General features: G+C 45.9%; 4 protein-coding genes and 3 long non-coding RNA genes across 18 annotated transcripts; 5 read left to right on the forward strand and 2 right to left on the reverse strand.

Moving 5' to 3' along the window:
* Nucleotides 1-1,854: 1,854 nt before the first annotated feature.
* On the reverse strand, nucleotides 1,855-5,695 carry LOC146757822 (uncharacterized). Its single transcript, XR_014935936.1, has 2 exons — nucleotides 3,727-5,695; nucleotides 1,855-3,110 (listed from the first exon to the last, which is right to left on the reverse strand). It is a non-coding gene; the product is annotated as an uncharacterized LOC146757822 (long non-coding RNA).
* PPP1R16B (protein phosphatase 1 regulatory subunit 16B) lies at nucleotides 5,665-50,043 on the forward strand. The gene is made up of 11 exons (XM_015881405.3): nucleotides 5,665-5,784; nucleotides 18,821-19,221; nucleotides 37,506-37,576; nucleotides 39,696-39,841; nucleotides 40,040-40,143; nucleotides 40,442-40,566; nucleotides 41,655-41,780; nucleotides 42,139-42,214; nucleotides 43,298-43,427; nucleotides 43,966-44,134; nucleotides 44,815-50,043. The coding sequence occupies exons 2-11, from the start codon at nucleotides 18,975-18,977 to the stop codon at nucleotides 45,334-45,336; spliced, it is 1,716 nt and encodes a 571-aa protein (XP_015736891.2). The 5' UTR covers nucleotides 5,665-5,784; nucleotides 18,821-18,974; the 3' UTR covers nucleotides 45,337-50,043.
* A 162-nt stretch (nucleotides 50,044-50,205) lies between these two features.
* On the forward strand, nucleotides 50,206-55,864 carry LOC107322877 (protein FAM83D-B-like). The gene is made up of 4 exons (XM_015881407.3): nucleotides 50,206-50,666; nucleotides 52,594-52,761; nucleotides 53,631-53,755; nucleotides 53,885-55,864. The coding sequence occupies exons 1-4, from the start codon at nucleotides 50,226-50,228 to the stop codon at nucleotides 54,762-54,764; spliced, it is 1,614 nt and encodes a 537-aa protein (XP_015736893.2). The 5' UTR covers nucleotides 50,206-50,225; the 3' UTR covers nucleotides 54,765-55,864.
* A 3-nt stretch (nucleotides 55,865-55,867) lies between these two features.
* LOC146757823 (uncharacterized) lies at nucleotides 55,868-60,989 on the reverse strand. Its single transcript, XR_014935937.1, has 2 exons — nucleotides 59,855-60,989; nucleotides 55,868-56,752 (listed from the first exon to the last, which is right to left on the reverse strand). It is a non-coding gene; the product is annotated as an uncharacterized LOC146757823 (long non-coding RNA).
* On the forward strand, nucleotides 56,102-58,813 carry LOC107322878 (protein FAM83D-B-like). 3 transcript variants are annotated; one of them, XM_085520224.1, is made up of 4 exons: nucleotides 56,102-56,542; nucleotides 57,172-57,366; nucleotides 57,681-57,805; nucleotides 58,043-58,813. In XM_085520224.1, exons 1-4 carry the CDS (start codon nucleotides 56,102-56,104, stop codon nucleotides 58,431-58,433), a joined length of 1,152 nt encoding a protein of 383 aa, XP_085376350.1. In that variant the 3' UTR covers nucleotides 58,434-58,813. The 3 variants fall into 3 exon arrangements, with proteins under 3 accessions (XP_085376350.1, XP_015736894.1, XP_085376351.1); XM_015881408.3 differs by having other exon boundaries at nucleotides 57,199-57,366; XM_085520225.1 differs by lacking the exon at nucleotides 56,102-56,542 and adding an exon at nucleotides 56,726-57,062 and having other exon boundaries at nucleotides 57,199-57,366.
* On the forward strand, nucleotides 59,853-85,296 carry DHX35 (DEAH-box helicase 35). Of its 10 annotated transcripts, none has more exons than XM_085520207.1 (22): nucleotides 59,853-59,900; nucleotides 61,042-61,194; nucleotides 61,560-61,652; nucleotides 62,431-62,508; nucleotides 64,700-64,804; nucleotides 65,283-65,344; nucleotides 65,613-65,682; nucleotides 66,232-66,291; nucleotides 66,903-67,015; nucleotides 68,025-68,121; nucleotides 69,222-69,380; nucleotides 70,651-70,861; nucleotides 71,884-72,008; nucleotides 72,748-72,802; nucleotides 76,187-76,282; nucleotides 76,648-76,742; nucleotides 77,335-77,412; nucleotides 78,407-78,536; nucleotides 79,242-79,323; nucleotides 79,827-79,898; nucleotides 81,323-81,461; nucleotides 83,566-85,296. In XM_085520207.1, exons 6-22 carry the CDS (start codon nucleotides 65,298-65,300, stop codon nucleotides 83,608-83,610), a joined length of 1,674 nt encoding a protein of 557 aa, XP_085376333.1. In that variant the 5' UTR covers nucleotides 59,853-59,900; nucleotides 61,042-61,194; nucleotides 61,560-61,652; nucleotides 62,431-62,508; nucleotides 64,700-64,804; nucleotides 65,283-65,297; the 3' UTR covers nucleotides 83,611-85,296. The 10 variants fall into 10 exon arrangements, 8 of the variants coding, with proteins under 8 accessions (XP_085376333.1, XP_015736884.2, XP_015736885.2 ...); XM_015881398.3 differs by having other exon boundaries at nucleotides 61,061-61,194; XM_015881399.3 differs by having other exon boundaries at nucleotides 61,061-61,194; nucleotides 81,323-81,434.
* A 10,058-nt stretch (nucleotides 85,297-95,354) lies between these two features.
* LOC107322869 (uncharacterized) lies at nucleotides 95,355-103,890 on the forward strand. The gene is made up of 7 exons (XR_014935938.1): nucleotides 95,355-95,450; nucleotides 95,636-95,821; nucleotides 96,280-96,473; nucleotides 97,279-97,450; nucleotides 99,925-99,976; nucleotides 100,603-100,932; nucleotides 103,831-103,890. It is a non-coding gene; the product is annotated as an uncharacterized LOC107322869 (long non-coding RNA).
* The last annotated feature ends 11,838 nt before the right edge of the window (nucleotides 103,891-115,728 follow it).

The raw sequence follows: 115,728 nt of genomic DNA on the forward strand, positions 1-115,728 counted from the left end.
GCAGCACCACATTGCTGTAGCCCAGGTATTGCTGCTTTTTCTTTGGGGTATGATTTAAGGCTTACTGATTATAAATCTCCATTTCTGACTTCACTGGTACCTTTCAGCCCCTCCATGTGCCCATCACCTGGACAGTTTAAGGCTTCACCAAAGAAGCTTAGCTGTACTATTTTGTGCTGAGAGTCCTGAAATGCTGAACAAAGGCTTCTGCAGAGGAGCTGGGTCACCCAATCTCCATACTCTGGAAGGTTTTGAGAGCATCTGTCCAAGATGGCAAGGCTGCATGTGGGGGTCCCTCAGCACGAGGAGACCAACATCTGCTTCAAGCCCTGCAAGAACCCCTGGAGAGCAGTGCAGTGCTGATGGCAGAGCATCTGGTCAGATAGAAGGGATCATTGTGCAGGCTGGTGGGAGAGGTGGAAGCACCCAAACCTTCCTGAGTTCTCTCAAGGTGAAGAAGCTGCAGAGTTGGATTTCTCTTGAGTGTGTTGATATTCACATACTGTAACTCCTTGAGAAATTAAGTACACTCAGGTGAGGCACTGCAAATTCCCCCTTCTTTCATTCTCCTCCAGAATAATCCCTCTTAACAGCCCTTAGGGAAGGTGTGGTTTGGCCGGGCTCACAGGGGCTGGCAGCTGACCACTCGCCTCAGGGCTGTGCTCAGTGCTGCACGTCTGCAGTTCAGGCCTGCCAGCCTGCAGCAGAAATGCAGCACCTCACTGGTACAGCTGGAGACAGATGCTTAACAGGCACTCAAGCTCTCAGAGCAGGAAACTTCCCATTAATATTGATTAGAAACAATTTTTTTTTCTCATCGCAACTACTACAGCACGGTGTATGTTGTCATTAGCACTTCTCGTTACAGCTGTTTTGGGGTTTTGCTTACTCATTAGGATCTGATTGAAAGATGGTCTTTCCTTTCTTCTGTAACATTAACAAACCCAGCTACATTAACAAAACCAGCTAAAGGGCGCACATAGAAGCAGAGGTACTGTATCTCATCCCGCAGTATTGGTGCTGTGTCCAGGCTGATTGCAGTGCCAAAGGAGGTAACTTTCTGTGTCTGCTAAAAGCTCAATGAAAGCACAAGAGGTCTGAGATGCTGCAGAACAAACCCTGAGCTGGTGTGTGATCCAACAGCCATCCACATGCAGGCTTCCTGCTGCCTCTGCTGTGCCTGAGCAGCTGGGCCACCCTTATGGAGAAGGAACTTCTGAACATGGAAGGTGCATTCAAAGATGCCATCCCTGTTGTGTCCCAGCTGCACCATCCCATGCTCGGGCCCTGATTCAAATCCCGCTAGAACAAATAGGGCGACTTTCATTAACTGCAGAAACCGGATCTGGCCCTAAAAGACAGACAAAGACTTGTGACACGCCTGCTCCTGGGGAGGCTTTTATGCCTTCAGCTATCAAATGTGCGCTCTGCTGAGCAGCAGCATTAAAGTTGCATGGCCCGCCGGGATCTCCATTTCTTGATGGCTGCATGTGCTGCCCGGCTCCAGCTCTGGCTGCTCCTCATGCTCTGCTGCTCCAGAGGGATGGGACCCCCATGCAGCCCCATTGGAGGGTCTGCAGCACGTGTCTGCCAAAAGCCAGTTGGGTTATGCTTCAGGAAACCTACTTGCTTTTTCCTCTTTGCAGAGGAGGCCGAGCTCAGATGGCGTTCATTAAACTATTGTATATTAAACAAATGTTGGGCACGCCCTTAAACATCCCGCCTTGTCGAATATCTGAGTGCCACTGGGGGTTTTATGGCTAAGCACCGTGCACTCTGTGTACACAGCTTATCGGGCTGTATTTGCTTATACTGGGAGAAGGCTCATGGATGAGAACCATTATGAGGTCCAAGTGCATCACAGAGAGATAGTTTAATAAATTGCTGATCAATAGATGTCTGGCAGGAGGAGGGAGGGCTCTTAGTGAGGTCAGTACGTGACAGCTGGGTGGAAAGCGTCAAAGCAAAGCTATGGGCAAAATCACACTGAGCAGCTCCGTTCCACAAAGAGAGTTATAGGCAGAATGATTTCTTCAAGGACAAAACACAAGAAATTCAAGGCCATTATGGGGGGCAGTGACTTACTTCACTGACAGGAGGGAGTGGACACAGCTGAAAATAACTGTTTTATCTCAAAGCTGAGCCATCCCCTCAATATATCCACCACCTTGCTTTGTCTATGTGAGGTTTCTTCCCTAAAAACACATTGATCCTTGGGCTGCCCTCCTGATTCAAAGCCCCTTTGGAACAGGAGGGTACTTCAGAGCTGTCATCCCTACTAACAGCCTCGAATGTGAGCACCACGAGGCTGTGCAGCACCAGAAGCATTCTGTGCCTTTATCTTGACTTTAAGTTAGAGGTAGCCCTCCAACTATTCTGTGTGATAGCCCTTAAAGCCCTTCTCCCAGGCACACAGACACCGGGTTCAACCAGCTTCCTTCTGACCTTCAAAATTTCCAGCCAGATGCAAAGTTTGCACCTTGAGACAATCTTCCTAATTAATCTTCCCACCCCGCTGTGCAGAAGGTAAGTAATAGGCATTAACAGCAGCCCAAGGATTGGAGGAGAGGAACAAGATGCAAAGCTGTTATAATGCAAAAGCTTTTCAGCCCTTGAACCGTGCTGGGAGCAGAGTGATCATCGTGGTGTCCAGCTGGTCTTCCCCCAGAACTGCTCAGGTCAGTGCTTGCCCCACGCAGCTCTGCTCCTCAGACCCTGCAGGCTGTTGGTCTTTGCTATTCTGTACCTGCCGGGGCGTGAAATCTTCCATCACATGCACAGGTCAGCCTGGCCCTGGCTCAGTGCTTTGGAGAAGTTTACTCTTGGCCTGCTCCTGGCTTTTGTGCCTGCAGTAGCCTTTCGTCTGGGGAAATCCTGGATGTTAGAAGCTGGTGCAAAGTGTTCTGCTTATAGAGAGCTGATCTTTGTGCTCACAGGAACAAGGAGAGATGGATGCAGGCAGACAACCTGCCCCTCCATCCCTGCCTTAGCCTGTATTTCTGCTGTCACTTGCAGGTTTCCTCCAGTGCCCTCCTGCCTCCTCTCTCCTGCTGGTTTCCTTCCTCCAATTCTCCTTTTGCAGTCAAGCCCTGGCTGTTCCATGACTCGCTCTGTAAGACACCAAGAGGTTTGTGCTCAGCTGGGGTGGGTTTTAGCACAGACAGCAACTGTGTGGGGCTTCTGGAGGCCTTTCTAAACCTCTCACCATTGGCCTCACGTTGTGATGGCAGCGACCACAACCTCGAATAACACATCAAGAGACCTTGGAAGGTCATGAAAAGGAAACTTTGCTAGGAAATTAAACCTGTAGTCTTGGAAACATAAAATAAAGGGGAGAGGGAATGCGGGGCAATGCCTTTGGATGGTGCACTGATGGATTTCAGGGCGTGGGGCTGCTCCCTGCTGTGACGAGCTGTTCCTGTGCAACGCAGAGACAACAAACATGTCAGCTCTGCATGCACATGGAGCTCAGGCTGTTTTGCCATGCCCTCACTTCTACACTTCTGACCTCAGCTCAGGGCTGGCAGCTCCTCCTGTGTGTGCTGCAGGCTCTGCTCGCTGCCCTCCACCCGCTGCTGCAGCGCTGCAGCTTTCTGCCAAGCCTTTCTTCTCCAAAGGACTCAGTTGGATGCTGGTGCCTGGTCTGCTCCCCCAGCAGCCCACGTGTCATAAAAGCACGAGAGGAAAACCCTCTTCTCAGACCTTCCCAGCAAAGAGTGAACTTACCCAAGCAAAGGACTCAAGGGCTCAAGGCAGAACCAAAATCTTTGCCATTTTGTTGTTGCTGTTGCAAACATTAGATTACCCGACCGAAGGAGTTTGGATGGCATTAAAAACCAAACAACTGCATTTCTGTTCTGTCTCCAAATCTTTGTGTTGGCAACTGAATGGAGAGCTTTGATCTGCAGGGATCAGCAGGGGCAGAGCTGTGTCCTCCCTCGGCCCTGCAGCTCCTCCACCTTCTCAGCTGTGAGGGCCTGCAGACACAGAGCTGCCCTTCTCTTCCTGATAGCAACGCTCATACCCCACTGCTGAACAGAAAATGAATCTTTGTGCTTTCAGTCCTGTCAACTGTTCAGATGCGTTTCATCTCTCCGCACTGACTCACTGCGCTGGCCCGGAGCCAGTATATTTATGTGACTCCCCCATCATTACTATACGTGCCTCAGAAAGCAGCTGTGCTTACAACACATTTTCAATAAACAAACTGAATTATGGGCTTCAGAGCGTGATCCTGAGCTGCCTGGCTCTCCTGCAGCCCGGGGCTCAGCTGCCAGCATTGGAGCATCCCACACTCCTGAGCCTCGGGGTGGGTGGGGATCTCAGGGTGCTCCCAGAGCCACAATTCACCTTCATCCTGCCTGAACATCTTCCCGTTCCTCCCATACAGCACCGCTGTGATGCACCGAGGAGGAGGGACATAGTTGTAATTCCTTCTTGTTAGCTTTGTTTTCCAGATGTTTGCATTTATAAATGCATTCGTCAGACAAGTCCATATGGTTAAGACACTGCTCCATGTGTCAATGGTGACTCGTACAAGAGGTGATGGCTTTAAGGTGCACCAGGGGAAGTTCAGGTTGGATATTAGGAAACATTTATTCATGGAAAGAGCGGTGATGCAATGGCACAACTGCCCAGAGAGGAGGGGGAGTCACCATCCCTGGGGGTGTTCATGAAGCGTGGAGCTGTGGCACTGAGGGATGTGGGCAGTGAGCACGGTGGGGTGGGCTGGGGTTGGACCTGGGGATTTTCCGGTCTTTCCAGCCCTAATGATTCTGTGAGATGCCATCAGATGGGATTCCCACCTTAAAGCACTGCGATACTCTGGATGCTCCTCCACACCCCAGTACAGCTGCAGAGACACTCATTCATTATCCTTAACCACTCAATCCTCATTGTCCAATTCAAAGGAGTGAACCACATCCCGAACTGGGGCTATTTGTTGCATTAGGACTTTGTAACAGACCCCACAGCACGCTGATCTGAGCCACCTCCTGCTGCTCTGTCACCTGCAGCCGAGCAGAGGCTGCTTCCCAGGAGGAAATGGGGCCGATGGTGATTAATCCTCCAAACCTACCGAAACCCGATTAGCCCCGCAGAAAGCACCGGGGCCGGATCTGACGGCATTGTGAAGCATCGGCCCTGCAGGGTGAATTGGGCAGCACGGCGCTTGTTGGCTGAGCTCCCAGGGCACCAGCAAAGGCTCTGGGCCGCCTCACTTTGCTTGCCTGGGAAAGGAGCAGTGTTTGTGTTCAGCATCGGTCAGTTTCAGTGCTCACACGGGATGTGAACGCTGCATTGGAGTTTCTCCTTTAAAATACCGCTGTCTCCTGCATCGCTTCGCGCTGTGACAAACAGGAACCGCTGCCACGCTCGGCTACTTTTGCTGACCAAAAAGGGGCGAAGCTGCCTCTAACCCGGATATCCTCCGCGGCCCTTCAAACTTCAGCAGCCGGGGTTTGCCTTTATTTCCAGCCGCTCTCGGCAGCCTCAGGAAGACGGAGAAAACCAGAAGACCCTTAAAAAACCCCCAAAGCAACTACAATGTATCACCCACCGGCCGCACGCATCGCTTATCCCCGGAATGCTGCGGGGCGGAGCGGGACAGCCCCGCACCTGCCGGGAAGGTCCGTCCCAGGGGCGGGCAGCGCCGCTCGCCCCGCTTCCCCCGGCTCCCCCCATCCCCATCCCCGCCCCCGGTGCGGCCCCACCTCGGGGCGGAGCCGGAGCAGCGGAGCAGCGGAGAGCTCGGAGCGCGGCGTTGGGCCTCGGGAGCCGCCGCGGGTGAGTGCGGAGCGGAGCGGAGCGGGGCTGGGGGAGGAATAGGGGGCAGGGCGATGTGCCGGGTGTCCCTCGGACCCTCGGCGGAGCGGGGCTGCCCCCCGGAGCGTGTTCGGGGCGGTGCGGGAGGGGCAGGGCCGAGGGGTCCTCCCGGCTGCGGGGCTCTACGAGCGGTGGCCGCAATCACGGCGCGGAGTTGGGGGCAGCCGAGCGGGCGCTGGAATAACGCGGCGCTGCTCCGGGTAAATCCCTCGGTGAATTTGTCCGACCTTATCTCGGACACGGCTGCTGCTGAAGGCGTGATTACCTCTTTAAGGCAGTTTGCTCCAAGCGGAGACCCGCTTCGGTGTTTAATGCGCCTTTATAGCGGGGGTCATCGTGCGGAACCCGAGGGGCTGAGGAGGTTTGGCTTGGTTTGCTGTTGGATTTTGCTCGTTGCTTTGGAGATTCCCCTTTGGCATAATTGAGGTGTGGATGCAATGTTCTTGAGGCAGTGTAAATATAAACAGCCGTAATTGCTGGAATGGCACCGGGGTGCCGGCTGAGGCTGGCGGTGTGAGTCCTGGGGGAGCATCAGTCCCTCCACACCGGGTGTGATGAGCTGGGGATGCTTGGGGTGACTCTGACAAGAGCACGAGTTCTCGCTCAGATCTCTGCTTAGTGCCTGTGGAAAGGTCTCTTCTTGCACCAGGGTGACTCTGCTGGAGTAGGAGGATGTTTCTAAGTACAGCATTGAAGTAGCCTTTCCCGGATTGCTGAGAGGAGCACAGAGCTGGGAAACAACAGTCTGCATTGGGGCCCTTCTCTGCTCCCTGAGAAACACCCTGGGAGCAGCACGGTGAGCAGCAGCTCGGTGCACTGCCCTCATGCTCACCTTGACCCGAGCTGCCCTGTTGCTCCTCGCAGGCAGAGCAGGATGGGGCCCTCACTCCAGACTGAGCTGTCTGGAGGGGCTGATGCCACGTTCATTGTGCTAAACCTGAATGTGAAGAGCTTCTCTGCATTTGTGCTGCCCTTGCTTAATCTGTGCGCTAAGAGTTGGAACCAAAACGGTGCGTGATGCTGTAAATTCTCTACCTGGGTTATTTTTATGGGTTTTACTTTGTGTTCTGAGATCTCTTGTGGGGTTATAAAACTTATTTTCCTTCTGCCTGGAGGACACACATGAGTGTTTTATAACCAAACCGAGGTTTGAAGTGTTGAACTTTAGATATCTGCGCTGGATGCGATGAAACCCTGAGATACTGCTGCTGCTTTCTGACATCAGGGCCGCGTGCCTGGGCTGCCCACTAACAACAATGTCTTCTTGTTGGGTCTTTCGAGCTGGAAAACAGCCCTGTGTGAGTGTGCTGGTACCAAAGGTACCAATGGTACCAGCTCTCTGTGCTCCCACATCGCTTCTGCAGCCACTTTGTTAGGACCTCATTTTCCCTTGGTTTAATAATTTATAAATGCCTGTTGCCTCCAGGCACGTTTCATCCAGTGAGAAGAAAAACATCGAGCAAGTTTACTGGAATACTGGTGACAGAGTCTGAGGCTGACAAATAATGGAGCCTTTGTGGATGGAGGAGTGTCATGTTTTTATCTTATGTAAATGAATGAAAGAGCAGAATTGGGCTGAAGGGTCTCTGAGGTGTCCTTCCCTTCTTATCCCCATCCTGAAGAATGTTTCTGCATCTCTAGATGTGAAGGGGAGTTTAGCTGTGACCTTCCTTAACCTGATATTGGGTGTGAATCTCCTTTGCTTTTATCTGTGCGTGGCTCAAGTTGGGAAGCTCTCATGTTTTTAGTGGTTATGAATGAAGATAGGAGGTGGAGGGCCTGCCTCTGCACAGGGTTCATTTCCTTGGCTGGAGAGAGGTCAGCCTTTCTGCGGGCACTGAATTGCCCTCTCCCATTCATTCAGCAGATCCTGCACCATCAGTGCTGTGCTTGGGGTGGCCCATTGCAGGAGGGGAATGCTGGATGTCTCCTTTGAAACTGCTCAGAAGTGGTGCGGTGGGCAATCATAGCCCAGCTCATTGCACTAAGGAGCTGATCCTCCTCATCCAGGTGATGTGCTGCAGTTCCTTGTGCTGAGCACAGCAGGGTTCAGGTGCACTGCTTTACCCCAAGAGCTGCAGGTGTGAGCGGGGATGTGCGAGCAGGGTCAGCTGCTTGCTGTGCACTGCTGCTTGAGTTACAGCACCTCTGTGGGCAGCCCTGCCAGCTGGCTCTTCCTTCAGGGATGTTTAAAGAGGCTTATCGCAATCTTACTAGAAATCTGTCTTCTTCTGTTAATCTACAGTCTCCTCAGCTCCTCTCCACGTGCTCCTATCTCATTCATCTCGACAGCGCCCTTCTGACAGCTGCTGCACATCGGTGCTGGTTCACTGCCGTGCTCCTGATTGGGGTTTGCTGCTGTGCATGCTGCTGCTTCTTGCTCTACAATGTAGTTTGCTTTGTGTGTGTGTATATGTGTGTGTGTATGTATACATGCAGAGAGGGAGTTCTGTATCTACTCAGATATCTGTCTCTATAGCTATCAGTGTAGGTATGATCTATGCATCCATGCAAACACGTAACTAATATGGCATATACAAAAATACATGAAGCCTAATAATAAATACAAACATCGTATCTACAATTATTCATATGTATTATTTTCAGGGAGATGCTGGTGCTTTTGTGGCTGGGGTGAAGGTGAGCAGCCTGATGTCTGTTCCTGTGCTGGGTCTTGCTTGGCTGCTCGGTGCCAGGTGTAGTGTGAGCCTGAGCTCAGCAGGAGCCCTTGGCAGCCCTCCTTGCTGGGGCACATCCTGCTTCTTGTGGTGATGCATTTCTTCCTTCTGGACCTTCTTGCGGATCTCACAGCAATGTGTAAATACAGTGGTCAGCAGAGCCACGTAGACTCCTAGAAGAATGAATAGCTCCAGGAACGTTGAGCCTCGATACCCATACAAAGCAAACACGTATATCAGTTGATGTGATTAGTTGAGCTGCGGGGCTGCTTGCCCTCGAGGCCTGGGTAACAAGTTCATGGCCTTTGACAAAGGTTCTGTGGCCATCCCTGCACACAGAGACTGCCCTGAATCCTACAGCCAGGAGTGGTGCCCCTGCCTTTCCTTGCCCTTCCTCCCACACAAAGTGTTGGTGCTGCTTTGGAATATTGCTAGCTGGAGGGGAAGAGATAATGTGTTTTTTTTTCCAGAGCAATCAGCTGATGGAATCCCATGGGAAGGGATTGCAAAGCAGGAGGCAGGTGGGTGGGCATTCCAGCTCTGTGCCTTTCTGTAATTCAGTGGGAGAGGGCTGAAACACGAAGTGTGCTTGTTGAGTACTCTTTTCTGTTTGCATTTGAAAGAGCTTGATAGGCTGTGATTAATGAGGCTAAACAGAACTTTGATAAGTGGTAAACTCCAATGAACCTGAAACAGAAATGGCTTTATAAGGTGGCTTTGCTTCCATGCAAAGCACAGATTGTGGGTTTCTTACAGCGCTGTTTGGTTTGGGGCTGGCAGTGTGGAGCATGGACTGTTCTTCTGTTGTACATTGAGAGGAGAAGCTGAAGGATGTTGGTATGGCTGCTATAGGGGTGGATGCTGTGCATCAGCTCCTGTCTCTGTGCAGACCCTCTTGCTTTCTTTCCTGCTCTAGGTTAATGCTCCCAAATTTGGGTCATCAGATCTGCATCCTGGAGCCCTGCATGTCCCCATATCCAGGCTCTAATTAAGGATGCTCTAAAAGTGGTGGGCTGGCTACCATGGCCTTGCAGATCAGAACCATTGGCCTAATCTATTTTTAAAGTGAATTAAACTAGAAAAAGGCAGTGTCACTCTAGAGTGAGGAGTCACCTGGGGAGGTAACCCAGAATAGCTGTTCTGCTTTGACTTTGCACCCTATCTCATTCCAGAAAGACTTTTCTTTCCGTATAGATACGAAAGCTTTGTGATGTCAGAACACAGGACGTGCTTTAAGCAGCCTATGGAAAGTATCTTACTGTTCTTGAGGTGTTCCCTGCATTGCCTACTGGCCAATCACTCTAACATAGGCATCCCTTTCCCTAATAAATCTGCCTTCTTTCATGCTGCCCCCTGCAGAGATCAGCTCTCCTTCTCTGCTGCGCAGCACACACAGCATCAGGTGCCAATATCCAGCCGATAACCTGAGCTGCACGCTGGGGCTGGGTGTAAATTATTAGCAATGCTGTGCTCAGCTCGTGTTGGCCGGGAGGAGCGGGGATCTTTGCACGGTGTTTTGAGTTGCATTGAGACGCTTTGCTGTTACGCTGCTCCTTCAGATTTGTCAAGCTCAAGTTAAATGTATATAATTTTAACATCTCATGATGCTTTGGGGGCTGACTCATGTTTTTTTGGCCTGGATGAATCATAGCTCTTGAACTCCATTGCTAAATTCATTATGCAACAATTATAGGGTTGGAAATGCCACCCTAAGTGCACACAAACAAGCTGGCAGCAATTTTCCCCTTCTTTTCTCTCACCCCGTGTTGCCAAGAGATCTCCCTCGTGAGTTTGCTTGTTAGTTCTTAGTGCTGTGCTGCAGGTGAGGGGCTGCTCAGCACCCAGCATCACAACGCTTTGCCCTTGAGCTGCAAAGTCCATTGTTTCTGAAGGGAAGAGAGAGGTCAGCCAGGAGGGGAGGCTGGAGGTGCACGGCTCTGCTCATCCATGCTGGTTACCTTCCCTTTGTTGCAGAAGTTATGTGTGACACTGTGGCATAGTGATGGTACCTCTGATGGTCTGTATGGGAAACCCCAAGCATGAGGCATCGCTTTGCAGCAGTTCCATGTTGCAATATGGGATGCTGGCAGCATTGCACAGCTGTGAGCTCTGTGTACCTGCTGGCTGAGTAGCTCGGAGGTCAAATATCTGTCAGAAGAGGAGCACGAAGGATGCTGTGTGCCCCATATTGCCTGAGAGGCCACCATCATTTTCTCTACTGAGATTTGTATAGGGCTTGGCAGTTCTGGTACAGTGATGGCAGTCAACTCAATGTAAAGTATCCTAAGTCATCTTTGAAGAGTAATAGATAATAAACATTGGATGAAACTTTGTGTCAGCACAACAAGTCGAGCCAGTGTGCCATCTCTGACTGTGGCCAAGAGTAGATACAGAAAACACGAAAAGTAGGGCATGTATGGTGACGTATGGTTTGATAACTGCTCCTAAAAATAAGGTACTTTAGAAACATAAAATCTGCCTTGCAAGCAAGGCGGGTGTTTGATTGAAGACTGAAGCTGGTGGTGCTGGCGCTGCAGAAGGCTGCGTATTGTTTAAATCTGATGGTTTGCATCTGAGATGAGACAAAATGAGCTGAGCCTGAGCCGAGGTGGGAGGCGGTGGTGTGGCTGTTGGTGTAGATGCTTTCCCTTGGCCAAGGTCAGCAGCTTCTCATGCAGAGCTGATGCTGGTCTGCATGCCATGGAGCCCATATCCCCTGGAAGTGTTATGGGGCAGCTTTCTGAAAGATGCAATGAAATACACTCATGGGCTTCAGGAGGATGCTTGCCCTGCAGTGGTCATATCAGCAGGCACTGATCCTCACTGCCATTATTGTGCATGGGCTGATACCTATAGCTGTAGGTATACCCTGTGCCATGGGTATGGGTTTGGCAGCCTCAGGGCCTCCTCCTTGTCCCAGCCTGGGGTAGAGGTGGACAAGGGTCTATAACTTTTGGCATGGAGGAACAGTGGGCACGTGGCTTAGTAATAGAACAAATAGGTCACTGTGGAGTTCAGTAGGGCATAAGGGCAGTGCCGTAGGCCACCAACTCAGATGCATGAGCTTCATGGAACAACATTTTGTGCACTGTAGTGTGGATAGATTGTTTTTCTCCAAGTTGCCTTCCCAGCAGAACCTGCAGGCTCCAGGTGGGTGGGAAGCTCCCTTGCCCCCAGCAAACAGGAGATGTATGGGCTCCTCTGTTGTGTGGTTAAGATCTCTGGAGGGTCATTGGAATGGTTATAGATGAGCTCAATAATGTCAGTCAGCATCAGAGCTGAAGGCATTTGGTTAACAATAATTAAATGCTACTGCTGTTTAAAGGGAATGAATCAGATTGTGGAAGAGCATCTTCTCCTACATCTCCTGCAGAATCAATAGTCCTCCTGGCAGGTGTGTAACAGGCACCTTCAGCTCCCATCAGACACATCCATGCTAAATCTGTTCCCTTATCTGAGCTGGTGTTGTGTCCCCAGCAGGGCAGTTCCCTCTGTTGGTTTGTTTGGTTGTTTTGTTTTTTTTTCCATATTCCAAAATGTGTGCAAGTGGCTTTAAACAATAAAAGGACTTTGGTCAAAAAGCGTAGCATGCAGGCAAGCAGCGCTCCGTATCTTACAGGAAGGGTGTGGGCTTCTGCAGTGCTGCTTTTGAGATCCTGATGGAAATTAGCCTTATTTTTTATATCCACGTCTTACCCTGAAGCCTGATTTGTGTGCACTTGCTGCTTTCAGGCTCCAAATCTTCTGAGTTCGTAGCATGTGATGTCAGCAAGGAGGATCTGGGTGTGCAGCTCCGTGTGCATCCTTGCAGGGCTGGTACGAAGCGGAAGCTTTACCAGGAAAACAAACAGGAGGTGGTGATACCGCTGTCACAGATGGGCTGGGCTGCTCCCCACGCTGCAACCCGCACGCATACGGTGAGCTGTGGAAAAATAAATGGAGAGCAGAACAGGAGACTTATGCCCTCAATTAATTTCTGTTCCATGTAATCAGTGCCGCTGCGTGCTTTGCCTTCCCTGCCAGCTGCCTGGCTCAGGGCTGGGTCTGCATCGTGCGAGGGCAGCTGGGATTGGGTTCGTGTTTGCACAGAAGTCCCGCTCTGATCTTCCTTTCTCTGCCTGGGGGCAGGGATCCCGCTGCTCCTCTGATGCTGGAGATAAATTTTGTTAGCAGATACTCTTCTTTGGGAGAGCAAAGGGGAGCAGCGTGTGTAATGAATTCCTGGAGGAACACAATTTCCTTGTCTCTCAGCATCGTCTCCTTTGGGGCTGTGAAGTGCTGCCCTATCTCAGCTGTGGGCAGAGGGACTTTGCTCGTGGCTCAAAGCATGCAGCCCTCATCGGAGAAGACGAATCGATGCAATTAGTGCATGGTCCCTGAAGATTTGCAGGGTATTGAACAGTTTTCTCTATTACACAAGGCTCGTTCGGTGTGTGCTTTGAAACCAAACCCTTGGACTTAGTTCTGATTTGATCTGGATTCAAACTCCTGGCTTGGTTCTCCATGTTCCAGCTGGTTGACGTGTCCCTGTCCCTGCTCCAGGCTGGTGGCTGGAGCCCAGAGTGACCTGAGAGCAAAAGGCACGACTGGGATTTCATACTGCAGGGCCAGTAGGGGCTGCTTCAGCTGCAGCCTTGAGAGCACTGCATGGACCAGGGGCAGAAGCTCTGCAGAGCAGCTCTGGCTTCCTGTAGGAGCTTAGTGGCCACTGTGTGTACATCTGGGGATCATGGCTGGCTTGTTTCCCTTGCTGCTGGGAAGCAGTGTGTGTCCCCATGCAGCCTCAGGCAGGGGAGGGCTGCTTGGCACAGGGGGCCTTTCTGAAGGAAGAGAAGAAAATAAGCCCGTGTTGAAATAGTGCTGGGAAAAAGAATGTATATTGTGCTGGGTTGGGTGTTCACAGGAAATATATGGTGAAAATATTGAGGGGGCTTTCCTCGAACAAGAGCCAACGTTATTAAGGGTGGGACAGTTGGGAGGAGAAGAGAACGAGGCGCTTACATTTTTCTGTTACCAGCATCAGCTCCAAAGGAGATCTTTGGACTCGCTGTTCCACTCTTTTCCTCCTTACTCGTATTTCATTCCCTCTGCTCGGAAGGAGCGTGCTGAGGAGAGAGAGATTATCTGGAACCAGAGATAAAGTGCCCAAAGCGAAATGTTTTTAATTCCCAGGGAAATAATTGAGCTTTATGTTTCGAGTTTCCTGTTCGGCGAGGAATTATAACTTACGTTGATTCACCTCCATTGCTAAATTCACCTCTGCATCGAGCAGCAGTGGAACTTCCCTTGTTGCAAACAGGTAGAATGGTGTCTGCGCTTCAAGAAGGTAATTGGGGCACAGATTAAGTTACTCATTTTGCATACAGGGAACCTGTGGGAAAGCCAAGAATCTCTCCTGAAACTCCCAATTTCTGATGGGATCTGTTGCCCAGAGGCTGTGTGTGACCCCTCTTCCTCACAGGGGTTTTGGAGCAGCCTGGAGGAGCTGTGTCCCCTGAGGGCTCTTGGCTGAAATCTTCTTATGTTTTTCAAATAACATTTCTCACCACTTTGAATTTCCTTTCATTTGCTCAAGTTGGATGTTTGCTGCATAAAATGCTGTAGATGCTGAGTGAAGAAAGGAGCAGTTTGCTTCTGAGATAGCAGTGAAATGAAGTCATGTGGCAGTGATTTTTCATAATTCTCAGTGCTCTGTGTGGTTACCTTGCAGATGCTGTGGGGCTCACAGCAGGGTGCGGGAGGAGCTGCGTAGTGCCTGCAAGAATTAGCTATCGGAAGCCATAACCAGATTGAGTCAATCACAGCCCTATCCTGCCTTGCCTTGAGCACCTCCAGGGATGGGGCATCCGTAACTTCTCTCCCTGTGCCTTGTCACCTGAGTCACCGTGTGGAGATCCTGCCTGGCGAAGTGTGGTATCGGAGAATTGCACATTTCAGTTGCAAATAGCAAAGCCTTGTGAGGCTGGGAAGCTGCATTGCAGCCTTTCACCGCAGGCTTTCTGGCATCCTTCTCCCCTGTGGTTTGTAGGAAATATGACTTTCTTGTGGCACTGCAGGGGGAAGCAAGCGTTTGGGGCTGGGATTCCTTGGAGGTGCTGTGCATCTCTGTGCTAACTGTGGATGATTTGAACTCCCAGCTTGGCCTCTGATGGCAGGTCTTCTGTCCACTGTCACTGGGCAGACCCAGCAGCTGAGTCCCCTGTTACAGGTGTGTGAGATTGCAGTGGTTTGGGCGGTATTTCTTGGCACAGTATCATTATCAGTGATGCTCTGATGAACCGTTTGCCCAAAACATGGGACGTGAGACATGCAGTGCTCTAATAAAGCAAGAAACCTCACTTCAGGGCTCTGCTCATTCTAACAAGTCCCTCTTGTTCTGATGTATCCTCTGCTTATTTAAAAAACCAACAAACAAAAACTTTTGATCCTTGGTCCTTCAGTTCATCACCCTGCATTCTTGGTGGCTTTCTGGCATCTCTCTGGTTGTCTCTGCATGCTGTTTGCAAGCGATGAAGAACTGCTCTGCTTTCTCCTCTGCTGCAGGCTGCTTATGTGCTCAGGTCCCTGCTATAGGCTTTTGTGCTTGGCTTCCAATTCCAGCTGAGAGAAGATTAACTTGAGGTGGGGAGGAGAGGGCTATTTCTGTCGCTTTTCACGCCTCTGACTTGTCTTTATGCTGTGAATGCAGATGTTTCACCCAGAACTGGGCCCAGTCCTGCAGGTGTCTTCCCTCAAATAATCCAGTGAATAAGAGCAATCTTTTCCATGGCAGCAGAGGCTGCTCTTGTATATTTTGCTCTTGCTTGAAAGGTGCTCAGCTTAAAGGAATTCTTTGGCTATGAAACAACTGCCTTGTGTCCCGTTCCAAGATTGCTCTGCTAGAGTTTGTGTATTTATATTTATCTTAAAAAAATAATAATGAAGTGGAATAAAAATGAAGTCGCTTGATGACACTTACATGAAGGGCTCTTGCAAGTGTGTGCACTCTGCTGGTGTCATGCTGTGCTTTAAGCAGCTCCTTGAGGAGATGTGGCAGGGGATTTGCAGGTCTTAGCTCTGCCTTGTCTGTCACCAACAGTGGGGCTGCTTTCAGGGACCCAGCCTCATCCTCAGTAGAGCTGCAGCCATGTCTGCATATTGAGTGCTTGGTAGGATGGACTGGGGGGGCAGCCCTGGAGCAGGAGAACAAGTGTGCTCTGTTTATCTCTTTGCAGGGTGTAAATACCAGTCACTGTATCAGATGTGGGAAAATGTTTGTACACAGAGGCTGAAGGCAAGTTGAGGGTGCCGTGCGCAGGGTTGGCAGCTGAAATCAGAGTCATAGAATCATAGAATGGTTGGGTTAAAAGGGAATTTAAATCATCCAGTCCCACTCCCTGCTGTTGCTGGTTTGCCCCATCAGCTCAGGCTGCTCAGGGCCCAGCCATGGCCTCAGGCAGCTCCAGGGTTGGGCACCCACAGCTCTGGGCAGCAGTGCCAGGGCCTCACCACCCTCTGAGTGAAGAATTTATTCCTAACATCTAACATAAATCTCACCACTTCTGGTTTAAAGACATTCCCCTTGTCCTGTCACTGTGTCCATGTAAATCACCAGTCCCCTTCTTCCTTGCAAGCGCTCTTCAAGGGAGAATCAGGGTCTTTTGTAGTGCAAGTGAGGCCAATGCCTAAAATGATCCTCCTGAACTTAGTGGGATGCAAATGAGCCACACTGCACAGGAAGTGCAAACTTTATTTTGTGTGGGTTGTGTTTGGCCATGTTTGCATGCCCACTGCAGGCACCACTGTCTGACACTGCTGGAGCAGGTCCTTCCTGCAGCTGCAATACAATACTGTGTGTCTCACCCTCCTTCTGGCCCTGGCACGGCTGCCTTCGCTGCCCCACGTCTCGCAGGATGTGCTGTGCTCTGAGCTGCTGAGCTCATGGAAACAGCATGCAACAAAGTGGTGTCTTTTTGGGTTCTTATTTTTCTTTCTTTTCCTTTTCCTTAAATAAAACAGAAACCAAAATGCACTGCCTTGAAAACCGCAGCCACCCACACAGCCAGCTTCTGTGTCGCTTTGCAGGTAAACAAATGCTTGGGCCCATAACTTTGCTGTAATGAGGCTGTCCTGTGTGTGTGATGAGATGTCAGCTTACCACTTTTTTGGCACAGCAAGGGAAGCAGGTCGCTGGAAACCAGCGATGGAGCTGAGGTGTTTGTGAGGCTTTGGGGGATCTTTCAGATTTAAAGAGGGGAGATTTTGGTTGGATATAAGGGAAAGGTTTTCTGTGGTGAAGGAGGCACTAGCATGGGTTGGTCAGCAGGTGGTGGATACCCCATCCCTGTAGACACCCAAGGCCAGAATGGACAAGGCTCTGAGCGGCCTATCTAGCTGTGGATGTCCTTGTTCATTGCAGAGGAGCTGGAGCAGATGAGCTTTAAATTTCCCTTCCAACTCTAAGGCTTCTATGATTCTGTCCATGGAGGGTGCTCGAGGCCCTGTGCCTAAGTCTGGGAGCCAAGCTGCGTATCCCTTAGGAAGTCCTCCCTGGGAACCTCTTTGCTCCTTAAAGGTTGGCTGGAGGACCAGCTAGTTCTTGGTGCTGGAAGGAGCAGCAGATACCTCCTGGAAGAGCTGCAGAATTAGACCATCGTTTCTACTTCAGGTGTCTTTGGGGTGTATTTATTCATCTTTCAGCAAACAATGGTGGAAGTGGGCTGGGAAAAGCGCTGGGTGGGAGTGTCGATGCGTTATACTGAGAGGCATTTCCTGCCCTTATCTCTGCCACTCGAGGTATTGTCAGCAGGCTTCAGATCTGCAGCCCGTGTTACTGCGGTGGAGATTGCCAGAAAAGATACCTGCAGGAACGACCACGTGAGCCAGATCTGGGTTCAGGGGAGGTGGGAAGAGCTTCCCAGCAACAAAATGCTGTGCTTGAGAAGGGTGTTGGTCTCCAAATGAAGGGTTTTTGGGAAGAGGGCTGTATTGATGCCCTCTCTGTGGAGCTGCTGCTGGAGGGCATCTTGGGCAAGTCCTTGGATTGCTTGGTGGGATCTTTTTAATGAAAAACTTCACAAGGTTTTGGGTTTGTACCTGTGTAGTACTGAAACGTTATTATTACTGCTACTATTATTATTAATTTAGTTTGGCAATCTTGAGTTTTCACGGGACACAAACAGTTTTATTTTCATTCATGTCTATCCCAAAACTCTCAAAATAAGGTTTGTGGGGACTACTGAAGCTGCCCTTCTGTTGGCCCTTTGCTGGATGAAGCGACCTGCCTGTGTGCTCTGAGCTTGTTTGTTTTCAGTTTTCAAACCAATTATCTGGTGCAGGAAGTGGCAATGCCTCGCTGTCAGAGCCGAGGTATTTATAGGTGAGGTCAGACCCCTGTGGAAAGTCTGTGGCAATATTAGAAAGGACTGGGTGTCTCTGCCTTGTGCAATTCACTGGGATGCAGTGGATGTACTGCATGGTTTGGACATCTCACAACAGCTCCTCAGAGCTCTCATATTGTGGCTATTTGTAGCTTGCTTCTATTTGGCGTGGTACACGTTCAGTGGGTCTATTTGGAACGGGCTTGTTCAGTTCACTTGTGGCACTGGCTTTATTTCATGTGCATCTTTCCCTGTTGGGCTGACCTATAAATCTGGGGCATGTTCCTTCTGCTGTGCAGCAGATGATGGTGGCTGCCCATGGGCCTCCCAGCTCGCTGCTCTGTGGGTGCTGCTGCTCGGTGTTGTGGTTGCACATTGCTCATTGCTGTGAGCATGGAGGCTGTACAGCAGAGCTAGAATGGGCTACATTTGTGAAGAAAATATCTGGTAAAAAAAGAACACAAAACTCCATGTTTTTAAGTAGCTGAGGTGGCTAAAGTGTCGGTAATACCTCACTGGGAGTCACATCCTGTTTGCCTACCCGTGGCTAAGACTGGAGTAAGAGGGGGCCATTGGGGTACAAGCGATGTTTGTGGCAGATAGGGGGTGTGTCTCTCCAAAGTTGTCTAAGATGTCTGTGAAACAATATGGAAGAACTTCTGTTAGTTCACTTAAGCTTTGTTCTTCTCATGAAGGAGGGGCTACCTTGAGCTTCAGCCGTGGATGTACTGTATGTTAGACCTGTTACTTAGTCAAGAGGTTTTTGCTTGGGTATTTGAAGTGGGTGAGAGGTGGAATCACAAAGACCTATGAGAAGAAACAAGTGATGAAAATGCAATTAAATGAACCTTCTTTTGAGATGGTAGGTGGTGCCTGTTGAGTTTTCCAGTGGGTTGATCTTAATCCTTTGTCTGCATGGAGCAGTGAGAGTTGATCGCTCATATTTACCTCTCATTTCAGGCTTCCACTGTCTTCTCATCAATCTGTGATGGGCCCTTTCCATCTCAGCCCAAGGATGCTGGTATAGCACCAGGCAGCCGCGATCACGAGGACCTGTGGTAGGACACCATTTCCAGCTGGGACATCTTTTGACCCCCCTCTCCCAGCAGAAGCAATGGATGCCCATGTGGACCTCCTGACAGAGCTGCAGCTGCTGGACAAGGTGCCCACGCTGGAGAGGCTGCGGGCAGCCCAGAAGCGGAGGGCTCAGCAGCTGAAGAAATGGGCACAGTACGAGAAGGAGATGCAGCACAAGAAGAGGAAGCATGAAAAGAAGAGAAATGCTGTTAACAGGAAGAAAGTGTCTTTTGAAGCCAGTGTTGCTCTGCTGGAGGCTTCTCTGAGGAACGACTTGGATGAAGGTAGGGAGCTTACATCTGGCAGTTCATTTGTTTGGCTACTTGGGATGTCCATGTAGCTCCTCACTGTGAATCCATGTTGACATCCACGGACTGCCCTTGGCATGGTGTTGATCTTTAGAGTGTTGTTATCTCTGGTGTAGCTACGGGTTGGGGCATTCAAAGCAATGTGAGACACCAGCATTACCTAGAATGACACCAGGAGTGGGTGCACAGTGACAAGATGGGGCAGGAGTTATGACCGAGATCTGGGAAAAGGAAGGCAGCTTTCATCTCTTTCCTTTTCACACTTTCCATTTACAGAAGGTGAGAAACGCTTCTGTGCCTTCTGGATGTGCCTATTTTAGAGGCTTTTCAGAAGTCTGTCACAGGGATTTACATGTCAGTGTAAATCTTTTCAGCTTCCCCGCTTGGGGGATTGATTGAGAGCTACATGGTTGTGTAGATTTTTTCCTCTATTTAACATAATGAAAATCATTTCTTTGCTTAACACATCCCATGGAAGAGAAAGATCCAAATTGTTCAGGAAATGGCTTGATGGTATCATTGCTTTTGTTTAAAATGAAGGGAAGAAAAAGATACCTGAATGCCAATCCCAATTAGCTTCAGCAGCGGATGGGGGAAAACCTGTGAAATCTGGAAGGCCAGAGCTCTGGCATTTGTTTGGAAGCAGGGCAGGCTCTGCTGATGCCACCAGCACTGCTGCTGGGCCTGAGGGGTGAAGATACCTTTAAGAGAGAGATTTGTCTGCCTCATCTCTTCCTCTGTGTCTTGGGTATTAGCACTGTCCTTGCTTGGTTTCCTAACAGCCAAGTCACTGTGTACCATGTGTCGTAAAGTCCACATCAAAATAGTGGGCTTAACCCTATGGAGATCTGAAGGCAAATGCTCCACAGAGAAGTAAAAGTATTTCACAGGGAAGACCTGGAACAGTCTTTGGGTCTGCTGATCTGCCATGAAATCAGTGTGATCTTCCAGATCCACTGGTGTTGCAGAGACAAAGGAAGATGCCTTGGGAGCCTACTGAGTTGTGTTGTCTCTCTGCTAGTGAATAGTGCTCTGGATTCTGGCATCTGCAAGAAGCAGCGTATATGGGGGAAAGCAAGAACCTGGTCTTGTAAGGAATCTCCCCAGAATTATGTCCTTGTTTCTGAGATGGCCTTTCACACATCACCATGTGCCCTTACATCCCAGCACTGCTTGGAATCAGAGGGCCTTTCCCTCAGCAGGCCCTGGTGGCAGCTGTAGGCCTTAACCATGGGTGCTTCCCCTGCCCAGCTGAAATTCTCAGATTCCTCAAGTTTATTAAACTCAGTTGTTTTGGTGGTCAGTTAAGTCCTACAAACAGCCCGTGGGCAGATTCTGTCCCTCTATGCTATAAAGGGAAGGAGGGGATGGCAGCAAAGCTAGATGTCAAACTGGGAATATTTCTTTACTGAATGCTGGAGGCCAAGCGAGTGAATTCCTGGCCTTCTGGAGGTCCCTGGGGATGATTTCAGCATATGAATCATCTTTTGTTTCCATGTGGGGAGAGGAGGGGGAGGAGAAATATAAATGATTTAAGAAGTTGAGAAGCTCACGTGAGGAAAGTTTAGAGCTGGGGGTGCTGTTAGTGCTTGTCATCTCTTGAGCCACCTCCGAGCAGGCGTGCGATTACCATCCTTTATTAATATTCTCTCTCTATTTATAACATTCTTAACTTTCTCACTCCAGAGGTGGAAAAGCAGATGACATGGGCACCATGCAATGAATTTGGGATGAGCAGAGCTGAAGAGCTGGTTAATGTTCTCTCAGGAAGGCACGCTGTGCTGTGACATGGCCTCCTGCTGGAGGAAGGCTGAGCCCTGTGGGGTGGTGACTGTGAAGGGGAAACCCAACCTTGCCCTTTGGAATAGCCCCAGGTCCCTGGTTATGCCATCTGTGGGATACAGCACAATTGTGTGGGGCATTTCTTGGAGTAGGAGCCATCTGTATGGAACCCTGCTGGTCCGTGGGGAACAGAGTTTGGGGAGCCCCATAGCGGGCACTGCAGTGGGTTCCTGTGTGCCTGCAGTCATCTCCCTCATCTCTGCTCTGTTTGGATAAGGACCAAGCCACCATGCTTCCCATTTTGGAACAGCAAGGTGGTGAAACGGGGCTAAAGGAGGTGACACTGACAAGGAGTGTGGGCAGGAGCTGTGAGCATCTCCTGCAACAGATTTGTCAAAAAGTCCCTGGTTTAGCAAACAAGCTGCTGTGAACAGCTCACTGTGATCTGCTGACAGAACCAGGCCTGGGCTGCCACCTGCCTTGGTTGGGGTCTTTGACTTGAAGATGAGGGACCTACGGACAGCCTTGAGGGGAGAATGGGCATCTCTGGCCCCACTCTGTGCTCTCCCACAGAGGAGCTGGGAAGGCTGTTCTCTGGAGGAGCATCACAGTCTGTAGCCATTCTAAATGACAATACTCTGAAGGCCTAAGCCCAGCCCGAGGCATAACCTGATCTGGCTGCAGGATTTTGACATAGATGGGTTGGATGGGTGAGGGGTTCACTGGGAGATCCAGAAGGATCTGTCAGTTGTGTCTGCTGTGGGACATGAGATGGGTGGTGATGGGTGAAGCTAGCCTAGGAGAAAGGACCATAGACTAGCTGTGTTGTAGCACTGTTGTGCTTAGCTTATGTTTGATAGTTAGGAGGGGGAAATGCTTTATAATGCAATAAAGCTTTGCAAGCCACTGTACTAATTGCCAAGAAATCACAAGGGCTTCCGAAGTCTGTGAAGGTGATGGATGGAGGCTGGTCCCGGGGTGGTTGGTGGCTGCTGCCAGGCTGTCGTGTCAGGCTTTCTGCATCACTGAGCTGCTGCAGGAGCAGTCCCGGAGAGCAGGAGAGGGGCTGGCATCCTTTAAATGGAAGATGGAGCTCCCAGAGGCTGCCTAGAGGGATGTGTGGCATTTGCTGCCTGGAAGTGCTTTTCCACGCTCAGCCCACATGCAGGGGGAGCTTCTGCTCCAGTGGCGGAGACTGGAAGGTTTGCCCTAGCTGTGAGCGGGCTGTGCTCCTTTCAGGGAACTGACTGAGAAATAAAGCACCCAAAGGACTGCCTCACCTTCCTGCAGTGCTGAAAGTGCCCTGGTTTCTCCTGCTGCCATCTCCATGGGCACGTGTCCCAGTGGGTGTAGCATTAGAGTCCTTCAGCTCCCATCTCCTGTGAGCAGAACTCTGTCAGGGCAGAGAGTTATGTCAAACTGTGCTTCTGGAGGAACTGAATCCTGCAGATGCTCATGGTTGATGCCCCAGAAGAGGAATGAAAGCTCAGTGTTGGTTCTGGTGTCCAGCAGAGTGGTTCCCATTTGTAATTTGGGGTTTGCTGGGTCCTCCCCCACCCCAGCACTTGGCAGTTCAGAGCTGTGCAGGGCAGGCTGAGGTTGGTTTTTATCTCATTGAGAAGATTTTCCCTGGGAGAGTATAAGTATTGCACAGCTTATTTGTGCAGGCACATCCCCCATGTTTCCCTTTGTAATGACCCTTAAATCTCCTCAGTGCTCGGTAATACTGAGGGTGACAAGCCCTGTGTGCTAGAAGCACAGCCTTCCCCATGCAGCTCCTTTCTACCTTTCTGGAATAAAACCAACCTTGTCATGGCAAAGACACTTTAAAGAGAGGCCCTAATTAGTGTCTATAAATTGCTTTCGTTAACCTTTCCTAGCTGATGCGATCTGTTCCCTTGTTACTAAAAACCTTTTATGAGGTGCCTTAATTTTCCACCCACATTATTAGTCTCCTGAAGCTTTTTACATGGAGTTCCTGTGTCCAAGGCTGTGAGCGAGTGCATTTGTCTGTCTCGGAAGATTTTTCTCCTGGGTTTTGTGCCCTTTGAAAAGCACTGATAGAAAGTGCCTTTTATTGCCAGCAGTCTGAGCGTATACCTGTGTGTTTGGGGAACGATGCGAGTCAGAAATGTAGAGCTTCTGCACGACAACAAAAGTGGTTTTTGAGTCTTTAAACTCCATCAGCGTGGAATTGAAACCCCTTTCCTTGAGCGTGGGAGCTCCTGGCAGTGAAGGATCTTGTTAATTCTGTTAATGGTGGCTGGTACGTCTTCCAAAAGCAGATTCACACACTTGGCTGCGTTTAACTTGGCTTTTTTCACACACTCCCAACCTGATGCCAAGGCGGGGTGATCGCATATGGCAGCCAACGAGATGGCAGCTGGGGGCACGAGCAATATTGAATGCGTGACTTTCTCTGTTGTCACAACAAATGGGTGCTCTTTCTTTCTTTATTTTTTTTTTCCATGACTTTCTGGAATTTCAGTATTTCCATAAGGGTACAGTGATATAGGAAGCCTGACTGGGATTGTTATTACTATTTTTATTACTATCCACAATGAAGCCCCCAAATTGGGGCTGCTTCTGCTGGGGCTCAGGGTGCTCATGCACACAGCAGAGCTCTGATTCTCCTGTGTTTAACCTTTCTGTTCTCTCTACTGGCTGTTCTGCTTCTGATTGTGGCTGGGCAGCCTTGGGTGGCTGCGCTGTGGTTGTTATCTGTGAGCTGCCAAATGTCAAAGCCTGAACTTCTATATCTGAGCCCATTAATATTTGCTGATCTATTGCTTGAGTTTTGAGCTGGTGACTTCCCAGCCTGTTTGTCCTTGTGATTTCCCTGGGAGAATTGCTGCCTGCTGACTGGCTGAGGGTGGTGGCTGCTGGAATGGATCATGCCTCGCAGCACATCTGACTTCCGTAGGGTGAGGCTGAGGGGCTGCTGCTTCAGCTCCTGGATCTGTGGGGCTGTGATGTGGGGGTTCCTGCAGTCAATGCATTTCTTGCATGCCTGGCTGCCTTCCAGGTGTGTGCCATTTCCTATGCTCAGATAACTGTGTGTTTTGTCCCCCTCCAATAATGAGAAATAAGAGAGCGTGGATAACAGCTCAGTCAGAGACCTCTGCTATTTTCTGTGTAATAAGCAGCAGCAACCTGAAGTGAAATGTCGGCTCTGTGCCCACGTTGGCTGTGACCTCCCCAGCCAAGGCTCTGCAGAGCTGTGCTGATATCTAATCCAATTCTGTTGGAGGCATGCAAGGTATCAGCGTGATCCCTTGCTGGTACCTGGCGTTTTGCAGCATCACTGTGTTTGCCACTGGGTCTGGGTTAAGGCACAGCTCCATGGCCAGCTCTTCTTTGCAAATAGGTGTTGGTGGGGAAATGAATATTTTTGGAGGTGAAGCCTTCTTGCAGGACCACGCTGTTCACAATCGATGCTTGCTTTACCCTGCTGCACTTGAGAATATGATATGTGGGTAGCATGCATGGGCAGGAGGGCCTTGGCTGTGCCTGGCTGCACACTTTGCTTTCTGCCCTCTCTCCTGGTCAAGGAGAACTTGAAAAGTGGATTAAATCTATTTTTTTTCCAGATTTAAATTCCTGCCTTGCTGGTTGGAGGCCAGCACTGCTCAGCTGGTGTAGGTTTCTTCCTCCCAGAATCATGGAAAATAGAGGTTGAGCGGGCCCTGGGAGGTCATGTAATCCACCTCGTGCCCCAAGGCAGGATCAACTGTATCTAAAATGCTTGCTAATGAGGCTGGGGTTAGGTATCTTAGTGTATTTATAGGCACCTCCACAGCACCAGAGCGTATATACCTGTGCATGCACTCCTCCTTCTTGCTCAGCTCTGTGTATTCTCCTCACTTGCTCGTATTTATCCTCCTTTATTTTGCTTTGCGTCCCATCCTTATGTGTATCGACTGTGAGTTTTCCTGCTTCCGTGAAGAATGCTCTAATTCTTTCTCTCACAGCAGTTGCTATGGCAGCTGGTGCAGGCAGTGCCTTGTAACCCAGCGCAGGGTGGATTTTACATACACTTCCACTGCTTGGTTCTTCCTCTGGAGCCTGGCCAGATATTTGGGAAACCTTATCACCCACTGCAAATGCCCTGACAAAAGGAAAAGGAAATCAGATTCTGGTACAACCATTGAAAATATCTTTGCTGCTCTCAAACCCATTGCCCAGAGGATGCTAAATAGGCCAGGAAGATGCTGTTTAATTCTGTCTGCTGATGCCTTTGTAATCAAGAGCCGAGATGCAATCAAGCACCCTGCACTCCTTTTAATTCGGGGAACAAGAGCCCATGTGCAGCTCCTAGCAAGCAGATGCAGTTTCCACTGAGGCCTTTGCAATTTGCAACTGCTTATTGCTGAGTTTGGCCTCTGCACCCCCTAGATGGCATGAGGCAGAGTGGCTGTGTTATTCATGTAAGAAAAAGTGACTTAAGGCAGTTTCCTATGCTCAGTGTGTACTTTGTACCAGCATCCATCCTTGCAGCCACATTTTTCAAGCTTTGACCTCGGCTCACTGTTTCCTTGTGGGCTCGGCTGCCCAGCTTTCCATAGAACAGTTGGGTTGGAAGAGACCTCAGAGATCACCTGCTTCCAGCCCTGACTGTAGGCTGGCTGTCCCTACCAGACCAGGCTGCCCAGGGCCCCATCCAGCCTGGCCTTGGGCACCTCCAGGGATGGGGTACCCACAGCTTCACTGTCAAAAATGTCTGTTTTAAAAGAGCAAAACCGTACCAAGAAAATATTCGTGAATGAAAACATTCATACAGCAGTTTTCCTGTGCCAAGGCATCTCCCCATTGTCAGAGGAGAGAGAAGAGATCCAACTGGGGGCTGCAGCTGAGCCCTGGGGCTGTGGGCTGTGCAGGGACCAGGTGAGGCCATGCCCACGGCCTCCTGCACACAGCTGGCTTCAACCTACTTTGCTTTCTGTGGCTTTCGAACTTTTCTGACCTGGTTTATTTTCTTTCATTTCAGATGGGGCATCTTTAATTAGCAAACTATCAGACCAGAGCAGGACTCTTCAGCAACTAAATGGGACTCTTCATTTTGTTCAGATCTTGGCTTGGTAGCCTGAAATAGCAGCCTTTAGTAAGGGGGGGGCTGTGGGTGCTCGCAGTCCATCCTGCTCCTGTGAGATGGGCCAGTGGATGTAGAGCTTTATGTAAAAGGACAACTGGAAGGGATTCCCTGTGTGCTTTCATGGCAAATCCAATCTCTGATAGCTTCCATCTCGTAGCTGTGAAATGGCCATGAACAAGCTCTGACCCAAATTATACTCTTCTGTGACAGTTTTCCATCTCTCCTCAGAGTGAGCAGAGCTCTCACTCCGGCACTGGTCAGTGTTGGAGCTGCAGCATGGATTCAGGGCTTGGAGCAGCTGCTGCTGCTTGTACGTTGTGCTCCTGGATGATGCAGCACCACACACAGCCTGTGCTGAGCTCTGGGGAGCTGAGGAGTGCCTTGGTTCAGCCCAGATACAGCTTCCTTAGGAGCAGGATGTCAAGGCCTGAGTGCAGTGCCCCTGCATAGCCCTGCCTGCCATCCGAAAGGAGCTGAAGCCATAGGCTCCAGCTAGTGGGATGTGGGGCAGACTGCTTTACAGAGGCAGAGTGGCTGCTAGCAAGCCATGGGCATCGCTTACTCTACATAATTAATTTTATTTCAGGCCTTCTTTATGGCCTATTTTATTTGGACGTGGAAAGTAAGCTGCAGGGAGGGATAGTGTCCTTACTTCAATGGGTCTACCCCTAACCCATCAATGTGGGCCAGATCTGCTGTTACGTACTGCCTGCTTTGTGCCACCATCATAACAGCCATAAATGACACTTTATAGCCGATTGCTTTGCCAGATGAATCTGGATCAGTCTCCCTCCCCTTCCTAATCAGGTTAGTTTTCTTTTGCTCTGCCTTGTTAGGAGAAACCCAGCCCAATGGAGCTCTATTTCAGCTGAAGGCTCTTTCCATCTTGACTTTACCTACAGTGCTGCTGAGCTGTCTCATGCAGGTGACACTCTGGTGTACGACTTTGTACATCTTAGCTGATATTCACTGGGATTATTTTTTGCTGGGTGTTTTGTTTCATTTTCAGACAGGTTAGTTTTCTGTTGTTGAGGTGTGCTGGATTCAAGGGGATGACAATTGCTCCTGGCTGTCAGAAAGAAAACAGTAATTATCCATCATGCTTTACTGAGCCACTCTTGAACTGATTTACCATAGAAAACAGTTTTCTCATCCCCCATCTTCAGCAAGTCTGATTCCTATGAGTTCTGCTCTCTTGATGATGGGGGCTTATCTTTAAGCATAGAAGAGAGGAAAAAAAAAGCAGCTTGGGGTTAAAACATGTGACAACCCAGAATTTAAATCACCTGGCTTTAGGAGCACTGAATGTGCTTATGTGCTGTGCAGTCAGTGCCGATGTGCACTGATTTGCTGTGCTTTCCTGGACACAGCAGGGGCTGGTGAATACGGTGGGCTGTTTGTTTGCTTTGCACGGGGCTGAGTTTTAGAACAAGCCTCGTGTTCCTGTGAGACAAGATAAGAGCAGTTCGGGGAAATGCAGCTGTGGTGCCTTGCATGGGTCTGCAAACCGCGCTTCCCGTGACTCAGAGCGGTGGGCACCACTTCCCTGTGTGTCCCCAGGCTTAGAAAAGCTGCTTGTGTGTTTGTTAAATAACCTGGTTTCTGATGAGCGATCCTTGGCTGCAGCTGCATGTGATGTCTCGAATCCATCTCGCTGTGCTCCTGGTGTTTCTCACACAGACACAAAGAATCACAGAATCACAGAATCACAGAATCACAGAATTACCCGGGTTGGAAGGGACCTCAAGGATCATGTAGTTCCAACCCCCCTGCCTGGCAGGGCCACCAAACATACACATTTACTAGATCAGGTTGCCCAGGGCCCCGTCCAACCTGGTCTTGAACACCTCCAAGGACGGGGCATCCACAACCTCACTGGGCAGCCTGTTCCAGGACCTAACCACCCTTCTAGTAAAGAACTTTCCCCTAACATCCAACCTAAATCTTCCCTCCTTCAACTTAAAACCATTTCCCCTAGTCCTGCTATTATCAGCCCTTTCGAAGAGTTTACTCCCCTCCTGGGAGTAAGTTCCCTTCAGGTATTGAAAGGCTGCAATGAGGTCACCTCGCAACCTTCTCTTCTCCAGGCTGAACAAACCCAACTCCCTCAGCCTGTCCTCATAGGGGAGGTGCTCCAGCCCCCTGATCATCTTTGTGGCCCTCCTCTGGACCCTTTCCAAAATTTCCATATCTTTTTTGTACTGAGGGCTCCACACCTGGACACAGTACTCCAGATGGGGCCTCACAAGAGCAGAGTAGAGAGGGACGATCACCTCCCTATCCCTGCTGACCACCCCTCTCCTGATGGAGCCCAGGATCCCATTTGCTTTCCGGGCTGCCAGAGCGCACTGCTGGCTCATGTTAAGTTTCTCAAAGGGCATCTTCCACAGAGCCTCACGCAGCCGCTTCCTGCCGCCTGCTTGTTTTGTTTTGCTCCTGTGAGCAGCAGTCAGCAGTTCTTATCAAACTCACAAAAGGGAAGTGCTGGTGGAGGGAGATGCATCGCCCTGTGTGGTGCAGCAGTGGGAGCAGTCGGTGGCTCTGCACCATGGGACTGCCCTCCTTGCTGCTGTTTGTGCTGGGGTTGTGCTTCAGCAGCACCAAATGCCTCCTGATGTCCAGTGAGAAATGGATGCTCCATCCCTGCAGGTGCCCAAGGCTGTGGGTTTGCCTGGGCAACCCGATCTGATGATGGGCAGCCAGCCCATGGCAGGGGTTGGAACTGGATGATCTTAAGGTCCCACCTGCCCTTAGACATTCTATGATTCTGTGACTTATCAAGGCTTCTGCATCTTCTGCACTTCCATCAAGACCCTCTCCCTGCTGCTGTTGGCACAAGGCAGTGAGGTGCAGCTGGTGGAGGAGCAGCCTGGTGCTGGTGCTGTCTCAGGAGGTGGCCCTGCCTCTCACCCTGCCCCTTGCCTTCCTCCTGGTCACTGCTGCAGCTCAAGCAGATGGATTTCCTGGGGTCAGCCTCAAGAAATGACCCTCATGAAGAGCAGCTCCAAAGGGGAGTGAGGCTCCAGCAGCAGAGAGGTTAACTTGGTCTGTCCCGACAACTATCTGTGGTTCATGCCAAGCCTGATCGTCATCTTGCTGCTTTTAGCCCTGCAGTTGTTCTGTCCTGGAGCACCACCTGCTCAGTGAGGACCATGAGCTTTTTGCTGGGACATCGGCCCTTGTTCCCCTGCTCCCAATTTCATGCTGTGGGAGAGAGCTCCACAGCTGCCTGCCCTCCTTGTGCCCCTGCCTAAAAGGACACAACGATGTGTGCCAATCCTGCCAGCACAAGGTGCTCTGTCCCCTGCCAATAGCTTGCATGCATTTCCCCTGTGCAGCCAGAGCCCAGTTTTGCTCACTCTTCTTCTCAGGTCTCCCTTATGCTTATAGAAGCTGGAGGTGATGTGATGGCGCAGCTTGGAGCCGAGCAGTATCACAGCTTCAATGACTGGCAGCAGGAGAAGCACAGGGTCAGCTCCACCTGCGTGCGTTCTCTTTTCAGAGGAGAATAACCAGAATTTGGTTTGAGGTTTGTAGATCAGGTTTCCATTACACAACTGTACCGCTGGGTGCCCTGGTCTGGTTGGCTGCTTTCCCTGGGAGCAGCACTTTGTGATGAGGTACAGGGGAGAAAACAGATTGCTGTGCCACAGTGCTGGCTGGGATGGAGTGGAGGCATAGAGTGGGGTTTCCTTCAGTCTCTGTACAACATGGGAAGCATCTCAGAAGCGTTCATTGCAGTCAGGTGTGAAAGGTGCAGGGAGCACAAAGGGCGATCCTCTGTTCATTGCCACATCTCCTGTATTGCCATGGCTGAAGGACACCCAGCTGAGCCCATCGCTCCTGGGTTCTTGTAGCATTAAACACATAATGAAGAACTCCCTGACGTGGGGAATCCGCTGGTGAAGGAATTCTCTTAGACGCAAACACGAGCGGAATAAAATGGTTCGTTAACAAAGCTGGTTTTAATAGAGCAGTTAGCAAAGTTCTTCCACCACTGTGGAGAGGAGAACGGCCCTGCTGCTGCTAATGGCAAAAGCTGATGGGGAATTCTAATGGCTTAATTATTTTGAAAATGGTGTCTTGTTGGGAAATGCAGCATATTTTGGCTAACTGAGGCTTTCCTCCACTGTTGCAGGAAGGAAAATGATCATTCTTCTGAGCTTACTCTTTGGAGAAGAGGGGATGGAAGGCAGTTGACTTGCAGTACTGTGGAGGAGTATCTGTTTCATCCCAAGGCAGGAGACCACCTGAAGGGACAAAGAGGGAGAAGCCAAGTGCCATGTCAGGCACTGAGGCTGCTTCCCCATGGGCTCACCTCCTGGTGGCCATGGAGCTGTAATGCATCAGCCCTGCTGGGAGCACTCATTGTATGCTTATCAACTTTGTAGGGAGCAAAACTCGGGTAAAACTTGTGAGAGAAGGAATACAAGAGGGTCCTCAGTTCTACGTGCAGGTGGCACAAACATGGGGGGAGTTGGTCTGGGTGCAGAGCTCGATGTCGCAATTAGAGACCAACCCAGCTGGTGGCCTGTTGGTTTTGGGACGACCTGTAGATCTGTTCTCTTTGTCTCTGAGGGCTCATGTAAGGGGATTGCAAACCTTCTGCAAAGAAATTAGGAAATGCTAAGGAAATGAAGTTTTTCTCCTATCGATGCTCAAAATAATGGAGCTTAGAGGTGGGTTGCAGGGCTAGCAACCTGCAGCAGGTTCACACTGTGGCCTTTGTTGAGCAGAGCATCCTCAGCAGGATCAGGTTTGGGGTCCACAAGGCAAGCGGTCTCCAGCTTCAGCCCTGTGCTGGGGTTACTTGTGTCCCCTGTGTGCGGCAGCCAGCATGCAGGTTTCTCTGTGAGCCTCCTGCCAGGTCTGTCTCATTCACTGCAAATCCTCCAGTGGCTGTGGAAGGGCTGCGTTTCTGCCAAGCTTGAGTATTAATTTCTGATTCAACTCTTAAACACGTGAACCAGTTTCCATGCAACACCGATTACCTTTGTCGATTTTCTTCAGGGGTAAATCTCTGACTGCTCTGACAATGGTTTGTGGTTGCCAGAGGCTCAGAGAGGAGTCCCTGTAGCTCTGCCACTGCTTCCTTTTTCCATAGCCTCCAACAGCAGTGTGCTGATGTGCTGAGTTAGTAGTGGGTTTGGTCGCACTGAAAACAAGCCTGCAGTGTAAAGAGTTGGACTGTGTTAGGCTGGAGTTAGGTTTGCTGGGTGCACAGTGGTACTAAGCTGTGCTGTGCCTGCAGGCCAGGTCCCTCACAGGTGTCTGGGTGCTTTGCAGCTGCTTGGTGGCTGGGAGAGCTGCCTGCTGTGGTGTCAGGCTGCTGTGATGCACAATAATTTCAGCTCCTTTGCTCGGTTCTCAGGGCTGAGCGATGGAGAGGACAGCAGAGGACAGCAGGGGCACTGCCATGCTTGGAGCTGGGGCTCATGGTGCTGTCACAGCCGTGCCATGGGCTTGTCACTGTGACCTTGGCAAAGAAGGCTGAACCTCCGGGGCCTTTGCTCTAACACAGCCTGAGGTGTCACATCTGTGAAGAAAGGCAAGTGCTGGTGGTGAAATCCCAGGAGAGCGGCTGGAGCTCCTTGCTGCTGCCTTTCTAGATGAGAGCTCTGCTGAAATTCAAATCTATGCGTCACTTAAAATCCGCTGCTGAATAATTGCAGGCTGCTCCAGCTGGAGGGCTGCAGAGGAGCAGCCGGGACTTCCCCGGTGCAGTTTAGGGCACTGCTTAACTTGTGTGAAAGTGTTCTTTCCGTAGTGCTGGCTTTTTAAAAGGAAACTACAATCTTTTTCCTTTTCTATTTTAAAGAAAGGACTTTCTACTAAGCTGTTTCCTTTCCAGCCATGCAGCATTTCCAGTAAGAAGCTGTGCTGTCAGGTGGGGGTGATGATGCAGCAGGTTGTGCTGTAACACCTGCTGTGCCCCTGGTTCCTGTGCAGGCAGCAGTGGGTGGTGGCACTGGGGTTGTGGGACTGGGGATGCTGCAGCTCCTGCACTGGGCTGGGTCCGAGGCTCTTTGGCATTGCACATCCCAGCACACTTTGCAGGGCAGGCACTGGGGCTGTAGCAAGGCAGCTGCTGTGTTATGAGCGTGGGGTTTGATCTGGTGTGTCTTCAGGATCTTCACCCCGGGCATCCTGTAGCACGTGGGGGCAACTTTGAAGGAAGAAAAAACCCTAAAAGGGCTAATGAAGGTCATTGTGGGTGCTGGGAAGAGTGAAGAAGGTACAAAAAAGCCACAGGCAGAGGAAAGCTGGAGGTGCTTGTCAGGAAGGGGCTTTGAGCTTGGGGAGCAGCTCTCCCTGTGGGGAAATGCTCTGTGCTAATGCAGAGCTGCTTGAAAAGCACAGGGATGCTTCCCCTCCAGCCCAACCTCTTTTCTGTTACTCTAAATAGAATGTTTCCTGTTTTATAATTGAGCCTCTTGAAGGCATTCCTGCTGCTCAGGTCAACGTGCATCTGCTGAGCTGAGCCTGTAAATGCCTGAAACACGAGCTGGAGGAATGGGCTGTTGACTCTGGAACCTAATAACACTGTCAAACAGCAATAGGAACTATTTCCTGCTGCACAGAGCAGGTTGGAGTATCCTGTTGCAAGTCCTGCAGGCTGCCTGTGTGCAGAGCATGGGGTGGTTGTGCACTTCTGCTCCTCAGGTCCTATTGCCTGTTGTGCTATTGTGATAATGGAACAGGGTGTGCTAGGGTAGCTGGAGAAATGTACCTCCTGATAGTTCTGCTCCCTTTTATTGAAACACTTCCTAAGCTGTAATTGCTATTAAATCCAGTTAATTTTTTTACTGCCTTTTCTTTTTGCCCTGAAAGATTTATTTTCTAATAGGCTTAATATAGACTTCACAGGCGCTGTCTGCTGCACATCTCAGTAGCTAGGTTTTGGTCCCTTACATCACAAGTAGCCTTTGAACAGGTACTTAAGTGGGATCCTCTGTGCTGCTCAGATGAAAGTCTTTAATGTTGTGTTGTCTGGATGGATTTGCGCTGGCATTGTGGCTTCAGAAAGAATTTCTGGGGGGAAAAAAGCTGGAAGAGCCCAGAGCAGTGGGAGAAGAGAAGGTTCTGGTGAAGTGCTTATTGCTTCTGTAGTTGCCCTTCACCTCACTCTGTGTGAAGCAGAGGGATGTGCACACTGAACCCAGCGTGTAAGGAGCCAGTTGCAGGTGCTTCCTATGGAGCTCCATATGGACACTACTGTCTCGCCTGGCTCCAAAGAGAATCATAGGTTGAAAAGGACCATCAAGATCACCCAGTCCAACCTCAATCCATGTCCTCTGACTGCATCCCTCAGTGCCACATCTCAGCGGTTCTTGAACACATCCAGGGATGGAGGTTGCAACAGTAATGGGAGGACGGTTGGACTAGATGATGTTGTAGGTCCTTTCCAACCTTGTGATTCTGTGATGGTGACCCCACCATCTCCCCTGGCAGCTGTGCCACTGTATCAGCACTCTTTCTAATATCCAACCTGAAGAGGGCCAGTCCCATCTGCACGCTGTGCAGTGCCTCCTGCTGAGCACTGCAGCACCCCAAAGCCCTTCACTGCTCTGCTCATTGCTACACCTCCTGTGTTACTAATGGGGAACTTCACCTTGGTCTCCTTGACCTGTAGCTCTATAAATCTGACTTCAAGCTTTTATTAAGGCCTCTGCAGAGAGTTGCAGTCCTTAGAAAATACTTCAAAATGGTTCTTAAAGAGAGAAGAGGCTCCTGGGCAGCCCAGGTGTCACTGTCACAATGATACTGGGGAATCTGCTTTCCTGGCTGCCCGCCCACAGCAATCCTGCTGAAGGCAGCTGAACATGGGGATTATATAAAACACTCATCCCTTCCAGCTCATCATCTGTTTAAAAACCATACCAAAATGATTAGTTTACTCTTCTGATAACAGACGAGGAATGGGAAAAGAGAAAATAATCTCCACCTTCAGCCTCCCTTTATGTGTTCAGTATCCCCAGCATGGACCAATGTCACAGTTAGGGCAAGCAGAAGGGGAGGACAGGGCTGCTTTTTCATGCAATGCTGCATCCTTAGGAGGGCTTGTCAAACAGCAGCATCCTGTAATTTTTATTTCCTCTATTGGAATGAATTTGGCTTTGTTTCTGCTGCATCCTCTGTGCAGTGCTGGCTGCAGATGGGTAGCTTGCATAGCGTTACTCATCTGAATAATCCCAGGTGGATGGCAGCCATAAAAGAAAGATGCTTCAGCATCACTAGAGCTGAGTGGATTATGTGAGCCTGAAGTCCTGAAGACACAGAACAAGAGAAATGTGGGCTGCAGCAGGGCCTGTGCAGTGGCCCATTGGTCAGAGTGCTTTATCTCTTTGGGCAGCAGTCCCTGTGCTGTGTTATTGTTGGTGCATGGTACTACAATGATGGATAGGGGTCCAAAAATGGTTGAAGTAGACATCAAGAGGGGGAGAAAGCATTGGACTGTATGCATTAAACAAATGTGTAAGTTGCCAACAGCTCTCACTTGGTGTGAATGAAGGCTGGCTGGGAAGCAGACCGTGGTGCATTTGCGCAGGAGGCGGATGCCCCACTGCTGTGTGAATGTGGCACGAGGCAGGCAGGGCTCTACTGGCCTCCTCCCAAACCTCCCCGCTTCTGTGGGGGTGTTGGAAGGAATTCATGTGCCCAGCTGTAAACCAGGGAACCTTCCTGAGGAGGCTGAGCCGCGATGGATGTCTCAGCTCAGCAGGCAAAATGGGCCGTGTTTATTTTTAGGTGTTTGAAGCAATCTGAGTGTGGGTTTTGTTTTCTGTCGTTTGTTTGGTGGTTCAGGAAGCCTCGGGGAGCTGCGGAGTTTGTCCCTGGTCTGGGGTGGCTCCCAGCGAGCGATACAGGAGGGGAGGATGATGCTCAGTGTAGCTCATCCTATAGCCGCCCTGTGTTTAGCGGTGCTCACAGACAGGAGTATCACTGCGTGCTGCGTTAGAGGCTGGATGCTTCATTGGCAAAGTGCTCATTGCCTCAGTGCTATCTATCTGGCAAAGGTTCCCCTGTGTAGCAAACATCTTGGCCAGGCTCAGGGTTGGGACCTTTGCCCATGCAGTGCAGGGAGCAGTTCTAAGCAGGGTTAGAGCTGTGTCCAGGTGGGAGCGTAAAAGTTTGCGTCAGTGCAGGTGGAACATCTCAGCATTTACTCCAAAAAAGCAGGCACGAATGTATGAGAATCCTTCCACCGCCTTCAAAATCTCAGCACAGCAGTTTGTAACAGAGACCTTTAGGAGTGGGGAGCCAGAAGGTGAAATGCTCTGGGAGCACTTTCTGTGCAGCTCAGCACAGATGTGAATGATCAAATATAAACCGAAGATTGATGCACTGCACCTTGGCTGTGTGAGAGGCTCAATTAGAGGCAGAGCAGGCGGAATAATGGAAAATGCATTTGAGTGATGGTTCGGGTAGTATAATTTGCAATGAATTATTCACAACGATTTGTTCACCCCACTCTCATTGTGATAATTTTCAGGCCTTCATTCGTTGCACCTTTGAAAGCTCTTCCCACAAGCTGTACCAAAGCAAATCCCCACACGCAGCCCCTTCTCCCCCACCCACGTGAAGGACGGGTTTGGAGGAGCTCAGCATTTCAGCACAGAGATCTCTGGAAGAAGTTAATCAGAAGTGCTGAGGCTGAGGAGTTCACACCTGCAATGTGCTGATGTTTTCCCCACCCAGCAGCCACCAGCTGCTGTCAGGTTATCTGTCCCTGTAGATGGAATGTGGGTTTCCTGCCTGTGTGGCCTGGCATGGGATGGAAGCTGGGGGGAAAAGGGCTGAGTTACACAAAGCTGCTCCATAACCAGCTGGGATTTATGCCACCATATCATCTCCATGGAGGGGCAGTGCTTGCTGGTTGATCCGCCAGCATCTACTTGTCCAATTCTCCGTAATCAGCCAAAACGTGATTATGGGGCTGTGTGTCATCAGTATGCAGGGCCTCTGAAATGGCTGAGATTGAATTAAAGCCTGAATGGCAGAGCATCCACAGCAAGTAACAGCCGAGCAGAGCCGTGGGGATGGCTGCTCATCAGTCAGCCCTCACTGCATGGGTGTGTGGGGTCAGGGCTTCTGTTGCTGCTTAGTGCGTGGGCAGAGATGTGGGCTTCCTGCACTGCCTCCGAGCTGGAAAAAACAGCCAGGATTTGGGCTTTGCAGCTGCGTGGGGTGAGTTTTGTTCTTTGCTGTATTCTCTTTTTTTTTTTAGTATCATTTTCTCTCGCACATCTGAATGCCTTCGTATTGTTTCCAGCAAGTGGAAACATGCCTCAAACTGGTGGCATCCACGCAGATTTTCACTTGGGTTTCAATTTGACTGTCTTGCAAGTGTGCCTTTGTTCATCAGCTCTACTCGTGGCTGTTTCCCAGCTCTCCCCTCTGGCTGCCCTGGGATGTGCAGGTCGGAGCTGTGTGGGGCTGCAGGGCTCACTGCCTTCGCTCTCGGTTATCATTGCCAGCAGTGAGGTTCATTGCCCTTTTAGCTCTGTTAGCACTCCTTACATTGCAGCTCTGGTTTTGCTCAGTGGCTGTGTCCTTGCCAGCAGATCAGGTGGGGATGGAGCATCTTGCTGCTGTGTTAGTCCCGAGGGGAACGGCTACAAGCTCTGGCTCTGCCATTGCTGGCACTGACATCTGGGGTGGAAAAAGCATTAGATAGTGAAATCTCTGGAGAAAAAGCAAGGAGTGAGAAAGCAAACAGAGGGCGGGTGTGGATCATCCCAACCTGTCAGTGGAGTTGAATTCGAAGAGTTCCTGCTGTTGCTGTTAGATTGCTTCCTTTGCCTTATAGCCGTTACCCACATGGAAGAGCTGCATCTCAGAGCAAACTTCATCTTTTACCTAAGGGTTAATGGCTTTTCGCGTGCTTCCAAAATTTGCATTTTAATGGGAAAAAAAATCTTATCCTTTCCCCCCAAAGCAGCAATCAAAAAAGTTAAGCCTCTGGTGTGCTTTCCTCAAATACCCAACCACTCATGCAAAGAGTCCAGAGCAACCTCGGTGTATTTTAATGTGCTGGAGCCCCTGAGTGCATTGGGTACCTTGTACCAACCAGGCTGATGGCTTCTGGAGGCAACACCTCATCCTCCCACAGTGAGATCTCTCTCATGGTTGAAACCCAGACCCTTAGGCTCTCAGACCACCTTGGAGCCCTTGCAGTGTGCAGAGGTTGCACTCAGCTGTTGCAAACATAAATTGTTCCACACACCCACATGGAAATGGGAGCTGTCATAAAGCCGCCTTTGGATGGAGGCTGGGCTGAAAGCTGTGTGCTGCTGCTCTCTGCTGGATGGAGCCAGCAGGGTGCCTGGGGCTGTCAATGAGGTGGGTACCTTCTCTGACCTTGCTCTCCTCTTCCTCTTTGCAGTGTGCTACCTGCTGAAGAGCAACATCAGCCCCGACCTGTGCAACGAGGACGGACTGACTGCACTGCACCAGGTGAGGCTGCAGGATGGAGTGCTCCCAGGCATTGCTGCTTGCTCAGAGCTGGGTTGCTCTGGCACGCTGTGCTGGGCAGTGCGCTGAGATCCAACACGTTAATTCACATTGGTAGGATATTGACCATTGCTTTGGAATGGGCTTAGCTAAATGATGGAAGAGGTGTCGGAGGAGCTCCCAAAGCTCTCTGTAGGCCCAGGGATGTGGGCTGGTCTGTGTGAAGGGGCTGCAGCGGATGGCATTAAAGCACAGGGCCGCCATCCTACTGCAGATCTGCATCCTTCCTCACAGCCTTCCTGCCATGAAGGTTTGTCATTCTTCCTACAGCCCCATCCCCACCCTGTGACCTTTGGGGCTCAGCACCAGAGCCTCAGTGTTGTTGATTTTAAGTCTCTCAAAACATGTTCAGAAAGACAAGTCTTTAGAGAGGAGGCATTGATTTATTCTGCGTAGGGTGCACAAATCAGATGTGCAGAGTTGCTGCACTGGCTTCTATTTGTAGTCCAAAAGGTTTTCAGTGCACACCTACCTGATATATAAGTCATACCTACCTACTGCATATTTATAGCATTATGTAATACAAGGGTATGTAATATATTTGAATGTTCTGCACTTATGTGGGGTCCTTGATTGTTTGGAGAGCTGTCCCACTCCTTGTTTTATCCATGTTTGGGCACAAGGGCACCATTCCCTCCTGGTTTGCTGCTGTTTTGGACTTGTGCCTCATCTCAAGGATGTCTGTCCTTGTTTCTTATTTATGGCAGTCTTGGATCTTTGAAGAGAAATGTTCCATCTCAGGGAGGCTGTTATTCCTAAGTAAGCGGGACATCTGGAACTTAAAGCAGAGCTGAAACCTTGAGCCAGACAAAAATGTTAAATAATTAGCTCTGGAGCCATCATCAGAACAGTGATGGGGCTGTACCTGGCAGTCACCACCTCCACCCAAAGCAATGGTGTAGCTCTGGGATGTGGCTTTTCTCCATTTAAACAATCCCTCTGACTTGGGATTTTCACCTTTTCTACAAGTTACTTTCTGTCCTCAGAGCTGGATGGATGTTGGCCCAGAAAGGCCAGCTGGCTCCTAGGGGGCACCCAGAGGTTTCCCACCGCTGCCTGCTGAAGCCCTGAAGTGCTTTGTCTACTAAAGGATCAGTTTTGGTAAAGGTTCATTTGGTGATCAAGGTGAGGGCTTTGCCTTCACAAGAATTAATTGAATCCCTGAGCAGGAAGAAGCTGCCAAATGATCACAAATATACGTTGCCAGCGGCTTCCAGGCAAGGATGCAGCGTATGGTTCTGTGATAACTTGGCTGTGTGACAGGCATGATTTTAGCCTTGTTTTGCCATATAAATAGTAAACAGAAATAGAAATACACACAGGGTGCTTGTCGCTGCCGAGATGCTTGCTGTGGGTGTAAGCAGCCCTGTGCTGCAGTACGTGGGTCTGCTGCAATGCACAGCCAACGAGCAGGCTCTCTGCACAAGGACAAATCTTGTTCTAGTGTTTCATAGGCACATTCATGTCTAAAAGTGAGCATGAGGTGGATCAAAGCAAATTCCACCTACCCCAGAGGAAGACAGTCAGGGCCCTTCTTGCAGGCTGCCTCTGGGCTGTGGTGTGAATGCATCCAGGAAAGGTGGAGCCCTTCATAGTTCTGAGAATCCAGCTTGCATCTCTTCAGATAACATTGGTGGGTAGCATGAGCTGCTTCTGAGCTGCTCATCGTGTGCCACTGTGGGGGATTTTCCCTAAGAAAAGGGGAGGTCAGCTTGTCAGCTCATCTCTTCATATGTGGCCATACTGGTTACCTTGAATTTCTGCTGTGTTTGCTCTTGAGTATGAAGGACCCAAGGGAGCAGCTGTATATGTATGTGCTGTTCTTCCCCCACTGCTTCAACCCCAAACAAGGTCCTGTAGAACACCAGTCACCTTCAGACATGGGTGTTCTGCACAGTGTCTTTCTGACCTGGGTGTTCTGAATGTGATGCTGGAGATGCTTGTTGCCAAACACTGCAGCATAGAGTAGGTCCTCGTGTCCAGGTACAACTGAGCAGATATGAGCCCTCTTCTTCCCAAAGTAGAAAACCAAACCAATCTGGCTGCATCTCTCCCTCAACAGTGCTGCATAGACAACTATGAAGAGATTGTCAAGCTCCTTCTTAGCCACGGGGCCAATGTCAATGCCAAGGACAACGAGCTGTGGACTCCCCTGCATGCAGCAGCCACGTGTGGTCACATCAACCTGGTGAAGATCCTCATCCAGCAGTAGGTGGCTCGTTGTGTCTGTCCCTTTTGGCAACTCTGATTTCACCCACAGTTTCTGGGTGAAGAAAAAGAGCTTGGGGCCATCTGGGCAGCTAGCAAAAACCAGCCAGGTTTTAATAAGTGTTTATCACAGTGTTTGGCACTGCCTGCTCTCGGATGGCCCAGGTCCTTTCTATTAACACCTCTTTCCCTCCACAGTGGAGCAGACCTGCTGGCAGTGAATGCGGATGGCAACATGCCCTATGACCTCTGTGAGGATGAGCCAACCCTGGATGTCATTGAGACATGCATGGCCTATCAGGGTAAGGAGATTGAGAACGTGCAAAACACAGAAGTGGGCCGATGTAGCACTAAAAATTACCTTCTCAGCTCTTGATTGGCCCCCCCAAGAAAAGCAGAGAGCTGTGCCTGGCATAGAATTCTGGCACTTGCCTCTGTTTAGTTTCTCTGATTCCTAAATAATGATGAGAATGAAGTTCCATCACCTCCGAAAAGGATGTGAGGCCGTGCCAACCAACCGGGAGTCATGAGTCCAGTTTTACTCAGCCACCGGACACAAAGACCCTTCCCAACTCTTCTTTCTAACTGGAATTTTAACAGGAATTACACAGGAAAAAATCAATGAGATGCGGGCTGCCCCGGAGCAGGTGATGATTTGTGACATTCATGACATACTTGCGACTGGCCAGGACCTGAACAGGACTGACGCACAAGGTGCCACGCTGGTGAGTGAAACTGCATTGGCTTCATCTCACCTTCCTGCAGCCTGTGGGTGATGAAACCTGCCCTGTGGCAGGCAGTTGTACAGCAGCAACATGGATGGGTTGCTAAGAGAAGCAAGGAAGCTGTTTGGGTTGTTCTCTCTGTTTTGGTATTGACCTGTAGGATAAATGAGTACAGCTCATGAGCAGAGGTGGCACAGCTTAGTGCCTATCCCTGCACCTTTTGGAACAAGTTATCTATCGTTTTAGCAACTCTCAGCATCAGATTCAAGCCTACATTTGCTTGTCTGGCTGCTTTTCAGTGTTAACTGACTCCTTGTTAAGCCACGTGACCTCTAGAGGAGGAGTCAGTGCCATAAAATGTATGTAAAAATTAACTGAATGGCCAGAAAGCGTTAGAATGTCTTACCAGATGAGTGTTTAGCTTCCTGTGGTGGAATCCACATGGAACATCTTGAAAAGAAGCTTTTGTGCTTCTCGTCAGCACAGCTGAAAAAGAATGAGCTGTGAATGGAGTAGGTGCCTTCAGAACAGTGCCCAGGTCAGTGCTGTGCTCAGAAAGGCAGCAGCAGCAACTGTGAAAACCTTTGGAGGTACAAAGTGTTGTGGTGGAGTACAGCAGTCAATTAGCAATGTCTCCAGAGTGGCAGGTGTAGCTGGAGGCTGGGATCTGAAAAAGCCAGATTCCTTTAACTTGAAGTAGCCACAGACGTAAACGTTTCTGATTTTCATATGGTGGAGAAGCAATCAGAAGGGACTGGAAATGCACTCACACAAAGAGAGCGCTGATTAAAGCAAGCTGGGCAGTTGGTCAGAAAGTCACATCTGCAGCCCTTGGTGTTTTTGACCCATATGTGTAAGTGATCCTAAGCACTTGCCTTCCAAACAGAATTACATGCAGGTAGTGCTGAGTTTCAGTCATGGGAACAAGGTGCTTTTGACCTGATGGAAATGAGTCCGCCAAATTTAAAACATGCTGTCTGTGTAAGTGTAAACTCCGATGCTGTGCAAAAATTACACTGAAATTTGCTGTAAAAAGAATCCATTTGTGATCCTTGTAGGTGGCTCATTCTCTCTTCCTTGTCTCCTAGCTGCACATAGCCGCAGCCAATGGTTATCTGCATGCAGCTGAAGTCCTTCTTGACCAGGGGGCAAGCCTGGATGTGAAGGACTGGGACGGCTGGGAACCTCTTCATGCTGCAGCTTTCTGGGGACAGGTAAGGATTGTGATGCAAATGTCAGGTATGAGGGTGACATTGATTTCTGCCTGGACAGACTGTGGAGCACTCTGCCAATGGAAGCAATCTGTGGTAGGACTTGGGCATGCTGCATGGTGACAGATGATAGCCCTGGAGCTCCAGAAAGAACCTCTTGCTGAGAAAGCTTGGGGAGAGTATCTCTGTGTGGTTGAATGGTGGGAACTATGTTTAACATTGTATACATACCAGAATAATTTGAGGGGCGAGCTGAGTATGCATACCATTGGCTCTTATCTTTTGCCAGCTTGTCAGTTTTGAGGCAGAAAATGATTGCCTCAAATACTTCTGTCAACTGGCTTTCTTTCCCTTCCTTTAGATGCAGATGGCTGAGTTACTCGTGTCCCATGGGGCGAGCCTGAGTGCCAGGACATCTTTGGATGAGATGCCAATAGGTGAGTTTGCTAAGATTAAAAAAGGAGATCAAAGATAGTAAGATAAGTGTTCAGAAGCTCTTTGCTTTAAGCTTACCGAAGCCTTCAGATGGTGCTTTCAGAAGCATTAACGTTTCATTTTTCAGATGTCGAGAATCACAGCTGTAGGGAATTTAAGGGGTCTGAAGTTTTAAAGAGCCTGATTCATTATTTCTGGAAATAGTTCCTCCTACTCATGAAAGAAGAAAAAGAGAAATTAATTTCTTGAGCACTGAGTTTTTATCTTTTTTGCTCTCGTGTCATCCTGTTATTCCTGTGCTTTGGAGTCTCCTACTCCTGCATTGTGGCCTTGGATGTGCCCCACAGCAGCAGGGCTTGGAGTATCACTTCTGGAACTGTTGAGTGCAGCCCTAAGACTTAATGCCTCCAGCTCTGCCTTGATGCAATGAAGTGTGGCAACCTGTTGGGGCTGGAGAAGAAAAACATACTCAGTTCCTGGAACAGACTGGAAGTAGAAGTGTCAAAGAGGCAGCCCTGGCCAAGTGTATTATAGTCTTATGCTGTGTTTTCTTTTGCCAAAAGGTTCTCTGAGTCTTAACTGAAAAATCCACTTGTTCTCGTTCTGAAGGACAGAAGTTCTTGTCTCCTACCCTGACCTGCTCTGCTTTTGTCTGTTCTCCTTAATTTTGGAGGCTTAAGTAAAAAAGCTGCGCTCAGGGGAGGTACAGTCTGATTATTAGGGCAATTTATTTTCCTTCCACCTTGGAGCTCAGAGATACTGCTCAATATCTCTCTCACCCATTCATAGGAAAAGGCACAGCCTGCTACCAGATGTAGAACAAAGTCTATCTGAATAGCTGGATCATTGCAAAGCTGAGCCACAATGAGTAGCTCTTGCTTTCTGATCCCATTTAGGTGTCCAAACCATTGTGCCTGCCACTGTTTGTTTAGAGACAAATGTGCATAAGCGTATTTTGCTTAAATTTCCCTCCTTCCTGGGTGCATTTGGAGTTTTACTTACTAGGAAGGCATAACCATTAACGTGGTGTTAATGGCACCACATTTGAATGCTCTGACTGGTGGCTTGGTTTGGGTGTCCCTTAGATCTGTGTGAGGAAGAGGAATTCAAAGTATTACTTCTGGAGCTGAAACACAAGCACGATGTGATAATGAAGTCTCAGATGAGACATAAATCCTCCCTGAGCCGAAGGACGTCCAGCACCGGCAGCCGGGGGTGAGTGGCCAAGATGTTATCTTCAGACACCATTTGCAAATGTCTTTATGTTTTCTAGACATCAAAGCAATCCTGCTGACCACAATGCTCCCTAAACAACCCCTGGGCCTTTGCCCTCTATATTTACTCCACTGGTTGCAGAGTAGAGCCATTAGGTGAGCTGTGTGAGATCGTAGGATCATTAAAATTGGAGAAGACCACTGAGATCACCAAGTCCAACCCCAGCCCATCCCACCATGCCCACTAACTGTGTTCCTCAGTGCCACATCTCTGTGGCTCTTGAAAACCTCTCACTTTTTCTTTCCTTGAAAATCACCCACCTTTGCAGTATTACTTTAAAACTCTTTAAAATTCCTCCCACCTTTAATAATCCACACAAGTGTCTTTGTCTGCTTTGCGTGGGTGCCAGGAAACTAAATTCACATTACATTCCAGTGGGAGATGCTGGGAAGCACGAGGAGAGGCTGAGAAGAGCTACAGGGTGAGGAGAACTTGTATGCCCTGCTCACAGCCCTGTGCTCCTTCTCCTTCCCAACAGGAAGGTGGTGAGGAGGGCCAGCCTCTCCGACAGGACAAACCTCTACAGGAAGGAGTGCGAGAAAGAGGCCATCGTGTGGCAGCAGCTGGGGGCAGCAGAAGAAGGAAGGAACTCAGGTCTCATTGGAGAAATTGGGGAGACTCGGTCTGACCAGGAGAACACAGACCCTGTAAGGAATCTCTTCTGTCTTGTGGAGTTGCAGCAGGGGGCGGGTAACACTGCTCGTGGGATGGGAGGTGGCTGAAAAGAAATCATAAGCCTCATCTGTCAGATTTAAGCAAAAGACCAAATTTAGTTTAAACTGGAATATCTCACCCCAGTGGAAAGGCTGCTCTGGATTTACAGTGGCATGGGGAGGTCTGAGATATGGCCCCAGCTGCAGTGAACAGGAACACCCACAGCTCCATCAGTGCTTAAAGCCCCATCCCCTGGCCTTGGGTGTTTCCAGGGATGGGGGCACCCACCAACTCTCTGAGCAACCTGTGCCAGTGCTTCACTATCCTCTTAAGAAACTTTTCCTTATAACCCAGCTAAATCTCCCCTCTTTACATTTGAAAGCATTTCTCCTTATCCTGTTACAGCAGAACCCTGCTGAAGAGTCTGTCCCCTTGCTTACAGCACTTAGATATGAAAGGCCAGGATCAGGCCTCTCCAGAGCTGCCTTTTCATTTCCGTGTTCCTGGCTGGGGCTCCTGGCACTTTAGAGTTGGTGGGTGAATTCAGTGCTTTTGCTGCAATACCTCTGGATGAAAGAGTGAGTGTGAGCTGGTTTAGGAAGCTGTCACATGGATGACCTGTATGATGGAGAACAGATGGCAGGTGCTCTTCTTTAATGTCTTCTTGTTGCAGAATTCACTGCTGGAGAGCTCTTCCCTGTTTCCGGAGTTAGCAAACAAAAGCACCCAGTGTGACTCTGAAATCCCCCTCCAGAATGGACTCATGGCCTCCGCCAGCACTTACCCATACACCTTCTCCAATGGGGATGTGTGGAGCATGCACGCCGACCCTGATGGTAACCCAGGCCACGTGCTGCCCTATGGCAGCCCCGCACTCCCCGACACGCAGCAGTTCTGGGGTGCCTACAAGGAGCAGGGCCACCAGACACTCTCTGAACTGAAGCGGCAGCGGGCTGCAGCCAAGCTCCTCAACCACCCCTTCCTCAGCACTCACTTTAGCAGCGGTGTTGGGGGAGTCGCCGAGAACGGGGGTGAGGCCAAGTCGCACCTAATCGCATCCAGGACTTCTCCCTACAGCTCCAATGGGACCTCGGTGTATTACACAGTGTCCAGTGGGGAGCCGCCCCTCTTGAAATTCAAAGCTCCCATGGAGGAAATGGAAGAGAAGGTGCATGGGTGCTGCAGGATTTCCTAGTTCCACCTGTGACTCGCCTCGGAAGAAACGAGAAGGGAGTGGGCTGGTAGGATCTATCACTGCAGCCAGGTTGTTTGCATTCCAAGGGGAGAGTCTGGTTATGGACGTCCTGACTGAGGCAGTCTCCTTCATCTTGAACTGTACTTTACCCTGCTAGTTACTTCCATTGAAGTCAAGTGAGTAATGCAGGCGGAGCAAGGCTCTCAGGAGAGGAAGGGATACGCATCAATATGATCTATAAAACAAATAAAGATACCTACATCTTTCTCCCTGGGGAAGAAGGTATGGTGCACTGTCTCTCCCCAATCTTGGGAAGTCATGAGAGGGCTTGGAAAGAAGAAGTGATCCGAATTAAAATCTTTGCATCTGAGCCTCTTGCTGCAAGCCACCAAACTTCCTGAGGGTAACAGTTCAGACCTGAATTCTCACTCCTGGTGATGCACACTTCCTGGAGGGGGGAGGTCAGCCTGATGGGAGGTTTGCAAGAGGACAGAGCTGTTTTCCATGCATCTGGATCCTGCAGCTCCAGGGGCTGAGCAACAAGCAAGTGTAGATACTACGTGTAGATACCGCACTTGCTGTAGGAAGTTTGCGAGGTGTTGTCTCCTTGCAGTGACAGCTCACCCATCAGGAACTGCGCCCTGTCTGGGTCCTGTTCTGCTCAACGAAACTCACGCTGCAGACTGCATCAGGTGTAATGCAGAACTCTTCCTGGAGCAGGCCTCGCTCAGCAGGCTTTACAACTGACGTTGCAATAAGGGGCCCTGGCAATAGAATTTTCCTGCAATAAAATACTGACAAAGGTCTATATTGGGATAAATAATTTAAAACACTTATTTGTACTATTTAGACTTCAATTTGTTTAAAACTGAAAAGGACTTTTGCTGATCTCACTTTCCTATTGATTGTTTGTTTACTCTGTATGCTCAGCACAGGTTCTTGGGGCGGTGTGCTTTGTGTTCTGACCTTTCGGGACATCCAGAACCATGGGGCTCGGGAGGGGCGAAGTGGAAGGGCTTGTCTACACTAATCCAGAAAAGCCTGAAAGCATTTCTAATCTCTGTAGGTGTTACCTTGTGTTAACCTGAAGTCTTAGGCTGATGAGTAACTTAAATCATTGCTTTGGTAGTTGAACATTGCAGCAGGAAAGGAGACTTCTTTGCTTTTATTTCCAGCTTCTGTGCTGAAGTCATCAGCATCCATCAGAACAAGGCTTGAGTGTCTGGGTCTCTGTAAGCCAGCAGAGGATTGAATCCTGCTTGCAGTGATGCTGTTGTGCCAAGCAGCAGAAAATGCAGCTTCTATCCATCTGCCTTTTAGCTGCAGCTGGTAGACGTCAGTGTAACATTCCTCCCCTTCTCAGCTTTAGGAACAAACTGGGAAATCGCAGCAGTTGATCTGATTTTATTTTACTTTATTTTATTTTGAAACTTTCATTCAGTTAAAGGCAAAGTGGTTCTTTGTATGTTTAAAACAGAGAAGTTGGGCTTTCTCTTAACATAGCGCCGGGCAGCTTGCACTGCTGAGCTCCTTCATGACTGGAACACAACAGTACAAGACCAGAAAATACTTCTTGTGCTTAACTTCAAGGGAAATTAAAAGCCACTCTCTGGTAGAAAGAGGGTAATTTGGCAACTAAACAGACTATACAGCATCCAAGTGTTGTTAACAGTGAGTCTTCTGATCACCTAGAGAAAATCCATCTGAGATGATACCAAGTGTAGCTGTGTGTCACTGTGTGGGGGAAGATGTTCTTCCAGGTGCCTCTGCTCTCACTTGGTGCTGGGGGTCCTCCTCACATCCATCCCCCTGAGAACTCTGGGCTCAGTGTACAGATCTTTGGTGCTGCTACTCACTAGGTGCAAAATACATGGTGCAAATTCAGCCCAGCCGATGCCTTCCTTCACTGTTGGACCATTCTCCTTCTCAGAGCAGTTTTGTACCATCGAGTGTATCGAATCCTCTGTAACTCCATATAAATGAAAAGGAGGCCCTTGAATGCAACAGTGCAAAGTAGTTTGAGGTTTGCTTTCACTGAGAGCTGCTGATAGATTAAAGCTGTAGGAAGCCAGTCCATTTTAGGCCAATAGATTTTAGTTAATTGCTGTCTCGCTCTGCTTATATGTGAAGCCCCAGGAATTCTTAATTCTAGCTGTGATCTTGAGCAAAGCAGCAATTGATTTACTGTCAGGGGAAAGATGCTACAGGTTCTAGGTTATTCATCATTCCCTTAATTGGTCTTTGTGTTGTAACTGTAAAATTGGCCATAATAAACTCTTCCAGCATTACCACTGCAAGGTAGTGTGCTCACTGAAGTCTGGCTGGATGAAATCAATTCTCATTTAGATGGCACAGTCAGTAATCGATACGTGCTCCAGGATTTGTTTCTTAGCCATGTCTTTATCTCCTTCTGGCTTTGGGCTGAAGTTGCATCAGGGTAGGACTTGGGAGGACTGTGGAACAGTGACCTGAGGTAGATATGCACCTTTGTGTCGGTGACATTCTGGATGTAATGGTCAGTGCCCGCAGAGCACTTGCAAATAAGCTCAGGGAAGGCTGATAGTTGTGCCTGCAGAGCTGCTGGTTGTAGGTCTGGGATGAGTGATTCTGTATTAACGGGTACTCAGCCTGCTTCTGGCAGCGTGTTTTGTAGAGGCCGACTTCGGGGGGGGATTCATGTACACATAGAAGTTCTTAGGTGTGCATTGTAGGAGCTTACCCCGAGGAGCAGGGCTCTTAATTGTGAAACTTAGCAGTGTTGTAACAGTAGTGCTTTCTATATCTGTGTGTTTGAGTAAAGGCTATCATAGTGGAAAGGTCCAAAGCACATTGCAGAAGCACCTTGGCTAATTCACTAGATCTTTGTTCTGCTAAAAAGCCATGGAAACTATGAATTGTGTTGATTAGCATATCAAGCACTTGGCTTATTAGAGGAAGATTTAGGCTTTTACACTACAATCAGTGACTCTGGGTTCAATAATGCTCTACATACAGATTTGAGGTCAGTTCAGAGTCACGCTTCAACAGCATTAGCCTAAGGTTGTAGTGGTTCATGAAGGCCACACAGAGATCTGAGCAGTGCAGTGCTGGCCTGCTGTAGGCAGAGCCACATGTGGGAATGACCTCCCTGCTTGTAGAGTCTTCCTTGCTTTCTGCATCAAAAGACTTGCCTTAGCTGCAAAAAATAAAGCGTCTCTCAAAATAGCATCCCTGCTTTACTGAGCTCAGCTGAGGAAGTCCCAGCAATGAAATGTCAAGAAAAGGGCTTAAGCACCACTGCTGGGATCTGTGTGACTTCAGACCTGGATCTGTGCTTGGTGTACCCTTTGATGTGATTTTAGCTCAGTGTCACTTCTGTGGTGCTCTGGAATCCTACAACCTTCTGTTCTGCCAAGAAGGGACTCCAGCTGGTGCGACGCTGTAGCAGGTGTGGTTGGGCACCCAGAGGCTGAGCATCTCCTGGTAGGGAAGGAGCAGTGTGTGGCGGGGCAGCAGCAATAAGGAATCAGTGCAATCTGTGACGGAGGCAGTGAATTCTCTGGTGTACTGAGCAAGGTCTTATTTCACAGGGTTGCAGATGAAAGCACTTATGATCTCCCAGCTGGCTTTACAACTTCCATTCAGTGTGCTTTTAGTTTAATCTTGCACCTCTGGTTACCCAAATCTTGCACACTGAAGCACAGCTGGCACTACCTGAAATGAATAACTGAGAAAGCAACAGCAGTGTTCTGTGCTGAGCTGTGGATTAACTGTTGTGCATCTTGCTGGAAGGTGTCCTCCCTGTGTCTGTGGGTATTTCTGTGCCTTATACTTGCTAAAATTACTCTGTTGTTGGTCTCTAAAATGCTTTTGCAAGGCAAAACAGTTCAGAGCGTGCCAGGTGTTGAAGGTTTTGTTTGTTCATTTCTCCCATGTTCACTGTTTATAACACACAGAATGGGAAGGATCAGGATAATTGAATAAATCTTTTTGACCTCTTTCAGTATAGCAGCTCTAACCAAGCAGAGTCCAACACATGCTCAGAGTGCTGTTAATATCCAGAGTTCTGTTTTCTTTATGGCCATACATCAGAACTGGTTGTTCTTCGGCTGTGTTCATCCTGCCCACACAGGCACTAGGCTGCAGTCCCCATTGGGTATCACTGGGCTCTTCAGGCAACGTCTGACCCAGAACATGGCGCTGTATTGCAGCTGTGGTAGAGGAGCCAACGCTGAAGGAGCGTGTTCTGACCTCACCAACACACTGACCTCCACCAGGACAGAGATACGGGTTACACAGCAGTACAAAAGCCGCACAGGGCAATAACCCTCACCCCATCCACCCGCTGCAGAGTGTGCAGGCCCAACCCCACCAGGTGTATCTTATGTGAGGAAAAATAACGTTAAGGACTGTATATTGTATTAGCAGCTTTGTGTATAAAAATGGCATTTTGGCAATCAGAGTCTAATATATTTAAATTTTTTTTTTTTAATGGATATTTGATATTGTACGGAACTGACTTTGTTGTTACTGTAAGTATGAAGAGGTGGTTTCTTAACGTATCGAAGCAACGCATAGAATCTTCAATTTTATGTAAAAACTCATGCCAAAAGGGTATGTCTGACAGTATTAGCAATTGACCCGCGTCTTTAATAGAGAGAATGAATTTTTTAATTTAAAAAAAGAATATATATATATATATTAAATTTCTTTTAATAACACAGAAAACGCTGCTGGTTCTTGTGGGACTTCTCAGCGGTGAGCTGTGGAGATGGGAGGCGGGGCGGGGCGGGGCGGGCCGGGCGGCCAATGGCGGCGTTGCGCGGCGCTGTTTGGATTCAAAGGCGCTATAGAGGCGCTATAAAGGCGCTGTACCGGCGCTGTATTGGCGCTGCCCGCCCGCCGTGGCCATGGCCAACGCGTCGCAGTGCCTGGAGGAGGGCGCCGGGCAATGGCCGCCGCAGCCGGCCGGGCCGTACAGCGAGGCGCAGCGGCTGGCGCTGGAGGAGCTGGTGGCGGGCGGCCCCGAGGCGCTGCGGGCCTTCCTGCGGCGGGAGCGGCTGCCGCCCTTCCTGTCGGAGCCCGAGGTGCAGGCCATCGCGCGGGGCGCCGTGCCGCTCAACGCGGCCGAGGAGGCGGCGGCCGAGGCGTCGCTGGACGCGTCGTCGCTCACCTACTTCCCCGAGCGCTCGGACGCGGAGCCGCCGGCGCTGGAGCTGGGCTGGCCGGGCTTCGGCAGCGGCGCGTTCCGCGGGCTGACGCGGGTGGAGGCGCACTTCCAGCCGGGCGGCGGGGACAGCCCGTACGGCTGCAAGGAGGCGGTGCGGCGGCAGATCCGATCCGCGCGGCAGGTGGGTGACACACGGGACGGCGGCGGCGAGGGGGGGGAAGGAAGGAACGCTCGGGTTTGTGTCATTGTGCCACGGAGATGGAGCTGTGCCATAAAGAGGCAGCACGTGGCTTTGGGCTGATGCAGAGCGCGGTCTGAAAGCCCCGCTGAGCGGTAACTGTTCCCTGGGAGTCGTTAATTGAGCTCATCGCCCAGCAGCAGCTCCTGATCCCGGCCGCAGTCCCATTGGCTCCGCTGAAATTGAAAAGCGCGGCTCCCTGCCGGGCGGGGCAGCCCGGCTCAGTGCTGCCATGTGGCACCGAGGTGAGCGATGAGCATGACACAGGTTTGGCTCAGGGGCTGTTGTGCAGGAAGAGCCGCTCCGAGGGTTCTCTATGGGCTCTGGTGAATCATCGCACTGCCCCATAGAACGGCTGTATTTCAATAGAGCTGTTCCTTGTCGTGTTCTTTGCACCACGGCAGCAGCCAGGCGCGCTGCTCTCCTCACTGCCTGGGAAGTGCTTTTGTGGGTAAAGAACAGACACCCTGGAAATGAATGACTGATGTGCTGTTTGGTTGTGTCTGCATCCTTAGGGTTAATGTGGGCAGTAGGAAAGCTTCAGGCACTGCTGAGATCCCTCTCACCTTGAGGGACTGAACTCTGATGAGCAGAGATTGAACCTGAAGGGAAGGCATGGAGCTGGGACAGTGGAGATAGCAGGGAAAGGATTTGCCTCAGAATGCAATGGACATGGCCCTGAGCTGCTGGAGCTCGGGGAGTGCTGGGACATTGCTGTCAGCCATAGGGTTTGGGTTGGGGTGCTGCTGTGTGAAGCTGGGGCTTGGGCTCTGTAATCCTTGAGGATCCCTTCCAGCTTAGGCTGAGGTGGGTGCAATTGCTGCCTTATCTCTGCACCTGGAAGAGCCCAGCACAGAGAAGAGGGTTTTCTCTACCTCCTATAACTACTTTTATTTTGAGCTTTTCTATCCTGTTTAGCTGCTATTTCTGTTAATTATTAGAACTCAGATGCTGCTGCTTGAAGGCAGCAGTATTTCCCAAAAAATTTGTGTTCCTACTGTTCAGTTTTAATTTCTTTCCTACCTCATCTCATCAGTATTGCCCTAATTTTCTCCATCTTGCTCTGGCACTTGGAGAAGTGACAGAGTGGAGAAGACCAGAGGCTGTACGTGAGGAGAGCAAAAGCATAAGCTAACTTATATCTAGAAATGCAACCTGCCTGTGTTTTATAACTAAGGAATTGCCTGTTTAGGGCCAACCCCCTAAGGACAGGGCTCAGGTGGGAATGCAGAGCTGAGTCTGTTCTTGTGGGAAATGTTTCCTCTGAGCACCAGCAGTGCCACACACACAGCACTGTGTGCCTGGGCCTTGGTGTACAGCAGGGGGTGTGTGCCAGGTGAGCTGATAGGGGCAGGTAAGTGCAACAGCTCTCGTTGCTCATCTGGTGGGACAACAGTAAGTCACGAAGCCAAACCTTTGTGTCTGCACCCACGCAGCTGTGTGTTCCCAGGTGAAAGGGCTGGGAATCTGGGAAATGGTGTGTGGGGTTGCTCTGAATGGAGAGACTGTTTAGAAATGTAAGAACGCTTTGTCTGTGGCCTGCACTGAATGAAAATCTTTCCATCTTTGGACTTGCTTGTTGGAAAGAACTCCGATGGCGAATCTGCATCTGCTTGTGAGTGGATGGGTGTTTCTTTTTTGTGAAGGTGTTGGATGGGAACCCAGAACGTGCTCTTCCCAGGCTCTCATGAGATGCATTCAGTTGGCTGTGTTGCCTTGGTGATTTGTAAAGGGACAGAGCTGCCTTTCTATCATGTGGCCTGAAGAGAAAACAGGGAATGTTTGTAGATGTTCAGCTGTGCAGGAGGCCATGTGAGCCACTTCTGTCCTGTGTAAATTAAAGCCCTTGAACTGCTGCTTCTCTTTACAGGTGATTGCCCTTGTTATGGATTCCTTCACAGATATCGATATCTTCAGTGACCTTCAGAACGCCTACAGCAAGCGCCTGGTCCCTGTCTATATCCTTCTTGATCAGGACTTTCTGCCCTATTTCTTGGAGATGTGCAAAAACTTGGGTGTCTGTCCTGAGAAGGAGAATGTAAGTACTAAATGTGATGGAGTGGAGGTGTTTTGTTTTTCCTTCTGCTTTGGTTTTGTACATCAGAGACACCTCTGTGCAAATCATCAGGTTTCCTTAAAAGTCTGAAGCACTCTGGGTGTTTGGACACTGAAATAAGGAGGTGCTGAAAGTTAAGGCCCACTTTGGTTAGAGACTGTACTGCAAGCATCCAAAAGGGGTGAAATTTCTCACAAACTCATCAAAAACCACACAGAAAAGGCACGCTTACTTTCACACTTTTTACCTCACATACCTGCATATAGGAATGACAGCCATACTGTGCAGCTCCCCACGTGCTGGGTGGATCCCTGTGGTCCCTGCTGGAGAAGTGGCTATTTCCAAGTGTTTAATTTCAGAAGATCTAAGTAGCTTTATTCTATGGCTCAAAGAACTGCTCGTCAAGGCAAATAGCTCTAAGGAAAGCAAACAGGATGCTCAGGGGTGGTGTGGCATTGGGGACATGTTTTATCTTCAGGGTTTGGAGGATGTGACCCAGGTAGCTTACTTGATTCCTCTGAATGTAAGCTGACATTACTGTGTTATATCCTGGCTTATTCTGACCCAAGTGAGGGCTTCTGTTGCTGGGAGGCACCCCAGCTTTGTGGACAGTAATGAGTTAGAGCTCACCATTCTCTCCAGGTTAACTCTCTACAGCCTTTATGGTCTAACAAGGTTAGCACTACAGAACCAGTAGGACTTCAGTTGCAGGTCAGTTTGAGGAAGCTTGTTTTACTCCTGTGTTCCACAGCCAATCTTGTTGCTTTTATATAGAATTAATGATCAAAACGTCTTGGGAGTAAGCTGAAATTTGACGCTAGTTTTTTTTCCCTTTTCTTTTCCTGAAACAGATGTTGAGGGTTCGAACTCTCACTGGGAACATCTATTACACGAGATCAGGTGCCAAAATTATTGGGAAAGTCCATGAAAAATTCATGTTGATTGATGGCATTAGAGTGACAACAGGCTCCTACAGGCAAGTATTGGGATCCATTAGTGCATAATGATGCTTAGTCTTCTAGGTTCTACACTAAGTCTTGCTGTCTGGTACTACGTGTTGCAGTGTGCTGGAATTTAATTGAGAATCTTGGTTTGTTTTCAACAGTTTCACGTGGACTGACGGGAAGCTGAACAGCAGTAACTTGCTGCTATTGTCAGGTCAAGTGGTTGAACATTTCGACCTGCAGTTTCGAATTCTTTATGCCCAGTCAAATCCTATCAATCCTGAATGCCGATCAAGCTGTAGGAACAGTGGTATATTTGATCACCTGGAGAAAAGAATAGAGTCCTCTAAAGAATACACTGTGGAGGGCAATTTGAGGGCAGAATTTGCCAGGTTGTCTAGTACTCCAAAAAAACTGTTAGAAGATCTAGATGTGGCCGAAGATGCTCCTGGAGGCAAACCTTGTAACCTGGGACATCTTCACATGAGTAACGAGTGGCTCAGCGATCCAGAGGTGGGACAAAAGAATGCATCAACTCAGACTGGCTCATGGGAAGCGCAGCCTGCAGTGGCCATGTGTAACGTCGGCATGCAGACCAATGTTTTAACAGAAGAAGCTGACACTCAAACTTCAGTTGCTACAAGGACGACCGGGACTCAGACTACAGTTCTGCTGAAGGCTGCGGTGACACAGACAAGGGAAAATGAGTATGTGGAAACCCCTCTGCTTTCCAGGAAGTTTTCCAAAGAAGAATCTTTTCTACCTGGAAAGTCTTCATCAAATTCTAGTCTGCGATCTCTATCTTCATCATCATCCCAGATGTCTCGCACAAGCTCTACCAGCTCGTTGTCTTCTCTCCGGTCCTTTGAATACCCCAACATTCACAGGGCACAGTACTTCCAAAAACTGCACAAGGAGAGGCAGTTCCACTACTCCACCATTAGATCCAAGCTCAGCCACATGGTGGATATCTTGTCCTGGAGGAGACACGTTCCTGAAAGCTACATGAACCACTACAGGGGAAGGTACAACCTGAAGTAGAGGTGAAACATCAGTGCCAGCCTGCAACAGCCCCCGGGATGTTTCACTCCTCTAGGAGTAAATGACTGTTGCACTGAATACAGAGCATGAAAGCTCTGGTCACAAAATGCAATCACTTTATATCTGCTGATTCTTCTAATTCCTTTTGGTACTTTTATCCTTCTTAATACATGTGCACATCACTTTCCCGCACTTTGTTTTACACTATGCAATTTAAGCAATGAGGTTTTTCATGTGTACTGTAACCACTTGCACGTGCCCCTTATAAGCATCAGTGGTATAGGTTTACTGTACTTATGGATATTTGACTTAGAAAGTATTTGTTTTGTTTTTAGGATTGCTATGGCTTTAAGTTCTCAGAATGGCAGTATCAACATTTATTTCCCCTTCTTAATAATGGCTTTTATTTCCACTACTGTATTTCCTGCTCTGTCTCTATTTTATCCATTAATAATGTGGTTTGGGGAACCTGAGAGCCCCTAGAGCTTCTGAAAATACCTTCAACACTACATGGGCTGTGGGTTAAGTCACCTGGCAGAGACACTGCAGCAGGTGTGTGTGTGTTTGTGCCTGCTGAGGTCTGACCTGTGCTGTTCTTTATTAGACCTGTCTGCCTCTGTTGGTGACTATCCAGGCTGAATCCTGCAGTGAAATCAGCTTGGTTAAGATATCTCCTGCTTATTTATGGATGTATCTGTCCAGCAGATGGCACATTTCAGCTGTCAGATTCATTTCCCCAAGCAGAAATGACTGGGAAAATACCCAGAGCAGCTGGGCTGTAATGGAAGCATAGACGTGCTCTATCCTATCAGCTGTGGCACTTCCACCTTTACAGTCTCCCTTTGTGAATGTCTGGCTGCTGCTGTAGGCTGTGTCAGAGCATGTGTCCCTCTCCCCCGCTTTGGGGCAGCAGTAAGCAATGCTCAGAGCCTCTCTGGGATGGTTTTGTATTTAAGAGCTGGCGTCGGGCGGTGTTTGAATGTGTAAAATGAACTCTGTAACCTCTGCTGTGTGTACTTCTCAACTCAGTTGCACTGTCGGGTTGTTCTGGTACCTGCAGCAGCGATGCACTGTTTACAAATAAATTCACTTTGCCGGGAGGCTTTGGAGCTTTCAAGTCGTCTTTTATTTACATGGCACTGGGCCCCGGGTCGCGGCCCTCAGGGCGCTGTAGCCGCTCAACTCCCGGCTGGTTCCCGGAGAAGCTGCGGGGGCGGCCAATGGCGGCGGTGTGAGGTCGGGAGGCCGGGCGGGAGGCGGGGAGCGGCTGCCCGCTATAGAGGCGTTATAAAGGCGCTGTACCGGCGCTGTATTGGCGCTGCCCGCCCGCCGTGGCCATGGCCAACGCGTCTCAGTGCCTGGAGGAGGGCGCCGGGCAATGGCCGCCGCAGCCGGCCGGGCCGTACAGCGAGGCGCAGCGGCTGGCGCTGGAGGAGCTGGTGGCGGGCGGCCCCGAGGCGCTGCGGGCCTTCCTGCGGCGGGAGCGGCTGCCGCCCTTCCTGTCGGAGCCCGAGGTGCAGGCCATCGCGCGGGGCGCCGTGCCGCCCAACGCGGCCGAGGAGGCGGCGGCCGAGGCGTCGCTGGACGCGTCGTCGCTCACCTACTTCCCCGAGCGCTCGGACGCGGAGCCGCCGGCGCTGGAGCTGGGCTGGCCGGGCTTCGGCAGCGGCGCGTTCCGCGGGCTGACGCGGGTGGAGGCGCACTTCCAGCCGGGCGGCGGGGACAGCCCGTACGGCTGCAAGGAGGCGGTGCGGCGGCAGATCCGATCCGCGCGGCAGGTGGGTGACACACGGGACGGCGGCTGCGAGGGGGGGAAGGCAGGAACGCTCGGGTTTGTGTCATTGTGCCACGGAGATGGAGCTGTGCCATAAACAGCCCGTTTTTTGAAGTAGGTAAAGGTGCTCTTGGCTGTAGGCTACTAAGTGGTGCCCAATGTATCCACACATCCACATCCAGGCAATGGGGCTTCACAGTCCTTCACTGAAATTCTGAAAGAGAATTGCGCAAGGTATTATACGTTATAAACAGAACAAACAATGTCAGGATGGGGTCAAACAACAGTGGGTTCTGTCCATGATAAGCTCAGGGCATATTTTTTCCTTATTTAACAACACAGGGATGTGAAAAAGTGATGGCAGCAACAAGTGATGTGCCTTGGTGAACTGTAGCCTGCAATCATCTGTATCAACGTGCTATTCTCATCCAAGGGCTTTAGTCCATTCACAGTTACTGTTCCTTTCTCTTCCCTTGCACGTCTCTCAAATGTTCCTCTGAACAACTAAAGGACATATTGCAGAGGTTTGTACCTGTGCAGTCACCAGGAGGGAAAAAAGGGGTGGGCGGATGAGGAGATCTTTCAATTGAAAGTCACGTTCCTCCTTTCTCCATTGGGATACTGTAGAAACAGCTTCATGATCTCTGGAACTTATTGCAGATGATCGCCCTGGTTATGGATTCCTTCACAGACACCGATATCTTCACAGACCTCTTGGAAGCTTGTAGCCAACGGCAAGTCAAAGCTTACATCCTGCTGGATCAGTCTTCATTTCCCCACTTCCTGAAAATGTGCAGGGATCTGGGAGTTGATCTGGAGCAGGAGAAGGTGAGTCTTGTGGTATTTATAAGGACAGAAGAGCAGTTGAAGAAAATGAATATCCAGTTTGTAAGAGGATATGTGGAATCGCTCAGGCTTGCTGGGACCGCAAAGCCACATTCTGCACCATCAGTGTATGGATCTGCCCCATGTATTTTGTCTTTGTGGGCTAAACCAATACAAAGCTGTTTCTGGCTGGTTAATCCTGTGCTACACAGCAACCTGTGCATCAGTGATGTTTACTGTCACGTGTTACTTCTTTAGATGTACTACAATCACTTAACATTGAAATTCATTTATCGCTTTCTGTATCTCTTTAACAGTTGATGAGAGTTCGCAATATCACTGGGAGCACATATTGCACAAGGTCAGGTACCAAAATTGTTGGAAAAGTCCATGAAAAGTTCATGTTAATTGATGGCATTAGAGTGACAACAGGTTCCTACAGGCAAGTGTCGGGGTTTTTTTTCTTTATATGATTTCTTTAAACAGGAAATAGTAGCATTTAAAAACCATTTTCCTTACTAGCACATTGCTTGTAACATATGGCCTTAAAACCATTTTCTTTACTAGCACGTTGCTTGTAATGTTTGGCCTTAAAATGAGGCTATGAGACTTCTCATTCAGTGCTTGGATATCTCTTATTACTTTGAATTAACTTGGAACTTTCTCTTCCTTTTGCCAGTTTTACATGGATGGACGGGAAGCTGAACAGCAGTAACATTTTGATCCTGTCGGGTCCTGCAGTTGCACACTTTGACCAGGAATTTCGGACTCTTTATGCACACTCAAAGCCTGTCAGCCTCAAAGAGTTCTCCAGCAGCAAGAAGGATAAGGTGTTTGATGAACTGGTCAGGATTACAGTGGCTTCTAGAGACTTAACCAGGGAAAACTTTCTGAGAATGGAATTTTTATATCTTAGAGCATTTGTAGGAAATCTAAAAAGGAAGCGAAACTGGATGCATGCCTCAAGGGAAGCGGTCTATGTGTCCAGTAATGCAATGCATGTTTCTCCACCACTGACTAAGAGGAATGGCTCTTTAGTTATGAGGCCACACTGGATCATAGAGAGATGAATTGCATGTTCACTAAGAGCGAAATGCAAAACCTCGGTCCGTGTCCCGTACTGCCTTACAGTATATCTGTGCCAGCTGCTGGGAAGGAGACCACAAGCTGAGAGAAAGGAATACTGGAATTGTGATTTCAGTTGAACACCTCTGCAATGTCAGTCAGCAGATAGAGTTATGGTATTGTCTGATCTGCAGAAACACAAACAAAAACCTCTGTAATGCCTGAGAAGCCATTATTAACTTCTGGTGCTCTGTCAGTTCTTCATTTTTCAACCTATTTTTGATTGTTGTAATGTAATGGGTTGGCGATGTCTTAGTTCAGTAGCCTCATTTTTTCTATATGTACATTCCTTCAAAAATACATATTGCTTAAGGTTGTAAAGATGGATAGCAGGAGTGCTGTATGGTTCTGAAATCAGTCAAAGCTTCGTTTTGTGTTCCACAAAGAGTTCCATAATCATACAATTACCCAGGTTGGAAAAGATCTTGAAGATCATCAAGTCCAACCAACTGTAGTATCCTAACTCTAACAACCCTCTGCTACATCATATCCCTGAGCACCACATCCAAATGGCTCTTAAACACATCCAGGGATGGCAACTCAACCACCTCCCTGGGGTATAATGCAGAACTGGATGGGAGCTAGAAACCAGATCAGTGCCTGGCTTCTATTAAGTGTTACATGCTGTTTACATGGAGCTGAGCAGCTGGGCAGAACAGGTTCAGATATATTAACGTTTTTGCCATGACTTCATTTCAAATGACCTTTTTTTTGTTTAGTGATAAGAACACTTGGATTGTGACCATCACAATAAACACACTCCAAATACCTGCAGTTAAGGGGCTTTATGACTAAGAACCTACTAATATCAGTACCAAAGCCTTATCAGACCTTTTCCTTCTGCATTACAGATTTAATGGTTGCTACCGCTGCCTGATCTTACAGGAGAAGCTGAGTAGGCCTGAAATCTATTAAGAAATGGCATTTCTTGCCATTGCATCGTGCCTATGTGCTGATCTGGATACAGCTATAGGTGTCCTTTTCTGCTTACAAACATGCCAATGTAACAGTGTGATCCCTATCTGTAAATGTTCAGTCTAGTTTGACAACGTGAGCTTTTATCCCGATAAAAAGAAATCGAAAAGTCGTGTTTTTTATTCTTATTTTGGACTCCGTTTCCCATAAACGCCCTCAAGGAGGCAGTTTTGTGCCCTGTAAAACGCCTGTGTGATCATAGCGGTGATGTAGTCATCGCTACGCTACCCGCGCGGTGGCGCCAATCACGGTGTATAGGGAAGCAATTAGCTTCCCTTAGTTAATTGCTAATTAACGACGGGCGTTTCTTAACGAGCCCCTCCACACTGATACGGGTGGGCCGCCATCATGACGACGGGCTCAGCCCTTCCGCTTCCCGTTACCCTCTCACCTCAAGATGGCGGCGCCCGTGGGACCGGTGAAGTTTTGGAAGCCGGGTGAGGGCTGTGTGGTAGGGGAGGGTTGGTTCTTCCTTCTTTCCCTTTATTTATCCTTTTTTTTTTCCCCGTGCGTTAAAGCGCTTCTGGCCCCGTTGGTGGGGGGCTGCACGGGTTACGCTGACGGAGGAGCGCTCTGCCCCTCAGCCGGTGGGTGGGCGGGAGGAGAGGCCCTTGTAGCTGTGGGGCGGTGAGGGCTGAGGCAAGAGTTAGGTTGGATATAAGAAATAAAGCTATTTGTACTAAGGGTGGTGAAGCTCCTGTCAAGACCAATCCCTGGAGACATTCAAGGTCGCTGTTCATTGCAGGAGAGTTGGATTAGATGACCTTTAAGGTCCCTTTCATTGCAAACAGTTCTGTGTTGTGAGTGGCAGTGGGATCCTGAGCCTTCCCTCCCCCATTCTGGGAGTGGATGGTTATCAGAGTCAGTGCTAATTGCTGCTCAGTGTGCTGCAAAACTTGGTAACTTTGAGTTGGGGTGAATTGCTTTTAAACAGGGGAAAAAGAGGGAAAAAAACCCAAACGAACAAATAATACGAAGCAGGAGAAGCTTCTTTGCTCTCAGATTTTTTCCAGTTGAATTTGCATCTAGAGACAATATGTTCCTTTGTTGAGATGAGTTTTTGCTTTGGGTTTGCCTGCGTTATTTGGTATTTTTGGTTGTCACTGGTTTTATTTTAACATGCGGCAGAAATAAACTGAATTTCAGATCCTGAGGTAAATGTAGAGCTGCAGTGGTTTATCTCACCAATAGGCAAAGCTGAATGCATTTGTGGTTCATGTTACTCCAAATAAGACCTGTTACGTGGCTGGCTGACTTGAAATCCTTGGCCATACTGAGATTAATGTTGAAGCTGTATCTGAACTGCTGCAAGGAAAAGTAACAGTCCTAAGATCTTGCTCTAAGATCTTGCTGTTTATTTTTCCTATGTGCTTTTTTCCCCCCTTTAGAAATTCACATATGTGCTCTTATTAGTGAATTAGCAGGAGAAAGACATTGGATTTGACACAATTTTGGCTTGTTTGCTGATATAGAATATTTTTGACTAATTTTCTAGAAAAAATTGGTGTCTTGATATATACTAGTATGCACCCAATTCCTCCTTGCAAGGAACACATTGATTTTGGTTGTACTGTAAAGGTTAACTGCTGTCATCTAGGCACTGAAGGCCCTGGCGTCAGCGTCTCGGAGGAGAGGCAGAGTCCTGCAGAGAGCAGTGGTGTAACCGTCATCTATAATCCTTATGCTTCTCTGTCTATTGAACAACAAAGACAAAAGCTGCCTGTTTTTAAGGTACAGAAGTTCTTCTGGGGGATATTCGATCAGTTGGGTGCTGTCTGGCTTTTGTGGGTTTGTTTGTAATTGAGAAAGCAACATAGAAACCTTTTACAACATAGAACAGTTGTTACATGATCTTATTCTCTTTATTTGCTGAAATTGATTATTCTCATTGATGGCTGTTGCCAATAGTTCTATGGGCTTTGTAGGTTTAATTTATTTACTGTACTTTGCATTCATAATATTTGTAGATTTGAAGGAATCTTTTAGCTTTTGATAGTACATTCTCTGTAAAATGAATTTGCTTAGGTAAATACTAATGTTAGTTTTCTTATTTTTGTACAAATCTGGTTTTGATACCTAAATGTCATCTCTTCCAGCTCAGAAATCACATACTTTATCTAGTGGAGAGCTATCAAACTCTGGTGATTGTTGGAGAAACAGGATGTGGGAAATCAACACAAATTCCACAGGTAAGAGTGTGTTTAGCTTGGTAAAATCTGGTATTCCCTCAATGGGTTTTGCATGAAATATTAAACAGCATCCCAGAACTGTGCTGTAAAATGGAATTTACCACTGTTGGGTGTGTGTGTGAGTGACCAAAAGGAGTGAAAAGTAAAGCGTCATATTTGATAGCAAGAGCTGGCATATCTGTGATACAAAGCCTTCTTCCCCTCTTGGAAAGGAGCATACCCTATGCATTTATGCTGAAAGAATAGAAGTTACTCTGCTAAAGTGAATGGTTTTATAACTTTATCAGACTTAAGTTTAAAGTTTTGTTGAAAATATGGTTTAGAGAAGGAAAAGAAGTGTGGGTTTCTTATAAGTTTTTATAAGTTATTCTTGATTTTTAGCTTAAGTAACTGCAAGCTAATGATGAATGCCATCTGTTTCAGTGTGAGCACTTGACTTGTGCTGCTTGGCTTTTTGTCTTGAAGGAGGTTATAAAATACAGGCAAGGCATTAAAAAATTAAGTAGTTCAAATTAATACTTGAGATTCAAAGTATTGCTCTTAGTATACCTTCTGAATGCTGATGTTCTTAGGAATTAGTTATTACACTATATTTTTCTTAATTAAAAACAATTAAAGAAACTATATTGTTTTTAACACTGAGGCAAATAATGCACAGAAATTAACTGATTTGCTTCAGGTCAAGCATAAGCTTGTGTCAGAATCAGTAAAGCAGTCAGTGTGGAGAGCTCTCACCTTGTAATCATAAGGACTTCTTTCCCTAAATATTTGTTTGCAGTACCTGGCAGAAGCTGGCTGGACAGCCGAAGGAAGAGTGGTTGGGGTGACACAGCCTCGTCGGGTTGCTGCTGTTTCAGTGAGTTTCTCCATGTCCAGATTTTCCCACTTTATTATCATTATAACTTCATGTTTATTATCATTATAACTTCATGTTTTTGCTGAATAACAGGAATGGCAACTCTGAGCTCCTGAATGAATAGGGGTATTTGCTTATCTTCCTTCCAGAAATTATGTTACTGTATGCTGAATTCAGCACGATTAGTAGGTCTTGTCAACAATTTCAAGGCCAGAATAGCAGATGAAGAAGCTTAGAAATAAAATTGAGTTGCATCAGCAGAACCATACAGGGAGTTTAGGACTGTGCAAGGTTGAGCTGTGATTATCTCTGAGCTAGAATTATGATTGTATGGTCTCTAGCTTGTTTTCCTGAGTAAAGTAGTGGTACAAGTCTGTGTGCAGTAACCTGGCCAGTGGAGGAGGTTGTATAGATCTTTCTAGTGGCTCATACCTAATTTTCTTGAACTTTTTTTTTGGTCTGTTTCCCCTGGTAAGAGGGTGGAGGAAAAGAAGAAACAAATTTGATAGTCTTTGCGTTTAATTGGTGTGTCTAGGAGCACATAATGTAAGTTAGGTGTATTATGAGAAGGAGAAGAGATACTGAAGACCACAAATTGTACTCTGTGTTAATAATCTGCACAGAAAGCATCCAGTGCTGTTTGTTTTCATAACTGCCACCAAACACTGATCAGGTGAGCTGAATTTATTCTGCTGCCAATTCTTCTTTCTGCAGTAAATTGAGGTGCCTCAGTAGTCCTCATTTTGCCTGTTTTGTTAAATTAATGATTTGTTTAAATTAATGATATTTAACTGTACCTGCAATGTATCTGGTAAAAATGCACTAGATTAATTGTCCACCTCGAAGGTTCACCTCATCCAGTGCTCTTTTACTAGATCCACTGTCATTAAAGAAATGGTCTGTAGCAGTGATCTGCATCTTGTGCTTAGGCAGTTTGCCTGCAGTGTCCTTCCTTCTCCCCTTCATAGGACATTCAGCTGACATTGAGCAGTTCTACAGGAAATGCTGCATATACTGCAGTGATTTCTCACAACAAATATATTTCTCTTTTATATCTTAGCTTACTACTTTTAAGCCTAAAATAGGATTACTCAGTTAGGGCTTAGCTTATAGTTACAGTAGGATTTTTCTTTGTGAATGTGGTTGAAAGCTTCCTGCACCACATAAATATTGCTGGGAGATGAGAGACTTTGGTGATTTATTGCTTTGTTGTGAACTGAAATAGACTTTTATAATTATAATTAATGTGCTTACCTGCTTTCTCAGGTAGAGTGTGGAGGTTGTCCCAAGTGAAGAGCAGTAGTTGGTTAAGGTTGCATGGTTTAGAAATACCTGAAGATCTGCTTGCATTACTCAGGCTGACAGTTACTCTGAGTGCTTGCCTGAAAATGGAGTGATAAATGATGCATTCCCTCCTGTCAGTGTGGCTTAGAATGTCATTTGAATGACTGAAAAAACTTTACTGCTGGAGTTCTAATAGAACTAATGTGTGTGTTCTGGGGCTTTATTCTGTCTTTAGCTTTTAATTGCCTGTTGTAATTTGATGAAACCATAGCCTGCTAGTGCCTAATATTCTGTAGAATAGTAAATCAGGATTTCAGCTAAAGGAGATATTTGCTTAAAACTGGTCCAGTGCACTTTTCTTCCAAAAATTGTTGCTGCCTTTAGTTATTCTGCCATTTTTCTATCTGTTTTTTGCATAGAAATTTCAGTGTTATGAGAAGGAGACTATCATCTTTAGATAGCAAGAAAAGAAGTACAAGTCTGAGCAAGTTCAGGGGCATATCAGCTTAACAAATAACAGCATACTCTTCTTTCTAGCATGCCAGCTGTGTTCTGAAATTGTACTTCCACAGTTGCTGGTGTGTGGTCCTTCCCCAGCTTTGTTACTGTTTGAAGGCCAACCTTTGTGGGTCTGACAGTGCTTTTCACAGAAAATTACTTCTGAATCTGTTTTAAGAAGTGTGAAGCAGATTAGGTCATGCTGAAGCATCTTAAAGGTTTATTTACCTCTTGCATGTTCAGCATGCACTGTGACATGAAACGGAATTTTGCATCTGATTAAGAATAAGTTACACTTCTGAAGCAGTAGCTTTGTTTCTGTTTTAATGCTGACTTTCTATGGACAAAACAATGGTATAATGAATTTTGCTATTAGCTGCTTTTTGTTTACATGAATCTCTATTGTCAGGTTGCAGGCCGAGTTGCTGATGAAAGGGGTGCAGTGTTGGGTCATGAAGTTGGATATTGCATTCGTTTTGATGACTGCACAGATCCGCAGGCTACAAGAATTAAGGTGAAACAGTATGTGGTTATTCTGGAAGGGTTAGCTGAAACTCTTAAAGCACTTCTGCAAAATCAGTGGGAAAGTTGTGATGCCTGGTAAAGAGAGTAGACAGCTTTTTGGTTTTCCAGATGGAGACCTCAAGAGTGTACTGAAATGGTTGGGGCTGTTTAGAGTTTAATAGTGTTTTATTGTGCTAGTCTGACAGCCACTGTTGTAAAATTAAAGGAGATTTTCAAGGTGGTTGTTGCCAGCTGCTGGTACAGCACTAGTGTGACCTCATCTGACTCAAAGTCATTAGCTTCCATAGCTGGAAGTAGAACAACTTCACAGATCATTAGAAAATGAAAAGCAGGTAAAAATTTAGGCAAAAGCTTAGAAAATTATTGTAGTACATACATCACGTGTGTAATTAGGACTGCCTCCCAGGCTTTGTTGGGTTTGCTTGTTTGTTTGGCTTCTTACCATTTTTCTTTGCATTCACTTTTAGTTTCTAACTGATGGTATGCTGGTAAGAGAGATGATGGCTGATCCTCTGTTAACAAGATACAGGTAAGGAAACGTGGACTGAACATTTGCTGAAGTGTATCTTGGTAAACAGCTGGGTGTTTTGGTTTTTTTTTAGGCTGAGGTATGATTAATGTAAGTTTAAAAATGTGAATATTATTCAGAAGTCTGACCTTCTTATGTTAAAAGTTTTCTAAATGAATGTAAGCAATAATCATCAACAAAATTAAACAATGATATTTAATATAGGAAGATACTGATTCTAGCATCATTCGTTCCAGTTATAGATCTTATCTTTCTGCTCTGTTTGCAGTGTTCTCATGCTGGATGAAGCCCATGAAAGGACTCTTTATACAGATATTGCCATTGGATTACTAAAAAAGGTGGTTATTTTTTTAATGTGGTCTGTAATGCTTTCCTCTGTCATCATCTTTACTAAACTACTGTTCCTGATATTTTGTTAGTGAACTCATTCGAGGGAGTTTTTCCTACAGCCCATTGTACGTATTGTCTGTTTACACATCTGACACTTGGGATCCTCTATTATTCTCCCCCCGAGGCTGAATTTTCTCTTTATATTACATTATGGAAAGACAGTCCTTATTTTGCTGATGCTGATTGTGAGAAGTGACCTTGGAGGGAGTTGCTGACTTGAAAGCCATTTGTGATCTGACTCCCACCAGAAATTATGAGCAAACTATGATTTCAGATTGAATACCCTCAATTCTTTCTTAGCCTTAAATATAAAGAGCTCCACATGCATTTCCCAGGTTGATATGCTCATGGCTTGCTAAAGGTGCTTCAGTTCATCAGCTGCCTTGATCACAAACTGTTTTTATAGAGAAGTTACTGTATGCTCTAAAACTTGTTTCTAGCCTTATAGCTCAGAAGACCATTTTTACTCTACGTGTTCTTTGTCTCTTTGATCCTAGATTCAAAAGAAGCGTGGAGATCTTCGATTGATTGTGGCTTCAGCCACCTTGGATGCAGAGGTATATCTTACAAATTTGGTTTAAAGTGAAGTGACCTTAAGTGCATGCTCCACTTCTGTTCATGTGGAGCTTTTCCTGTGTGCTGAAGAAGAGAGGAAGGAGTGAATCCAGAGGAGACCATGAAGATGCTCAGAGGACTGGAGCACCTCTCCTACAACGGCAGAATGAGGGAGCTGGGCTTGTTCAGTCTGAAGAAGGCTCTGGGGAGACCTCATTAAAGCCTTGTAGTACTTGAAGTTTGCTTATAATGAGGAGGAAGACTAACTTTTCACATGGGCAGATAGTGATGAAAAAGGGGAACGGTTTTAAATGAAAAGAGAGGAGGTTTAGGTAAGATGTGAAGTTGAAAATGTTTACTCAGAGGGTGCTGAGACTGACACAGGCTGCCCAGAGCTGTGGATGCCCCATCCATGGAAGTGCTGATTGCCTGAATCTGAGGCAGCAAAATCCAACTTTTAAAGTTTTTTTTTAAATTAGAACTTTATGGAAAGACTCAAGTTTATGGAAAAATATATTCAAGTAATAGTAATTTGACCTCTTAATGTCATTAGGTTTCTCCCTTGATTCTTTGAAGTTTCAAACTGAAAGTGTTTGTCTTTATTTTAATGTAGAAATTCAGGGATTTCTTTAACCAAAATGATACCGGTGACCCCAGCAAAGATACCAGTGTGATCCTTACTGTGGAGGGGAGAACGTTTCCAGTGGACATCTTTTACATACAGAGGTGTGTTTCTGTTTGGTCTCTTTGGTACTTAAGGGTGTCTAACTTGTATGTACCAGACCAGTTATAACAAGGTGTAACATTCAATTTGGCAAACATAGCCCTTCTTTCAAAACACTTTCATGGCTTTGGTACCAAGAAATTAAGGACAGAAGTACAGATACAAGACTGAATGAATCTTTCACTTAAGTGAGCAGCAGGAATATATTTAAGCACAAAGGTGATGAAACATCTTAAGCTATAGACCAATTAAAGGAGCTTTTTTTCCACCCCTGAGGTTTTTTTGTTTTTTTTAAATAAATGCATAGAGCATCTCAAAAGCCTCCTCAGCTTTATTTTTCAGTGGTCTCCATTCTGCAAGTGGTTTGTTCTTTTGCAGCTGGTCTGGTTGATCTTTGAAGGTTCCTTCCAACTGGGTTACTCCATTCTACTCTTAAAGGTGTCTCATAGTACTGCAGTTTCATATGTGGAAAACATTAAAGCAGAGTTCTCAAAAGAACTTTTGAATTTGTGCATGTAAATTCACATTTGTAGAGATGAAAATCATGTTCTATTTGTGTCAGTTTACTTCCCATGGGGAGATGCCACTCTTCATGCATGTGCTTGGAAATGTTTCCAATGGCTGGTACTTTAATTATATGGAAAAGATAAAATAGGAACATATGTAAAACCTCAAAATTATGTTCTTTTTCTTAGAGCAGACACGTGGTCATGTGAGTTATGTTTGAAGTATGAACTGTAGAATATTTGCCTGAGAAAATGACATTAAAAAAGCTCTTGAAGCGATAGGATATTGCTTATAGCAGCAGAACATGCACAGAATGACTTTTTTTTTTACTGTTTTGAGTTTAAAAAACCTGTTTTTTTAAAAATATTTTATTTTTGTTTTTAAACAAATAGATATAGAATCATAGAAGTGCTCAGGCTGGAAAAGCCCTTAAAGATCTTTGAGTCCAACCACAACCTAACCGTACTACCCTAACTAACAATATTCTGTGTTCTCTCTCCGCAGTCCTGTTCCAGATTATATAAAATCAACTGTGGAAACTGCAATGAAAATTCACCAGATGGAGAATGATGGTGATATACTGGCATTTTTAACTGGCCAGGTATAGACAACAGTACTTTTTTGCTTTACAGTGTTGTGCTGTTGACTTTGTGAAGCTTTTTTGGACTCCTGCTTTCCTTTCTTTACTGCTGTTAAAGTGACGAACCTTTCAATGAGAGCAGAATTAGACTGGTTCCAAGGACTTCCAGAAAGTGTATTGATGCAATGGTCTGAATTTATCAGAGCTGATAAGGGATGATGGCTTTTCTCATTTAATACTGCGTGATCTTGGCCTTGTTAATATATGAACGGTGTGCTTTTTGGTGATAGTCACACCTACAAAGTTGTTCAGTTTGACAGTGAGTCACTGTTAATAATTAGTACAAATGGAATTTTATGTATATTAGTCTTAAAATCTGAAGTCTTTGAAAGGAAAAACAAATTGCTGTATGATTAGATTAAGAAAAAACAAACAACCTAACAACTATGTTTTACTTCAGTGTGCTTGTTAGCTTACTTTTGCAGCCTGGAAGAGTGAATTAGAGAGAGCTTACAATTCCACAGTGCTGAACAGACTACTTTGAAGGGCCTCACTAGCATTTTGCATGTTTCTATAAGAAATTCTTTATGCTTATTATCAATTTGACTTTGAAAGAGATAATTGAGTATCTGATGAGATTATATCTAAACCTTATTCTTTTTTTGTTGTTTTTTTGAGAGCCACAGTTGATCTCTGAGATTAAATGCAAAGTTGAGCAATAGGTGTTAATGCTGTTAGTGTGTCATTCCAGCTTGAGACCTACAGCACAGACAGAACAGATCAGCCCCTCATTTTGATCTCACAAGTTGAGAGATGCAGAGGAAAATGGGTCTTCCTTATTACTGAACTTTGTTCAGCACATCTCATTATTTTTCTCATATATATGTGATGGGACACTGCCTTGAACAACAGCCATAACTAATATAAATAGCAGCATTAATATAAATAGTAATTAACGTAAGACTATTGCAGAATTGAGGCAACTGGTCAGTTGGTCCTGTATTTCAAAAAAACTAAAATTATATTAGGATTATTTTGATGCAGGTCTTGCATAGGTGATATCTGTAGGAAATTTGTAAGTGAAAGCACTCTCATGCTCTTCTGTCTTGCTGTGCTTCTAGGAGGAAGTGGAGACTGTTGTTTCTATGCTTATAGAACAGGCTCGGGCCCTTTCTCGCTCTGGAATGAAAAAGCATCTCCGTGTTCTCCCCATGTATGCTGGGCTGCCTTCTCCTGATCAGATGAAAGTGTTCGAGAGAGTTTCTCGCAATGTCAGGAAGGTAAGGTTTTAATGTAATCTCTACTATCCAGAAGGCTGTCTGTGTTTTGCAGGTTAATGCAAGTAATGTTCACATTATGAGACTGTCAGCTCGCTCTTACAGAGCAAAACTTTTTGCATCTCCTAATAGTGCCTGTCATCCTTCACACTGTGAACCTAGACCATTTTCTTTGCCTTCCCTTTTGACCATTAATCAGTCCGAGATATGTTAGTTTTCCCTCTCCTTTCTACCTCAGCTTCTCAATCTTTAAGAGTCTTTTTACATACCACACGTATTTATCTTTGTCCATTTGCAGCTTTTGCTTCTGTCCAGATGTAGTTTGTTACATTCTGAAGTCTGCTTTCACCTGTTTTCATTTCTCTCTGTGGACAAGGTACCTATACTAAGTTGTTCTGTACCAAGAAAGGAAAAATTAAGTCTGGAGTGGGTGAAAGCTCTATTTGCATCTAAGAAAGAAGTTAGACCTTGCTTGACTTGAGTTTAAAAAAAAAAAAAAAAAGGCTTTGTTTTGACTTCTGGAAGCCTTGTTTAGATGTTTAACATCAAAGGGCTGTCATCTAATCAGTCGTGATTAGAGTTTTCTACTTGAGCAGAGCTTGTGTTGGGGCTGAGATAAACTGACAATTACATGGAGTGAGTTGTACTTCTTGTGCCTGCTGGAGTCTAATGGGTGATGCTGTTCATCTGATGCTGCAGACTGTTGAGTGATAAATAGCTCTTTTCTCTCCAGGATGATTAACTGCTAAGATTTACTGTTTCATTTTCATGTGAAACAAGGATTAAATCTCCCCCTGTCACTTCGCAGCAATTATTTTTAATATTGTAGAACATGTGTACAAGTGCAGGAATACTGAATGTGGACAATTAATCAGCTCTGATCCTCCCCTGCCTCCTGCCTTGTCCCAGTGTTACCAGTTCAGTATAACTGAGGAGCATAAATACAATATTTTAGTTCACTAATTATGAACATTTGATTTACAGTTAGATTACATTTCTTTGCAGACACACCAAGTTTTTCCACGTTTATTAAGAAGGAATAAACCTGAATAAGAAATAGATTGTGAAACTGTAAAAACTAGAGTTAGATCAAATTGAGAACTATTTCTGCTGCCTTTACTGTATCCTTTTGTACTACAGAGTGCGTTTACTGGAACTGTCATATCTGATATCTTCTAAGTATCTTGCATGTGAGCCCTGGTGCACTGATGCTAGTGACAGTACAATTGAGATTGAAAGGTTCACAGTGTCATCGTTGTGTCCATATCTGCAGGTGATAGTAGCCACCAACGTTGCTGAGACTTCTATCACAATTCATGGCATTGCATATGTAATCGATTGTGGTTTTGTGAAGCTTCGAGCCTATAATCCAAAAACAGCCATTGAATGCCTTGTGGTGGTACCGGTATCTAAAGCTTCAGCTAATCAGAGAGCAGGACGTGCAGGCCGGAACCGCTCTGGGAAATGCTACAGGCTTTATACAGGTCAGTAATTGGACGTATTGGGAAGGTGAGCTTGCTGACGTGACTTGCATTTTGTTTTACAGTGGCTTTAGCGTTAGCTTAAGGAGAACAAAACTGCATCTTCTTTTCAGCAAGAGATAGTTATTTCCCTTCATTACTACTCCGGCTTATTTAGAAATGCTTTGTTCAGACCTGCTAAGCACTGGAAATGGGATCCTGTTATGAAACAGACATACGAACATAGCAGGGAAACTTCAGTAATTGCAAACTTGCAGTGTTGATGTATCTTTCAGAGTGGCAGCTCTGCACAGAATTTTGCCTTTCAGTGATTTTGATTTCTAAAGATTTGCATCACTTAACAACAGCCACCTGTGCCACACTCTTCTGTGACTGAAGTGTCTGCTGGACTGCATGTCTAACGAAGGATTGCAGATGTCTGTCAGCTGATGGAGGAAAGCCTCCTGATGTGGTCTCCATAGCAATAGGTGCCAACTTCAAATGCTGCCTTGAAGAATTGAAGCTGGCAGTGTACAAAAATAACTGTTATAAATGAATCTGTCAGCTGCTCAGCAGTGTTCAAAATGCTGCAATCCAACTGCCTCTGTTCTCAGCTGTTGGATAGGAAAAGGCTTTACAGCTGAACACTGCAGTTGCTTATGTGCCTCAGGTTCCCTCTGATGTTACCAAGCTTTGAGACTTAGAGAGATTAAGCATATATTTTCAAAAAGTGTATGTGCTTGCCAGCAGTTACCATGTTAAAGACAGACGTGGTTTGTTCCATAAACTTGTGTGTCCAGTGAATGAATGTTGAAATGTGGGTCAAATACAGAATCACAAGTGTAGATAAATATAGAATTTTCACCTTAAAGTAACTGAGAATTCAATAATTAAAATAATGTCATTTTGAGAAAGAGTTCTTTTAACACTTATTAAGTGTTCATAGTCAATAGTTTTAAGTTGAACTGGGTAGTTTTATCATGGTGACTTGCACACAGGAAGAGCTGAAACCCAATCCCAAATATCTTTGCTATTTCCTGTGACAGAGGAAGACTTTGAGAAGTTGCCCAAGTCCACAGTTCCTGAGATGCAGCGCAGTAACCTTGCACCTGTCATCTTGCAGCTGAAGGCTCTGGGAATTGACAATGTGCTCAGGTTCCCCTTCCTTTCGGTGAGTCTTATACTGTGAATTCTGTCATCTTCCTTTAATGCCAACAGTGATCACTAGGTGACTTGTTGGTAACCCATTGAACCAGAAACTGTTGCCTTGCTGATTTGGGAATTCAACCTCACTGACCACTATCAGGTGGCAAAGTATCTTTTTATGCATCAACTACTGCAAGTAATATGTGACAACTTAGAAACAACAGCTGTTGTATCTTAGAATTTGCTGTTATGAGTGTGGAGAAGCTGAGAGCAGTTTGGAAAGGAAAAGTCTTTGGGATTCTGTGAAACTATAGTTAATTGATTTGCACTGAATTTGTGAGGGGGGGGGGGGGATATACAGAGCTAAAGCTGTTCTTGTCCATCTTATTTAAAAAAAACCAACAATACCATTTATTGGATTTCTCTAAAGTTTCTAGCTACTCTTATGTAAAGAGTAGAAGAGAAAGCTGAGAAGTAATTGATTTCATCATTGCTTTTGGATAAAGAGAACTTGCTTTTTATAGCTTGGCCTGATTCTGTATACTGATAGGATCTTGTGTCATAGTGATGATCCTGAACCTGTTGAGATGGCTCTGACTTGCAGCACTGGTGGTCAATAGAAGATTGACAGGAAGAGTCTGAGAACTCTTTTAATTTTGTATGTATAGAAAGATAATTAGAATGATTTTGTGGAAGAACTTCTGTGAAAAATATTACATTTTCTGGTGAGAACTTAAAACGATCCATGTTTTTGTTTTCCACAGCCGCCTCCTGCACAGTCAATGGTACAAGCTTTAGAATTACTGTATGCTTTAGGAGGTGAGAATATTATACTTTGCTTTAACTACATTTTTCTTATGGGAGTTGTGGGGAAAAAAGTTGTTTATTTGGATTTGGTGATTGGATGGGCGTTAATCATGAGTCAGACTTACTTTTCAGAACAGAAATGGCAGCATGGGTCAGCTCAAGCTTTTTTTTTTTTTTTTTTTTTTTTTTTTAATGTACTTTTAGCTTTCTCAGAACTTACTTTATTTTGTTCAGTGGTTATTTCACACAGGTAAGCAAGGAAAGGCAGCAGTGACCTTCTGGGAGGAACTACTGCATAGAGTATAAACTACAATTAATCTGTTTTGATCATGCAAAAGCAGATTTTATAGCTATCTTCTCTGCATTGCCTTGTGCTTTCATGCGGGAACCAAGTATTTGCCATTGATAGGAATGGAGCTCTGAGCTGATGATAGTGTTGACCTGATTTGCTCAGGCAGATCTTGTGTTCTCCAGTTCTTACAGAGTGTTATGAAGCTATGGAAGGAGGTAGGTCACCAATGAGACCAGTACATGAGTATGACACTAAATTCACATATATGCATTTATGTTGTTGGATATTCAATCTTTCATTTTGTGTTACCATACCAGTGATGGAAACTTCAAGTATAAACAGGTATAAAGAAGAAAACAAGTTGGAAGTAAAGGTGTGACACCCGTATTATTAAAATCAGTCTGACCACAAAAGAGAATTTATCATATTCAATATAATTGCTACTTTATTTCTTCCTTGGTTGGACTTCAAGAAGCATAGAAAGCATTTGCAGTTTTTCTGTTAACGTTGTTACATTCATTATCTGATCTTGACTCTGTCTGTGCATTGTAAGTACAATCTGATACTTGAGATCAAGAGCAAAAAGCCTGGAGACTGGATTCAAAATCTAACTAAGTGTGCTTCCCAATAGCTCAGCACAACAGGTGTGAAGCATTAGTTTCTGGACCCTTCATTGATATGATTTTGAAGGCTTTAGACTAAAAGGGGAGATTTAGGTTAGTTGTGAGGAGGAGATTCTTTCACTCAGGAGGCGGTGAGGTCCTGGCACTGCTGCCCAGAGCTGTGGGTGCCCATCCCTGGAGGTACCCGAGGTCATGGCTGGGCCCTGAGCAGCCTGAGCTGGGGGGGCAGCCAGCACGCAGCAGGGATGGGGCTGGGGGAGCTGTAAAGTTCTTCCAACTCAGTAGTTCTATGATTCACAGAATCTCAGAATTGTAGGGGTTGGAAGGGACCTCTAGAGATCGAGTCCAACCCCCCCATTCTGTGATAATGTAAACAAGAGGAAAAGCAAAGAACAATTTGTGTAAATTCTGGAAGCTTCCAGTGGTCTGTGGCCATTTTCTACATCACTTATGAATGCTGTGTTGTAATTTGTGGCAGGTGGTGTGATTCTTACTCTCATGGACCTGTAGCTTGTTGGCTGGGAGTTTCTTCTGTGCTGGTTCAGTTTCATCTAGCAAAGGAGGGTTCCACCTGAGGCATTAGGTTCTTGGCAGCCATTTCGGCCTGGAACAAGTGCCTTCTTGCTGGTTCTGAGGCATGTTGCAAGGATGAATTTGCAGCCAAAGCCACCTTAGGGAGATGGAGAGGAAAGATCAGTAAACTCACAGATCATCTGTCTGCTGTTTTGGCAAAAGCATTAAACTCGCAGTAGTTTCACTGGAAAGTATGGAGCTGTTAGTCTGTTGGCTGTCCAGCTTTTGTAGCAAAACAGACAAGCTCTGATACTGGTGTTTGAGGTAGAAAGAAATGCATGTGTGCCTGTGACACAGGTTAGCTCTGAGACTTTTGCTGAAGTTTCAGGTTTTTGCTGGTTTCATGAAGATTTCTATAAGTTACAGAGATAAAGCTGCCCAGGAATTGGCAAGTGCAGTAAGGGTTGTATTTCTCTTATGCAAGTATGAACCTGTATTTCAACACTTGCATTGTAATATCATGTAAACGTGCAGCTTAGGGTCAGTACCCTACGGAGCAACTTGTGCAGGCTGAGATAGTTCTGTTGAATAAACACATCACTGTTCTCAGACTGATTATTTTTGCAGTGATGTGAACAGATTACATTGGGAGCACCTTTTTTCGGCCTTCTCCTTTGATGCCCATTTGAAAGTCAGTGTTGTCAGCTGGAGTTTATTATTTTTAAGCATAATTTAAAGGAATGTGGATAAGCAGGCAAGAAGTGATTTTATTTATAGCTTTACTTCAGAGCCAGTATTTTGTTGAAGATTTGTTTTTATGTTGCTGTCCAGCCAGGTTTAAAACTGGATGTTTTCCTTCCTTTTACTAGTGATTGTACTTGAAGCTTCTTATTGACAAGGTACTTGAAGCATGCTCAGTAGTAATCTTTTCAATATCTTTATCCAAGCAGAGCTCTGATTTCCTCCATAGCTGAATACAGCAGTTGCTTCTAAGATTGTTGCATTAAATCTGTTCCAAACTTGTGTCCATTGTAGCCCTTCCCTGTAAATCCAGGCGTACTGCTATTAAGATATCTGCACACCAGCTGTGTATGTCCATACATAATTGCACTGACACTTAAGGAATTCCGCAGAAATCAATAGGCTATGGCTTAATATACCTGTAGAAAGCTGAAAGGATGATGATTTCTCTTCCTCCCTACTTTGGAACCCAGTTACATTTCTCTAAATTAGGTGCTCCTTGTTCTAAGATACCACTTGACCAAGGCTTAAGTGCTAACTAATGATACCTTACTTCATCACTACACATAAGATGCATTTTGTACCTGTCTCCAAGGAAAATATTATTACAGTAGGTGCAGTATCTTGTGTTAGTGTAGGGGTGTGGTGTGCGACTTAGTGCACTGTCATAAAAAGTTCAATAAAAGTCTTATCAAGTAATAGAGGAAAGTAAATGTTTGACAGAGATAGCTGTGGCTTTGGGTGTGCTGACACGGCTTGTTGGAGCTGTCCTCCTTTGACTTGATTTGTGGTTTGGGTTTACTCTGTGTGGCTTTTTGCCACCACCTGGTCTGACAAATAGCATGTTTATGTATGGTTCCTCAGTCTGCTCTGGTGTGGTTATTTATGCAGTCTACAGTGCTCCAGTGTCCTGATGCTTTGCTCCCATCACTTTGTCCTTGTGTGGCTTCTCTCATGCTCTGGAAACCAAGCTGCCATGCCTTCAAACCTGTACCACTCCAGCTCCTGTAAAAAGGCTATAGCTGGAATATGGCTGTTAGCTCAGTTACTGATACACAAAGCAGGATATGCTGCAGAGAATCATTTGTGCTTCTCTGGTTTAGATGCTGTGAAATTATTTCTCTGTGATCCAAACAGATGTAACTTGGAATGTTCCTGGGTGTATTTGCTGTATTTTTAGCTCACAGTTTTACCTGGATCCTCAATACATTTATTGGTGTGCTGTAGGTTTGGATATGCACTGCCGTTTAACTGAGCCTCTGGGAATGAGAATAGCAGAGTTTCCTCTGAATCCAATGTTTGCAAAGATGCTTCTGGAATCAGGTAGGTGGGGAAAAAACAGAGTTCTATTCATAGCCTTGTGCTGAGTAGTGGACATTGCCTCTAGTAATAGTAGCGTGCTATTAGATATAGGCTAAATTTGAAGCATGCAGTCTGTTCCGTCTTGGTATAGTGTTTAGAAAGAAGAGCCATTAAACTCATGGGCCTCTCTAACAGTAACCAACATTTAACACATAAAAAAATTAGTATATTCTTTCAATTGTCCATGAGAACATTCACAGTAGATACTTTGTGTTGTTATGCTATAAACATATATCTTTTTTGAATTCATTGTGCTCTATTCTGTGTGTGCGGTAAGATGAATGGGAGAGCATTTCCTTTACTGAATTTCTCCACTTATTTGTCAGGAAATTTTGGCTGCTCCCAGGAGATTTTAACAATTGCTGCAATGATGCAGATTCAAAACATCTTCTTGATCCCTCCAAATCAAAAATTGCAAGCTGTAAGTTCAGTCATACTTTGGTTATTTCTTTTGGTGCGTTCTGTATTTCTAGTTTTCCACCAAGTATTTTATTAATGCATGCAAATTCATATGGAAATGCAACAAAGCTTTGAACTGTACCTAATGGTTCTAGGTAAAAGGGGAAACTGAGTGACAGTGGGGTCCATGTGTCCTTTGCTACTATAAACAGACTCCTTTTCAGGACCAGAAATGTGAAGGCTTATAAAGCTATATTGGCCAGCATAAGAGGTTGTTCAAGAAGGAGGAGGGTAATAAAAACAAGCTGAGCAACTAAGCAAACTTCCACAAGTCCTTCCTTTTCAGAGAACAAAAAGGAAAGTATTAGGTGATAGGTATCTGGAGCCTAATTTTAATGCGTTTCTCTTAGATTTTTGGGATTTATTTTCAGTTCATTTTTCTAATTTAAGTCTGAGAACACCAACTCAATATATATGAGTGGTAGAATATAGATGTTGTGTTGAAGATCTATTCTTTATGGTAAGAATTCTGATAGTCACCAGGAAATACAGAGACAATAGGAACTGAGGTCATTAAACATGACTGCTTTTAAAACATGTTTATATTCCTCCAGGCCAGGCAACACAGAAAGTTTGCTGTGGAGGAAGGTGATCATCTCACTATGCTTAATGTTTATGAAGCCTTTGTCAAAGTAAGTCAATGCAAGTGTATGTGGATTTGCAGGAATGTGAAGTATCTCCTGTTCTGAAGTTCTGGAGATAGAATCCTCTAAGCTGAGGACTTGCCAAGTCTATTATGTGATAGTTCAGCATTAAAAGATACTCTGGTCTTATTTTGCCACAGATCTTCTGTAGTTCCTTCAATCACAGAACAGTAAGATTTCTGTAGTTTAGATATGGCCCAGGATTCTTACTGGTACATAATGATATTTTCAGAGAGATGGGGTTTTTTGAAAGGGTCTTGTAAAAACAAGTGTTCAAATTCTGAGTAAAATTTGTGTTCCTACATCCCTTTTATAGAGATATTTGTGTTCTATTGATGATAAACTACATCCAGCTCTAGCTGTCTTCCCTTAAAACACTGCCTCATTAGTTTGCTGATAGGGAGCGCTTCTATAACAATATCTTTTTAAAAGTCTTGAGTTGAACCAATATAACTACTCTAGTATTTAAAAAGGAAACTTTCTTCTTATCCAGTTTGGCACTAAATGAAACTTTTGCCCTTCTGACTTTGAGTCTGCACATGTCTCTTAAAGCAGCTGAATGCAGAGATTCTTGGACTAAGTGCTGGCTTCTGGAGAAGGAGACCAATGAAATCAGGATAAAGAAAATGTCATTTATATTTTGAGATTAAAAACAGACTGTTTTTTTTTTATATGATGCATTTGTGTATGGAAATAGAATGATGGATGCTTTTGTCTTTTACCACATAAAAAAAGAAATGAAGAATAGTAAATGTCCCTTTGAGATTTACGCTGCCATTTAGGGGTTGCTTGAAACATGCTCTGTGATTACTGTTGCTACCTACTTTTGTTAGCTGCTGTGTAAGATGATGGTTTTAAGCAAAAAGGACAATAAATGACATTGTAGAAGACAAAACAAAACATAATGATCAATCTCTTTTGGATCATAGTCTTTGTTTTACTGGTGGCTTTTCATGGTAATTTCTTTCTCCTTACTCTACAGCACAGCAAAAGTTCTCAGTGGTGTCAGGAACACTTTCTGAACTACAAAGGACTTGTTAGAGCTTCTGTTGTAAGAGAGCAGCTCAAAAAGCTTCTTGTACGCTTTAAAGTGCCAAAGAAGTCCAGTGAAGGTGAGAGTTTGCTTCTTTCTTCCTTCATTTTCTTTTAAATCTGTTATCCAGTATGTTTTGAGGGTAGCTTCTAAATTGCCATTGTTCTTTTTGCCATTCTTGTATTTTTTTTTTTCATGGCCTAAAAATAACATTAATAAAAGCCATACATGTTTTTTTCCTAAAAATGACAGTGAATGAGCAAATTGGTGTATTTTTACAATAAGCACTTAGGCCAACCTTCATTAGTTACATTTTCTAGCAAGAGATTATCACCATTAACCTTGGATTTAAAGGATTTAAAGGACAAGTTTACAAAGAAGTTATAAGAAGGTCACCCCATTTCTTCTTCTGGCTTTAGAAAACTGTCCTTTTGTGCTGTATTCATGATGATGCATAGACATTGAGATCTGATTGCTAGCTGTGTTGTGTGGATATGAATGCCATGACTGGTTTTCAGCACTCATTTCTAATTGCTGTGAACGATCTGACTTTAATACTTAGCTGTCACACAGGGCTGCTCCTAAGGACTTTGTATCTGTCTTTTTGGAGACATCAGTGGCAGCTACCGTTTTTTACAAGGGTTTGCAGGGCTCATCTGCCTTCCAGCTTTAATTGCTATCAAAGCTTGATGCAGCATTAGAAGTTGTCTGAGATGATTCAGTGATGCTTAAGGGATTTTTATCTTTCCATTGACTGATTTTACAGAAAAATTCTTTTCTTCAGGTGATCCAGATCCTGTTCTAAGATGCATCGTTTCTGGATTCTTTGCTAACGCAGCTAAATTCCACTCTACTGGAGCTTACAGGTAATATATGCAGTTTCATTACAACTGTTGCTTAGTTGAAAAGCTTGTTTGATTGGGTAAATCTAAACACAATCAGCAGACAAGTGTGCTTCTGGACACTTGCAGTAAGAAACACGTGGTGATTGATTTACTACATCTATGGAGGTTTGTGTGTTCAAACTGCATTGATGTCTCTTTGTCAAATATAAATATTGAGTTATTGATAATGGGTAATCTGTTACTAACAGTAATTAACTTGTATAAATGCAAGCAAGCGCCATGTATTTGTTATATGACTTCCAGTGCACTGAATAAAAATCTGAAACATTGCTTCTTCATTTAGTGTAGATCATTACATTATCAGTTGTTTCTTTGGCCAGGATTTAGGCCTGGTTCCAACCAACAGCTTCTTCATTAAATGGAAATCTTATTAATTTGCTTCATTTCTTTCACTGTTGCTTCTTATTAACGTTCTTACTGGGGATGAAATTAATCAAATTTAAGTAATAAATCTTCCTTTTAAGGACTATCCGTGATGACCATGAACTTCATATCCACCCTACTTCAGTACTATATGCAGAGAAACCTCCACGCTGGTAAGTTAAAGCAAATTGTGTTTGCTTTGTGATCTTTATAAGGCATTCCTGGTATCCAGACATTTTTATGATTGTCTTTATCAGTGGAGGAATAAACGTAGAAAGTCATGATTTCCAAAGAGAGAATTCAGATGGTATTTCCTTTGCAACTCTGTAGGTGATATCCAAGTAAATCAAAGAAAGAGGGTGATGTCTAACTATCAGAAAGATTGTAGAGGTTGTAGAGCAAATTGACTCTTTTTAATAGGTTCTGTGTCTTGTGTTATTGCTTGGTCTGTGAGCAGTCTCTATACCTAGATAGAGCTAGGATTGTTTTTATTAGGCCTAATAAATAAATGCACTGCGCTGCAATGCTTGTACATGGCTTCCTAGATGAGGGCAAATGCATACAGTTTGTGATTCAAAATGTTTGAAAACCACCTGTTTGGTGTTGATGGCAGCACTGTTGCTTGGAGCTGCCTTCCAAGGCCACACAGGATTGCCACAGCCAGCTTAAACCCTGTGCTCTCATGGAATCCTTTAGGATTCCTACAGGTTACCATACCTGCCAACCTTAATTCCAGTTGCTTAGGAGCACCTTCTGTATGGAAGGCTTCAGTTCTCCATCTGTTTCAGATGTGTGTAAAACGTGTTCTTATTCTTCTTTCTTTTTCTTAGCTTTCTCTTTAGTTGTATTGTTCCATTTGGCAGAGAAGAAGAGTTTGTATTCCTCTGCTTTAAGAGCAAAATACCAATTAATGAGAAACCACGAAACTTGTGGCAGCTTTACTGTGCGTAGGAGGCTGATAGTGACTTGTGGCTTTGGTGACTAATTGTTCAGAGTGTGGGTTTGCATTCCCTTGGTAGAAATGATTTTGATTTTCCCTGCATTAGGGTATCCTCAGAAACAGGTTGTCCTCTCTGTTCATGTGGTCGTGGATGTTTGAGTCCATATAGCTGGCTGTTTCTAAACCTCTTCCAGGGTATGTCCTGGCAGCAACTAAAGCTGATTTCTTGCTCTAATCATTATCCATTCTGTCTTCATGAGGGATGTTCGTGCTGTGACTTGGGTCCAGCCTATTGTGGTCCCAGGCTTTTGGTGTCTTTAGCATCCTTCCCCCTGACAGCACAGAATAACTAACATTCTCTTCCAAAGTATTTGCTATGAATCCCCTTGGTCCCATTATCTCTTCTAATACCTTGCATTGGTCTGTCCTAGTAGCACGTGAATTTGTTTTTATGGTGGTCTAAAGATTGTCTAACTTAGAGTACTCTGAACAACCCAGGAAAAAAAAGAGATAAGAGATTACTGCACAATCTACAGACTTCCTTATCCTGCTTTGAGTATTATATGTCAGCTTGTATGTGTTTCTTAATATGGTGTTAATCACCTCTGTCCCTTGTTTCCTTATAGCACAAACATGTTTTTCTTCTGTTTCTCCTAGGGTCGTGTACAATGAAGTCATACAGACTGCCAAGTACTACATGAGAGATGTGACTGCCATTGAATCTTCATGGCTCGTGGAACTGGCACCTCATTTTTACCAGCAAGGAACGGTACGGAATCGGCATAAAGCCCAAACGGTACCACTGCTGTATTAACAGCTTTGTATCTGAATTTTTCAGTGATTTTTTTTTTAATCTTTTTAGCTTTGTCAATGTTTTCATCCATTTAATAGTAAAAAAAAAAAAAAAGTTTTTTTTTTTTTCCCATTTTAAGTGTTTTAGTGTAAAGAAAGAAAATAGTAAATTGATGCATGAAAGCTTTTTGCCCTATTATCCAACCAGCAGACATGATTGAGAAGTTATAGAACAACATATTCCTCCAAAAGATGAAATCTTAACCTATTCTATGCTTAAATATAGGTGTTTGGGGTTTCTTCTGAGACCATCAGTGTGACTGACAGTGGTCATACTTTGCACAATCATTCACAAGTCTTTCTACCCTTTGTAAATGTTTGTGCTCCTTGTTTTTGATTATCTACTACAAAAAGTCACCTCTGATCTGTTAAAAACATGGAAGGGACAGCTGTTTGTACAACCTTTATTGCAAGCTTTGCTGTGTAGTATACGTACTTAGAGGAAGAAGAAAGAGAAGTCGATAAATACCTCAAGGGAGGATGCAAAGAAGGCTGTCAGGCTCTTTTCAGTTGTGCCCAGTGCCAGGATGAGAGGCAGTGGGCACAAAGTGGATCACGACAAGTTCTATCCAAACATCAGGAAGCATTGCTTTGCTGGGCTTTTTGGAAAAAAGAAAAGCACTGAACAGCATGGAGCATCTTAGAATGTATCTATGTGGCTACAGTATATAGGGACATTGGTGTTCATGTAATTGACATGGGAGGAATTTTTTTGTTTAATAGATGTTGAGCTTTGATAATTCATCTCAGTTGTGTAGACATTTGCCAGCTATAAATACATTTACGAAGCAGTTGAATACATTCTGCCTTTTACTCTATAATGCATATGACAAAGGTAGTAATGACTGTGCAGGATACACCCTTGAGCCTTTAGCTGCAGTCAGATATGTTCTGCAGGTGTGGTAAATGTTGAGGCAGCGTTCCTGTTGTATTGAATCTGCTACTGGAACAGTTCATCCTTTTGACTCACGTATTTACATGTTGTAATATCCCATAAATAACACATCTTATTACCATATAACCTCTCCATGGGCTACAGCGTGGTCTGAGGTTTTCCTTTAAATAGGTGGTGCTGGGACATGTGATTCAGTGACTCGTTTAAGCAACATGGAATTGCTTTTTGGAAGAGGAGAGTTGTCTTGAAATGCTACGACTGTTGTAGATATTCTGTAAAATCACATCAGAACCTGATTCTTCTGCTTGCAGCCTTTTTGATCCAATAAGGTTGTACTTAGCTTGCAGCGTGGCAGAAGTGTTACTTTCATCCTAAAGCTGATGAAAGTTATTGGAGGTAGAGCTAGTTTTGAGGGAAAACACCTCTTTTGGTTTAGTCAGTTATCCTCATCAGCCAGGGCTTCCTCATATACCTCATAGGTGTATAGATAGAAGTCCTTGAAAATCGGACTTAAAACTTTGCTAATGTATCCCTGAAATGGGATCATTTGAATTCCCATATCAGGTTTAAAAAAGCCCAATTGAACCTGAATGGGATTCTCTGTCAAGACTTGTTCCTACAATTTGATTATGTTTTCAGACTATTCTGTCTCATTTCAACTTCAGCAGTGGTTTAAGAAGGTGATTTTCATGTTTTTGTTCCACGATTGTGTGCCTTTATTTTTCAGAGCATACGGATTCCAAGGTCCAGTGAAACTGTAGCCTTAGTGTTAATGTGTTAGTTAAAATCTTGTTCTTTATGCCTCTGTTCCTGGTGTCTGTGTTGATGCATTGTTGGGAATGCATGTACCCTTCAGTGCACTTATACACACTGACAAGCTGCTTCAAGTGCTGAGTTGTTGATGTGCTTGGAGTTAATACAGAAGTACCTGAAGATATTTTACACCAAGCCGAGGTGTTACTTTTGGATGCGTGGAGGTTGTTTGATTTCATGGATTTATTTTAGCTGTATCAGGGATAAGCAAGGGCTTGGGAAGGGTGGTCTGACATCTTTGCATTTGTTTTAATTTAGATTTAATGAGTAGAAGTGTTCCAGTTGAACTTATGTAATTGTGGTGCATATGCTGAGTGTTTTTTTTTCTCTCTTCTTGCAGCATCTCTCCTTGAAAGCAAAAAGGGCTAAAGTAGATGACCACTGATTTGATGTGACTTAAGTCTTGTGATGGCAGATGCAGAATCTACCAGTGATTTGAAGCTGGCCACAGCCCATCCAGCAGTCAGTTCATTACCAACTTGATCTTACATCAACTTAAATGTTAAATGCCTGCCAGGATCTGTAGGGATTTGTGCATGACCAGAACACTATAGACCTATGTAGAGCTTGCGTTGTGGACATTTTATTCCTTGCCTAATTGACCACTGTTGTTAATCTAGGCATGTTGCTCCTTTTAAATAGATAGACAAAAAATAATTATTTAAAAAAAAAAAAAAAGAGGACATGTAGGATCATAAAAAAGGAAGAAAAAAGACCTTCAAGAAGGAAAATGAATTTCCTGGAGTTGATATGTCTGCCTTATGAGAGTGGGGAATGGGGTACCCTGCCTCCTGTTACCTAGAGCACTGTGACTACTGCCGGCCAAACTGAGACTGACTCCTGACAGCAGGTAGCTCAGGGCAATGAACTGGCCCTTGGAATGCAAGGGACTGCCATGGAAACATTGATTTCACGTTAGACCATACCAAACTGGTGCAGCTTGTGCTCCCAAGCAGTAAAAGTCTCTTGCTCCCTGTCCTTCAGTAAGTAACACACTATGTATAACGTCTCAATTCTGTACAAGCATATTTGAGAGTCCTTATCTGGGGAAGGGGAGGGAGAGTGGCTCAACCTTTTCATAAAGGATTAACTTCTTTCCTCAATCAAGGGACCACACACATCTTTACAGTTACTCAAATTCACTGATGAGTTTTCACTCTTTTCTCTGCTCTCCCTAGTGAAGAAAAACTGTTAATCTCTCACTGCTTGGAAACCAGAGATCACTGGTTTTGCCTCTTGTTCAGCAGAGATGAAAATATTCTTATTTGGAAACTACAGAACTTCAGTCCTGTATATTTTTGCTAATTAAGAATTTGTCCTTTGCTGCTTGGGGCTGCACATGTTACTGTAAGAGAAGAATGCTCTGAATGTTTGCTGCTTAAACCAGGATTCCATGGCTGCTTTTCAGTAAAGACCTGTATTTTAGTGTGTTTTAACAAGGTATGATGTATACATGTATTTATTTTTTTCTATCAATATTTATTTTATGAACATGTCTAAAAACTTTATTTTTGTAAAGCAGTTGATTTGATGAATGCTTTTGACATGTTAACCATAATCTTCTTTTTTTAATTGAGGAAAAAAAGAGAATGAAATGTATAAATAGACAAAAATCCCTATGTAAAGTAAATGCCTCCTTTATCACAGGACTGCCTTGGAAACTTGTTTGGATGATTCTTTATGTTCTCCTGTCTGACCAGTGCAGAAAGAGCATGTTCCATCATGTGCAGTGTCTTTATGATGGCCAGCACAGAAAGGTGCACTGGTCCCAGTGGATGGCACCAGCAGCGTTACAAACCGTATCACCTTCTTTGTCATTATCACTGTGAGCCTCACCTTTGTATTAACTCTCTTTTAGAATGGAAGCTCTTTGGGGCAGGGATTGTCTCCTAACCAGAGCTGAGAGTACTGCTGGCACTTACTAAAGAGTTTCAATTCACAGTTTTTTTTTTGTCGTTCTTCTTTTCTCTTAAAGGATCAGAGAAAGAACTGAATAAGAAGACTTTTAAAACGTCTGTGTCCCTCCGTCCTCTGGAAATATTAAGAAAAATAAAGGCATTGAATCAAGGAAGCTTGGGAGTGCCTCACTTCAGCGAGACTAGAGGTGATTCCCTAGGATAGTGGTGCTGGTCTGAATGGTGATGGGCACGTGGTGGGTGTGCACATGGTGGATGGCCGCTGTCACTTCATTCTTTGGGGAACTTGGGCTGATTCTGGCTGATTGTCTTCTCCAGGTGTATTTCTGCCTGGCTGTGAAGCTGCACATCATTTTGCCAAGCTGAACAGCCAGGGATGTAAAAGCTCCATGCCAAGCTGTGAGCAGTTGTACTGGTGTAAGAATAGGCACAGTAGGTCTTTTGTAAACAAAAGCAGAAGTGGAGACTTGCATTCCCAGTGTGGGGTATTGCCAGAGGTGCACACACAAGTAGAATGCTTATGTGTGAGATGCAGGCTAAGGTAGGTGCTTTTAGTGACTGCATAGGGTATCTTTAGAGAGAAAGCATTGCTATCTTCAGAAATGTGCACTCTTTGAAGGTGCTTGAGGGCAGAGACCCAAAACTTGAAAGGACCAAAAATCTCTTTACTTTGTACAGCTGTGACCTGCAGCTCTGCTAGACCTGTATGTAGCTCTGTAAGTAACTTTGATGGAGCAGATGGATACCTGCCTTGTTGGCTCTGCTGGAGAAACAGTTGGTGTGTTATTGCGGGGGAGGTTGGTGGCGTTTGAAGATGAATGAAAAGAAGTTTATGAAACAGTTTAAAGATGTAAAATCTGGCCTTTGGGGATTGATGTTAAAATGCTGCCGTCTGGAATTAAAACGCTGTTTGAATAAAGCTGTGCTGCTGCTGAAGAGGAGGAAAGTATTTCTAAAATCTGAGCCTACAATCCATTAGCCTCAAATTATTGTGGCAAAAAAAAAGCTGTGCTCCAGAAATCCATCAGGAAGTGCACTCAGTGTTTCTGACTTTGGGATTGTCGGTAGTAGAAAGAGTTATTGCTCAGTATGAATAGAAATTTGACAAAGTCAATGTTATTTGGAATGTGTTTCTTATAGATCAAAAAGGATTCTGTTAAATGGATAGGAAAACAGTCACAACTGTTTAATCTGAAGAAAGACCAGTTCTTAAGCAACTACATCAAATGTTTAGGGATATGCACTTCTCAGTGCTTTATGATAAAAACATCTGTGTAGTAGAATACTAGTATTAGCATGTACCATGGAATAATTGTCTGTTATTGTTACATGCACAGAGCAGTGTTATCTAAGCTTCAAGATATGAAACTTATTTTTTAAGATTGATTAATTCTGTGTGTGTTGCAATAAGCAGACTGCAGATAAGCATGGGAAAACGGTGCTAAATCAGCCTATGTGTGTGTCTTTAGACTGAAAAGGGAGCTTATCAGAGCCAGAGATCCATGTGACTCAGTCTAGGTCTGGTGATTTTCTAGCTTATGGGCAAGTTAATGGCTTCCTATTCCAGCAAATGGAGAAACAGGGCAGGTATGTAAACCTGGTGGAGGCCGTTGGGCCCCATGCATGCAGATGTTCTGTATTTCTTCGCACAAATAGGCTGGGTTTCATGGAAGGATTCCAATTATGGCTCCCTCTGCTGCTGTGCAGCCATTCAGGCTTCCTCTCCATGGTTGTGCTGTGCACACACGTGCATGCTTACAGCACTCCAGCTCCCTGGGCCTTTGTGAGGCAATGAAAGTGCCACCCATGTGTGAGGCCTCAGGCATGACTTGTTTGCTTTGCTGCACCTGTGTTGCTTGGGTTGAAGTACTTGGTGTGATGCAATGAAGGTGGGAAGCATTGAGAAAGCTCCTGCTATCAGCAGGCTGCTGTGAACATCTTGGTGCTTGCACAGTGCCAAACAGGCAATATGGGACTCCTATATGGGGCAACATGGAGGCAAATGTGTAATGAAAAAGGGCAAGTGAATGAAAACTAATGATTATGAGGAGCAGCTTCACTAAGAAACTTCTTGTCTGAACAGCCAGTATGGTTCTGTGGTTTTGGATGCACTTTTTACATCTCTGAAGATTAAATCCCTCCATCACTGTAGTGTAAACTTGCATTAGTTATTTACAGCTACATGCATGAAAGGGCTCTGGGGGTGAGTCAGGGATCTGCGAGGTCTGACTTGTGCATGTCTGGCTCCTGCAGTGGACACCGCAGCCTTGTGTAGGTGTCTAATCCTCAGTTCAATCCTTCTGGAGTTTCTAGAGCCTTTCCAGTGAGGTGAAAGAGACATCCATGTGCCAGCTCCAAAATTGGAAATCCAGGCGCCAGTGGCATGCTGATGTCCAACATAGATATAGTTGTGCACACAGGTTATAAAGTCCTTCTGCGGCAGATAAACGTGGTCATACCATGTCACTGACCTTTGTTAGTGCATGTACAGAGGTCCGTAAGGACATGGGAGCCTTGCTGGATTTAGCTTGTGGTACCACACTGCTGGAAGACTCATCGTTATGTCTGTGGGACTGGATGGACTGGTAGTAAATCCCTGCTCTATGTGATGGCTCCATGCCTGATGCGTCCACTTAGGAGCCTGCAGCGAGGCTTTGATTTCTTTGGTAGAAGGTAAAACTCAGTGCCTCTGGAGGGACTCAAAGATAAAGAGGGACACTCTGCATTCTCTGGGTACACGTCAGTTTCCTCTATAGCAGACAGCCAATGTGTACTGAGTTAGGAGTGTGAGTGCAGCCCTGTGAACAGCTGAGGGACCCCATCCCTGAGTGAGTGCTGCTTGTGCATGCAGTGTGAGAGGGCAGGCAGAGAGAAGAGCACCATGGGGGGGCTTTGGGATGTGGCAGGGATTGGGGTTGTACAATTACTGCAGCTGGGGAGCCCCTGCCTGTAAGCTGGGCACAATGAGTGATGTCACTGTGCTGGTTCCCCCCATGGGCCGGGGACTCCAGTGCAGACACAGTGTGGTGGTGGGTGCTGGGCAGTGTGTGGTGCTGGCAGCAGGGACAGCCGGGCTCAGGGGCACTCAAGTAACAAATTGAACGGTGAATATCTTAAGATGACTCTGGTTTATTGTCCAGATCAGGTCAGCGGAAAAAATATTGGGAGACCGAGCAAAGAGACAGGCTGCTTGAGCAGATAAATGGACTGATCATTTCGTATTGAGGAACAATCTCTAAAACATAGTTTACTGCACAGCTGAGGGCTGAAGCATTTGCTGATGCCAAGAGCTCCTGCTTTGACCCTAGGCACACGTGGAATTAAATGGCGCAGTGTTTTTTGATGGTTAAACTCCCCGAAGAAGACACTCCATTTGTTACCGGGGCTCTGATGAAGTAAAGTGTGGTTTATATGTACAAGGCCGGCCTTCAACTTATCTCAGAATGAATGGAGAGGTAAAATTGAATTTTACACTCCTGCTGCTATGATTAATGAGCGGGCTCTCAGAGCTGGCTGGCCGCAGGAGGGCAATGCAGGCTCACTGCTGCCTAGAGCTGTTGCTATACACAGGGATGCCAAACAGGAGGGAGCCTGCATAAATGAGTAGGTGTTGTAAGAATAAACCTGTTCTAGCAATAAATTCCCTGTGTAACCACCTCAGACACAGCCCTCTGATATGAGGCTGCACCTGACAAAGGAATAAACTTGTTAGATGAGTAAAAGAGCCCGTGTACATTAAATCTGAGAGTCTAATGCTGGGGAGAGAAGGCTACGCCTTACTGAGGGATGGGAGCGTGGATACAACTGCTTGAAGGACAAGCGGAGCATCTAGGGTGGCTGGGAGGGGGGCATTTGAAGGCCTGAAAATTTAAAAGCTAAATATCAAAGGAAACAACTTTTTGCCTTGTATTTTTTCTGTTGGAATGCAAAAACCACTGGATGCTGTGATTTTTTTTTAATTTACTTTTTACTCCAGATGAATTGTTGTGGTGTTCTATTGACTCATTTTAAATGGAGGTACCTCTGTTTGTACCTGGAGCTGTTTTGAAGTTCTTCATCTCTAAGCAGAAATCACTTCTCAGCTGAGGATGGTTCGCTGGAACTGGTTGCCCCAAGGAGCCTGTGGGTGCCCCATCCCTGCAGGCATTCAAGACCAGGCTGGATGTGGCTCTGGGCAGCCTGGGCTGCTGGTTTGTGACCCTGCACACAGCAGGGGGTTGAAAATGGATGAGCACTGTGGTTCTTTTCAACCCAGGCTGTTCTGTTCTGTGATGTGAGTGGTGCCCCTACCCACCTGGTAGAGCTCGTGTAGCAGGAGCCCTGAAGCCCTGCAAATGAGGCAGGATGGAGGGGGACATGGTTTTCTGTGCCACTGCTGAACACGGAATGAACTTTCTCCTTGGGCAGCACCAGGTTAGTTTTATAACCAGCTGCCTACTGCCAGCGATGTGGCTGGAGAGGCTTTCTCATATTCCAGCTGCTTCAGAGCAGTGTGTTCTATGGTGTGACCGAATGCCCTGTGCTTTGTGGGGCTTCCCAAGAACTCCACTGGACTTGGCTTAAGTCAACATTGTTTTATTGAGCTGCATTTGGAAGCTGCTGGTATGGCTGGTTGGTTTTCCATCCCACGTGAAATGCACGCTGTTTTGTTCTCCATACTACTGAGGCAAGCAAAAAGGTTTTGCTCTGGGTGAGGACGGTAAAGTTTTGCTTATGATCTTTTCTACTCAGCTGAGTAGAGGAGGCACAGTATGTGGGGCTTCCACTGAGGCCTTTGCTCTTCTTCTTGAGCCATCCTAATGCAGAGCTGTGGGTGCCCAGCTGGCAAACAACCGTGGGCTGAAGGATAGCAATGAGTCAGAGGTGGATAAAGGAAATGCTGTTTTTTTGACAATCTGCTGGAGTGTGTGTGTGTGTGAGGGGGGGAAAAAATCCTCTGTGAGAACGAGGAGCTTGGGAGAAAGGGGATAAGTTAACATTAAATGGGCATGCGGTGACAGGGGGGGAAATGGTGGGATGGCTGGAAATGCAGCAGGAGCCTGGAGAAAATCGATACGAGATAAGCGTTCCAGGGGTAGTGCTGTTCATCAGGTGACAAAGTTAAAGGCAGCGAGCCACTAAAAGTGAGAAAATATCACTGACCTCCTGCAGTATTGATCAAACAGCTGAGACGCTCAAGGCCAAAGTCACTAATAAAGTGAGACGTATCAGCAAGGAGCCCGTGAGAGCAGATGAGTTGGTTTGCGAAGGTCTTAAAAGTAAAAATGAAATGGATCTGCAAAAATTCTTGTTAACCATCTTCTTTGTCTCGTTCAGTGCAAAAGGGACGAGGCTGCTTTGCAGAGGCACAGGTGAAAAATGGTGTTAAAAGGGGGGCTGCAAATTGAGCAGGTCTTGTTCCAGAGGGGAGCAAGGAATGAGTGATGCTGGGGAGGGCTGGTGGCTCTGAAAGCTGTATCTGGAATGGCTGCAGGGCTCCATCGGGCCAACATAAGTCTGCTCAGGAATCTCAGGCTGCAATCGTGCTCAGGATCGAGGCAACATAAAATGAGTGCTCCTGCAGTGCTCCTTCTCCATGGCTCTTGTGGTGGTACTGATGGCTTTTGTCCTCCTTCCTTGTAGAGTAAAGAAGGGAAAGGAAGACAAAACAAACACCAATTTGCTTGCTGCAGATGAATGTGAGATCTCTGTTGTAGCATCCTAAAAGCATCTGCACAATGAATAATTTTAGCACAGAAACTGCCAGGTTCTTCTGAAGAGGTTTTGTAGTGGGGGAAGAGAAGAGACCGCAAAGGAAGGAAGCTGACAGAGAAGGGAATTTATACAGCTCTGGGAAGAAAGGTTAACCTCATTACTCTCTTCATCACGTTTCTTTATGATACTAGAAACAGCTGCACCTAAAATTCAGATTTGAAGGCCCTAAGACCAGAAGGCGGTGCTTATTGTGATGGATAATATCACCATTAGAAACGCATTGCAGATTTCAACTGGGACATTGACTATTTTACATGCAGCAAGGACAGATCAGTGAGCAAAGAGAGATTAAAGTAATTAAATCAATATGTGAACCCTAAGCCTCATAATAAAATGTTAAATAAAAACCTAGAGGGGGGAAAAAAATGATGACCTTCACTATGAGATGGAACAGCTGTTTGTTCACAAAATACTTCTTCAGTAGTTTAATAAAATTAAATTCAATAGTTTAACTTCTTCCTCTCTCCATTATGTGATTCTTTGTGTGATAGAAAAGCCAGTAATCAGAATTTCAGAGGTGAAAACCTCTTGCTGTCAGCTGTCTGGCGTTAAAGGGTTGGACAGATAGTGATGCATAGAAGCATCATAATCATGGAGTAATTTGAGACTTTTAAAGGTCACCAAGTCCAGCTCCTCTGCAATGAACAGGGACACCTACAGCTGGATCTGGGATGCCCCGCAGCATCACATGCGTTGGGAGGTGTGTACTGACCTTCAAAGAGCATCATTCCTCTGCTATGGGCTTCTTCCAAAACAGTCTGAACTTGATTTGTTGTTAATTTTGCTAGCAGAACCACAGAGAAAGCTTGTTATGTCTGCTTTTGACACAGAGGCTTTCCTTCAGAGCATCCACCTTTGTGTAGCTGAGTTCTTGTAAGCACTGCTACCTCGTATGATTTTTGTTTGGCTATGTGGGCTCAGAGATCCAACAGCCAGCATTATTTGATGTCCTTTTTTTGTGTGTCTGCAACATAATGAAGCATTTTAAGTTTTCAGCAAGATCTCTGCGCTGGACCCATGGCTGGAAGTGTGAGGAATGTAGCATGTTTTCTGCTGTCTCAAAGGACAAGGTCATCAATCCCTCCACAGCTTGCTTCCTGCTGATTCATCAGTGTCTTACAACTTCTGGCTGTTTGTGAGAGACCCTGTCTAGCCAGTCTGTGTTACAGGTATTGGGAAGTGGATGTGATATGTGCCCTTCTGCGTCTGGGCATTCCAGCCAACCAGGGCAATGCCATATGGCTGCCCAGCTCTTCCTACACAGCCCTCTCTATTTACCAAGTTTTTGAGGGTTTTTTTTGACATGAATGGCCCCATCTCAGTGGGCTTATTCCATCCCCATCCTTCCCCTTCAAAGCAGAGTTGAGCTGTGGCTCGACCTGCAGCCAGCACAGAGTCCTCTGGCACATCAGCTGTAAGAGGCAGCAGGTCCAACCAACTGGAAGGGACCCGGCAGCACCCTGTGGCCCAGGCCAGGCTAAGGAATGGATAACAGATGATGTGCCACTGCCAGAGCCTGTGAGCAGTGTTAGGCCGCTGTTCGGCCCACCCGTTGGTATAGCAACGGCCATTATTTAGCACAACGGCCAGCCATGGCACAGCCCGGCTATTTGTACTTGTCTAATTATTATTACTCTTTGCATTTTCTTCCAGTAGATGAGTAATGGAAGAGGGTTAGAGGGAAGTGAAGGTGTGGGGGGAATAGAGCAGTGATTTGTGGGATAGGCATCTTGTCTCATGGAGGAGGGCATTTATCTTGCTGAGCCTCTGTGAGCAGCCCTGGCCATCAGCATGGGATGGCTGTGTTGGAGTCCGTGTCTGGCTGGGTGCTGAGGTGATGCTGTGATCCCTGTTTGCATTGATCAAGGCTGGCCAGTGAGCTGCTTGCATTGAGAGAAGCTGGCTTCAGGAGACCTGGGGAGGTGTCAACATTGGAGACTTTTCAAGTCTTGATCCAAGAACTATCTGTAGATAAAGCGGAGGAAACTTATGGAACATTTATAGCCATAATACAGGAATTGTATCAGGATTTGCTTGTACTTCTTGGAGCAGATACTTGGAGCATCCAGCAGAGAGCTAGATGCTGACTTGTTTTTATTTTTCTATCTACTTTATTTCTTTTCCCCCTACTGATTTCCAAGAGGTCTCTTCAAGTTTCCATGAGCTCATATCATGCCCTGTCCTGAGGTTATAGAAAATGTCATGCCTATATTGCTCACAGAACCTGGAGGGTTCTGTGAGCTGTTCTAATAGCAAAGGCTTCCATTGCTGGTGCAGAGCTGTGCTCAGCAAGGTGAGGCCTTAACAGGCATCAGGGAAGGGCACCATGTTGGGAACCTAAGCTGGTTATTGCTGGGATGGGAATGGGAAGCTGTTTTGTTCTTTGACAGAATAGAAATTCATCCCACACAGTCACCTAATCAAAATTTCTTTCCCTAGAGCCACCTGCTCTGTTAGCTGCTGGAGGTCTCATGAACCAAAGCCATCCTTTCTTTTTGGGCTGGGAAGAGTTTTGAAGTTCCAGAACAGTAAGGCTATATTGTGTCTTCAGGATCAAAAATCCACGTGCTTGACCGTAATTTCTCTTCTTTTCAATATTTTTTTTGGTAAGTGAATTAGAAGATGCTTGTTGGCTGAATTTCCCAGCAGCTTCAGCTGATGGCTGAGCATTTCTTTTCTCCTTGCCCTGGTGCACCAGGAGGGTTTAACTTGGAGAATGCCGGGGCTGCATTCAACCCACCCAGCAGTTATGTGCCCTGGAAGGGAAGAAACAAAAGACCTTGGCTCTGAAAGGCCCAGCACAAGCCAATCTGAGGGCAAGCTGTGGTAACGGCCAATTATGATGGTATTATAAAAGATGGCGTTACAGCACTGAAAGTATTGATTAAACCTTTAGCCATTGCAGGCATTGAAAGAGAGAGAAAGAATGAGTGCAAGATCAATATATGCATCTTTAGGCCTATTTATCTCTGGGTGATTTTTCCATTCCCCTTCCTGTTCGATATGGCATAATTTACCTTCATAAAGTGTTCAGCGTCAGGGGTCCATTATCAGAGTAATCAGTTTTGATTAGTAGAGAAAGGGTACAAAATTGTTTAGCCTCTAGATAGAACTGTGAAAAGTGAGTAAACTATGCTTGACAGCACCTAATGCAGTTAGAATGTAGACTTAATTTGATTCCAATTCTTTATGGCTTTCCGTGATTTCAAGCATCTATTGGTTTGTTAGAAAAATATAATAGGAAATGGGCCATGGCAGGTGGGAGGGGAGAGGGAGGAGAGAGATAATTTAAGTTTGCAGGATGCAATTTTCCTCAATATAAACATTCTAATGCAATTTGATGCCCATTGTGTTTTGGTGCAGCAGACTGGAGCTTTTATTTTGCAGATTTATTTTTAGGACTCTGAGTGCACACGGGGGTAACCTAAGTGGACTGTCTGGCTGCTTATTCTCAGTGCCATGAGCCGAGCTTTAGAAGTTCTGACGTGCAATACAGACCTGGAAGCTGAGGCTCTTTCCTTACGTTGTCCTAAAGTCCCAGCTTCTTTTTGCTCTTTACAGAACAGCGTGGAGAAATCATGTAAAAGCTATGACTGGTGGCAGGGCTCTTGGAAATCCTCTAGTGAAGTATGCTTATTGCTTTGAAGTCACCTGATAATCAGGATGTGATTAATACTACATCAGTGGGAAAGAAAAGCCAGTCAGGATTTGACTCAGTTCTCAGCACATGCAGCAGGACATACCATACTGAAAGCATTTGCTGATCTCCCAGACTTCCATAACTAGATGGACTGAGTCCTTTGTCCTTTGCTTCATAAGTAATGTCTCTATCTCTTCCATCTAGAAACAGAGATTGGTTGATGAGCAACAAGAGTCAGTCCTTTCCTAATTCAATTTAATGATGTTTTGGGAAGAGCTGTGATCACACAGCCTATGTTGCTCCTTCTGAAGCAACTGCTGAAGTTATGACTTAGATGAAAGCACTGTAAATTCAAGCATCTCTGCTCAGGGACTGGATGTGTCTTGGTGTTACAGTTTATAAGGGTAGCAAGTATTCAAGAAATGAAGGGACGCATGTACAGCACTGAGGATTTGGGACCCAGGAGTGGGGAGGTTTGTGCTCTATTAAAAGCCCAGGGATGAGACTTTCTGAGCGCATCTTTGATGTACAGAGATAAAAAGACTTCAGGCTGCATTTATCTGTGTTGAGATGTTCCTACAGAATGCATTTCCTTGTTTGGTTGCTCGTATTTTTGCTCAGTCTTTACTGGATGAATATAAGTGACGCATTATTTAGGTGCAGAAAGAGATAAGAAGAAAGGAGAACATCTTCTACACTTGTGCAAGGTGTTTCTTGATCTACCTCATTTAAAAGTCTACAGGGCTCCTGGGCAGGACCCTCCTACCCCCGAGCACCTCCAGCTCTGTGATCCTTCATCTTCTTCCTGAACTTTTCCATCTTACAACGAACTTTTCCTCGCAGTACACCAGCCCTGCAAGAGGAAATCCCTTCCTCCTGTTGAGCACATGAGGTGTCAGACAGAGCGAAACCTGGGTGAGAAACTGCAAATTAATTCAACAACTTTCTGTGGCACTTTGGGGGTGTTAAAGAGTTTTGGGCTGACCAAAAATCAATATTCTTGGCAAATGGAGCAGAACCATTGAGCTGCTTTGGGTCTGAAACTGTCACAGTAAAGCCAACTTCCTCTATCCATCTTCTTCTTATTTTTCCCTTCCAAGAGAATTGTGAAGCAGTTAGAGAAAAAGCAGGCAGAATTTCTTGGATCTGGCCATGAAGTCAAAGAGAGGACCTGCCTGGATCTTACAACCACAAAGCCCAGCTCAGCTGCTGGGGTTTGTACTCACCTGGCACACGGCTCATTCACTTCTGCCAGTGCCCATCGATGCAAGGATTACTTGCCCCAGGTGAGCTGATCAATAGCCCCTTACGTGGCATATTTATTTTTTGAGCTTCATCCATAAAATTAGAGCTGTGCAAATCAATTTGTGTAATAGGATCTCTAGTCACAGATCCTTTAGTATTTGGTTTACATCCTCTAGTGACCAGAGCTTTTAATACCTTTTAAAGCTTTGGAAAGGAGACAGCATTGCCTGCTTGTACTTCTACTGAGATATTTGGTCTTGTGTTTATAGTCCCAGCTCCTGGAGGCAAATGGCTGCTGGAGAATCTTGGCTTCTGTTTGAAAGCATTTCTACTAACTCCTTTAAAACGTGATCTGGTTCCACTGTAAAGACTCGGGAACTAGAAGGCAAATAAAAACATAGTTTTTTATCACCCTAAAACTCAGGTCTAAGTAAGACATTGGTGAACAGCTGCCATCAGCTACAGCAGAAATATCTGAAACTCTGCTCTCCTCCTCTAGAGTTGCTTCACTTGCAAATCCAATGCAAGCCAAAGCAGTAGAACTGTGAGCTGCAGAAATGGTTTTTCATGGTTAATTTCCACTACGAAAGGCTGGAAGCAGCTGTAGGAAATTCTGCAACTGGAATTAAGGAAATGGACTCCAGGCTCTGAAGGGGCAGGACGTGATGTGACAGTGGGAGGTTTTGCATGGTGGTGAGTGTCCCAGCTCCTAAGAGACATGGCCAGAAGAGAAGGGACAGATAATGTCATAATCTGAAAAGTCCATCTTCCACCACACCATTCTGGTGTTTGCCTGACAGCTGTGTCCATCCACAAATGAAACATGAGATGCTGGCGTTGGTCCTTAGCTCCAACACTGCAAATCTCTGTCAGAAACGCCATCCTGTGTGTGGATGGACCAAAACTCTCTGAAGCAAAACATCAGTTGGAATAACAAGGATTTCTAGGGCTGTTGCTCAGTATTAAGCCCAGCAGAACTCCCAAACACGTGCAGTTTTAAGGAGGTGTGTAACATCTTTAGTGAATTTGCTTCAGCTCTGTTCACGCCTTTCTATCAAGTTCTCCCCCATGAAACTTGGGACTATAAAATCCTAATGGTATGAAAGCTTTTTTTCATCTATAAAGTTTAAAGTTGTGTGCAGCAGTACTCCATAACCCAACTAATAGTTTACATATGTGAATCCAAGTATTGTGTTCACAGTTTTTGCCCAGCACTAATGTGACACAACCAATCTGCTACTGACCTGTCTGATCACAAAATTGCTCTGTATGTCGTGGGATTGCAGTCTGTACGGTAGCACACATTAAATTAATGAAGTCATTTGTTTCATTATCTAATCAAAACACATTATTCCTTTTTATTTGAGCAAAATTAGATGACAGCAAGAGGAACAGCACGCTAATCTTGAGGCCCATATGCATGTATCCTATGTCTTTTAGGAAATTCATCTACAGTCCAGAAATTCACAGATTTCCTTATTTATTTCTTTATTTCCAGATGGAGATTGCTTTAACGCTGAGAAATTTGAGCTATTTCAGACAAAGCCTCAGGGAATGGATCCTGGTTCTGGAGGCTGTCGGTTGTGACAGGGAGGATCATCAACCCCGTTCCCAGCAGTTACCAGGTTGTGAGCAGATAGATGTTATCTGGGGCCACGTGATTTAAAGAGGTAAGATTTTTCACTAGTTAAAAGATGCCACCTGAGCAAATAAGCTCAGCCCATTGTGTATGTGTTCTCCTTTTTCCCAAAGTTCATTTGTGATAATGAGACTCTTGGCATTTGGATAATAAATTGGGATCTAAGGGCTATTGTAAGTAGGTTGAGGAACTCAGACGGTGACATTAATAATGCAAATACAATAACATTTGAGGAGAAACCTCTTCAAGGGGAAGAAAGGGCGGCCAAGTGCAGGAGCAGAGGGAGAGCTTCATCATCACAGTACTCTGTGGGGAGGATAACCACCATGGACTCATCATACACAGACTGCACAGATTGGTGTCAGGTCTGTGAAGACAGCAAGAGGCCAGTACTGGTTTCTTTCCCTAACTAAACTGTTTTGCTTGGTCACATTTGCTGCCTAGAGGTTGGTGAGTGGTGTCAAGCACCAGGTTCTTGGGTATGTGAATTAAGACTTTGCTCACCAGGCTGGTGTGCAGGGCCTCTTCCAGCTATATTTCCTTACATTCATGTTTTTAGAGCTGCCCCCAGAACATCAGCCTGTAAACCAGTCCATGTAGAGGTGGTCCAGTGCCTTGTGTTGTGCAGTAGTGCTTACAGGTTTTGGTGGGGCCCAAGAGAGCTTATGGTGTTACGGGCCAGGACCAAACAGCAGGATGTGCCCAATGCTTTGGGGACTGAAGGGAGTATGGGGGCTCTTAAAACCAAATGTATTTAATGGCAAGGAATGGAACAACAAATTGAAATTGCACTGAAATCCTGTTCTGGGGTTTTATAATCTACAGGAACTTATTAACTTCAGAGACCTGAGCAAGCTGGAAAAAAAATGTAAGCTTTTCATTCCATCCCCAAAACACAGATAACTTAGGGCATTTTTATGGTGTATTTTAGGACAGTGACATGGGCAATGTGTTTATCCACTTCACTTGCCTCGCAAAACCTGGTTTATACATTCCTGGTCTCAATCCTGCTCTGTTCTGGGGCTTTCAAGAACAAAGCCTGCTGGTGGAAGCACTTTATGGCATGGGGCTAATGGGAAATAGACCAGAGCTATTGCCTTCAGCTCTGTGTTTGATAGGAAGCAGACACATAAAGGTTTGTTGTGGGGCAGAGAGAACCTTTCTGTGCAGTCCAAGGCATCAAGGTACTCACCTCTTCTCCAGGACCTGATCTTTTGAACATGTTAACACTTGACATTTGCTCTAGTTGTCCTATCACCTGAAAGTGCCCGCCAAAGAAGGAATTTGAAGTTGGTTTACTCTGTACTGTCAGCTTGATCGTGCCAAGCATTCTCACTGACCAGCGCTGGGTTTTCCTGATGTTTGAACTTTCTGTACCTATTAAATAATCCAGTCTTTAAGAGAGATTGAGAGAGAGTCAAAGGGAGTTAAGGAGAGTGAGCTGAACTCTTTTTTCACTCACCCAAAAAGGCTGATTTGATTTCTGTTTTGAGGTGCGAAATCCTCCTTATTTTAGTCCCAGTTGTTTGTAGCTGTAGTATTTCTGCAGCCTTCGCGAGTCTTTAACTCTGCAGTGTCAGTTCTTGCTGCTGTTTCTTCTTGCAACAACATGATCACTTGCATCTGCCCCTGCAGCTGAGTGGCTGTAGAGCCAACACATCGCTACCAGAGGAGAGAGAAAAATCGGAATTCAAGCCCTGTCTGAAAAGTAAAAGGGACAAATTAGTTTCTTGTCACTGCGCTGCAATAAATACATTGTCATTTTTATACCCCAGTGAATCATATTCTCCATTTCCCCCGTAACTATTATACAGTCTGCTGGCAGTACATCATTTTTTGGTAATTTTATTTTCACCAATTGTTTTATGAAATTTTTGAGTTTTATGGACACTAAAACAAATCTAGCCTGCGAGTATTATAGCCCTTTAAATCACCGGCAGGAAATCTCAAGGTTCCTCCAGACTGTGAGAGAAGGAAGCTTTAGGAAAGAAAGATTGCTCCTAGCTTATAAACTGAGCAAAAACCCAGAGATAAGTTTGTAAAAGGAACATACATCATCAGTGGCAAAAGCCAGGATGTAAAACAACGTCTCTCTGCTCAGCTCCCTTAAGAATAAAAATGGATTTTTATTTAGCAGCAACACTAAAAGTTGTTGGGGAAAGGAACACACAAGCTTTTCCATGCATTCTTAACCATAACAATCCTTATTTCCTACAGAGCCACCACGTCAGGCATCTCTTTGACTAAACTACAATAGCTGTAGTTCCCCAACCCCTAACTCTAATCTGAGTTTGTGTGGCACCTTGGCTGGACTTGATCCTCAGGATGATGAGGGAGCGGTGGCAGCAGGCTGTGGTGTTCTTCTCTCTCCCCAATACACTTTGGTAACAGGTTTTGTCATTAAACCTTCTGGACTTACTTCTGAGAAGGGTGAGCCTTGATATTATAAAAGCTGGTTAATTAATTAACTTTTTGTAAATCAAGTTGGTTTTTTTTTTGTTCTAGATGGACAGCTTGGTGTGCCTGGCCTATCCCTGAATATAAGAAAGCAAAATAGGTGAGACAGTCTTGCATTAAACAAGTACTTAACTGCAAAACTGATGGGTGCAGACAGACAAGCTTACATCCAGTTCTGTGATACGGCCTTTGCCATCTCCAATGAACTACTTTTTCATTTTGATTTTTAATAGCACCTGAATATATTTGTTGGAGAATATTTCAATTCAATACTTACTTTGAAAGAATGGAAAGGAATGTTACTTTTAAACTAAATTCAATTGCTTTTGTTTCTAAGTGATTTTTTTAAAGAGATAAGGGAAATTAGAGGTTTGAAAAACAACCAAAATATGGCTGTTCTCTCAGACCTGGGGTCCGCTGTGGCCAGAAGTGGATCAGTGTAAGTGTTATATACATATAGTGTTTCTTTTGGTATATCCTTCCAGCAATCTATTATGGAGGATCTTAGAAGCCAACAGGAACACAATTATTAATGGCCCTTGATGGATTTTCCTTCTGAGAATTTATTGAGTTGCACATATGCATGCTCGTGACTTCCACAGTACAATGTGGGAATAACTTCCACTGTTTAACATGTTATATGATGGAAAAATGCCTCCATTTTCCTACTTTAAGATTTGCTGCTTAGCTGTCTGTTGACCTCATGCTCTGCCTTTTCCCTCTTAGCACCTGGGAACTGTTATTGCCCACTGATCTGCCCTGTGGTGCCCAGGATCTGGAAGATGTCTGCCCTTCACTGGCCCCATCTTTGGTCTGAGGAACCCTGGTGTACTTCTGTCAGTTCAACAGCCCAAGGGAATGGAGGTGCTGGTCCCAAAGGGGTTTGGTGTTGTGCTGTGGATGTGGGAGGCTGCAACAGCAGCTGTTGGCTGCAAATCAGTACTGGGCTGAGTCTTGCTTCACCTTGTCCTCTAACAAGGCCTGAAGAAATGAAACCATTAATGACACTTGCCCGGTTAGATGCTCTTCTGGTTGCAAAATGAATCTTTCTGAAATGTAAGTACAGCCTAAAATCTCTAGTTGTTAATATCCCCAGGCTGCAACCTTCAGCCTATTTATTCTGAATCAATTGGTAAATTAGCATGGGGCTACTTTTCAAGCTCTATTTTTGTATTACCTATAAAAGAGACCCACAGGTTTGGAAGCAAACTGGCTGTGAGTGCTGCCTGATGGCTGCTGACAGCAGTGCTGGTGTATCTGTTTGGAGCAGAGCAGCCCTGCTGCCTTCCCTCTGCCCTGCTCTGGTGTTTGGGTGCTCTGGGCAGGTCATGAATGCCCTGAGGTCGTTATACTCTGGTTATCGTATGCTGATTTTTCTCCCACCTCCATCCTGAGGCCATTGTCCAACTTGAGGACTGTTTTCTACTCTAGTAGTGGCCAAATGGGTGATAGAGGTGAGATGCTGCTTAACTTAAATGCTTGTGCAGAAAAGCAGGGCCCTCTCAGCTTATTCTTCACTCTCTTTTTTCCTTCTCCTCTTTGTGCAAAGTGCAGTTCTTCATTTATGTATTGTTACCATCCATAGCTCTGAATACTACCTTTTTTTTTTTTTTTTTTTTTTTTTTTCCCTTTTTTTTGTCTTTCACGATGTTTAATCTCAACTCAAAGCCCCGGAGCCGGTGCAGCGTTACAACAGTTTTGTCATGTTGGCTGTCACAGCGCTGACAGCCCCGTGACAGCTGGCAGATGTACAGATGATGGATGTTTTCTCCCTTGTGCAAGGACGATGGGATAAAAGTGCAAACAAACCGGGTAATAGATGGGAAAAGCAGAGCAATGTTGATAAGGCCCGGTCCTCACTCTGTGATGTATGGGAAAGCAAGCTGTGGGCAATTTGTTCAGAGAAATGAGGGGTTCTTTGTAGAGAGGGACACAAGGAAAAGAAGGGGGGGAAAAAAAAAGGAGCAAAAGTAAAGAAATAATAATAAGGGGAGGAGGTGTGAGGTACCCAAAGCTTGTCTTTATTGTGGCAACACAAGTCTGTTGTTATGGCAATAAGCAAATTTCATTTCAAGGACAGGCTTGGGGGTCCTTGGCTCCTGTCTGTGCCTTGCATCCAATGAGGGTCCCCAGGAGTTGTCTGGGGATGGGAATGCTGCCTTTCTGTTTGCTCCTTGCTGTTGCTCTGCTGCTTTGCCCATAGCACCTCCTGTTATTTATGGTGTCTAGGTGTCTTCTGAAGGAGCTAAGAACTGGCTGTGCTGGCTACGGGCAGGCAGATAAGATTTTCAAGCCACTCCCTGCGAAGTCCATAAGAACACTTGGATATCCAAGACAGGGCTGCTTACCTTTCAGAACTGGCATTGATCATGTGTTAGACCAGCCTGAGGGGTTCAAAGAGGGCTTCTCCAGTCCTGCCCCTGCTCTGGCTGCTACCAGGTGTTATGAGGATGCTGCAGTGGTATAACGTGGGCAGAGAGTGACCTTCACCCTGTCCATGATGTGCTGCAGGTAGAGGAAGTGAGATGCAGGCTTCAGATGCAGAAGGTCAGCTTCCTCCAGCCAGCATGCAATGCAAGAAAGGGGATGCTCATGAAATGGCCTCTCTTTAGAAAAGACAGCCCTGGAAGGCTATTTAAAGTGTAAAGAGTGTCTTCCAATGCTCCCTTATGGATCCTGAACATGAATCCCTTGGTGCTATTGCTACTATGCATGCCATTGCACACCCACTTAGTGACATGTAAATTTTCAGGATGCCATCGTCCCCCTTCACTTCTCTTCCACCTTTGGCTCTGTCACTGTCAGAGACTTATTTAGGCCCATAATGGTGATAATTTATTACACCACACTTCCTACTGTGAGTAAATAAGTCTGTCTCCCTTAAACTCCCTGGGCTATTAGGAGAATGAAAGACTGTGCTACGTATTAGCATTTATTTTCTCCCAGCATTTATACAAGGCCATTTGCTTGCTGACAAATCGTGGGGCAAATTGTTCTCAAGAAAGTCTGTCAGATGGAAAGGTGTTATGATTAAACTGTTGGTGTAAATTTGGGGGGCGATAAATCCTTTTATTGCATTAACTGGATTTATTTGCCTGTAAATGCCATTAAGGATTCAAAGAAATAATAAACAAGTTGATTTTGAATCTGCTTAAGGGTCATTAATATGCATCCTAAAAATAAAGAGTCTGCTCAAAAATGAAATAAAATCCATTTGAGGATCAGACTTATGCTTGCAAGTGCATTGCTGTGCTGCTTCCACTTGTCTCACTGCAGTGCCATTCCTGCTCCTGGGGGGGCCTTGCAGTTGGAATTGGTTTTAATCAATTAAAAAAATATATGTATTTGTTCACATATTAAATATTCTTTCACATTTGTGAAATAAGAGGGGTGGTGCATGTGCTGTCACACTCATGACTAATGAGTAGGTGCCATTGATTTGAAAGCATGCATTTTAGGAGCTATTTGCTAGGGCAGCTTGTGTGCACAGAAGGGCTGAGATGATCTCACAGCCACTTTCCAAAGCAGAGAGGCTGCTTTCCTTCTGCGTTTGGCTTAGATGCTGTGTTTAAGGTGTCTCTCTGTAGGGAGATGAGGAACTGGGTTTGCAGTAGTGCTGGTGCAGCTCGCTGCCAGCCTTGCTGCTCCATGTCAGGGCAGGAGAATGACAAACCCTGGGCCCCTAATTCCTCAGTTGCCTACAGCTGTCTGTGCTCTATTTGCCCAGCTGGCACTGCAGTTGTAATCACTGCCACCTGTGGCAGCCATTGGCTTCATCTCACCTCCAGCTGGTCAGAGGCAAATCAGCCCAAACTAGTTTGGGGGAAATGCTGATAGATTATAATGTGGATTTCTCCCAGGAATGGATCCTTTTGAGCGATGCTTTTGCTTGGAGTGTTTCTTACTTATGACTTGCATTAAGTTCAATTTCTTTCTTTTTTCTTCTTTTTCAAGTTCTCCCACCCAGGTACCGAGGAGGCTTTCATATTTTAACCTCGAACACTTTCACAAGGTAAGTGTGCCCACCTCTACACCATTCTACTCATACCACTGAGTTGTTGCATCAGTTTGTTGCATATTGCCTTCCAGTATATGAAAGGAGAGCATAAACAGGAGGGGGGTATGTCTGTTTACAAGGGTGGATAGTGACAGGTCAAGGGGGAATGGTTTTAAGCTGAGACAGGGGAGGTTTAGGTTGGATATTAGGAGGAAGTTTTTCCCCCAGAGGGTGGTGACGCACTGGAACAAGTTGCCCAAGGAGGCTGTGGATGCCCCATCCCTGCAGGCATTCAAGGCCAGGCTGGATGTGGCTCTGGGCAGCCTGGGCTGGTGGCTGGTGACTCTGCACACAGCAGGAGGTTGAAACTGGATGAGCATTGTGGTCCTTTTCAACCCAGGCCATTCTATGATTGTATGAGTCTATATTTTATTTCACACAAAAGTTTTCAGTCTGGGTGGTGTGGAGCAGAGTGGCTCCTGTCACAGCCTGAGAAGGTTACGGGAGGGTGCAGTTATAATATAATATGTGGTAGATATTTTTCATCCATTAGCAGCTGATAAAAGCGGTGCATCATCACTGTGTGCCACTGGGGGGATGGAGGGCAGGAGCCGGGTCATTAACTTAAGAGATACGGAGCCATCAGTCATCTTCCTGCTCTGGGAGGCAGAGCGTGCAGTGACATCACAGTGTGCACGTGTGTGTATTAATGCTAACCAGATCAACAGAAGCAGCAGATCTCTTTGGATTTTTCCATTTGTTTCCATGTTTCCTCCTTCTCTGTTTTCTTTTCTGGTTTTGTTTCTGATTTCCATTCTCCCTCTTCTGAAGGTTTTCACTTAATTTTTTCTTATCCCATCCCTTCCCCCCAAACCAGCACTAAGTGTGAGGATTATCTCAGGCTGCATCACGGTCTGTGTTCTCCTTGCCTTCACCCAAGCGTTCTGACCTGGCTGCTGATTCTGGAAAAGAAACTGCATGAGACCTCAATCTGCACTGACCCCTCATCACTACCCTGATAAAAAAGATCACTAATATAAATTGTAAACTATTTACGGTAGCGCTAAGTGCAGACTGATATAATTCTGTGCAGTTATTGTGTGCTTTTCCCTACGAAAAGCAGGATTCAACCTTTTTATGTGTAAAACGATACTGAACCATAACTACCTTATAATATTGCTGCATTATTCTATAGTTACAGTCCTAAACACCACAGCTTTTGTCAATTTTACTAGGTAGGTTTCATTCTTACCATAAAGAACACAGTAATTTTTACTAGGGGTAGGTGGCAGCAGGAGAAAATGGCTCATAAAGCTCTTTTGATGGACTTGGCTTTATAAACCCTGATTCTTCCCTGCTTGTCCTCTGTGGAATGTTCAGCTCTCAGCCCCAGGGCTCAGTAACATCCCCTTTGTATTTCGGAGCTCAGGGTGTTGGTGCACAGGGACTCTCTGGGTACTGTGGGTGGGGTGCAGGTTGGAGCAGGAAGGTGATTCTGAAACATGCAGCAAATCACAGCCTCATTCCTGATGCTGGGCCATGCATCGTAGCCTGTCCCTGCAGGACTGTGGTGCTGTGAGGCACTGCAGCACGTTATGGGTGGGACTGGGGTGCTGTGGGGTGTTGTAAGACAGTTGCAGGAAGGTAGGGCTGAGCAAGGCAGTGGGATGGTGACACACCAAGGAGTCAGGAGAAACACTGCACTTTGGCTTTCCCTAATAACAACAGAGTGAAATAATGTTTTTTGGTTGTGTATGCTTTGGGAGTTGCTCGTGCCCTGATTTGGTGCACTTCAAGCCTCCATTCTAAGTTTTGAGGCTGTTGTTTCTGTCCTGCTCCTGTCCCCTTGCTCACATGCTGGAGTGCAGACAGACGCGCTGCTTCTAATTCTCACTTTCTCTCCCCAATAAGAGAGGTCTATGGATGCTCGGAGTCAGAACTACATTAGCAGGGAAGACCCTGCAGCAATGAGGCTCGAATTCCGTGCAACTTCTGTCCATTTAATTAAGAAATGCCACTCATACAGAACTGAATGCGCTAACCTAATTTACTGCTATGTCTGTCTGTCTCTCTGTCTGGCCTTTTGTCTCTCTCTGCATCCTACACAATGCCATTGCATCTTATTACTCGAGCTCGGGAGGTTCTTGCTTGGTTGAGCCGAGATCAAAAAGTAATTTTTCTTTTTGCAACAGCCGATTAGAAATTCATTTATTTTCACATTAGACGTTTGGCCGATACCTCCCTGCCCCCATCCAACAGATCTCCCCCAACTTCAGCAATTTAGCTCCATTTGTATAGTCTGCATAATGGGAGACAGTCAGCCCGTTAGAAAAACGTGGCCCAGGGCAAAAATTAAATGCAGAATCATGTATCAGAAATGAGATGTATTTACTATTGTTTTTGAAAATTAATGGTGCATTTTTGGTTTTTATAATGTAATTTAATGATGCAATTCATCTAATAAAAAAGCACATTTTAACGCAGTCCTACAGACCTACTGGGGCAGGACAAAACGTACCTTTCAGATGTGAGATCTTTTACAAATGCTTCGGGCTCTTTCTTGAATGTAAAAGAAAAGAAGGAGAAACTCTTTGCGTGTGTTGGCTCACAGCTGGAAGATCAGCAGGAGTCCAATAAAAAGGACATTTTTCTTTCTAAATATTGGTGTTTGTGCAGCATACAATAATACTATAAATGCAGCAGTGGGTTTGAAGTACAGTGCTGCAGCTGATTATAGGATGCCATATGGTGCTGGCATGTTAAACTGATACAGACTGAACACGAGCTGCAGCTTTAAATGCTGTGGACCAGCAATTGTGCTAAAATGAATTAAATATACCATGCAGTGTTGATACAGGGAGCTGTCATTTTCAGCAGCAAAGATAAAACTGTGTCAGGATAGCATGAACTGGTGGGAGAGAGCACTTAGAAGTCAGCATGGAGCACAGATCTCACTCAGTGCCTCGATTTTCTTGTCTAGGACAGGGCAGCAGCTCAGCAAGTAGTGGGTTGTGGTGTGCTGCAACTCAGTGCCATCAGCCCCAGGTTATCGAAGGCGCTCCTTCCAAATGCATTCAGGTTGTGATTTCCAGCTTTGAAAGAAGTATCTGTCTGCTTTTGTAAAGCCTTCTTTCCATGAGCAGAACTTGAAGTTGCAGCTGAGCACACAGTGTCTAATATTGTCTCAAGAAAACTCTTTGTATCATTATTAACAGGAGCAGCTGAGTTTAAAGGAGAACTCTGCCAGGCTGACACTGAAGCAGGAACTTAAACCAGCAATAAGGGCTGTATTTTGCAACTGAATGGTCTCTGACTCAAAGAGACTGTAGTCTAGATAAACTACACGATGTGAAGAATATCTCAGGTTTATCTATTAAGTAAAGAGGTAAACCCCTGATAAACTCTCACCATGAGCTGGTTTGGTGGAGGCCTCATTGTTTGGTGCAAGGCTCCATCAGTTAAAATGGCAGTGAATTTCCAAAAAAGCATCACATCATTTTTCAATGAGAAATCCAGGATCCTGGGAGCTGATGTTATGGTGTGAATTACATCGCAGAGCAGTTGTCAGCTGTCCCTGTCAGCACTTTCTCGGATGCCATAATGTGCAATAAATGCTGTAGCTGCAGCTATTTAGGATTATTGTGGTGGTGGTTTTAGGGGAAGCGCCACAAATTAACAGCTAAAAAGCACATCCCTTTTTCTTGAATTGCCCAAACAATGCTTTGCTGGCTGCAGGGGCCATTGCTGCTGTACCTGGTCCTTTTTCTGCTCACCTCTTTGAATGAAACATGCGTGTCCTTTTCCTCCTTTGCAGGTTTACCAGGAAGAGAAGCAGTGTGGGTTCTGGCTCTCCCATTAGCTCACAGACTCCAATTGTTCTCTGGATGCAGCCTGGACCACAGAGCCACTGAGGTCAGGACTTGAGGATATGGGGGGGACTGCAGGGCAGTGTGTCCCTGCTAGGTAAACTGTGCAGCTTATACCAGCAGGACATAAGAAAACGTGTGTTTATTCTGATTTCAGATCAGGAGGTGTGGAAGGATTAAAGGACTTGACAGAGAGATCTGCTGCAGGGCTGATTCCCTATTCCTGCTGGAGACATTTCTTAGTGTACTGCATCATGCGGGGTCCTGATCTCTCTGGGCCTCAGCTTTTAACTCAGTAAGTGTCTTTGAATTCAAACATTAATTAGAGATGATCGCTTTTGCTAAAATATTGTAAAGCTGATAAAAAACATCTTTCACCCTGGAATAAGCATTTTCAGATCACCTACATGTGTTGCACATAACAGGTAGTGTCTGTGGGCTTGGAACGGTGGGGGTCACCCTGATATCTCTGTGCCCTGTCAATGGGATTTCTGTGCTGTGTGCTCTCTGAAGGTTATTGGCAGCTACTGATGGGTCCCACCATGCCCTGCTGGGGCTCTGGGTGAGCTGATGTGACTAGTGACAGGCTTTGCTCTGGTTACTTTCTGCTGCTCCATGGGAGGAAATAAAGCAGGTGAGCAAGAGATTCATCTTTTAGGGGAGCTGTGGGCACCCCACTGCACACCTTAATGATACTGTGACTTCTTAAGGTGTGCAGTTTACAAACGCCTTTCATTTAGGGTTCTAATGGGATAAATCTCATCATTTGCAATGAACTAGCCTTGCTATGTCTGTGTTTATACTACGTTCTCTATCTAGGAGGTGTCTTTTACCAGGAAATTTGTCAGTGGGCGCCACGCAAACCCAGGAGTCATTTGCTGCCATTGTACAGCCCAGGTGACTCAATCACCCATGTGACATCTGAGTGCTTTTGAAAACCTCCCTCACTTGCAGTCAGCTGGGGAGCCAGATGCTTGATCTCACACTCGTGCTGTGTGAGTCTTTCTGTCTCTGATCTACTGAATCCCTGCACAGCTATGCCCTCACCTACTGTGCAAACTTCATCTTCCATGAGCGTGCTGGGTCCTCTGCATGGTCCTTGGAGCAGCATGCAGTGCACTCTGTTTGTGCCTCTCTGTGCTTCTGATATTTGGGTTGCTTTAAGTTTTGAAGATTGCTTTGTTACTTGTTTATTTAATTAAGAGAAGCCTTTCTGTTTAACCTGCTCTCATGTGAGCAACACCAGCTGGCAATTGTGCAGTGAGAACCCACTCTATTTGGAGTCACAGCTTTCCTGGCTGCCAGGCACCTGGTGCAGCTTTTCCTCCTCCCTGCAGATGGTACTGTTTGACTACTTTGTAGCCTCCCACTGCAAGTAACTGCAGATTTTTGGGTAAGTCTAACAAGCACGTCCAGGCACATCTCCCAGCACAGCAGCAGTGCTGGATCTGGCTTTGCACCTGCTGGACCAAGGTGTTGCCTTACCCATGGGACACCCAGTGAAGTGGGTGGATGTGGAGAAGCCATCTGCATGGTGAGCGCCCTGAGAAAGTACAGGGGGGAATTGGGTGCATTGACCACTACCAGAACAGCAGCCTTTGTGTACGTGGCCTGAGGCACTGGGCAGTAACATTTCCCCTTAGGAATTCAACACCTCTTCAAGGGAAGATGGACAGAGCTTCTGTGGGGTTTAATCAGCTCCCTGTGGGCTGCTGAGCTGGGGAAGGGCTCTGGGGACTCTGGCTGTTGGCTGATTTCTTTTGGGAGCAGATGCATGAAGAAAGAAAGGACAACATGAACCTTATATGCATGTTTTATGCTTCTGGTTAGGTTTGCGTGATAGTCAGTGTGGTGTTTTGCTTGTTCACCAGCCAGCTTTAAAGGCATAGTGCTAGCCCTGGAGTTGTTCCTGACTTGCAAAAGTCTGGGAAGAAGTTTTCATCTTTCCCAGGCTTATACACTGTGTTAGTGGTTCTGCTCCATCTGTTGCAGTATTCTTTTGTTTGTCATGATGCTACAGTGGTCCAGTTGTTACAAGTAACAGCTGTTACTTGTTTGCAGTAAGACACTCAGTTGTGTCCGTCCTTCCCTCTGCACGCGCCTGAATTTCTGTCCTAGAGTCCCATTGTCCCCTTAAAGCTGATAAAGTGGGAAATCAGCTCTCTTCCACCTTTTCCCTTTGGCTCTGCTCTGCAGTGTTACTCCATCCTGCATGGAGAGGGCAGCTGCTCAGGGTTCAGCTGCAACACGGACAAGGTGTTCATCTCTTCCAATCCGGCTGTGCAGCTGGTCCCCGCGGCACCGAGCCAGGCACTTCATGCCTAAGCTCTCATCAGATCAATTTTCTTGCTTTGAAAGAGAAGTAGCTTGTTAACCTGCATGCAAGGCAATGGAAAACACCCACCTGCCTCTCACCAGTGCACTGAGCAGGTGCAGGGGGCTTAGGAAGGGTGATGGAACAGTTGGGCAGCTGTGAAGGAGAAGCAGCACTCAGCTCCACAGTCCCCGTGTGTTTGCTGTAAGCCTTAGAAATATTAGGGCTCCGTTGTTAATGGTTGTCCATCCACCTTTCATAGATCCAAGTGTCTGCTCTAGGGGGACTTCCCCAGGCTTCTGCTGGTTTGTCTTCTGCGTGGTCTTCTCATCCCCAGACTCACCACTTCAAGGAGGTGAAGGCTGGGAAGGAGCAGGAAAACAAGGGCTGATTTTGCCTAGATCCCCTTAGGGGCTCTGTGTCCCCCAGCCCATAGTGTGTGTTTGGCCAGGCTGTGCCCCCAGCTCTGGTTTCTCTGCCCAAAACCCTCCTGCCAGGACATCTCTGATCCCCCACCAACCACCCACTGCTCTGAAAGTCTCTGCAGAGCAGCTCAAAGACAACAGAGGCACCAGATAAATCATTCCTCCCCTGCTTCTCCCCCCTCCCCAGCCCGAATAGCTAAAGTGTCTTTATTATTTAAAAAAACCACCATACACAGAAAAGCCCTAGTAAGGGAGACAGATACAAAGCAAAGGAAAAAAGAGAGGTTTAGGCAGCAAGCCACAAATAAGCACCATCAATCATAGTGCAGTCAAAAAATGTACATGTGTTGGTACCTGTGCGTTATTGGCAGTACTTGAGGAGTCTCCTGAGTGCAATCTTCAGGACTCCTTAGATAAATAAATAAATAAAATTCCATGTTCCACTGAAAAACTGCTTGTCAGCACCAGAATGGCAGGTGCATTAACTCCCTAAGAACCAGATTATGCCCTGCATGGCAAAAAAATGCAAACACAGAGAAATAAGATGTCAGTCAACTCCCGTATCCTCTTGTTTTTTTTCTTTGGTGGTTGTTCTTTTCTTGTTTTGTTTTTAATGGAAAGTATTTTGAAACACACAGTCTGCTGTACAAATGAATGCAGGAAAGAGAGAGATACAAATCCATACCTGTGAGTAGATTTGCCTGCAGTTTGCTTCCACTTTTCTCCCTTGGAGCTCTGAAACATTCTCTTAGAACAAACATCTTTTTGAGAGCTACTGTCTCTTTCCTTTCTATCTATGCTGCACTCTCCCTTTCCTTGACTTGTATCTTTAATGAAGGACTCTGAGCTGTTGGTGATGTGGCCTGGCCTTTCTGTGGATGTCCTCTACCATCTCTGGAGCTGCACCCCAACGTTCTGCTGCTCCCTCCTTGTCTTTGTATAAATATGTATTTTAATCCAGGAGAGTGACAGCAGTCCCAGTGGAAGCCCTAAGGAAGCAAAGCCCTGTGCCAGCGTGAGTAAAGGCTGCATGACCTAGGAACAGAAGATAAATGTATCTCCAAGGACACCCCTTGGTTGCCCTGAATGCAGAGCTCAGATCTGCCTTTGTGCATGGCATCCTGTTAGATCGATGGTGCGTAAGGAGGATCTTGTTTCAGAGTGGGAAATCAACAATTAAGTTGGGATTTCTTTGTTCCTGGTTTAGAAAAACAAAAACCAAAACCATATTACAAAGGTCTGTGGTAGTGGTCTTGTCTCTGTCACTCAAGTTTGAGTAGACTCTAAGCAAGGTCTTTAGTTGCAGTGTAACTGCATGTCGTGGTAGTGAAATAGCCCCATTTGATGGCAGACTTGGAAGATTTTCTCTATCGGATGAGTTGGGCTTTCTTAATTTTTATTTCTCTTTGGTCATCCCCTCTCTTTTCACCTCAGCATCTCCACATTTACTTGGAGCTTTCCATGGCAGCAGGGCATGGTCACTTGTGCTGCAGATGGGACAAGGCAAGGCAGGCTGTCCCTGTGGCTGGCATAAGGAAACACTCTGTGGCATAAAGGCTGTAAAATAGTAAATAAAAGAAGCAGATGAGGACTGCAGAATGGCCCAAATATCCTTTTGCATTCAGAATTAAGGAGAATGCTTGTGCAAAGCAAATCAATCGCGGTGAATAGCCCCAAAGTGGCTTCCATGCATGTTTTTGGGCTCCCCACTCCATGACGTGCCCTCCTCAGCCCATCAGCCTTCTCTTCCAGACCACAGATCTATTTAATTTAGGTCCTGCTGTTGGCAATGGTCTTGCAATGGGCTGTGGGTTAGGAAAAAGTAGAGAGTTTTTCCTTAAGGAAAAAGGAGATGACATTGCACAGAAAAATAGAGCAAAAACCATTCTCTTGGCTGTTTTTCTTCTCTGCTTTGCTTCTGCGTGGGGTGCCAGCAAAAGGAATTGCATTTTGGAGTGATTTAATAACAAAATGACTTTTTATTTCTAACTCTTTTGCCTGCTTCAGAGCAGCAGGACCACACGGTGGAGCTCTGGGGCTGCAGGGAGAGCCTGCCTGCATTCATGGCTAAAAAGCTGTTTGGAGACCTTGAAATTACAGTTTTTATTAATTTTTCACTCTGTTTAATTTTTTTTATTTTTATTTTTTTTAACCTTCATTTTAAAATGGGAAACGTTCTCGACGCCGTAATTGCAAAGTGGAATTTACAGCTGCAAACCAAAGGTGTTCACTTCTGCTTTTTTTAAGGTTGGAACTTTCATTTTCATCTTTACAAACTGTAACGGGAATGTTTCTCCATCTCCTGGGAGGCTGCAATCCCAGGGACGGCTCTTACCGTGTAATTCTTCTCAATGGCACCTGGCTGTGTGGGGAAGCTCAGCCCTCACCAGGTCTGTATATACAGATATTGAGCCCTGGCCTTCCTCTATGCGTGGGGATATAAAGGATGTTTTGGAGCGCTCCTCATCTGTGCTGATAAGTGAACACTTGGCTGGGACAATTTAAACCAGTGGTGCAATAGGGAAAAAAAAAAAGCAGATTATTCAATTAAACAGCAGCATTTAAAATCCTAAATGATCTATCTAGAACAAAACGATAAATTCAATATTCTGCTGTGGGAAATCAGAGCTTTTCCTCCTTCCTCTCATCTCTGCTTCCCCTCCTTGAAGGATGTGCACTGTCCTGCGAGGTGCTGCCTTCCCCGGAGCTGTGCAGGCTGACTGTGCTATGGCAGGGTGTGAGTGCTTAATTGTGGCTGTATGGCATGGATGTGGGGGTTCCTCCAACTTGCTGTAGTTGGGCTGTAAGCATTGTGCCTGCGTGCAGTTTCTAGTGGCAAGAAATGTATTTTTTGCACGCAGAGAGGACAATGAGATCACGGTAGCTGACAGCCTCCCGTTGTATGGCTTGCTAATTACTTGCCCAACACAAGCAAACATTTAATGACTGCTTTATGAAACGCTCCTGGGCTGGGGTGTGCAGTGTTGGTTGCCAAAAATGTACATTTCTCATTTGTGGAAGTTCACATTTTTATTAGAAACCTGAACCACTCGGCACAGGCTCCCAGAGCAGCGGGTCTCCGATGTACCCGCACTGATGTGCTCAGCAATGAGCCTGATGCTGGAATCACCTTTAACTTTATGGGGAGCTGCAGTTGCTCCATTGGAAGGTAAATCTGGCCTGAGGTAGAGCTTGAATGGTTTGCTCATAGAAGTTATTCTCTTTCTATTTGCAAGCTGTTAGAACAGACTGCTGTTTGTATGAGCCCCTCTATTTGTTATGTGCTGGCTGCTCCAAGACTAATCCTTTTCCTGCACATTTCAGCCCTGTTTCTTTGGGCTGGTGGAGGCCAACCAGTGTTGTCTATCCTGGAGAGAAAAAAGTAACCTGAAATCTTGTATTCTCAGCCCAGTCTTAATCAAACTGCTGGGTCCTGGAAAAATCTGTGTCAGGAGATGCCTGTGTTAAAAGTCCTCACAAATAGTGAGGGGGAAAAAAGAGCCGTGCCTGTTTCAGTTTAGCTTCCTAAGCCAAGGGAATATTTGGTTGTTATTTTGTTTTTACTGGGTGCTTACTGGTGAGCATTACTTCTTTCTAAAAGCTGTCTGAAAGGACGTGGAAAGTAACCAAATTTCTATTCTTAATTTTTTCTTCTGTTTTGAAGTGTGAAGGGAGAGAGCAATGTTAGGATCTCAGTGTGGCTCACAGAGGGAACTGTCAGGAGTAGATGAGGCTGCAGGTAAAAAAGGCATCATTTTGCTCTAACTTTTTGGTTCCTTTATAAAGCACGACTATTGCTAGCTCAAAATGAGCTGCTCTGCCTCCTCCTTGCCCTACGCACCATTGGCAGCACTGTGGCCGCATGCACCAGGGGCAACGCAGGAACCCATTGTGTCTTGGTGATACACAAGTTCATCTCCAAAACATCTTCACTTCACACTGGGGATGCTCAGACAGTCCTAATGATGGACAAGCATTAAGATTGGAAGGCAGAAGCTCTGCTCCCCCCAGCCCCAACCCAGTGCTGTGTCCCCCAGCTGCTGCAGGGCCAATGGCTCTGCATCTGCTCCCGCATTCCCGCACGGCTGTGCGCCTGCAGCACATGGCCCCGCGCTCCCTGAAAGCAGCACAGCCCAACTCAGCCCTCGGGATGGGAACAGCAGCGTTCTGCAACTTCGGGGGGGGGGGGGGGGGGGGGGGGGGGGAAATAACAATAAAAGAAAGGACAGCAGAGGCATGAAACTGATGGATGCCTTCACGCATTTATTACTGGCGTTTCGATCAAGCGCCGTGCTTACGGGAAGGGATATGTTTGCAATTAAGGTCAAGGAGTTAACTAATGTTTTTGTTGGTTTTTTTTTTTCTTTCTTTCTTTCTTTCTTTTGAAAGCAAACCTGCTTTTATAAGGAATTAGAAAGAAAAAAAAAAAAAACAAAAAAACTTTGGAATTTCCAGTAGCACAGAACTGCCGTTGGAAGGAAAAATCCACTCAGACCGAGAGCGGGGATTCTGCAAGTAGCTGAGAGAATTAGCAGCTCCTTTCCTCTCTTTTTCTTCTCCGGAGCATCAAACGGTTTGATTAAAAGAAACCAGACTTTATTAAAATCCAGCTAAAATGTGCTAAATGTAATAATTATAATGTAGGGTTTTGAATCTGCTCTTAGGAACATTTATCTCTTCTTTGTACTTAACAATTCAAAGTCCTCTTTTGTGGGGTTTCAAAACATTATATTACAGTATTTTGACAATTAATTTGTTACTCCTTTTCAAGAAGCAAGAGAATTATTAATTACACCCTAATTCAAAAGTCTTAGTTACACTTTAATTTAACATGTCCTAATAGGCATTTAATTCTCATCTAATAGGACAATTATTGCACGATAAACAAATATCAATTGATTATTAAACACATTTATTTTGGATTAACAGCGACGCCGTAGATATTATAGCCATCAAACATCAATGAAAAGGCTTTCATTAATAAACTGATTTGTTTGCCGTGGCATGAGAGTCCTGCTCAATCTAAATTAAATATCTATTTGGGATCCTCAGCCTGTAGTGTTACCAAAGGCGTCTTCATGTTTGAACACTGCAACAGAAAGCATTTCTCGTTCAGATTTGCAAGATGCAATCTCAAAAATAATCAATCCATATAAAACAAGACTTTGGTTACTGCTAGATAACTAATTATACAGGCACAGCCTTTGTGCGTGTCTGCAGGAGAGATTCTTTGTTATTCTCTTTCTTCTG

This window comes from Coturnix japonica, chromosome 19, assembly GCF_054131305.1.
Source record: "Coturnix japonica strain WE chromosome 19, WE-NBRP24, whole genome shotgun sequence".
Lineage (NCBI taxonomy): Eukaryota > Metazoa > Chordata > Aves > Galliformes > Phasianidae > Coturnix > Coturnix japonica.

Bases quoted from the DNA above. Each gene is read 5' to 3' on its own strand.
- PPP1R16B (XM_015881405.3), top strand. From the start codon at position 18,975: ATGGATGCCCATGTGGACCTCCTGACAGAGCTGCAGCTGCTGGACAAG. The intron at 40,144-40,441 runs GTAAGGAGATTG...GAATTTTAACAG, and splicing joins GACATGCATGGCCTATCAGG to GAATTACACAGGAAAAAATC. The intron at 44,135-44,814 runs GTAAGGAATCTC...TTCTTGTTGCAG, and splicing joins ACCAGGAGAACACAGACCCT to AATTCACTGCTGGAGAGCTC.
- LOC107322877 (XM_015881407.3), top strand. From the start codon at position 50,226: ATGGCCAACGCGTCGCAGTGCCTGGAGGAGGGCGCCGGGCAATGGCCG. The intron at 52,762-53,630 runs GTAAGTACTAAA...TTCCTGAAACAG, and splicing joins TCTGTCCTGAGAAGGAGAAT to ATGTTGAGGGTTCGAACTCT. The intron at 53,756-53,884 runs GCAAGTATTGGG...TGTTTTCAACAG, and splicing joins GTGACAACAGGCTCCTACAG to TTTCACGTGGACTGACGGGA.
- LOC107322878 (XM_085520224.1), top strand. From the start codon at position 56,102: ATGGCCAACGCGTCTCAGTGCCTGGAGGAGGGCGCCGGGCAATGGCCG. The intron at 56,543-57,171 runs GTGGGTGACACA...CTGTAGAAACAG, and splicing joins AGATCCGATCCGCGCGGCAG to CTTCATGATCTCTGGAACTT. The intron at 57,367-57,680 runs GTGAGTCTTGTG...TCTCTTTAACAG, and splicing joins TTGATCTGGAGCAGGAGAAG to TTGATGAGAGTTCGCAATAT.
- DHX35 (XM_015881398.3), top strand. From the start codon at position 59,861: ATGGCGGCGCCCGTGGGACCGGTGAAGTTTTGGAAGCCGG. The intron at 77,413-78,406 runs GTAAGTCAATGC...CTTACTCTACAG, and splicing joins TTTATGAAGCCTTTGTCAAA to CACAGCAAAAGTTCTCAGTG. The intron at 81,462-83,565 runs GTACCACTGCTG...CTCTTCTTGCAG, and splicing joins ATCGGCATAAAGCCCAAACG to CATCTCTCCTTGAAAGCAAA.